Here is a 144,179-nt window from a genome sequence, read left to right on the forward strand (position 1 = left end):
AACACTTGGTCGGGATCATATCAGGATCATTTCAGGCCAGTTTCAGCTCAATAGCACTGGTGGAACCTGAAAAGAAGTTTAAAATGTGTTTTTCAAGATGGCGGCTATGGCGGCCATCTTGGATTTTGGACCGACCCGAAAAATAACAACACTTGGTCGGGATCATCTCAGGATCATTTCAGGCAAGTTTCAGCTCAAAAGCACTGGTGGAACTTGAGAAGAAGTTTAAAATGTGTTGTTCAAGATGGCGGCTATGGTGGCCATCTTGGATTTTGGACCGACCCGAAAAATAACAACACTTGGTCGGGATCATATCAGGATCATTTCAGGCAAGTTTCATCTCAATAGCACAAGTGGAACTTGAGAAGAAGTTTAAAATGTGTTTTTCAAGATGGCGGCTATGGCGGCCATCTTGGATTTCGGACCGACCCGAAAAATAACAACACTTGGTCGGGATCATGTCAGGATCATTTCAGGCAAGTTTCAGCTCAATAGCACTGGTGGAACTTGAGAAGAAGTTTAAAATGTGTTTTTCAAGATGGCGGCTATGGCGGCCATCTTGGATTTTGGACTGACCCGAAAAATAACAACACTTGGTCGGGATCATCTCAGGATCATTTCTGGCAAGTTTCAGCCCAACAGCACTGGTGGAACTTGAGAAGAAGTTTAAAATGTGTTTTCAAAATGGCGGCTATGGCGGCCATCTTGGATTTCGGACTGACCCGAAAAATAACAACACTTGGTCAGGACCATCTCAGGATCATTTCAGGCAAGTTTCAGCTTAATCCCACTGGTGGAACTTGAGAAGAAGATTGAAATGTGAAAAGTTTACGGACGGCGGACGGCGGACGGCGCACGGCGCACGGCGGACGGCGGACGGCGGACGACGACGGACGAAGCATGATGGCTATAGGTCATCCTGACCCTTCGGGTCAGATGACCTAAAAAATGATCCCAAAACATGTTGTTAACTTGATATCTAAGAAAAAAGGAACCACTTTTGTATTAAGTGTTCATGGTTTGATAACAAGATTCTGAAGTATATTCAATAACAATATTTTTCAACAACTGTATTATTGTATATTTTGGTCAAGATAAAGCACCAACAAAAATATAAATCCTACCACAGTAGAATTTCATTCTACCTCTTGACAAAAATCTGGCCAAAAAAGAAAACAAGTCTACACTGATAAATTGTAACATTGTTTTGTGACAAAATGTAAATATGTTAAGAAAAGTATGCTTTATCAATATCCCCAAAAACAAGTATGAAAATTAAATAATATTCTGATATTTTACTGTCACTAATGTGACATCAAACCCTGTACAAAATCGGAGGCTATCTTTGGGCAAGATGTTTAGGTTTTATACTACGCATGACGACAACCTACGGTCTATACCACTTTTTACACAATCTATTGTGTACATACCCTGTATCAGGATCATAAAACCTATGAATCACTCTTATCAACATTTTAGATGTATTGAAAAAGTGTTTTCTGCTTTTTTGATACAACAACTTTATGGCATAAAATGTAGAGGCATCAAAAATGAAAGCAGTTTCACGTCAGAATATGACAATTTTAGATATTATAATAGCTTAGGTAAAAGCTGTTTTCACCAATTAATTCATTAATTTCAATTTCACATGGAATTTATCAAACTTGTCATATTTTTTTTTCATTAATCTTTTCTGTGTCTCTTTTACTAAATGTGAAATTATTAAAGAAATGAATGCAAGATTCCCATTAAACAGTCGCTAGTTAACAGAGTGGGTTTCCATGTAAAACAGTCACTAGTTAACAGAGTGGGTTTCCATGTAAAACAGTCGCTAGTTAACAGAGTGGGTTTCCATGTAAAACAGTCGCTAGTTAACAGAGTGGGTTTCCATGTAAAACAGTCGCTAGTTAACAGAGTGGGTTTCCATGTAAAACAGTCACTAGTTAACAGAGTGGGTTACCATGTAAAACAGTCACTAGTTAACAGAGTGGGTTTCCATGTAAAACAGTCGCTAGTTAACAGAGTGAGTTTCCATGTAAAACAGTCGCTAGTTAACAGAGTGGGTTTCCATGTAAAACAGTCGCTAGTTAACAGAGTGGGTTTCCATGTATAACAGTCGCTAGTTAACAGAGAAATGTTTTTTTTATAGTTGTTTAAATCACAGGTCAAAGTTTTTTTGTTTAAAATACAGTGGTATGACTGTACTGTCAAATGTTCTCTCGCCCAAAGGAAGCCTTAGAGTAGGAAAGGGGATCTCTGTAGGAAAACACAATCACCTACAAATATTTCAAAAAAATAAATCATAAAACAATACAACTCTTTGACAATAAGATGAATGTATAGTATCACAATCTTCATCGTCATTTATACATTAACATAGCAATGCCTACAATGTAAAATTTAATATCAACAATATAACTTGCACAAAGTTTGAAACTCAGTCATTTAATGTCAAACCTATGTGCATACATTTGTATATATATTTATTGTCCTGCATATACTTTAGCTGTAACTGGTTAAAAAAGCATCACAGTAAATTACATCTGATATATTGCTGTTCCAGTATTGTATTTAATGTGTACTAGTATGATATCACTAATAGAATCCTCCCCTACCCCGAGGGTGTGAAATAGAATCCTCCCCTACCTCGAGGGTGTGAAATAGAATCCTCCCCTACCTCGAGGGTGTAAAATAGAAATCTCAAACCCCATGGATGATATTCCAGGCTATTTAACCTGAGGTTATGGAGATTTCTCTGTCACGTCCTCAAGAAAGCCATATAGGAGATGATTCTTTGTCTCCCATCAGACTTTTTAACTATGCAGGATTGCGTTGTTCCAATCTTTGAAAAAGAAAAAAAATCTTACTGATAACAATACAGCACAATGTTCAAATGATGTGCTTGAATTATCGCCATGACATCATTGAGTCTATGTATTGTCACTGTTGATATCATTGTGTTGTTGGAAGAAAGTGAGCTCTGTCATAGGGATTGACAAAGACGTTACAACCAAGGGGTTAACAGAGATATCACACCCTAGGGGTTAACAGAGATATACCCTAGGGGGTGACAGAGATACCACACCCTAGGGGGTGACAGAGATACCACATCCTAGGGGGTGACAGAGATACCACACCCTAGGGGGTGACAGAGATACCACATCCTAGGGGGTGACAGAGATACCACACCCTAGGGGGTGACAGAGATACCACACCCTAGGGGTTAACAGAGATATTCCCTAGGGAGTGACAGAGATATACCCTAGGGTGTGGTGACAGAGATACCACACCTAGGGTTGACAGAGATACCACATCCTAGGGGGTGACAGAGATACCACACCCTAGGGGGTGACAGAGATACATTACAACCAAGGGGTTAACAGAGATATACCCTAGGGGGTGACAGAGATACCACGTCCTAGGGGTGACAGAGATTCCACACCCTAGGGGGTGACAGAGATATCACATCATAGGGGGTGACAGAGATACCACACCCTAGGGGTTAACAGAGATACCACACCCTAGGGGGTGACAGAGATACCACACCCTAGGGGGTAAACAGAGATACCACACCCTAGGGGGTGACAGAGATACCACACCCTAGGGGGTGACAGAGATACCACACCCTAGGGGTTGACAGAGTTACCACACCCTAGGGGGTGACAGAGATATCACATCTTTGGGGGTAACAGAGATACCACATCCTAGGGGGTGACAGAGATACCACACCCTAGGGGGTGACAGAGATATCACACCCTAGGGGGTGACAGAGATATCACAACCTCGGGACATAGAAATCCCGAACAAGTACAATGGGAGACAACTCTGTGAAAGATGGGTGATAATACAGTGAATACTTTGGACACATTAAATCAAACACTGAAGTTGTTTAAAGATAAAAAATACACGGAAATAATGAGTTCAGCTACAAATTGCCATTATACATTGTAATGTATATATATACAGTATTTCTTGATACTGGAATATTTGAGTATTGTTTTCTTCTGAAAGGTATAATGAAGAAACATGTTCAATATTCTCTATTGATATCAGTTGTATGCATGTGTTTAAATGTTTTATGTACTTTAGTCTGTTTAAAACACCCCTCCAGTACTCATATATCACTCCAATCAATGAATCAGGATATTGGTGGAGTAAGATCTGTAGTGTGACCAGATTTACTGTTAAGCTAACACAGGAGTTCATCAAGGATCAGATAGGCCAATACATAATCCAGTTTGAAAATCACACCCAAGTATAGTTTACATGCTTTATAATACCTCTAGTGCATGATATTCTATTTGTATTCTAATATCTTTTTTAAAAAATCAGTGCAAGATTTCACTATCAAATTACATAAAAGAAGCCAGCACAAAATGAACTCCATTCCTAGAAATTAGCTGATAGAAACTCAAGGATAAGTTTTCCTCTTAACTTCATTGTTGTTAAGTTGTTTTGATAGGCTAGATGAGAACATACTGCAGTTAATAGTTCTATGGTGCTATCATGTAAAATAAACCAAGTTGATCTTAAAAGTCAATTAATTCAAAGTCATAGATATTCAGCATGTGGTGTAACTCCAGCAAGTTCCAATTTGTTTTGCTTTTTTCTGACTTTAAGATCCTACCTCATTTATTAACTTTAAAAAGTTTGCAGTAGTTTAATCTTTTTTTTTGCAAATGGCCCACAACCTATAGTTATCTCTGTACATTTTATAAGGTTAAAACACAAAACAAAAAAAAGAACCAGAAAAAGAACTGTTCAAGGTCTGTAAACATTATAACCATACTCTACCTTATTTCAAGCTGATAAAAAAAATTAGCAAAGGAATTGGATATCTTAATTATAAGTTCAAGAAAACAAAAGAGGTTTGTTAAGTAAGGAATGACATGACCTGGAATGTTATATTTCAATAAAATATTGAGAAAATGTACTGTCATAAAAATGCTGGTCACTTTAAATTAACACAGAGAATCCAGTCCCACACTCTCCCCAACTATGTTCTCAGTTTATTCAGTAAGTCTCCGGCTACTTACACCATCCCAGCATTTCCTCTATCAAATCTTTATTCTGACACTGTCTATCCGACCCTGGCACTGTCTATCTGACCCTAACACTGTCTATAAGACCCTAACACTGTCTATAAGACCCTAACACTGTCTATCTGACCCTAACACTGTCCATCTGACCCCAAACACTGTTTATTCGACACTGGCACTGTCTATCAAGACCCTAACACTGTCCATCTGACCCCAACACTGTTTATTCGACACTGGCACTGTCTATAAGACCCTATACCCTTCCATCATTTCCTCAATTGATTTCTAATGTTTGCAATATCTATAAGACCCTACACAAGATTTTTTTCTGAAAAATAGTTATTAATTCTCTGTTAGTTTCAACGTTTGCATGGTTATCTTTGATTCTTTTCAAGGGATAATGAAATAGCAACTGTTTGCTGTATATACAAGGTTTATCTTTATACACAAACACTATACATACCAATCCGTACAAGTGTCGTTGCATGGTTTCAAGACCAACTGGTCTCCTTGTTAACATATATTGTTTGTGTAAAGATAAACCTGGTATATAAATATCTCCAAGTTGATGAATCTTATTGAAGATAACAACAGACTGTATTTTCACTGAACTACAATAGATACACAGATTTACATTAATAATTGTTAGTTATTTCAAATGTTTTCAAAATAATGTCTCGGACAATTTCCTGGTTTTTTTTTTTTTTATGATATTAACTTTTAATGTTTGATAAAGATACCATACTAAAGATCACTATCAAATTAATCTTTTCCACACCAATAAACTAGGGAGAGGTGAGAGGTTGCAATGGGTATTTTATAAGCGAGGTTCTTTTTCAGATTAAACCAAGTCCTTCTATATTGTTTGAATACAATATCTGGAAATAACTTTTTTGTTTTCTATGCTTCAAAAGGTTATAAGAACAGCTTAAACTCCGGAATTATACTGTACTGAAAATCTAACTCGTTCTGCAAGATGGCGCTGTGTTGAAATAATTACTGCATCATAAGCATTTAAGACTTAAATAAAATCTTATTACTTTTTGCGAATATTTAGAAAATTTACGATATATGCATATATTATACTTAGAAATAACATACAGTCAAACTTGTGTTAGCGAACACCTGAATTAGTGACTTCCTCTCATATGTGACTGTATTAGCTCCTCCCTGATGCTATTTACTATAGCAGTGACCTGAACCTGGATTAATGTCATGTGTGACCTTCATTATTGCCTCCCTTGGAAGGTCATATACGACAAGTTTGACTGCATATATAATACCATAATACGTAATATAATTTCTCCAATACTCTGATATCTATTAATTATCCTTTGTGTGTGCCAGTAGTAGAGTTTGTAGCTATCTTTCTAATTTACCATGAACATCATTTTGTTAATTGCCCTGACCCCAAAATTAAACAGGTCTTTGCTGCAGCATTGGAAACCAACACCGTTTTTTTTAACTGTCTTTGCTATAATATCAGTTATCAGTTCAATATCCAGACTACAAAACTTAATCAATTAATTTGTCAATAAACTAAATTATAAAATCTTTATGTCTTAATCATTGTTAGTCTTTGTTCTCTGTAGCCTCCAACCAATTCTTCTGTAACTTGTAGAATAATATCAGGTAGAGCCTGCAGCATTTGATTACATACAACAACAGTATGTGTAGCTAGATACCAATTCAGCATATGCCAGTTAATGAGTTACTAGCATCACAATTGTACACATCAATATCAATGTAATGATCACATAGATTGGTGGCCACACTTGGTTATCACTTTGTGTATGTATTGCCACCACTCCAGATATGTGGCTACCCCGGATATAACCACCATGTGGCACATCATCACCTCTGTCACTGGGAATATATACAGTCCTCTCTGTTGCCATTGTCCTTGGGAATGTGAGGCGACTGTATGACACAGTATCCCCTCTGTTGCCACTGTCCTGGTGTGGCCGTAAGGAGTGGCACTCGTACAAAACATTCCTAGCTATAGAGATGTTTCCCTGTTGTGTCTAAAATCCACTTGTCAGGTTACTTCTTCATAGTAATGAAGGATTCATGTCTCTTATGTACCAACTGTGAGGCCACTGTAAACAAAAAAATATATACCATCATAAGTGTATACCATATCTTCTTAAGAATACATCTCCATCCAAGGCCATACTAAAATCCTTGTCTTAACGAGCCAGCAAATGTCATGTTAATGATGGATCGACTCATGCTTAGAGCTCTGCTATTAGACTGTACAAGAATATTACATAGTAATATCATATGTTTGTGTTCTCCACAAACAGCCAACATGAACATTATTATTAGATAAACCTCAGTCGTATATTAGAGAAAGTCAGCACTGTGAATGGTAGCATTTTACAATAAGAATTAAGAATTGGGTACTGATACTATTAAAGAACAATTCATTGTAGATAACTGACAACTATGGCCCAAGATCTGATTCCCCAATCAGACATAAAAAGGTATGAGGTTGCCTGCACGACCACTCAGGATTTTCCCCGGGTACTCCAGTTTCCTTCTACAGTAAGACCCTTCACGCAATCTCATCCAGGCCAACAAGTGTGGGGGTTAATATCCAGGCCAACAAGTGTGGGGGTTAATATCCAGGCCAACAAGTGTGGGGGTTAATATCAAGTTGATATGACTTGTTTTACAATTGTTGTAAAATAAATAAAGTTTCCATTCTACTTTTGTAAAGTTAAGGGTATATCTATGATTTCATGTCATTAAATTTGATATAATGTGGAGTGAAGGGTATATCTATGATTTCATGTCATTAAATTTGATATAATGTGGAGTGAAGGGTATATCTATGATTTCATGTCATTACATTTGATATCATGCAGAGTGAAGGGTTTATCTTTGATTTCATGTCATTAAATTTGATATAATGTGGAGTGAAGGGTATATCTATGATTTGGTGTCATAACCTTTGGTATCATGTGGAGTGAAGGGTATATCTATGATTTCATGTCATAACCTTTGGTATCATGCGGAGTGAAGGGTATATCTATGAAAGTGAGTGTAATTACCTTTTGTGTCTTGTGGTGTTAGGGGAGTTTCTATGACTCTCTGTAGGGCACATATCCACTGATCCATATCCTCCCGTGTTTCTGCACACAGGATAAAGTCACGGTTAGGCATATGCAGTGTGAATGTATATCCATGTGGAACTCGGACATCTGCTGCTCTCATACTCACAGAAAACCCTCCATCACGATGACCTATAAACCGCTCACCTTTCGGGAAAGGATTCTGTAACATATAGAGTTTAACACTGTAACTAGCTCAGTAATTACTGTACATATAAAACACACTAAATACATGTAAAACAGAAAACACGATCCAATACCTTACTGTGAACAGAGATCACAGTCTTCAACAAACAAGAGGCTCAACGGGCCTGTATTTCTCACCTGGCATTAATCCGAGAAGTGGGTTTAAGGTGAAACACCTTTCCCTTTAACAACCTTAAAAATATATTAAAGTCATTCATTTGAATATCAATGCTCCTGGTGGGCAGTCATTCATCCCAGCATGTCACTGGACAAATGTAATCACTCTTAAACTTTTGAGTTTTCAGAAGAACTTGTTTGATTGTTTTAAATAACTAAACCCTTGTGACCCTGGATATAAGTCAAGGACATTCATTTAAACAAATCAGGTAGCCCTTCATCCAAGGATGTAACAAGCTGAACATAAGGCCTCTAGGCCTCTTGGTTATTGAGAAGAACTTGTTTGAATATTTAAGAAAAATTTATCACTGTTACTGTGTATTTCAAGGTTCATTTGAACAAATTTGGTAACACTTCACTCCAACATGCTTGCTACAGGCCAAATTTATATCATGTCCCTGAGCCTATCGAATACATGTATTGGCAGACATTGTTTAAAGATTTAAGCACATTTGACCCCTGTGGCCTTGAATGCAGGTCAAGGTCATTCATTTTAATAAACTTGGTAGTCCTTCACCCCAGCATGCTACAGATCCAATATCAGGCCCCTGGGTCTCTTGGTTCTTGAGAAGTTGTTTGAATGAAATATTGACGACAGACGTACGCCGGACCACAACATAAGCTCACTTGGCCCTTCTGGCCAGGTGAGTTAGAATTAATGCTCTTATCCAGAGAAAACTGGCATTTTACATGTTGGCATTTACTTGTACCCCAGGGAGTATAATATTGTATTTTTCACATTTTTTCAGTTTTATATTGTTAATGTTTTTTACATCTATCAATTAGTCAGGTATAAAGCTTACCAATTTATCTTCATAGTACATTAGCTTTCTCTTATCCAGAGAGAACCATCGCCTCTTGAAGGGTTCATTTCTTGGTCCCATCTTACTTAAATAGCCCTCCATTAGAAAATCTTGTGTCAAATCTTCAGCCAGCTGAAATATACAATGGGCCCTGTAGCACTCTGTCACCTGTTGTTGGTAGATGCTGAGAGTACTACCTGTTTCCATTCTACATTCTATTTGTTTTTCAGTTTTGAAATCCTTTTTATTCATCCTTTTACATATAGTATACATACAGGTACATTATATTACATGGTATAATAATACAGACATATCATTACAGCAGTAAGATGTACAATACATATTAAGTGATGAATAGAAAAAAAAAAGGATTGGTTGGTTTTTTTTGGAATACAGAGACAAACAAACAAACAACCTTCCACTCACGCTTTCTCTCATTTTAATATATTGTGTTTAAAGGTATAAAAAAAGAAAAACTTTTGACTTACTTTTAAGTACATGTTATGATATGTGTGAAGAAGATCTGAAAAATTATTCACTTATATAGACCATTTTTTCACAAAACTATCATACTCCATGTTGTTTTTGTAAATTACCTCCTCTGTTTTTAGATACAAATCTAGTTCTTTTATGAATCCATTAATACAGCTGTGTCAAATCTTCAGCCAGCTGAAATATACAATGGGCCCTGTAGCACTCTGTCACCTGTTGTTGGTAGATGCTGAGAGTACTACCTGTTTCCATTCTACATTCTATTTGTTTTTCAGTTTTGAAATCCTTTTTATTCATCCTTTTACATATAGTATACATACAGGTACATTATATTACATGGTATAATAATACAGACATATCATTACAGCAGTAAGATGTACAATACATATTAAGTGATGAATAGAAAAAAAAAAGGATTGGTTGGTTTTTTTTGGAATACAGAGACAAACAAACAAACAACCTTCCACTCACGCTTTCTCTCATTTTAATATATTGTGTTTAAAGGTATAAAAAAAGAAAAACTTTTGACTTACTTTTAAGTACATGTTATGATATGTGTGAAGAAGATCTGAAAAATTATTCACTTATATAGACCATTTTTTCACAAAACTATCATACTCCATGTTGTTTTTGTAAATTACCTCCTCTGTTTTTAGATACAAATCTAGTTCTTTTATGAATCCATTAATACAGGGGAGACAATTTTTAATTTTTTGTTTATAAATATGGAATTTTGCTATTAATACTAACGTATTGAGATATTTGACTTCTTGATCTTTATGTAACTTTCCCAAGATTACATCCGTAACATGTAATTGTAAATTAGTTAAAGTATCATCATATAGCCATACTTTGAAATCTTCCCAGAAGATTGCTACTAGTCTGCATTCCCAAAAAATGTGGACTTTAGTTTCTGTATGACGGTTACAAAAAGTACATAATGGAGAGTCCTTTAGGTTTATCATATGTAGATATTTGTTTGTACTTATAATCCTGTGTATTATTCTACATGTAAATTGTATATTGAAACCATCTTAATTTACAGTCTATAGTGGATTTGAAAGGGATTATGTTACATTCTATTTGTTGATATTGAAAGCAACCTTTTCTGTTTTATTATTATGAGGGACCTTTCTTTGAAGTTGTTTGATACTCAAACTGACGAGTAAAGAAATAAATATTTTTACAGCCTCTATACAAATGACTGTTACTAATAGGTAGGAATGCTCCACTTCATTGATATAATTTTATTTCTTTGATATTTTAAATCCAAATCTTAAATCTACATCATATAATTACATATTTTTGTATATTGATATCAAAATACTTTATACTCTTCTAATTTACTTGATTAGGAGATTTTGAACAGTAATATTTGTTCACTTCTTCCTTACATCTTTTTCATCCCTGTCTGGGAAGGCTATCCTCCGCCGCTCCAATTTGGCTGCCCGAATAGCTAGATACCAATCAACTATATCCTGCCAAATCAAAAGTTTAGTTAAAATACATTTGTTCAACACAATATGAAAATATAATTATCCTCAAATAATGGAATCACATACCTCTAGTTAAAATTATCTGGTTGAGCATATATTAAGTATTCCCAATATACAGTAAACCTCTGGTCAGTTTGAATCGGTGGATAGGTCGAACATTTATTTTTTTCAATATAAAAACAATAATATTCTAGCTAGTGTTAGTTTGAACTCCGATTGTTTATAACTGACCCTATTTTGGATAGTCTGAACTTATCAAATGAAGAATGTAAAGTGAGATTTTTTCGGCAAACTCCATAGAAAGCTTGCAACGATCAGGCCAGGAAAAAATGCCAGACTTTATGATCAATGGACACAATGGGTTATGTGGGATCATTGTGGTACATCTGTGACAGAAAAACATAAATACATGCCACAGTATTTAGTGCTGGTTCAGTTTTTTTACATTGAAAAAATACATCACACACAAGACTGCTGATTGCAACTTCAGGCCCCGACAATGTACATTATAAATAACATGTGAAATCATTTGTGTATTGTCACAGTATAAGGTAAGTATTTGAATTATCTAATGTGGAATGGACATATCTTAATTATTGCCAATCAATGTACAATTACCTGTAAACCAACAATCTAATGCTAGTTAGACAGGTCATGCAAGGTGTCTTTTGCATTCAAGCAGAGACATATGTAGAGAGATTGGCAGCTCTCTATTTGCCCTTATGTCTACATGGTGGCCCCTGACCTTCCCACAATCCTTTGCGGTCGCTCGGTTCAGTCTTCACTAGACGCCATATTGGAGAAAACTTGATAACCAGACACATAATTATCGATAATTTCTATTTGAAATCATCACCAAGATCCAATTATGTGCTTTAATTTTATTAATATCAAAGTGCAGAAGTGTCATCAATATGAAATATATCACAATTTGCTGTCCAAGTGTTTGTATTTTGAGTATGAAAGTCAAGCACACCGCAGGAAAGATCGGCGGGAATCTCCAATTTTCTAAACGTCCCTATGGGGTTTTCGAGAATACGGATAAATGACAACAATGTGCATGATAAACAAGACCACATTCAATAAGTATGAAAATTTTGGTTAATGTGGTAACTTTTGTAGTGGCCTAGATAAAACGATGTGCTTTTTGTGTGCGTTTAAAATTGACGATGTTTTGGTCTGACGTAATGGCTGCTAGGACATGTCGAATAGGACCCAATGGATTTTCGAAAATACGGATAAATGACAACAATGTGCATGATCAATAAGACTATATCCCATAAGTTTGATAGTTTTTGGTTAATGTGGTAACTTTTGTAGTGGCCAAAATAAAACGATGTGCTTTTTGTGTGTATTTAAAATGACGATGTTTTGGTCTGATGTAATGGCGGATTAACCAGAACATGTCGAATAAGTTCCAGTACATCGATACACACATGCGCAAAGCCTGATTTACCTGTGCTCGCGTGTGTTTGATAGGGGACAGGGCGCTCTCGATAAGGGATATGCTTGAGTGGTCACGAATAAAGGGAGCCACCACTTGTACGGGGAAATAGCGATGTTACTTATCTCTCTATATATGTCTCTGATTCAAGTGAAAGGATCGGCCATCCGGTCATGTCCAGTCAAAACAATCCACAGGTGTCCCGATTAATGATGGGTAATTTTGAAGTTGTCATATAAGTTTGGTAGATAATACAACAGAGCAATTTAAAATCAGACATGTTGATGTTCTTAACTAATTTTACTAGCATAAAGTTTGACCTATATTTACAGTTGTGCTTTCATAAATGCAATTAACAAGTTTAGAAGACTGTGTTTTCAATAAATTAAACAGACGATTCATTACTAAATAACATATAAATAGTTTCTGGTCCTAATAAGACATATATCAAAGCGGAGACTCAACATTTATGTGTCTTATACAAGGTACTTATGTGAAATGTGTACTGTTTAGGGGCCTATAGCTACACTTGTATACAATGCCTGAGCTAGCTGCTTCACAATTAATATATCCGTCTTAATTATCCGAAATGAAGTCAGTTTAATGATCAATTAACATTGAATTAAATAGTTACCCTCATTTCACTCATTTATAAATGTGTCATTGTTCAGGTGGCCATCGTCATGTATCAGATTTACATTGGACATGCCTATATATGCCAGGTTACAGGTCATATTTGTGTCTTGGTTTACTCTTTTAGACGATATTGACTCGGATAGTTCAAACTCCTACTTATTTTTTTAAGAATAATCTTTCATAATTCCAGCAGGATCATCAATATTTATTTGATTTTGTACCGACAGACTGAAGGTTTACTGTATATAAGAAACATTACTCTCTTGTAGGTTTTTTTTCTCAGTTGAAATGGTATCATTGCCTTGGTGTCCTTTGTATAAATAAAAATGTCCATTTTGATGTACCATACCTTGGAATCATCGGTGTACACAAATATATTCCTGGTTGAGCCCTTCAGCAAGTACGAGATCTGCATACCATTGGCATGTTGCATTTTGTCTGGTACAAACACTAAATTAATATCATCTAAACAGATCTCTGCTTTCGGCTTGGTACTGGAAGTCTGAAAAATATAACATCAAAATTGTACTAATATAACATCAAAATTGTACTAATGATCAATGTGTACTGGAGACATACTAGTTTGGAAAAACTGAATTAGCATTTATTCACCATGCATTATACAATGAAAAACTCCTTCTATAAAATCAACTTGGTTTTATGTATTGAGAGCATTAAAGGGGATTTGATTAAGAGGCAATACTACCAAGGTAATCCCTCCAGTCAGTTCTGACCTTGACAGATGACATGTTAATGTATCGAGTATTCTGTGACCTTGACTGATGACATGTTAATGTAGTGAGTATTCTGTGACCTTGACAGATGACATGTTAATGTATCATGACATTGACTGATGACATGTTAATGTAGTGAGTATTCTATGACCTTGACAGATGACATGTTAATGTAGTGAGTATTCTGTGACCTTGACAGATGACATGTTAATGTAGTGAGTATTCTGTGACCTTGACAGATGACATGTTAATGTAGTGAGTATTCTGTGACCTTGACAGATGACATGTTAATGTAGTGAGTATTCTATGACATTGACTGATGACATGTTAATGTAGTGAGTATTCTGTGACCTTGACAGATGACATGTTAATGTAGTGAGTATTCTATGACATTGACTGATGACATGTAAATGTAGTGAGTATTCTGTGACCTTGACTGATGAAATGTTAATGTAGTGAGTATTCTGTGACCTTGACTGATGAAATGTTATTGAAGTGAGTATTTTGACTGATGACATGTTATTGAAGTGAGTATTCTGTGGAAGTAGAAAATCCAAGTTTCCAAATAGAAATCATTTCAGTATACCTAATAAATTGAGGATTAGTCAATTTCTTTGGCTGGCTTTTCTTTGCACACAAGATTGTCTTCATGAGCTGAGTCTACTACAAATTCAATGTCATGAACATTCCCAATCAAGTGTGATTTTCTTGTGAAAATGACAGAAAAAATAGAACCTTAATAATGGTACATTTAATTACTTCTTCTGGCAAGCCAAAGTAATGATAAATCTTCCTAAATAAGAAAATGTTCATACTCCCTGCAGTTTCTCCATGAATCAACAACATATTCACTCTAACTTACAATCGTATCCTTTGGGTAATAAATCATCTTATTCTCCGACCGAGAAAGAATAAATTTCCTGCGATTGTATTTCTTGTCATCCTTTCCTCTCTTCATTAAAATGCCTTCTTTTGTTGAAGAGGTATAGCTCAACTGTTTGTCAACAACATCAAATTCTTTTCTACTGTACTTGGCATTGACCCATTCTTTGTGTAAGATTCTAAAAATGAATGTAAGTTTGTTATAATAGCTATTCCTAAGACATAATATACCATAAATTTGGATATTCAGTGCCTGGAAAATTGAAAATTGAAATTTTTTTTGGTCAACATCAGATGATTTGATTTGGTTAAAATCTTAATTTGATCTCTGTCATTCTTTTGTCAAATTATAGAGTGGAAGGTTTACATTCATTGTCTTCTGAACTTATTTTGATATATTAAATGCTGCTTTTCAACATCTTAAAATAAGCCAATATCAATATATAACATCCAGACTATCCAGATCTACATTAATTAACTTCTGTTCCTTTATACAGCTGGAATGATTTAGACACATAATCATTATCAATACCTATAGACAGGTGAAAACTTACGGAGGATCACTCCTTGTAGGTTTTTTATAGAAGGCAGGCCTGTGCTTTTCATGTAAAGCATTGGCTTTCTCATTACCCATAGCTTCCATATTCTACAACAAACAGTACAAAGTTATAAAACAATATACAGGTTTTGTTTGCATAATTTAACACATTTAGATGAAATTTGATTAATAACCACAATATGATACCCTATTTATACAAGACACCCATGGGGTTTAAATGGTCATCTGACATTATAGATCCTAGTACAATAATTATATAATTGCAGTACCGGTATATATACTCATGCAGCAAGTATAGTGGTACTGTTGGCCATGGCACCTATCTTGGATCTCTAACCCTGAAAATAACACATGATCAGTACAATTTCAGGATCATTCTAGACAAGCTTGAGCTGAATTCCAATGGTGGATCTTGAGAAATTTGAAATCTGTTGTTCAAAATGGTGATCATGGTAGCCATCTTGAATTTCAGACTGACCCAAAAAATAACAACACTTGGTCAGGACCATCTCAGGATCACTTCAAGAAAGATAATGCCGAATCCCGACTAGGAGCAACCCTTCTATTGATTTATCTCTACTTCCCCTAATAGGCCCCAATGATCCAATGCTGCAGAACCTCAATATACACAATTAAGTCCTCTTCAAATCGGAGAATGAAGACATTAAACATTGTTTCTGTTGATCCTCTATTTGACCTTGACCTATTTTGCAGTAACGCACAAATTGTTTTATCACTCCAACACTCTATAACCATATACATGTACATGTATATACTTTGTAAAACTTACATATACTTAATTACATGTAATTCAATTTACATGTGCTGAAAGGACAGCAGTATCACAGTGACACGGTCCAAACACACAGGTAATATGGTCCAACCACACAGGTAACATGGTCCAAACACACAGGGTAACATGGTCCAAACACACAGGTGACACTGTCCACACACACAGGTGACACTGTCCACACACACAGGTGACACTGTCTACACACACAGGTGACACTGTCTACACACACAGGTGACACTGTCCACATACACAGGTGACACTGTCCCACACAGGTGACACTGTCCACACACACAGGTGACACTGTCCACACACACAGGTGACACTGTCTACACACACAGGTGACACTGTCTACACACACAGGTGACACTGTCCACATACACAGGTGACACTGTCTACACACATAGGTGACACTGTCCACACACACAGGTGACAGTGTAAACACACACTGGTGACACTGTCCACACACACACAGGTGACACTGTCCACACTCCACACACAGGTGACACTGTCCACACTCCACACACAGGTGACACTGTCCACACTCCACACACAGGTGACACTGTCCATACACAGGTGACACAGTCCGTACTCCATACACAGGTGACACTGTCCACATACACAGGTGACACTGTCCACACTCCACACAGGTGACATGTACACTGTCCACACACAGGTGACAGTCCACACAAAGGTAGCAATGTCCACAACTACAAGTGACACTCTCCTCACACACACCCTCAGCTAACACTGTCCACAACAAAAGGTGAAACTTTTCAGTCCACACACACACATACAGGTAACACTGTCCACACATACAGACGCTCCTTACCCACAGGTAACACTAACATTGACACAAATGACACAAATGATGCATGACCTTGACATAAGAATGTATATGTAACACTGACACATGGATGACAAGGGACTTTGTTCACACACATAGATAACACTGACCTTGACACACAGGTAACACTGACTTTGACACACAGGTAACACTGACCTTGACACACAGGTAACACTGACCTTGACACACAGATAACACTGACCTTGACACACAGGTAACACTGACCTTGACACACAGATAACACTGACCTTGACACACAGATAACACTGACCTTGACACATTGATAACACTGACCTTGACACACAGGTAACACTGACCTTGACACACTGATAACACTGACCTTGACACACAGGTAACACTGACCTTGCCACACAGATAACACTGACCTTGACACACTGATAACACTGACCTTGACACACTGATAACACTGACCTTGACACACTGATAACACTGACCTTGACACATAGATAACACTGACCTTGACACACAGATAACACTGACCTTGACACACAGGTAACACTGACCTTGACACACAGATAACACTGACCTTGACACACAGGTAACACTGACCTTGACACACAGGTAACACTGACCTTGACACATAGATAACACTGACCTTGACATGATCTGTATCCCAGTTGTCTAGTCGGATGGACTTCACACGGCTGTAGTCGGTACCTAGACTCCTGTGTAGCCCAGCACAACGTTCACACAAGAAAATGCCTATAGTACAGGATGCCCACTCTGGATCTATGAAAATAACATTACCTCATACATGTATTATATGACAGCTTATTTGTGCATGTCTTATCATTAGTTTTTATAAAAAAACACACTCAACACCTTCGCCGGTTATCTGATATACCAGGTCTTTGAGTACATAACTACTACTCTATATATAGATCAAGAATAAACATCATTTCACCTACAAAATGTATAAACTTGGTGGCTTCTGATATATCAACTTTGATATATCCTGGATACTTGACTACTTGACATAATACAACAGGTGCATGTGACATATCTGACATACTACATGTACATGTGACATAACTGACATAATACTACATGTACATGTGACATATGTGACATATCTGACATACTACATGTACATGTGACATATCTGACATACTACAACAGGTGCATGTGACATAACTGACATAATACTACATGTACATGTGACATATCTGATATACTACATGTACATGTGACATACCTGACATAATACTACATGTACATGTGACATATCTGACACACTACATGTACATGTGACATATCTGACATACTACATGTACATGTGACATATCTGACATACTACATGTACATGTGACATACCTGACATAATACTACATGTACATGTCACATATCTGACACACTACATGTACATGTGACATATCTGACATACTACATGTACATGTGACATATCTGACATACTACATGTACATGTGACATACCTGACATAATACTACATGTACATGTGACATACCTGACATAATACTACATGTACATGTGACATACCTTACATAATACTACATGTACATGTGACATACCTTACATAATACAACAGGTGCATGTGACATATCTGACATACTACATATACATGTGACATATCTGACATAATACAACATGTACATGTGACATATCTGACATACTACATATACATGTGACATATCTGACATACATGTACATGTGACATATCTGACATACTACATGTACATGTGACATACCTGACATAATACTACATGTACATGTCACATATCTGACATACTACAACAGGTGCATGTGACATAACTGACATAATACTACATGTACATGTGACATATCTGACACACTACATGTACATGTGACATAACTGACATAATACTACATGTACATGTGACATATCTGACATAATACTACATGTACATGTGACATACCTGACATAATACAACATGTACATGTGACATATCTGACATACTACATGTACATGTGACATATCTGACATACATGTACATGTGACATACCTGACATACATGTACATGTGACATACCTGACATACATGTACATGTGACATATCTGACATACATGTACATGTGACATATCTGACATACATGTACATGTGACATACCTGACATAATACTACATGTACATGTGACATATCTGACATACTACATGTACATGTGACATATCTGACATAATACAACATGTACATGTGACATATCTGACATACATGTACATGTGACATATCTGACATACATGTACATGTGACATACCTGACATAATACTACATGTACATGTGACATATCTGACAAACTACATGTACATGTGACATATCTGACATACTACATGTACATGTGACATATCTGACATACTACATGTACATGTGACATATCTGACATACTACAACAGGTGCATGTGACATAACTGACATAATACTACATGTACATGTGACATATCTGATATACTACATGTACATGTGACATACCTGACATAATACAACAGGTGCATGTGACATATCTGACATACTACATGTACATGTGACATAACTGACATAATACTACATGTACATGTGACATATCTGACACACTACATGTACATGTGACATATCTGACATACTACATGTACATGTGACATATCTGACATACTACATGTACATGTGACATACCTGACATAATACTACATGTACATGTCACATATCTGACATACTACATATACATGTGACATACCTGACATAATACTACATGTACATGTGACATATCTGACATACTACATATACATGTGACATATCTGACATACTACATGTACATGTGACATACCTGACATAATACTACATGTACATGTGACATACCTGACATAATACTACATGTACATGTGACATACCTTACATAATACAACAGGTGCATGTGACATATCTGACATACTACATATACATGTGACATATCTGACATAATACAACATGTACATGTGACATATCTGACATACTACATGTACATGTGACATACCTGACATAATACTACATGTACATGTGACATACCTGACATAATACTACATGTACATGTGACATACCTGACATAATACTACATGTACATGTGACATATCTGACATAATACAACATGTACATGTGACATATCTGACATACTACATGTACATGTGACATACCTGACATAATACTACATGTACATGTGACATACCTGACATAATACTACATGTACATGTGACATACCTGACATAATACTACATGTACATGTGACATATCTGACATACTACATGTACATGTGACATATCTGACATAATACAACATGTACATGTGACATATCTGACATAATACAACATGTACATGTGACATATCTGACATACATGTACATGTGACATATCTGACATACATGTACATGTGACATACCTGACATAATACTACATGTACATGTGACATATCTGACAAACTACATGTACATGTGACATATCTGACATACTACATGTACATGTGACATATCTGACATACTACATGTACATGTGACATATCTGACATACAACATGTACATGTGACATACCTGACATAATACTACATGTACATGTGACATATCTGACATACAACATGTACATGTGACATACCTGACATAATACTACATGTACATGTGACATATCTGACATACTACATGTACATGTGACATATCTGACATACTACATATACATGTGACATACCTGACATAATACAACATGTACTTTGACATACCTGATATACTACATGTTCATTGACATATCTGACATAATACCATATAATTATGTTACGTTTTAAGTTTTGGTTTAAAAGTATTTGCCCAAGGATGTTTGGTTTGGATTGGTTTATTTTGTTTAACATCCTATTAACAGCTAAGGTAATTTAAGGATGGCCTCCCGTGTGTGCGACATGCATGCTTGTGGCGAGTGCGTATGTGTGTTTTGGGAGGCTGCGGTATGTTCGTGTTAAGTCTCCTTGTGATAGGCCGGAACTTTTGCCGATTTATAGTGCTACCTCATGATCACTGAAGCATTCTGCCGAAGACACCCAGCAGGACACCCCACCCAGTCACATACTGACAACGGGCGAACCAGTCGTCCCACTCCAAATATGCTGAGCGCTAAGCAGGAGCAGCAACTAGCTACCATTTTTAAAGACTGTGGTATGTCTCGGCTAGGGGACAGAACCCAAAGCCTTCCTCACAGCGGCGAACGCTCAACTAAAGGCCAAAAGTGAGGCATTGTCAAGGGAGACATTAGGAAGAAGAAAGTTGTTCAGAAAGAAGAGAAAAGATAAGATCCCAAATTTAGTCGCCTCTTACGATCATGCAATGGGAGCAGCAGTTACAATTCTTACGCCCTACCTGCAGGGCAGGCCCACAGATGAAAAATAGTGGTCCAATTAAAAAAAATTAGTAGTATCTATTTAACTTACTCCAAGTGAATGGTATAAATTACAAGAAATCTTTCACTTGCTAATCGGGATGGTATCATTTACAAGAAATATACGAAGTCACCAATACTTACTTGCCCACTGACCAAATCTACTGACAAATGGACCTAGGTTTTTTCCTGCCGTGAATTAACATGAAAATATTTGGTACATACACCTTTAATGTATAATGACCATCACAGAAAATATAACAGCTATGCTAACTTTAAAATCAACACAAATCAGATTGAAGAAGCCCCTTTTATTTCTCTTTTGATAACTTAATCATACTATATCAACTTATATCTCCCTTTATCACAACAGTGAAACTATCATACAGAGACATCAAATATATCATGATCACCTATGTTATCTTAACAGTCAACAAGTACTTGATCTATAGCACCTGATAATCTTTACGTTGGTGTGGTAATTAATACATAACAGAGAGACAGAACTCTTACTATTGAGGTACACTGTTGGTGTGTTAACAGAGACAGAACTCTTACTATTGAGGTACACTGTTGGTGTGGTAACAGAGACAGAACTCTTACTATTGAGGTACACTGTTGGTGTGTTAACAGAGAGACAGAACTCTTACTATTGAGGTATACTGTCATGTTGGTGTGGTAACAGAGAGATAGAACTCTTACTATTGAGGTATACTGTTGGTGTGTTAACAGAGACTGAACTCTTACTATTGAGGTACACTGTTGGTGTGGTAACAGAGAGACTGAACTCTTACTATTGAGGTATACTGTTGGTGTGGTAACAGAGAGACTGAACTCTCTTACTATTGAGGTCCACTGTTGGTGTGGTAACAGAGAGACAGAACTCTTACTATTGAGGTACACTGTTGGTGTGGTAACAGAGAGACAGAACTCTTACTATTGAGGTCCACTGTTGGTGTGGTAACAGAGACTGAACTCTCTTACTATTGAGGTACACTGTTGGGGTGGTAACAGAGAGACTGAGCTCTTACTATTGAGGTCCACTGTTGGTGTGTTAACAGAGACAGAACTCTTACTATTGAGGTCCACTGTCATGTTGGTGTGGTAACAGAGAGATAGAACTCTTACTATTGAGGTATACTGTTGGTGTGTTAACAGAGAATGAGCTCTTACTATTGAGATACACTGTTGGTATGGTAACAGAGAGACTGAACTCTCTTACTATCGAGGTCCACTGTTGGTGTGGTAACAGAGAGACAGAACTCTTACTATTGAGGTACACTGTTGGTGTGGTAACAGAGAGACTGAACTCTCTTACTATTGAGGTACACTGTTGGTGTGGTAACAGAGAGACAAAACTCTTACTATCGAAGTACACTGTTGGTGTAGTAACAGAGAGACTGAACTCTCTTACTATTGAGATACACTGTTGGTGTGGTAACAGAGAGACTGAACTCTCTTACTATCGAGGTCCACTGTTGGTGTGTTAACAGAGAGACTGAGCTCTTACTATTGAGGTACACTGTTGGTGTTGTAACAGAGAGACTGAACTCTCTTACTATTGAGGTACACTGTTGGTGCGTTAACAGAGAGACAGAACTCTTACTATTGAGGTCCACTGTTGGTGTGTTAACAGAGACAGAACTCTTACTATTGAGGTCCACTGTCATGTTGGTGTGGTAACAGAGAGATAGAACTCTTACTATTGAGGTATACTGTTGGAGTGTTAACAGAGAATGAGCTCTTACTATTAAGATACACTGTTGGTGTGGTAACAGAGAGACTGAACTCTCTTACTATCGAGGTCCACTGTTGGTGTGGTAACAGAGAGACTGAGCTCTTACTATTGAGGTACACTGTTGGTGTGGTAACAGATCTAGTGAGACTGAACTCTCTTACTATTGAGGTACACTGTTGGGGTGGTAACAGAGAGACAAAACTCTTACTATCGAAGTACACTGTTGGTGTGGTAACAGAAAGACTGAACTCTCTTACTATTGAGGTAAACTGTTGGGGTGGTAACAGAGAGACAAAACTCTTACTATCGAAGTACACTGTTGGTGTGGTAACAGAAAGACTGAACTCTCTTACTATTGAGGTAAACTGTTGGGGTGGTAACAGAGAGACAAAACTCTTACTATTGAGGTATACTGTTGGTGTGTTAACAGAGAGACTGAACTCTTCCTATTGAGGTGCACTGTTGGTGTGGTAACAGAGAGATAGAACTCTTACTATTGAGGCCCACTGTCATGTGGGTGTGGTAACAGAGAGACTGAGCTCTTACTATTGAGGTACACTGTTGGTGTGGTAACAGAGAGACTGAACTCTTCCTATTGAGATACACTGTTGGTGTGTTAACAGAGAGACAGAACTCTTACTATTGGGGTACACTGTTAGTGTGGTAACAGAGACTGAACTCTTACTATTGAGGTATGCTGTAGGTGTTGTAACAGAGACTGAACTCTTACTATTGAGGTACACTGTTGGTGCGTTAACAGAGAGACTGAACTCTTACTATTGAGGTCCACTGTTGGTGTGTTAACAGAGACAGAACTCTTACTATTGGGGTACACTGTTAGTGTGGTAACAGAGACTGAACTCTTACTATTGAGGTATGCTGTAGGTGTTGTAACAGAGAGACAGAACTCTTACTATTGAGATATACTGTTGGTGTGTTAACAGAGACAGAACTCTTACTATTGGGGTACACTGTTAGTGTGGTAACAGAGACTGAACTCTTACTATTGAGGTATGCTGTAGGTGTTGTAACAGAGACTGAACTCTTACTTTTGAGACTGAGCAATCAGCAAGCAGATGCTAGTGATAAGTAGGACCAATTGTATGAGTGTTAAATGAAGGAGAGAAAAGAACATGTATGATATCTCAAAACTATGAATGGAATCTAACTGAAAAATTAAGTCTAGTTTGCTTGATAACAAAATGAATATGATGACTCAGTCTAAAGGAAACTAATAATTCTGAAAATTGACAGAGCTGATTTACTAGATCTGTTAATGAGTTATCCTAGATCTGTTAATGAGTGATACTTAAAATCAGGGAGACCATATATACTAAGTCTTTATAAAGTTTACACAGTTGGGACCACATAAGGTCAAGTCGTTGTATTGTCTGTAGGTACACATATTAAAGGTCAAGTGTTGGTGCTTAAATACCCTCATTAAGTACTTCACAAAAGTATTGTTCATATATACTGGTATATGTACCTAATTCAGAAGTTTATCTTCTTGTCTAATTGTTATAGAGTACTGTATAGCATGTTTGTACACTCACAGTTGGTGAACCTGTTTCATCATTAATTTCACCATGTCACATTGGTATGAGTCGACATTTGTCATTATAGGGTGATATTTGGTTCACACGGAGACTATATAGGATTGGTTTTACATATGTTATTACAAACCAATATGAACATTATAATTATAAGTGTTACATTTAATTGTTTCCAAACAAAGATAACTTTAAAACAGATACAGTTAAAATATTCAGTACTTGAGTTTGATCTATCGCTGTATTAAGTCAGTTGTGATGTTTTTTTATGAGATCACAATGTCCAGGTGTGTACACATTGGTAGGTCATCAGCCCACTAACCCTGAAGGCTGTGGTCATCAATCAAAAGAGTCCAGACTCACCTCAATAGGAAGTGTGCAACTGTGACCAATAACAACGGAATTTCATATGTATCCCCTAAATAAACACATCAAAAGGACACTTAGCAGGGATGGCAAGGGCATTCCTGGGAAATATAGATTTGGAAGACGTTCAAATTGTGACACAGAGAATGGAACCTTCAGATGGACAAAAATAGCATAATGTTACCATACAATAAATCATATTACTACATCACCACATTTGGTTTCATTTTTCAAACTTAAACACCCACCCCCTCTTCCCCAAACACATTTGACATATAACCAAACAGACCGTGACATAATGTAGGTTTGTGAAACAATCCAATGTCATACAAAATTAACCTGCAGCTGTTAAAATAAAAAGTATCACAAAATTGAGACAGTCGACTTTCTGAGGGGATTCCAGCCTGATTATGAAAAAATAATATTCAATCTATGGTTCTTCCCATCTCAGAGACTAGACTATCCAATAAAGCAAGGCAATATGTTACATAATTGACAGTATTCAGTTTATCGTATATATATTTTTTATATATTTCTCATGCTGTTTATATATATATTTCTCATGTATAACTAAGGATTCGTGGCACATGATATTCTGAAGTACTAGTACCCTGTGACCTCATTATACGAATTAAAGAACATTTTATCTTACACTAAATGTCTTAATTAGTTGATTAAAAAATTCATTGAATCTAAATTAGTTGATTAAAAAATTCATTGAATCTAAAACACCTATCTCATCTATATTTCAGATTAAAAAATGCTCATCATGCAATCTTAGATTATTGAGCATATGCCAAGCCCCTTTGACTGCCTCATGTGTGAGAAAATAGAATCATTTATTAGTAAAAACATAAATGGAAGGAGAACAGGGTATAGTTTGTATCTAATGACCCATTACAGCAGGTTACTCTCTCAAATCAGCTAAAATGGCACTAGTATAGAGATGGTGGTAGGTGGGCAGCTAACTTAGTCACATTTACAACACCATACAGTAGTACCTGAACATGGAATAGTGGGTGAACGATGTAACAATTACTGAATTAGTCAGTTCATGTACCATGAGCCAGTGTGACTGGATCAACAAGCTGAGTGTTTTTTTCTTGCAGTGATAGAATGGTTTGGTATTGTTTGATGACCTATCAACACAATAAAGGTCATTTAAAGATATAACTGTGATATGAATTAACATGATCAGCTTTGACTCATTGTCACAGGTTGAATGGTTGTGATCATCACTTTAGATAAGTCAGTTAAGTAGGAAAAAATGCGTAATTATTTATTGAATTATTTTTCTATATTATTTTCAACAGGAAAATTTTGCACTGTGTAATATATATATATCAGTAAGAGATCATTTTGGAGGGGGCCATTGGCCCACATTTTCCTTAATGACCAATTCAACATGATTAAGAAAAATCCTTTAAATTTCTATAAATGGCCAAAAAATTATATTACAGATAGTTCTTTTCCTTGAAAATAACCCATCCATTTGGTAATCCAAACTAATCCCAGTGCATGTATATATATATGATTAACAGGATAGAATGGAACATTAATCACATGGTGCACTTGATAATATATAATATCATAGTTTTGATTGTCATTCAATTGATACACAAAATGTTATTGTAAGGTTGGGGTTTTGTCATATGTTAATACAGTCCCTTCATTTTTTTAGCTTTATTCTGGCAGCACTCCAAACCTTAATAATTCCAAATAGTGTTGGACTATTCCAGTAACAAAGTGTTATCCATCAATATGTTTTTTAAGTCTCGATCCAGAGGAAACACAGGGTACTAAATTAAATATGTAAAACACAGGCCTACTAATATAATGCTGTCAATGGTGAAGAGTCTTTTTTTATGTTCACTGAACACCAGTACTAACGTTACTCATAGATCTCTGCTTTACTTCAGTGTAGCGGAACTGGACCGGGTCGATCATCGGCGACCAGGTAGCTCAGTTGGTAGAGCATTCGGCTAGTGTTCGAAGGTCCTGGGTCCGAACCCAGTCTGGCCGTGCAAGTTTCCACTCCTACTACATTTGGTGCCTGTGACCAAATCTTCTTTCAAGTGATGTTAATAGTTGACATGTGGATACCTGAACCTGGGTTGTGAGTTGTTAGGACTTCAGGGTCAAAGACTTTAAAAGGGAGGGAAGAGTGTGGCGGAACTGGACCGGGTCGATCATCGGCGACCAGGTACATTTTTGTAGCTCAATTGATGAAGCGTCTGGCTAGTGTTGCGAGGTCCCATGTTCGAAACCCAGCCTGGACGTGCATTTTTCCACTCATACTACATTTTATACTTTATATAATTTACTCTGATCGTGACAGGCGCCTGTGCACGTGCATTCCATACTTGGAGAAATCGTTGAGTAACCAGTAACATATCCAGTAGGAACAATAGCACCATATGGCATGCACCTATCTAGGTGCAGCTGTTTTTCTTCTCCTAATCTCAAAGCATATAACTGTACTAGGAGTAGGAATGACCAAACGAATCAACATTGAGACACAGGGACTGACAACATTTGCACCTGTCGTATGAACGTCACTAATGAGCACCTAACAATCGCCTACAGAGTCAATAACAAGGACGTTTTTTTTTCAAGTGTACATCTATATTGTGATAATAAAACAATATCTTACCAGGCTCCCCACACTCGGCACACGTGTTATTTCCTGGTATCGTCAGCAGGTTCAACAGCCGCTGTCTATTAAGGTCCGCCATCTTTGATATGGTATATTACTCATTTTCAACTACCGCCTTCTAAAAATAGAAAATGTCTAGGGTATCCCGCTAATGACGTCACATTTGCGGAAGGAGGTGAATTATAAATGCTTCACCGAAGGACTTGTTTAACAGCCTTAAAAACAAGACTTACAGACTACTGATCAGGTACCACGTGAACTTTAACAACAGCAATCCTGAAAATCACATTTGATATAGTTTTATACTTTCTCCGCTCTTTCAGGCTGGTCAGCTGTAACCTCCGAAAAAGCTGAAGAAGAAATTCGTAACTCAGACAACTCGTCCGCTTTACCGTTATATATTTTATAGAACGATGACAGCTAGATGAGACGTTTCGCCCACAAAAACATATCGGTGCTTACCATTAGCGGAGACATATAGAGAGATAATTAACATCGCTATTTCCCCGTACAAGTGGTGGCTCCCTTTATTCGTGACCACTCAATCATATCCCTTATCGAGAGCGCCTTGCCCCCTATCAAACACACGCGAGCACAGGTAAATCAGGCTTTGCGCATGTGTGTATCGATGTACTGGACTTATTCGACATGTTCTGGTTAATTAATCCGCCATTACGTCAGACCAAAACATCGTCAATTTTAAATACACACAAAAAGCACATCGTTTTATTTAGGCCGCTACAAAAGTTACCACATTAACCAAAAACTATCATACTTATGGGATATAGTCTTATAGTCCGTGCACATTGTTGTCATTTATCCGTATTTTCGAAAATCCACTGGGTCCTATCGACATGTCCAAGTTTTGTAATTAAGCAGCCATTACGTCAGACCAAAACATCGTCAATTTTAAACGCACACAAAAAGCACCGTTTTATTTATTCTGTATATATGCCTCTGCCATTAGACATAACTGTTGTCACCATTCCTAGCCATATTTTGTTGTGCTATCATAAGTATTCTCATTTGTTTTGGTACAAATTCTACATCGTTAGTCACTATCAATCGTACATTGTTGGTCACTACAGTACTAACAAAGCGCATTGTGATAGAAATGGTCTACACTGACTTGTAATTTGCTGTTTTAAAACAAAATAATTTTAAGTCATTAGTCACAGTAATATATGCACATGGTTCTACATTTCAAAATATTTTATTGTCAACACAACAAGTATAAATTTACATTGAATATCGTACAGAATTGGTGTTGGCAAAAGGGATTGGACAACAGGCTCAGCCTATATTAGTTATTGGTTCTACGTTGTTCTTCACATAATTATTACTACATGTACTACAAATGTTAGGCAGTACATCAAATGCTTCAATAAAACACATTGTTTGGAATTGTTTGTAGACATGATGCTAAAGAGAATGACAAGCAAAGATGCAGAGCTAGAGGACACCAGCAAATGTCCAGGAAATTTGAAAGAGGAGTATGTATTACATTTAGTATTTGACCTACATTTTGTGTCTTGTCATTGTGTTTCGTTAGTTGTCAGTTTTCATTTGCCTGCACGGACTGGACTGGCTGGAAGGGTGGGATCCAAAAGGGAAAAATGAGGTAAATCCTTTAAGTCGCTACTAGTCCTGAGTGACTGAAAGGCATATGATGAAATTTGGTTTGGAGTACTATTGGGCAAAGGAGATTCAATGTGGTATAAATGAAGGATGTGGCTCCTCATGGGCCAGATTGGTAGGGGGAAATGAGATCAATCCTTGAAACCTGAATGACTTACAAGGATTTATCTCATTTTCCCCTCAAGTCTTAATGAATTTTGATGAAATTTTGTCTGGAGTATTATTTAGCAAAGGAGATCTTTATGTTTTATAAATAGAGATTGTGGCTCCTTGGGGCCAAAGGGGCCAGGCCCAATACGGGAAATTGATTTAAATCGCTACTAGATCTGAATGACTACTGGTAAATGGATTTTGATGAAATTTTGTCAGCAGTATTCGACAAAAGAGATCTTATGGGAGGGTGTGGCTCCCTTGGGGGCAGATAGGGGAAATATTGCAAAACAAAACAATAAAAACAAACAAAAAACTCTCCAGAATTTGGTCCACATTTGGTATGAACCATTGTTGGGAGAGGCAGCAAAAATTAGGAAAACAATTGTAATATAACTTAATGGAAGTATTGTGCCACAATATGCTGAAATATCCAGATGAGCGATGCAGGCCCTGTGGGCCTCTTTTTTTACACACATCAGTGGAAAATGTGAAAATTTGCTTTAAACCCCAGGTCCTCCTGAACACATTTCAACCACCAAATTCAGTCTGAAAAATTTCTGGCAGTCATTTTGCCAAGGAGGATGCGGGGCCAGAAATGGGAAGTAACATGAAATTTTGCTTTATGCTTGAATTTTGCTTGAATGGTTTTCATCCGAGTAAGATAACTGGGATAAAAATGATTTCTTCAATAAATGAAGTTGATCAGCCTCTTCTAAAGAGGAAGTTAGCTAAAATTTTGCTTTAAAAAACTATGCCTTCTAAACATATGAGAGGATTTCAACCAAATTTGAGTGGAACAGCACCAAGTTGAGGGCAATATTTCAAGTATGTTTTGCCGACTTCTGAGGATAAGGGGGCATGTCCCATTAAAGATAATTGGCTGAATTTTTTTTCCTGTATACCTTATCTTTTCTGTAAAGCTTCTGAGAAAAGAAACTAAATGAAATGTGCAATGTTTGATTATGTCTCGTACTGTCATTCAAGAGAGTTCTGGCTGTATTTTTCTGAATACTGATAGGCTTTTATCATCTTTTTCTGTTTCATTCAATTCAATTTTTTTTTTTATTCCAGGGGCCTTACAGCCCAAAGGTTTACATAGTTAATTGACATTAATGAACATGTTGTAATAAACATAATTTCACATTTGGAGAGTGATCGATTGCGACGTAAACACAATTTTACATATATGTTCTTATTAATTATATAAGTACTCTTTGAGTCAAAGTATTACACAAATATTGTGAAAGACACCGATATGTATACTTTGCATATAGATAGATATTTATGTGTACTGTCTGCAGTACTTGTTGTTCCGACTGGAATAAACATTACATCAATACATCTCAATAGTAATGAAATATAATATTTGAAACGAACACAACAAGTATTTACTTATAATGCTTCTGACCTTCGTTTATATGCAAAATGAATAAATTTTCCAAGATTACTTAACTCTTTGACATTTTTCACACTCATGAGTTGAATAAGTTTAAAAATGCTAGGTCTGCGATAATAGTATGGTTTCAAATATTTAGTACGTAAGTCTATGTAAAAAGAACATTTCAAAATAAAATGGAACTCATCCTCAATATCAATATTATTGCATAATGTACATCTCCTATTTTCTCTTGTTACATTCCTGTATCTTCCACTCTCTATATTTAGTTGATGCGACGATAATCTAATTTTTGATATGCACTTCTTGTATCGGTGATCGATAGGTTTCCTTAAATAAAATTGCAAGCCAAAATTGTCTATCAAATGTTGATATAAATAACCTTTTGGAGAGTTTCGAATATTACATAGCAGTTCTTGAATATGAATTTCTTGGAATTTGCTTTCGATTAATTTGTAAGTAATTTTACTTTCAAAAGTGCTGTTCCATAAATACCCTAATCCTAGTTTTTCTAGTTCTAGTTTAATATTCACTATCCACTCATCATTATTTAGTAACCTGTGTTCATAGCATGCTCTCAACACACAGTTATCAGTATCTTTAATTTTAGTCCAGTATTTCAAAATTTTCAATTTTCTAACTATATACATAGGTAATCTGCCTAATTCAAAATAAACTAAATCGTGACTAGTACTTTTCCAAACGCCTAGACTTTTTTTACAAAACAGTGAGTGTACTTTTTCAACCTCGGTAGCTTTGTGAAAGCCCCACACTTCACTAGCATAACTTAAAACACTGGTAACGTAGGTATCAAAAACTGAACATATCGTTTCTATATTAAAATAATGGTTTTTCATTTTATTCAGAAGTCTGAAATACGCTTTTCTCCCCTTTTCTGCGGCATGTTGCTGTGTTTTATTAAATTTGCCATTATAGTTAAAAAGCATACCAAGGTAGTTAAATTCGTTCACAACTTCAATTTCTACCTTATTATAAAACCATTTCTCATCTTCTTTTAAGCGTCCACCATTCCGAAATATTACAATTTTTGTTTTCTGAACATTAAGTTTGAGTTTCCATTTATCATTATATGTAAACATTGCATCGAGCATTGATTGCAAAGCGCTCGGTGATTCTGCAATTAGAACCGAGTCATCGGCGTACATTAATAAAAATATAGATATCATACCCAATTCAACAGATGGACAGTTTTCATTGATGAAGTTGGTTTCACAATCATTTACGAAAAGACTATACAAAATTGGCGATAAAATTTCCCCTTGAAAGAGACCAATTCTGTTAGGGAAATACTCTGAAATGCGGCCATTATATTTTACACGAGATTTGACATTATCATACAATGATTTTATTATCTTTAGTAACTTCCCTTGGATTCCTTGTCTAATTAACTTACTCCATAAGCTGCTTCTATCTATGAGGTCAAAGGCTTTTTTATAATCAACAAAACAACAATATAATCTTCGCTTATTTTTTAAAGTTCTACTAATTAATGACTGGAGTGCAAATATTGCATCTATAGTTGAACAACCCTCTTTGAAGCCGAATTGAGCGTCAGAAATAACGTTATTGTCTTTATCCCATATCATAAGTCTTCTATACAGCTTAATCAGAATTGCTGGAAAGGCTTAGCGTTACTATGAGACATGCTTAAGATGAAATAAAAAGTCACCATTGTCAGCAAAATGGCTGACATGAAGAGGTTATTAATGTGATGAAGTGTAGATGTTGTCAGATTTTGATCAAATTGGTACTTTTGAAATTTGTCAGGACAATTAAAAGAAAGAAATTTACATCATTGTAATGCTTATTTCAGATAGATTCAGTTTTAAATAATCTTATGTTATTATTGACATTCTTTTAGACTTTGACAATGTTATTTCTTCCAGAGATGAAGACAGTTTGAGTTTGTTTGACCTACCATGGGAAGATGTTCTCTTCAGAAAAGTACTGCCCCTTCTTCCCCTCACTTCACTATTCAAATTCCGAACCGTCAGCTGGATGTCAAAGGAACTGATAACAAATTATTTCTCACAGACAAAGTCTCTAAATCTGTGCCAAGTTGCCTTTCGAATGACTCCAAGTGCATTCCATATCATGACAGACAGTAACAATAGCCTGGAAGTGATTGTGTTGAGGAATGCTAAGGACTGGCTCTCGGGCAATCTCTTCAAACCTCTCATTCACAAGTCACCAAAGCTCATCAAGGTGGACCTTACAAACTGTCAGACCATCAATAATGTCTGTTTACAGGTGAGAAAGTTAAACATTCCTTTGTCTAGGTTTACAGGTGAGAAAGTTAAACATTCCTTTGTCTAGGTTTACAGGTGAGAAAGTTAAACATTCCTTTGTCTAGGTTTACAGGTGAGAAAGTTAAACATTCCTTTGTCTAGGTTTACAGGTGAGAAAGTTAAACATTCCTTTGTCTAATTTACAGGTGAGAAAGTTAAACATTCCTTTGTCTAGGTTTAAGGGGGAAGTCTAAGTTAAGGAACTTTCCTTAAATTCTGTAATGCTTTTGCTGTAGAAAATGTTAAAATTAAGAAGTTGAGGAATGTTGACGATTGCCAGATTTCTACATAGATTCCTTTATGCCTAATGTTATTTTCTACTTACAACTTTGTGTTAAGAAACAAGCCAAGATTTCCTGTAAATTGGTTGATATATTATTGAGCAGTAAACAGAACCAGTGCCGAATAAATTGTTCCTCTAAATAATTCTGGGCACATAAAACTCAGATACAGTACAAGAACTTAGTAGTGACATCACAAATTGATATCCATGCTATGTCTATTTAACACCTGAGGCCCTGGCTGGTACCTGTAAGAACCTGAAGGAGCTGTACCTGCGGGACTGCCATTGGGTCAGTGTGGAGGGCATCAAGACATTATCCCTCAACTGTAAGAACCTGGAGAAACTGGATCTGACTGGATGCTGGGAAGTTAATGACAGTGCTGTGGTTGTAATAGCAATCTATTCTCAAAAGTGAAGTCCTACTCAAAAATTGTGCTCCATGATTTTTAGCTCATCTGCCTGAAAGGCAATTGAGCTTGTGCCATGGTATCTGTTGTCTGTCTGTCCTGCCGGCATCAACTTTTCCTTTTACACAGCATCTTTTCAATACCAAGAGGCCCAGTATCATAATGCTGAACCAGTAGCATGATGGGATGAAACCAGAAGGACTTCCAAATTTTCTGAAATTATTGACCTTGACCTACTTTCAAGTTAATAAGGGTCAAATGTGTCGATTTTTTTTATCAGCCTCTTCTCATTAACCGAAAGACCCAGCATCATGATACTGGGTCAGTTGCAAGATATGCTAGGACAAATGGCTACTAAGTTTGTACAAATGACTTATGTTCTAGGTCACAGCAGTGCTTATGATTAATATCTGTTTTTTTTTTTTTTTTTTGGTTCCTGAATATAAAAATACCAAGACTGCGATTTGACATATACCAGTTACTGATAAGAAAGTGTATTAATTTGGTGTTGTAATAGATTTTGACAGACTGTAGAACAGGTGAGTGATACAGGCCGATTGGACATCTCGTAAAGTGGAAATCTAATAAATTTTGTAGGTGTTGAATAATGTTGCTACCTCATATATTGACGTAATCATTTCAACCTTTTATTGGCTGTATCCTGATCAGCTCATATTATGATATTCTGCAATCACCTTTCATTTGAAAAACAATTCTTCATAAAAATAATGTTTAAGCTTGCCAAAGAATACCACCTAAATACTCTAAAATTTATTAAAATTTCAGTTTTTTTTTTTCAAAAATAATATATTAATAATTAATGTGTGGGGACATTGTTTATATTTTGAAGGCTGGTCCCATGGCCCCAACCTTGACAGCCTTCCAATGTATTCATGTTCCTGGGGGATTAAAATGTTTTTGTATAAGAAATGATTTATTCTCAAAATTTACCTAGATGTATTATTTTCACCACAAAAATCACTTCTTCTGAAATGTGAAAGGAAAATGCAACTGATATGATTCCACTTCTGAAATGTGAAAGGAAAATGCAACTGATATGATTCCACTTCTGAAATGTGAAAGGAAAATGCAACTGATATGATTCCACTTCTGAAATGTGAAAGGAAAATGCAACTGATATGATTCCAATTTGGCTTTAAACTCATTTGTAAATCAATTGGAATAATAAAGATATCATATCAATTTCACAAAATTGAAGGTTTTTAACCCAAAAATACAGCAACATTAAATTCACATCATCTGTAGGGTGTGTTGAGATATAATGGTGTATATTAACAGAACATTCAAGTCCAGGTTAAATTGTTACTAACAGTTATTACAGCTGTAGTGCATTTTGTGTTACTCAGGTTGAGGTACCTATCTGTTGCCAAGATCTACGGTTTAACGGATCATGCCATAAGCTCTTTAGCAAAATCCAGCAAGTCATTGGTACACCTCAATGTTCAGGGATGTTGGAGACTATCGGACGACTCAATTAGGTCAGACAGAATACACTGTATATTTAAACAGATATTTATTTTTAAAGAAAAAATAATAAAGAACATCAAATCATCTGATTATCATGTGTAAATCATATTAATACTTTATATCACAGTCAATTTTACAGTTATTCACGCAGTTAATACTTAAATAAATATACATTTTCTCTACTTCTAACGATGAAAAAGACATTTCGTAATGTTTGATGTATTCAAAACAATGCATGTTCATCTAAAATCAATATTCAATTATCTTATTCAGAGACCTTGCGGAGTACAGTCGGACTTTGAAAGTGCTACAGGTACGGGAGTGCCGTGATGTCACAGAGGGCAGTTTGGCACGTTTACGTGTCCAACAAGTTAAACTTGATGTTCGACCTCCCCCTCATCTCCGAAACTTGAATATTTTACATACACAGAATCAAAAACTCAATGTTCAAATATGAAACAAATTTTTGGCACAATTAAGTGTAGTCATAAATTCAATGATCCAGTGATCACAGAATGGGAAGTTCCTCATCCGAGTCACTAGCTTCGGCGCAATCCAGGAGGTCAGCGTTGATCAAGCGACATTTCTTCCTAACCAGCCCCACTGGACTTTCTGATGGCACAAAGGGAGATGACTCCGGTACAGTGACATCATTCTCTTTATCATGTTGAGAACATACAACACTATTTGTTTCTGAAAAGTAAAGATGGGTCTTGAGAAACTTGAAACTCTGAAAACTACACAATACTAAACAACCATCTACAAATCTCAAACAACTTTAAAATATTCAAAATAAAGTTTCTCCAATCTATGATAATTCGGTATTGTTCTAGAATATCTAGTCATCTTAGAAAAAATATGTTATCATATGCACGACAAGAAATGACATATATATATATGCAGCTGTTGGAGACTGTGGAAGGTCTCCTCAATGTATTTTTCAATGTATTACTTATGATCAGCCTTGTTTTTAGAATGTATTTCTAAATTTCTGAGCAGTTTCAATTGAATACATTTTCAAATTAAATCATTGATATCTGTCTCACTATGTTTAAGAAAAGATTTATGATGAAGGGGTATGCTTGAAAGTGTTTCTCTTATCTGATGAGTGTATCGTTTTCATATATAGAACTACAGTAAAATTGTTTGTGTCGAACACACTCATGTCAAATAAAATAGATGAGTTAAATGGTAAGCTTGGTAACAAATTTTCTCCTTTTTGATTGAAGTAAATTAAACATGGATGTCTCTAACACTCTTAAGTAAAATACAGTGGCTGTGTCAAAATCCTGTTTTTAGTCACTACTTTAACATCTGTAATTTACTTTCTCCAGTTACGTCAAACATTCACAGGTGCCAGTTAGGACAGCCAAGTAAAACCTGTTGAATCTTAAACATATTGTCCAGGGTCTCGCGTTCCTTAGGATAACAAAGCTAACGGACAAGCTTTTGACAAGATTGAAATGTACGACCAGGTTGTTTGAATCATGATTTACAAGGGAAATGTATTTTTTGTTATATCCCGGAACCATTTATAGAACCTGTAAATATTTTGTTGAATTAAAAATAAATCAAATGAATTCATTATACTTTTGTTTAAAGCATTCTTTTGTAACACTTCAAGAAGATTAGACTATAATGTCTATATTCTTGAAGTACATTGACATGACATACACCAGAACACTAAATAAGGGGAATAAGCTCTCATGTTTATGTTGACTTGACGTGATATATGCAGGAATACTGGATAAGGAGAAAAGTGTTCAGGTTTACTTTGACTTCAAAGAGACAGGATTAACAAAGATTTAACTAGACCAAGGAAACAAGTTATATGGAATAAGATACTATTGTAAACATATTTACTGAGGTGTGCTCAAATTTTAGTGCATTACTGAATTAAAACAGATTAACAATGATAAACTGGCACACCCAAAGTACTTGTTATAGAGAATAAAATACGAATTAATACAATGAATATAGAGAATAAAACACAGAAACTAATTAACACAATCATAATGTTTACAGAATCATGTTAAATACATGTAGATAGAGGACTGGTCATGTCAGGTGACAATGGATAGCATGTCCTGTTTACCTTGACTAGATAGAGACATTGGAGGGCTACAAGGTGTGCTCATATTATCTTGTGACTGGCCGTGATCTGCGTTCCTCAGCTGATGAAGAAAGGTGTCAGCATCACAGACACCCCCAGGTTGGCCTGAAACAAATAATGTCTATTACTAAACAATGTAATATTTGATATCTAATTTCCATTTCATTATTATGAATGAGTTTTAATATGTTTTGTAGAGTTTTGTAAATTTTCTGATAATCACATTATACTGGCAGGCTGTATCTTGTTTGATAGGATAATAACATTTTGTACAAAATATAAAATTGTGTTTAGATCCAAACTCAAAATTGTAATCTACATGATGTATTGTAAATTACATCTCAATTGGTGAAAAGACCACTAACTTTCCACCCCTTGTATAGTGGAGAAACCACACCTCTTCCTTGTATGTCAAATGGTGACATGACTACACACTTCCATTCCTTGTATAGTGGAGAAACCACACGCCCCCTCTTTGTATAGTGAAGAGACTACCAGCTTCCATCCCTTGTATATAGTGGAGAAACCACATGCCCCTTCCTTGTATAGTGGAGAAACCACACGCCCCTTCCTTGTATAGTGAAGAGACTACCAGCTTCCATCCCTTTTATGGCAGCAAGACTTACAGAATCTGACGTTAGGGTCTGCTTGGTTGACAGAGATATGGCGACTCGAGTGTAAGATTTGGCTGGTTAGCTTGAGGCTTTCTGAGTGTAAGGTTTGACTGATCAGCACAAGGCTAGCTGAGTGTAAGGTTTGACTGATCAGCACAAGGCTAGCTGAGTGTAAGGTTTGGCTAGTCAGCTCAAGGCTTTCTGAGTATAAGGTTTGACTGATCAGCACAAAACTAGCCGAGTGTAAGGTTTGACTGATCAGCACAAGGCTAGCTGAGTGTAAGGTTTGGCTGGTCAGCACAAGACCAGCTGAGTGTAAGGTTTGGCTGGTCTGCACAAGGTTTGCTGAGTGAAAGGTTTGGCTGGTCAGTTCAAGGCTACCCTGCTGAGAGCTGGCCAGCCTAACAGTTTAGGAACCCTACCCAAGGAAGAAACCAATATTTGATTACTTTTCTCATATGCATACAAATAATCTCCAGTCTGATGTACCATCAACTTATTTTTTCTGACAAAAACCAAACAAGCCTAAGGATGAGTAGAGGGAATTCCCAATTCACAATAATTACGTGTACCATAGAAATAGTTCATAATGGTTACATCATAGTGTGTGCTAGTTGTCTTTCCCTACCTTGTGTAAGATACCAAGGTAGTTATCTCTTTACTAGCAAAAATGGGACCAACCTGTTAAGTATATGAGAACACGTTTTCCTCCTTTTACCTGACAAAGAGACCAGATGCAATCTCTCCCCTATATAACACAAGATTAGATATTACACTACCCCTCTCATATGGCAAAGATACCATACACTTTCCACCTCTTGCATGACTGACACCCCCATATTTTCCGCCCCTTGTATGGAAGTGAGACATTTTTCACCCAATGTGTGGTGGGCAGATCACATCCACAATGAATCTGACATAATACAGGGGAGTAAGAGAACCCTTTACCCCTTAGCATTGAAGCAAGGGGGATCTCAACCATCATGTTGGCCTTCTTATGTATCTAGCATGTAATGTTGACGTTACATAAATGCCAGACACTGTTGATATGATCTGACTGAACCTACCTCCACAGAGCCGAAGGACCTGACCCCATAGCTGGTTTCGGGATAAATTGCTTTTGTTTCCAACGATCAGCAAATGGTGGCGAGCTCGTGTGAGGGCCACATTGGTTCTCCTAAGCAAAGAAATATTCAAGAAGAATGGTAACTAATAAGGTGTAAAATAATATAGTACACATTCACATGACATTTCTACTAATTTAAACATTCTTTCAGTTTAAAATTTTAATCTTTTTATTAATTGCTTTCTTCTATTTTAAAAATGAAAACCTTAAAATCATCTATTATGTCATAGGCATATTCATCATGTAATTTGAAACTTAATACACATGTATTGTACGTTGAGAGATAAGAGATATGGTTTTCCTTGGATATGTAGATCTTTATAAAGCAACACTGACATTTTTAAGAGATTTTAGTGTACTGATATTTAAGCATATAAGTGAATTAAAACAGATAAACACAATGATGAGTTGGTACTCCCACATTACTTGTAAATGGAAACAATACAAAGAAACTAATTAGCACACTCATGATTTAGCGGAAATCTTTCTGTACAAAAAACGCTCAAATAAGATCGAAGGTAATATACATTTATAGCATTAAGTTTGATCTTTTCTATATTTTTCTACCTTAATTTTCTCAAATGTTACCATATGTTGACCTGCTGTCAAAACATGACTATACAGTGGACCCGCGATAATCCGGACGCCGATAGTCCGGAAAACTCAGTCCGGACGGAAAAGCACGGGAACGGATTTCCGTAACGTTATTTGTACTCACCAGTCCGGAAATTCGGATTCCGATTCCGGAAGCCCATTTTGGGAACGGAACGTACTTTTCATTAGTAAATTTCCCTCAATAATCCGGACGATTTTTTCACCACGAGGAGAAAAAAATGTCGGGGCAAGTCACCCGTGTCGCCAGGTCATAGCCCCGGGTGTTTACCTGTGTTACAATGTGTAGCTTTTGTTTTTATAACGGTACATTGCTTTTTCTCTACGACCTAAATGTTACAGAATTTATGCACAAACATACAGTACGTGATACGATAATTAATCAATCTCAAATACATGTAATAAATGTATGATCGGTAATTAACATTTGTATTGGGTAAACACAAATATCGGCTTTGTAACACCGTTACGTGAAACGACGACTCATTGAAAGATGCATGTTATTAATTACATACACATTTACGTATTAAACAGTGATCACAAGAACTGGGTTGATTACACACAAATTAGTCAACAGTCGTTTGATACTTAACTAAGCGTCACATTGTTAAGTGAATACGGGTTTAATCATTATCGGACATCTTGGGTAGTTCTCGCTGGTGTCGCGTACTTTTAAATAGATAGCTTGGGGTTTCTGGTACGTAAAAATCATAAAAAAAACATGGACTGACGGTAAGTTGTAAAATCCGGGTATTTTATTTAAGGTATTTAACGTTTGTAATTTCTACTTGTTTGTGAACCTCCGGGACGTGACACATGTGTGTTGTTTGTAGATCACATATGCCCGCTATAAATAAAACAACTTTCACTTTACATGTTCTTTTAAAAACATAGTTTATTTTTTACTTTCTACAAAACAAAACAAGAATCATATCAGAAACATAAGTATATTTATTGTTAAAAAGTCTGACAATTAGACGTGTTTATATGAAACGTCCCGGATTGTATATAATCAAGGGAGATAACTCTTACACGTCAATTTTTTGACCTGGTACACGAAATTCGGCAGTCCGGAAAACTCGTAATCCGGACAGTTTGGACTGGGAACGAAGGTGTTCGGATTATCGAGGGTCCACTGTACTTTTGTTTTAATCTTCTGATCAGTCCTTAATTGAACATGGATATCTATTGACAAAGAAGATACAAATAGAATTTGAGAAAAGTCCATGCTGAAATAATTTGCTGACAACAATCTTCAACAGTCAAAATTGAATTTTGTTTTTTGATCAGTCTCAATATTGAACATTCATATTACTCAAGTGATCAAGAACAACCTAAATATGAATTTTGAGAAAGATCTGTGACACAAAACTCTATCATGTGCTTTTTAGCACTTCTTTAATGTAGTAACCATGGTTTTCAGAAGTTTGAAAGGAGGGGAAATCCCCTTCCAAACATTTCTTTGTTACATTATGTTTATGTTACATATATGTGTTTTTAGTCAGTAAAATCTACAAGTATATGTGTGAGTATTTTGAATGGTTATCTTACTTTATTTAAATCTCTAAGATTAAGATAAATTCCTTATTTTTCAGACTCTGGATAAATAACTACAACATATCCCGTAGCTAGGCACCATGGCAACACACGTGTAAAATCTCAGAAAGGTCTTTTCATTAGTGTAAAAAATTTCAACTCCCAAGATAAATGCTTCTTGACCATATTGGTTTCCAATCTGTCCTCAAATATAATATGTATAACAATTTCCTAACTAATTTCAGACACTATTTGAGGAACAAGAATTGTTTAAGGACAGGTGATGGAAGGAAAAAAAGCTGATTCGAAAGGCCCATCATCTGGTGAAAGTCAGTTTAAAAATGTCAAATTTTCATAGGCTATACCAGCTGACTTACTTGTGGTTGTCAATGAAGCCAACCCCGTTTGTACGGACACAGGAAAGGATGATGATGTCATGCTCGCCTCCCTGGAAGGCATCGACTGTGGATACTCGTGTGGCTTTGATCTCCTTGCAGTCGTTACTTCTAAAATACAAAATGCAGCCTGTTAGTCATAAACACAGCATCCTATTTAATGTAACATCAATATCTGCTGCAAACTGACTAAGAACTGGTCTTTAAACCTCATACAAAAATTTCATATCTCTGAAGCAAAATGACCCAAATCTTTAAGTAAGAGCATAATGTTGAGGTCACAGGCATACTTCAGGGTAAATTTTAACACATACTGGACATTGGTTAGGAGGCTGGTGTTGATCTTGAACATCTGAGACTTGTAGAGTGTAATGACACCAATACTAGCAGGTTCCACTCCTCGTACCAGGAGTGCTTGTATTAGGGATGTCACAAAAACTGCCTCCTTCTCATTGTAGAAACTACCTCCATCATCAGCCTGTTCCTGGCCTTTACTGACATCGTAGAAACATAGGGTGGGGACTTCTGGCTGAAAAGAGAAACCATGAAACATATAAATGTACTTATTTTATCATTTTTTCCTATGTATTTCAAATTTGAAATGGTTGAATACTGTGTTTAAGATATCCAAATTCTGTACATAAAAAAAAACCCATTCATGCTGTGTAAATGTTTTTATTATTATAGTTTATTTGTTGGCAAAAGAAGAAGAAAAAAAAAAAAAACATTTTGTATCAGATGGTGACACTGGTATTTACAAATGTTAACCTAATGGTACTCTTTATCTTAAGTGATACATTGACAGGAAATATTGAAACCAGGCCAAATTTCTTTCTTTTTACATTCTGTGAATCTGCATTCTTTTCTTAGAATACATTGATAACTACCACTAATGGTTCCCTATCTGATGTGGTGACACCATCACTAAGCCGTCCATCATAAAACAGTGTATTGGCCAGGTTACTGATGACTGGGTGACATCGGTACTGGGTACGCAGCACTGTTGGTGTGTGACCCTACAACAAATATAATAATCTTCAAATATATGAAGAGTTGTATTATAATCTTGTTTAATTCAAAGAAAATCAAAATGAACTTTATACATCAAACTATTTAAAGGACTCTGCTTTGCAGTATAATTAAAACATGGATACCTAATGTCGACAAAAATAAAGTCTTATGTGCTATCCTGCAATGAAAGTGTTGTTTCATGACATTTTACACATTTTTACACAATTTCTTCCTTTTCCTAATACCTAACCTTTCTTGGAACAGTTAATAAATGTTAGAGTTGTAAGAAAGGGATTGGTAACTTGACAGTAGTGAGTTGTAAGAAAGGGATTGGTAACTTAACAGCAGTGAGTTGTAAGAAAGGGATTGGTAACTTAACAGTAGTGAGTTGAAAGAAAGGGATTGGTAACTTAACAGTAGTGAGTTGTAAGAAAGGGATTGGTGACTTAACACTATTAAGTTGTAAGAAAGGGATTGGTGACTTAACCATATAATCCATTAAATCATATCCTACCATTTTCATTAGCCTGTCAAATAGTGTCTGTTCCAGGCCATTGTTGTGGGCTGCTTCAGATCCCTGGATGGTTGGGTCTAGTTGCTGTAAAGTAAATTGTGGCTAAGTATACATTAAATCATTCTTACATGTTATTCAACACTTCAAAGTAAATTGTGGCTAAGTATACATTAAATCATTCCTATATGTTATTCAACACTTCAAAGTAAATTGCGGCTAAGTACAGTCGAACCCACTTAATTTGAAATCGGATATGCAAAATGTTTAATTTAAAGTGAAATAAAATCCCCGTCCAAATGCCTTCTTTGTCTTTGTATTGTTTCATCGGTTATTTTGAAATCGGTTTATTTGAAAGGAAATTATTGCCCCCGGCAATGCTAAACCATTGTTTATGTATCGCTTCAATTGAAAGTCGCTACGACTGGCTTCGATTATATAATTTACCGACCATTACGGTATGTGCGTCCGATCAAAAGAGAGGTAAAAACGAAATTCTGATTAACACAATACAAATAAAGTATTACTTTTAATCATTGAATGCGTTCGTTATGTGCATGAATCTGTATGTTTATGAGTATACATTGAGGGACACAGCTTATTTTGGCTTCTGCTACATATACAGTATACATGTACAATGAAATTGACTCTCATTTAACTACACGCGAGACAATTACAAATGACAAGGCCATTATTAGGGAATTGACAGACAATGATAAGAACGTAACCAGAACAGTGATATTGACAACGACCCTCAAACAATTCGTGAAAATCCACTCAAACAATTCGTGAAAATCCATCTATCACCGACGCGCAGGTCCAATTTCAGACAGTAGTTCTTGGAAAGTTGTCTGGATGTACCGGAAACTGTTCTTCCGCGAACTCAACATAAACAAAAACAAGCAACAGTCGAAGACGTCTCCCGTCGAATTTAACATTATTTCTGATAAACTATGAAACTACTATCATTTTGGAACCGATTGTAAATACTGACTTAGTAAAATGTCGATTAACTATATTGAACAATGGTGTGTTGTTTGACGTAGTGCTTACTGAAATATGTCGGCAAAAGGCTGGATCCCGGTTATATTGAAAACCGGTTAATTTGAAGTATTTTTCCATTCCCCGAGCATTTCAATATAACCAGTTTCGACTGTATTGTGCAGAAAGTAGGAAGGATGTACTGACTGATAGACAAAAGCTGCCAATTACAATATTCCTGGTCAGGCGATGTCAATACTAGCAGGCTCCAAAAGTTTTATGAGAACAATTTAATGATTTTTTTATATTGAGTGATCTAGAAAATCTAGCTTATACCAAACAGCTAATAAATGGCAATTTCAAAACATAAACTGACACCAATACCTTTGGATCTCCTACCAGCAGGAGTTTCTCGCATCCGAACTTTGCAATAGGTAACATGGACGCTGGCTCTGTCATCTGACTGGACTCATCAAGTAGCACCACCTACAAAACAAACCACCAAAACAACAACTAAAATATCAGTGTCTGTCCCACATCACACAGTAAGTTTCCTTACCAGTAAACTAGATACAATTAAACATTCTGGGCCAATGGATTGGAGGAGGGTGATAGTATGTTACATTATATTCATTGGTTTTTTAATTAGTAATTTTAAAAAACCCACATCATTTATGTAACTTGGGAGAGTCCTACCATTAAAAAAAATCAAATATTTAGTTCCAATGACTACCATTTTACTGTATGTTTAGTACATGTATATAAAGTCTATATGTGGTAGTGTAGAACAGCTGTGTGTGCTACAGTAATTAGTGAGCTAAGTCCCTAAAGAGTTATATTGAACTTACAGGAAACGTCATCCGATCCAAGCTGAAAGCGGTACAGGAGGCACATGTCACTCCAACCACCCGTACTTTACTCAGTCTCTGTACAACAAACAGTATAACACAATACAGAAAGTTGACAACCACAAACAGTTATACATGGACATGTCATCGTCAATAATGTTTTAATAAAAACATTTTATATAATAATGTATAGTAATCACATTACCTTTTTATTTTCTCCTAGTCTGTGTTTTTCTATACTCTGGCGGACATTACTGCAAAAAGATATTATTGCAAAATGTAAATAATTTCTAGCCAAACTAAGCATTCAGGTTTCTTGTGCATAGACTATCTAAACAAGTTCTAAACAAAAAGAAAATACCCGACTATTGTTTCTTAAGCAAAAATTACAATTTGTAGGGTTGTAGGGACTGTAGGTACTTGATCTTCTAAAAATTAGCAGTGAAAACAACATCTTGCATGTATAAAGGGATACATGTATCTCCTCATCCCAAAATATGACCATACTTTCATGAACTTATGGACAGTTTGTCTGAATCTAATTCCCCTTAGTACATAGACAAAGGCAGCTTTCACTGTAAAAGTTTTTAAGCTTTTCCTTTACAAAACTGATTTTTGTGATATGGCCACTGGGTCCATATAACAGATTATAGTGCTGAAATTTTGCATAAAAAGTCCTTTAATGTGTATTTTGGAAAGAGCAATGTTCTAAAAGTAGACATAAGTGGCACATGAACTCTGAGTATAAAGAGTCATTGCACACTCAGCAGTGAAAATAATTGCATTTTAAACTTGAAAAAAATCCATTGGCAAAAAAAAAAAGACTGATCTTCTCTTTGCTTTTCCTTCTCTCTTATTAATCTGATAACAAGAACAAGTGGAACCTACATGTGAAGTTTGAGAAACATAACTTCTGTTCTTTTCAAGAAAAAGCAGTAACAAAATTCAATTTTCAAAATCTAAGATGGCTGATGTCAGCCATTTGTTTTTCTGATCAAAAAATCTATCTTGAATTGGCACAACTAGGTACCAAGGGGATCCTACACATAAGTTTGAGGAATATCCCTCGAATACTTTTCAAGAAATAGTGATAATTAACTTCAATTATCAAAATCCAAGATGGCCACCTGTCAGCCATTTTGTTTTTCTGGTCAAAAATCTAACTAGGGACCAAGGGAAACCTGCACACAAAGTTGGAAGAATTTTCTTCCCGGCACTTTCAAGAAATAGCGATAAAAGGATTGTTTACCAATGGACAGATGATAGGCCATGGGCTCAGGGCGATTTGAATAGCCCACCATCTCATAATGGTGGGCTGGGGAAAATTTAAAGCACAAAAATGTATTTGAAACCAAAACATGTTAAGTCAATGTCATATATGATTTCCATTTGATCCAACATCTCACTGTTTTTCTGAAGGTGTTAATTCTCCACTTCTAAGCATCTCTTGCAGATCCTTCAGTTCCTGACTTTCAGAGCCAGTGGCATGGACACTTAAAGAAAAAGACCATTTGGTAACAGCATACGAAATATTCACCATTGTTTAAAATTATCATCAGGAACATAATTTCTAACAAATTAATGATAAAGTGGTCAAATATGAATATACATGTATAAAGTGCAAACTGCTTAAAAAATATAATATTTCATATTGTCAACTTGAAAATACATGACAGTATTGATAATGTTTTAACAAAATGATCATGAGAATGTAGTTGTAATACCTTCCAATCTTCAAGTCACATAGAAAGTAAGCAAGCATGTGAAAAAGAATATGGGGCACTTATTAAGTCAAATACAGTCCACAACATCATTTAGCTGAGTAATATAGGATCCGCTGGATCTGCCAGCCTTACCTGAATGGTAAAACTGGCTTGGAAATTTTCTTTACACTTCCTACACGGACGAAGTCTTCAAATCCAATATCTAGCAAACTGGAAATGTTGAAATTAAAGGAATGTCAATAAGAAAGTTTGAACTACAAAGGCAATATTGACAGGATGTAACTGTATTTATCCCATAACTACGCTGGTTTCACGCCTGATTGAGCACATGATAAAGTAACAATATTTCATTGTTTTTGTTTACGGTGTGTAACCACTTTAAAAGCCTTCGATTTGTCATTTGTGACCTCCAACAATTCTGACTGGCCTACCTCTAGCCTTTGATAACGGACTACTTTTACTACTCTCACTTATTGTTGTTTCTCTTTCAAAAGAACAACATGGACATGTTTTGTGGAGTGGCCGGGGTCAACATTGGTATAACTGGGTGATAGGGGTGTCCTCATGGAAAGGTTGATTAATCTTTGGTTTGAGTCATACGATACCGTATCAAGATAAACAACCATCACTTGTTAAAGAACCTCTATTTATCCAGCAATAAATGTATTTCTGTTCAATAGAATCACCAACAAATACAATGACATTGTCCTGTAATAAGCCCACTTCCAACTTTGAGTCAGGAGTTATGTATTTGCCCTATATAGTATAGGTTAAATATTGTATACATAGAACTCTTTTCTAATACACACTGCAAAACATCTTAACCTGTTATTTATATACTAAGTTAGTGAAGCATAAAATGTAAGCAAATTAAGTGTTTGCAATATTCATTAAAGCATCCTTAGTTTCATAAATGCAAGCTTAATCTATGTACACCTGTATCACTAATTGTTAAATACTGAAGATATGGATGATACCTAACTCCTTAACTTGAGCAGACTCAGTTTCTATATCTGCTGCCAACAGTGTTCAACATGGAATAACTTCTTTTAATTACTGATTTAGGGTATGTGCTATATAAGAATTTCATGTCTACTAGTCAATATGTGTGAAGTTTGGTTAAGAGGTCAGAGGAAATTTAGGCCAGCGGTCTACCTACCTGAGTAAAATTCTGTCCACTGCCACGTTTGTAGTGGAGGATATAAGGATCTTCCATGGATAGGGGACACCAGGGGTGTAGCTGTCACTGACTTCAAACAGTCTGACTAGGAACAGCACGATCACAGACAGTAGGAAACTCTTCCCAGCCCCAAATACTCCTACAACATACAGTATACTATCACAGACAGTAGGAAACACTTCCCAGCCCAAAATACTCCTACAACATACGGTATACTATCACAGACAGTAGGAAACACTTCCCGCCCCAAATACTCCTATAACAACATACAGTATACTATCACAGACAGTAGGAAGCTCTTCCCAGCCCCAAATACTCCTACAACATATAGTATACTATCACAGATAGTAGGAAACTCTTCCCAGCCCCAAATACTCCTACAACAACATATAGTATACTATCACAGACAGTAGGAAACTCTTCCCAGCCCCAAATACCCCTACAACAACATACAGTATACTATCACAGACAGTAGGAAACTCTTCCCAGCCCCAAATACCCCTACAACAACATACAGTATACTATCACAGACAGTAGGAAACTCTTCCTGGTCACAAATACTCCTACAACAACATAAAGAGTACTATCACAGACAGTAGGAAACTCTTCCCAGCCCCAAATACTCCTACAACAACATATAGTATACTATCACAGACAGTAGGAAGCTCTTCCCAGCCCCAAATACCCCTACAACAACATACAGTATACTATCACAGACAGTAGGAAACTCTTCCCAGCCCCAAATACCCCTACAACAACATACAGTATACTATCACACACAGTAGGAAACTCTTCCTGGTCACAAATACTCCTACAACAACATAAAGAGTACTATCACAGACAGTAGGAAGCTCTTCCTGGTCCCAAATACTCCTATAACAACATACGGTATACTATCACAGACAGTAGGAAACTCTTCCCAGCCCCAAATACTCCTACAACAACATAACGAGTACTACCACAGACAGTAGGAAACTCTTCCAAGCCCCAAATACCCCTACAACAATATACAGTACTATCAAGAGATAGCAGGAACTCTATGACAAATTCTTATACAACAGTAAGAAAGGACCTAGGACACATTCTATAGTGATAAACACTAAGAAAGAAAGCAAGAAAGCTGAATTTAGAATTCTTGTTATTTGATAAAGAAAGCTAACATTATGCTAAAATTTTGAAAGTGGTTGAAAGTTCTATCTTTTACTTTGACACACCCACCGTGTATGAGAAGTACAGGGTCTTGTCCCTCAGCACCCCCACAAAACATGTTACACACTCTGATCAGGGCCTTGGTCTGGTCCGCGTTGAGGTTGAACCTCTGTATAAACTCCTCTGCTAGTTCCATCTGCAGATGGAGGAAATCGTGCATACAGCATCATACTATCAATGAACAAAATGCATTAATTTATAAGTGGTCTATTTAATATTCAAACTTAATATCAATATATCATGATTTTTTACACATGCAAATTTTCAGTTGCTTAGTCAGCTGATTCATACTTTACTGCATGATCAACATGTCAGAAATTTTAAATCCTAATCTGATTGTCTTCAATTGATATGTACCCGGTAAATCAGATGGTTGTAATACACATAATACTCTTAGTTGGCGCTTTATGTCAAGTTCAATTTTAAATACTTTGAATTTAAACATTTGCAATGCCAAATGATCTCACTAATCGCTGTATCTCACTGTAAATAATGCTTACAGTAGAAGTTTTTGTAGCAAACATGTTAGTTTCTGAGCCTGTTGTCCTCACTGGAGCCTTGAATCCACCATGCTGTGACGACTCTCTGTGACTCCCACTGGGATTTCTGGAAAACAAGATTTTGGATCATGACATAAAATTTTGTGTAAATGGTAAAACATGAAACTATATTACATACAGTAATATCGGATGCATAAATCATTGCTGTGAAGTGTGTTTTTTTAGTTGGTTTAGATTTTCATTGAAACTATTCTACAAATTGCAAAAGAACATTGTGCAGTGCAGATCTGTGACTTGACTTTAATCATAAACATTTCAATGAAGAAGGATACATATGTAGCAAACCCTGACAGATGTGACAAATGTATATTGAAGTGATTTAACTGTGAGGCACCTGTCTAGTATCCAAGGTAGTATAGGCACCGACATAGGGCTCATGTTGTCCTCGATGTTAGACAGATAGCACGACTCAGACGCAATGTTCCCAGCCAAAACAGCATGGCAGAATGCTGTAAAACACAACATCTAGTCTTTATTTGTTGATTTTTAATTAAACCTTCTATAAAATCAACATAATCAAATGAATTCTGAACACTAAAATAAACAATTCTTCTGAGCACTACAATAAAGGATTATCCTGAATACAACAATAAGAACAATTCTGCACATTATGATTTATTCTCCTAAATACTACAATAAAGTATTCCAGTAAAACATCTACAGTAGCACTGCAGCTCACTAAGGACTCCAGGTTTGCCAAAAAATTCCACACACAGTAATGATGGATTTAAAGTCTATATAATAAGCAGTTTTCGCTCTGGTTAAAAATATGCATGGAATTTATTTACTTTTGTAGTCCAGACCTGAGGTAGATAATTTAAGGAAACAGCTATAAGAACTGTTCTGAATATTATCAGACAAATCAGCTATACACTCAATGTTAACTCTGTCATTAGGAGAACATTTAGTATCATGGCCTGCTATAAGATCATGACCAGAGGAACCTACCATGGCTTGACCAGTTTGAGGGTGAAAATCCAGCCACTGCCTCTATTTCGACCTCATTCGCCGAGTTAGGGCCAAAGTAGACACTCTTTGCGAGAAAAGTTTGAGAAGGAAGGAAATTCAAGGTCGTAGATATGATCCAAAGATCGTCTGGAATGTTAAGTGTCATGTTCAACTTGCAATCATCACTTGACTTCAAACAAACTGTTTTAAACATAATAAAATATACCACAGATAATTCCAAAACTGATTTGACTCATCGTTTTAGATTAAACAATGCACTTATGAAATATGTATTATATGATGGTATCATTTTCAGAAGAAAGAAAGTATGTACATGCTTGGGTTTATGCTGTGACTTTCAAGTAAACAATGGAATACGTATTAATGCTATTCAGCCACTTCATTTTAAAAATACAACATTTGTTATACTGTGAAGTTCCATAGACAGTGTATAGAAACCTTTGGAGTATAAGGAGGAGGTATCCTTCTTGGAGAGCTTAATGTACAGCTTCTTTTTGTCCTGATTTGTCTGTCCATACTTCTTTTTCACCCAGTTCTATTAAAGCAGAGAAAACACTGGTAATTTCAATTTCTACCAAGTTTAAAAAAACTAGTAGAATAATGTATGATGAGATTTCAGCACAAATTTTACCATGTTATGTGAGGTAACAACAGATATATGTCCATATTTTACATGTGTAATAATGTACTGTACATTCATATTATGAATATAATGATAATTTAAAAAATCTATTTAAAATTGTCATTGAATATTGAGATGTAATGTGAATAATAATATATCCAATTACATATGTGATTATGTGGAAAAAAATCTGAATAAAAAAAAAAGAGAAAGATTTCCGAACAAAAAAAAAAAAAATATTAAATACCAAAATAAACAAAAAGTAAAAACCTATCCAGTTTCCAAAAAATTGATTGATAGATGACACCATGCCATAACACTCCTATCAAATTTGACAGGCGTATAAAAATTGCATATATCCCAGTACATGCACCAATTTTGTTTTGCAATGCAGGTTTCTATATAAACAGTAATAGTGAGTGTTAATGTCACCATTAAACTAAATACAACACACAAGGAAAAAACCTCTGATGAAGCCAGTACTTACCGGAACACCTTGTTTGAAGTGGGACGTAAAGTCTGCTTTTTTTATAAGCTCACACTCGCAGTAGAGCATAAGGTGGTTCCCTCTCATGTAAGTATTGATACTGCTGGCTTCACACAACTTAAGTTTATTAGCACCAGAGGCAGAGGTTCTCATCCCTCCTGACTGGTCCACCCACTGGAAATACTGTACAACACACAATATGTTCATTATTATAAATGATAATATAACTATCAATTGAGGGCATCAGATCTCAACTTCAGTTTAAACAAGAGTTGTCAGAAGGCAACACTGCTTGCCGAGTTGGTTGGAAAACAGAATCATTTTTTTAAAAGCAGGTCAAAGATCACGGTCAAGGTCAGCAGGTCTGCAAATGTAGTACCAATGGAAAGTCTTGTGACAAGGAACAAACGTCATGTATGAAACACCATCTCATACTACATACTGTGGCCAAGGCAAAAGATTTATTAAAGTAAAATAGGTCAAAATTAATGTCAGCCGGTCTGCCAATGTAGTACCAATGGAAATGTCGCAAGGAACACGCGTCAAATACCTCAGCTGTATCCTCATTAGTATTGATACAACACTACTTTATAAAATCTTTAACCTAGCTGTCTATGGATGATGCCAATGCTACTAGCTTTACTCCTTACGAATTAAAAAGTAAGTTTGTTCCTACCTTACATTGCTTGTTCCGAGCAGCATTACAAGCAAAGAAGAAACGGCCTTTGTTGTTTCCTGCCTTTTTCACTTGAATCATCTTTGAGGGCACACCACACTGACAGCTTGGGTTAGTGCTTGCCTGATTCATAGAGGCTGACTTGTTCCCTAGAGGACCTAAACAGCAAGTTAAGTATATTGAAGTATTATCCCATCTATTGACTTCAGATTCAATACATAATGCATTCAATAGCAGATTTACGGCTGGACAACAATATTTAGGTATTACATGTATTGTATTACAAACCCTCAATTTATAGCCTGAATTTGTTCTGCTTTTTTACTTGAGATACTTTCAATGTTGATATGATTCTGAAAAATTATCAAAACAAACATTAACTGATCAATGATGAATTCACCTGAGGGTTGAGATGGGATGTAGTTGGAGATATCTGCCATTGCCAATGTATGGTGATACCGCTGGGCCAGGCCAAACAGGATTATGTTCAAGTGTTCTGAAGAGAGTCCAGTTTGAAAAATTATTTTAAATCTGTTTCACTGATGAAGTTTTATATTTTCTTCAACAGGGTTTTTGTGGAAACAGGGAAGAAAAAATCAAACAGTCTTTGAAATTATCTGGTATAAATGTGTTACTTTATAACCTGTGTCTACATTCTAGTTTCTTAATTAATTTTTAATACTTGTATGTAACAATTTGATATCCATTTCATCATAAATATTTAATATTTTTCAGTACAAACAATATGGCTACTGAGGCCTCTCCTAGCAAGAAAAATGATCATTTCACACCTAATTAAATATATAACTGATAGAAAATTATAAGCGACACTGAAAGTGACAGACATCTATGAATGTACATTATATAAACAAGCTAATGCTGCAATAAGGTATTGATATTATCCAGATATGTTGTTCAGTCATAATGGGACAGGCACAAGTAAATCTGGATGTGCTTTGTCCATATAAAACAAAGGAATACATTAAGGTGACAAACTGTAATGATTATGACTACTGTTTGATACATTTGAGAAGAGGTTTGTTCCCCTAGACAAACCATAAATGTTCACACTAGTTGTCGTGGGTACCTCTGAGAACAGCAATGAGGACCTGTTTGTAAACAGCTACGTTGGGAAAGTTCACAGTGATGCTGAGCTCACGTAGGGGAACCGGATTACTGTCTACCTCTTCCTTACTGGCGAATTGTAACTCTCCACTGAGGTTCCGCTACAACATAACACATATACAATGTACCATATACAGAATCAAATCTGTTACATCACAGCTACAATTTACGTAAATCCACCGTAAAAATGATCAGTGTTATAGGTTTAATTTTGTTATTTATATGCTCAGAATTCAGATTCTTTCTCCCCTACTAACAAATTCCTAGCTCCATCAAACCGATATAAAAATCTTACCTTGGATACCTTCAGAACATGTGCTACCAGACCTAAACTGGGCAATGGGCTTCGGAACTTCTTCATAGTATTCTGTCTAGACAATCCTTCACAGTTTGTAGCTTCTTGACTAGAGGCAGAGACATGCTTTGATGTAGTTGTTGCTGTCTTCTCTGTGATTACATGTTTAGATCTTGAAGGTATGACATCCAGTTTGTTCACATTTGTCAGTGCAGTACTGGAAAGGGGAGCTATGTGTAAATCAGGTTTGGCATGGATTTGTTGTGATAGACTTGAGCAATCAGTCATGTCTTCCATGTCTAAGTCAAAATCATCCATCAACACACCCTGGCAGATAATTTCCTCTGTGGAGGAGACCTTTGTATCATCTGGTATGACACGATTCAGCATACAGTCGGTGACCAGTGGTGACATGGTTTGTTGCTGTGTATCTTGTAATGGTATGTATGGCTTCTGAACAGTAGATGCAAGTTTTTCTGATTTCTGATAATTTGATGTGTTTGAAACAAATTTATTGTAAGATAGCTGACCGGAGTTCTCAGATATTTTTTTACATGGATCATTAACAGATGGCAACTTTTGAGAGACACTTCTGAAGCACACTCTATCTTCGAGTTTCCTTGAATTGAATTGTTCATCAAATGAACCATCAAATATCAACTCATCATCTTGATCCTCATCCATTATAAATTTACCCCATTTTGAGCCGTTACCTCCCTCGGCTCCGGATGGAACTTTGTCCTCACACGTCGTTGTTAATTTAAAATCAGTTTTATTCCTTGGCCTGAGATCACCATTATCACCACTTTCTAGGCTATACAACGGGTCCTCCTGAGGAAGGCCAATATGAGGTTTGGACTGACCTCTGTGATAATCGGTCAATGTGAAGGATAACTCAAGATCACTGCTACCTACTGAACTAAGACTGAGGTGTAAATCAGCATTTTTATCTAAGGAACACTTATCTCTTATCAACTGTTCTCCATTACTGTTGTTCTCAGTATATTCTTCATCCAGAATGTCAAGCTGTGAATCCAGGTATGGCTGTTTGATATATTTTGTATCGTCCGTTTGGAATTCAGAGTCTATACTAGCAGGAGTGTCATTTTGAGTCTCTGAGTCAACACTAGTGGGTATATTCTTTAGATCCCTCATGTCCTCATTTGCAGGAATGTCCTTTTGTACTCTGAGCTCCTTTTTAGAGGGAGAAAAGTATTTAGAAGTGTAACTAGTATGCGTATATAAATCTTGGAAAGGTTTACACTTCAGAGATGTTTTTTCTCTACCAGTTTTTTCAACCGCATGTTTATCTAAATGATTACAAAATGTGCTCACTTTGAAATCAGAATCACAGTTCATCATGTTCCTTTTCTCCTTGAACATATTGCCATAGGTAGGACTCTCAGCCTCAAATGGAATTCTGTTTGACTTGGACGGATCATCACGTAGACCACAGCCAGGAGTAAACACACTGGGGCCAGATTCATCACTTAAATGATGACTTGTGAAGTCCTCAACTGTAGCTTGATGTCTGCTGCCAATTTGTGTGGTCCTATTAATGTCTATATCTGTAATATTGTGTCAGTAATATCAGATGAAGTATCTTCTACTGAATACAAACATGTATATAATCAGGAAAACAGGGACCAAGACAGAAATAATACTTTTGTATAGAAAAAAGTATTAATAAAAATGTCAGGTATTTATTATCTTAAATTCCTAAGAACTTTCTAGTAAGTATACAACAAAGAATTTTGTCCAACTGTCCAATATCATGTTTTTGCTTTCATGATCAGTCATGTTTTACACACTCTGGCTATAGTAGAGCTGGTAAAAGATTCTGGAAGGTGTTACAAGATCACATTTTACATTAGCCTTTCTTCATTAATTGATCATATCTAAAGGTCTGATAACTGATCTTAAATATCCGACAGATTCCCAGGATCCCAGCACTAAAGGATAGTATGGAAAGGTAAAGACTTTCACAGGAGACATTACCTGGGACATTAACACTGTCATCACAGACACCTTTATAACTACAAGGACTTTCACTGGCTGTAGGAACATGTTGGTATGGTGAATCAGGTATCTGTAACATAAGAATATCAGTGTTATGGTATGGTATTGAGTGATGAAATGATGCAGTTATAGACAAAGGGAAAATAACTTTGTTATAGTAATTTATTCATTGGAACTCTTATGTAATCTGAGATAAAGTTGTGATCGAATAAAAGAAGGTAAAATGGAAGCACATGCTGTTGCTGCCTCTACACAATTCCCCATTAATCCGAACGTTAACATGTACATGTGTTTAATTTTTTGCAATTATTTTCAATGATATAGAAACATTTATAAAATATGTGATGATTTATTTCCACTGTCATAATAAGTCACAAAAGATAAAAAAAACTAAGAGGTATATTTGTCTACATATCTTACCTTTATATCCTGTGCATTAAACAAGGTGTTTATGTCCACAAGTTTGGGTTTACCCACATTCCAATCTATGAATAGACTATGGTCATCCTGATCCGTCAAAAATCCTGTTGAAACGAAAATCAAAAACCCTTTTAAATTCAGTTACCAGTATAAATATTGGTATCTGTATTTCTGTTGCTATATACAGTTAAACCTGTCTAATTCAACAATTTTAGGAACTGGAAATTTTGGTCAGATTGAGGACCTTTTCGGAATATACATGTCTCACTTGGTAGTATCTGTTGCAGAGAAAGTAAATCTATAATTTTCAATACATAAAGTTTTGGTTATATTACACTAAATCTACAAATGAAATATTCATATAAATGTTATTTGAATAATTATATTGTATTCATTTCACTAGAATACTTATATTTTCCAATAGTTTGAATATATTGTCACCTAAGATTTTATTAATGACCAGTTTGATGACTCTTACTGGTATTTTCTAGAGTCTGACTAGGAGAAAAGTTAGTCCTCAGGTCCTCTGTGACCGACAGGGAAGGTGACCTCATGTCACTGTAGTCTAGTCCTGATACAGAGGTTCTTCTGGCCATGCCTCCACTGACACTACCCCTCACTTTGTACTGTTGAAGTCTCTGGGTTGCCTTCAACATACACATCAACAGTTAATGATGTATTATTATCAAGATGACCTTTTTTTCAAAACAGTGCTTTATTACATTACACTGGTAAAGGGAAAAGCATTGGCAGTTATTCTAACACCTGACTATTGTTCACCAACTTCCAGGCTATAGTCAACAATGGTAACAGAGGGAGAGGGAAGCGACATCTATGTCGTGGTTTGCACTTTTTCAAATGTCTCATAACATCATGAAAAACCACATGGAACGTCTGATATGCTGATCTTATTACTTAGCCATTGATTTGTATATAGATGCCTACACTTAAATTTAAAACCAGAATAAGTTGTACCAAACCAGGGAAGAAATTACAATTCGGCCTGTCTACTAATTTTACTTCCCCTCGTCAGTTTTCATATAAACATGGTTTCACTTAATATTTATGTATTTTAAGTACATCATTTTACCTTACACATTTAATAAAGCATTGTGGTAAAAATTGCCCCTTTTGGCCCCACCCCTTATCCTCCTGGTGGGCTAGCCCCATCAATTGTAAAATTTTGAATCCCCACCATTCTATGGACGCTATCTGTTAAATATGAGTTAATTCCATAGCTTAGTTCCAAAGAAGACATTTACATAAAAATATAGCCAAATTGGCCCATTTTGGCCATGCCCCAGAGCCCCTTGGCAGCCCAGCCCCACCATTTGAACAATTTTTAATCCCCATCACCTAAGGATGCTTTCAGTCAAAATAGGTTAAATTAAAATCAGCAGTTATAGGAAGAAGTTGTTTTAAGAAATTGTTGATGGATGGATGAGAGACGGGGTACAATGTACACCACAGTATGACAATAGCTCATGTTGGTCATTAGGACGATATAAATGTATCCTCTAATATCTTTCCCAGTTAATTAATCATTATTCAAATCACATTTTCAATTGGCCCTGGCTCTGCCCTGTCCACGAAGGGATCTTCTTGATCTGTGGAAGAGACATACGCAGCTGTTGTTTTGGACATCACACTGGATCGTCTTAGAAGCTTTGATGGGTGTGGCAAGGGTTCTTCTGTCATATTGAACTTCTCCATAACTGCTGAATGTTTTCTATATTGAGTAGATTGCATGGGTTCTGTATAAAATAACAATATATGTTCCTGTCAATGCAATATATTATGAAAGCTTTACTTTTGCCCGATTTCTATTTGTATCAAAATATTCAGTCTTACTTAATAAATTTGTTAGCCTGCATTCAAATTAGGTCTAGTGACTTTCAAAAAATAAAAAGAATGAAAAACACATGAAAAAATGTCACTTCTACTTCAGTAATCAATTGACATTTCCTTTATCTAAATTAGATTTGTCTGTTCTATAAAAAGATGCCTTAGATTTGTCTGTTCTATAAAAAGATGCCTACTTATAATCATATGGAGTGTCTGTCATACAACTGACCTGTAAAAGATAGTTGTTCTTGTGTTGTTCTAACAACATTGGTGTCATAGTGATGGATCATTCCACTGCCTGGCACTATCTTACCCCAGGAGTTTTCTGAGAGATGGCGAACAAGGCTGGGACTTGTGTTCTCTACACAGTTATGGTTTAACCCCGGTGAAGATGTATTTCTTCCAAACTCATTGTTGACAGATTCAGTCTGGCTCACACTCTCACTACTTTCCCGCAGCAGGGACAGTTCACTGGATGGTAATGAATCAGGTTTCAAAAGACTTTCCAATTGCGACTCGGAGACATCACATGGTGTACAATCATGAGGACTGGTTTCAGACCTTACTGGTTTTAACTCATCCTTACATTGATGTTTAGCGTTAGTCTCTGGAATGATATTAGTGATGTCTCGCATTACATCAGAATGCTGTACTATGTTTTTGCTGGTAGTTTCTGGACATGACACAATGATCTTGGGGAACTCCTGATTTGATGAATGTGGGCTTATTACAGTTTGTTTTGTTTGCCAAGAACTCACATCTAGCTCGCTGCTCTCCAATCTACCCTCTGCAGACGACAACGAAGAAAATGTGACTGAATCTGGACTGAAGTGGAGGTCATTTAAGCTGTTGACGTGCTCACTGGTTACAGAATGTACATTTAACACATCAGGACTGTGAGCACATTCTTCAGTTTTGGGAGATCGAGAAGCATTGACCTTAAATGTTTGACAGTGCCTAATTTCCAAAGAGTTCTTTCCACTTGATCCAGTAAGCTGAATATAAGGTGTTGATGAATCACTTTTACCAGGGTTTTCAGCTTTATCTGACCATTTAGCCTTCCCTTCATTGTGACAGTCTAGCATTTCTTTGGAACTTTCTTCATATGAACCAGTAAGTTGAATGTTAGTCCCTAATGAATCAATTTCCCCAGAATTTTCTGGTTTGTTTGTCCATTCATTCTTCATTTCCACTACCTGGCCCTGCTTGGACCAACAGGCCCCTGAAGCTTGTTCCTGTTGAAATTGACAGCTCTTCGAAGACTGTTCCTGTAGTGACCGAGAACCTTCCAAAGCTTGTTCATGTTGTGACTGAGAACCCTCCAAAGCTTGTTCATGTTGTGACTGACAGCTCTTCAAAGACTGCTCATGTTGAGAAAGACAGCCCTCCAAAGCTTGTTCATGTTGTGACTGACAGCCATCTAAATTTTGTTCATGCTGAGACCGAGAACCCTCCAAATCTTGTTCCTGTTGTGACCAAAAATCCTCCAAACTTTGGTCCTGCTGTAACTGATTCTCCACCAAACCTTGGTCTTGCTGTGACCGATTCTCCACCAAACATTGGTCTTGCTGTGACCGATTCTCCACCAAACCTTGGTCTTTCTGTGACTGATTCGAATTCTCCACCAAACCTTGGTCTTGGTCCTGCTGTGACAGACTGTTCTCCCCTTCTTGGTCTTGCTTTATATTTTGTTTTTGGTAAACATCAGTGCTATTAGAACTATGTATGTTACTCTCATCATCACTGTTGGATACCTCAGACAAAGGAGAAAAGCTTATGAGAAAGCTGCCTTGCTGTGCTACATCAATGTTATCAACTTCGAGATCATCATCTGATGAATCTGGTCTGTCTTTTCTACTACAATCATACTCTGCTGTCAACTGTTTGTCAATACTCTCATCTCTCATTTCTTCATTCGAACAAATATCTTGGAATGAGCTTTCAAAGTCATGTTGTTCTATTTCCTGTTTAGAAACACTTCCCTCTTCAGTCTTTTCTTGTGTAAATAAATCACTCTTGTGACAGGCTTTCACATTTATGCTGTCTTGTGAAGGAAGAATATCCTCTTGGTAAGTACTTTTTATGTCCTGATTTTTCTCCCTTTGTTTCGCCCACACATCTCCTTCACTGTTGCATTGTTTAAATTTCGTGTTGGCTATAAAATCCTCTGGTATAAGCTGTGTTTTAGAACCCGAGTGATTGTCTGACTGTTGGTGTTTGTCTCTACTCTCAGAAGGACCTGTTAAGGAAAAATCAAAATCACTACAGGAGTCCTGCATTTTCCCATTACATGAAGTTTTCACATCAGCTTCATCCTGAATTTCTTTATGGTAATTTACAGATGCAGGATTATTCTGTACAGAAAATTGTATTCCAGAAGCACTTTGATGTATATTTGTTGCTGCGGTTTTGTGAACATGAGGTTCAGGATAACAGGTTTTATCTGTATGGCACTCTGACGAAGAAGATAAACACATTGATAAGGCTGAACTGTCTTGTGATGTGTGTTTATTCTGAATTCCATCTGCTGCCTGTATAGGCTCTTTATCTCTTGATTTCACAAGAAGAGCCATGATTTGTGAAGCACTTCTTTTAATAGCTGTATTGGGTCCAGTATTTGTGTCACTGATGAGGATTTTTGAAGATATCTTTTGTTTATTATCAATAACAGCACATGCATAACTGGCAAATCCGGAACCTTTTTTGTCATAACTAGTCTGGTCCTTTTGCATGTTTCTGTCACTAAAATTTGTTGTCCTAGAATAGATCTTTGAAGTCACATTTTGATGATTTGATTTAGTTCCATTCAGTAACTGTCTATTAGATCCTCCTTCTGCATTCCTTGGAGAATCACCTTTACGTCCAAGTCTACCTGCACCAAAACTTGACCATGGGGAAGAACGAAGTGACAATATACCGGGAGATTCATCACAAGTAAGCCGGTCTAATAGAGGAGAATCATTCTTTGTGCTTGCCCTCTGATCAATAGGACTACCAAATGATGGTCCAGTGTTTGCTTTCAAACCTGAAGAATACGTGGACACAGACTCAGATTCGTGTATACTATCTGAGGGCTTGGCAGCACCCATTCTACTGTATAGACTGAGGATGTCAACAGCATCAGGGTTCCTCTCACCGGAATCAGTCTGACCCTCATCCACATCCAGTCTGGGCTGCTTGATCATCCGTGGTGGAACAAACCCCTGAAGAAAAATGCCTTGAATGCACTTCTTACACATGTACAGTAGTCATACCAAATGTTTCATGTAACTTGACAGATTTTATTACTGTCGATGTGATAAACACAACACATCGTGTTATGTCTCATTTTCTGTAGCTATTCTGGGCTATTAAGCTATCTGAATCGGGTTGTTAAAAAATATATAGAAAAGCAATGACACTTGAAACTTTCATGTGCCCAAGCATGTGAAATTGCTTTAATCAGTCCTTTCAAAATTTCAGTGTATTTATATTTCATGTTATACAGTATCATATGATCAGATTTTTAATATAAAAGGAGAGAGATGTTAATTGATAAAGGTATGATTAATTTATATGAGTATGATTAATTTATATGAGTCTATTGACTGAATAAACAAATTCTAAAATTACCGTTTTTCTTCTTTTAATACCCGCCCGTATAGACAGGCGTGCTCCTGTTCCAACAGAGGCAGTGGGTACCTTTGGTACTTTTGGATGAACTTGGACAACAGGTTGTTCCCTGAAACTAGCCTGGCCACAGGGATCTTGGATCTGTCCATGGTCAACACCGCTTTTTATTTCCTCTATAAGAATCAGGTAGCGATCACTTTCCAGTTGTTCTCCGGACACAATGGCTTCAGGCTTGATGTGTATTGTGTCGATCTTTGTCTTTTTGTCATCATACAAGATGGCCTAACAAGTATATGTGAAAAAAAAAATATATCAAAACATTCTATGGTAGGAAACCAAAACTGACATTTATAGCAGCAATTCAAAATAGATTTTTACACTACATTCTATCAAGAGTTTCCATGGTATACCACACTTATTAAGTGAAAGGGGAAGTTTATTTTAAGCAGGCCTAGACGGGAGATGTTTGGGGAGATGTCCCTAAAAATCAGTACTTTGTCAGGTCAATGTTAAAAGGACAAATTGAGTTTCAGGTTTTTGTGTTCAGGTCAAAGGTCAAATAGACATTACAATCAGTGTTGCCATTTTGGTACATCAGATACAGTCATTTTCCTTGTGTCATCAACAGCATACAGACTTAGCAATAACATACCACACTAGTTGATCATGAGATAGGCTTTGGATGCATGAGACTGACAACACAAATACTATACCTCCAACTTCATTCAAAGTGGCGGATTCAATATGTGTTAGAACAAGAGTACCTTAGGGTGGAACAATAAAATCCTTTCAAATGCCATGTAGTGTTAAAAACTATCTTGCAACAAAATAAGATTTGCATCACCCTATGAGTGGCTAGCTGGCATGCTATAAATCTCACCCTTCACTACAAAGTCAATCTTCAATTTTTCACCTTTCACTACAAAGTCTATCTTCAATTTTCTAACAGTTTGAGGAAAACAAGTATTAAGTCAAAAAGTCTTATTAAATCAAAAAGTCTTAAACTCATTAAATACAACTTAATATCATGATTATAAATTATCCTACCAAGTTTCAAAGAAATCAATAGAAAACCATAGAAGATCTTCGGACAAAATTCAACTAACAGTTCTAAACAAGCATTCTGTGAGTATTGCTAAACCAATACATGTCCCCTACCGGTGCCCTCAAGTTAAAACTTTAGCCAAATTTGAGTAAAATAGTTTAGCCAAAACTGAAACATGATCATTTTATAAAAAATAATTTCATTCCAAACAATGTGTAAATTCAACTCTATTGGGTTGAATAAACAATGTTTCCTACCCCTAAAAGATATTCAGGTATTCTTTTTGTATGTCTACTGTACAGAGTAAAAGAATCTAAAGTGAATTTAAAGTGAAATATGTAATAACAGCCTTTGATTGAAATATAAACATGATTCTGCATAGCACAGCATAGTAATACACTGATTTAAACCAAAACTTTAACCTCAATACAGCAATAAAAGAATCTAATTTTTAAAAGTGAATTTAAAGTGAAATATGTAATAACAGCCTTTGATTGAAATATAAACATGATTCTGCATAGCACAGCATAGTAGTACACTGATTTTATTCCAAAACTTTAACCTCAAGAATACAGAGAAAACAGTTAAGTCCATAATTTCAAAAAATGACACTAATGTTTTCATTTTTAACTGTACAAAAGTAATGCCACACACCCAAAGAACCTCTATGCAAAGAATCAGCATTCTAATACCATTATTAAGTGAATGGTGTGCCATTATAAAACTTTAACCAAAACTTTAACCTCAAGAATACAGCAAAAACAGTTAAGTCCATAATATGGCAAAAATTTCGAAAAAAAAAAGAAAATATTTCTTTTCATTTTTAACTGTACAAAAGTAATGCCACACACCCAAAGAACCTCTATGCAAAGAATCAGCATCCTTATACCATTATTAAGTGAATGGTGTGCCATTATAAAACTTTAACCTGAGGAATACAGAGAAAAAAGTTAAGTTCATATTCTAAATATGCCAAAAATTTCAAAAAAAGAAAATATTTTTTTCAGTTTTAACCTTACAAAAGAAATGCCACACACCCAAAGAACCTCTATACAAAGAATCAGCATCCTAATACCATTATTAAGTGAATGGTGTGCCATTATAAAACTTTAACCAAAACTTTAACCGGACGGACAGACAGTGGCACAACCTATATATAGTCCCCCCGGTTTCACCGGTAGGGGACTAATAAACAAAGGGCAATTACTAACTTTTGCAAATGTAATCCAATCAAAATTCTTTTCTGGGAAACACAGCAATATATCATGATTACAAATTCTACAACATTTCAAAGAAATCAATAAAAAAAATGATGTCCAGACAAAAAAAAATAAAAATCGAAATAAACAAATGGTAATAACTTATACAAAAATTGTTGAATCAAAATTTTTGTATGGGTATTAAAACTTCATTTTATGATTACTGGTATATATAATGTATCAAAGAAGTTGGTCAAAAAAATATAGGAGGAAACTGTCAAACAAACAAAAGTTTATGCTGAAAAGACCACACCATACCATAATACACCTGTAAAAGACAGGCATATAAAAATGTGTCAAACAGATATCAATTATCACACTGGTACTACTTCCATTACTTACTCGGGTACCAGGAGTCAAAATCTTCAACACTCCATCATGCCATGTTTTTGCTTTCTTTTGTTTTTGATGAGTATACAGCACCTGCAGAAAATATATACATATTATATAAATGCTCACAAAATTCGCAGGTTTTATATATACATGTGTATTGATTCAGAATTATCCATTATATGAAAAAAAAAAAGTTATTTGTTGACAGTATCAAGAGCTTGTGAGGCTTGCTTCCATGTTCCTCAACATATTCATATCAGGATAATATGATGATAATCAACACAGTCCTAAAAACTAGTAGGTAGAAAACACATGGATATCAATAAATATGAAGCAATGAGCATTGAATTATAACATGATCACATGTACCATATTTTTTCAACTTCAAACTTTAAATTTGTATGGTAATAACTTAAGGCCATCATGCAGCTATGTATGTACCTTCTAATATACATCAACTTTTGTTTATAAGGCCCATTGGAATTTTTGTGTTTTTAATTTTCACAAGAATTTTATGTTTTTGATCACCATTTAATAGCCCTAATGACATTTTCAGTGTTGATGGGCTGTTAAAAATGTGATAATAATTGTGTTTTTGTTGAATAAGAGGGCTGTCAAAAATGAAATAATTGTGTTTTTGTTTATAAGGAGACTGATAAGAATGCAATATTTTGTTTTAAATGAGAGGGTTGTTAATAATGTAATAATTATTGTGTTTTTGTTTAATAAGAGACATGCATATATGGTGTATGCAAATCAAAGAAGCTATTGTGAACAGTTAAAAAAAACAGTTAAAAGGGATTTCCCACCTTTCTCCTTTGCTAAAAACACAGTAATATAAATTTATAAGCAATAAGATGTTTATTGGTAGCATTAATGCCATTTTGATATAAGTTATTAAGGTTCTGATGTTATGATTATCCAAACCTACAACACACTCCGTGTCCATCACAAGAGAAAATATTGTAGAATCAACTGCAGGTTATCCATCTTCAAGAGTTTTGACCACCTTCCAAATAGTTCCAATTCTTTGCTTTATAAATGATGAATGGCAATCTGAAAATAAATCAGATAAAGATTAAACAAGAGGCCCAGAGGGCCTGCATCGCTCACCTGGACATCTCAACAAAGTATGGCAAAATACCCCTGATTTCAGTTAAATTTCAAATATTTTCCTACTTTTGAAATATCTCCCCCAATAATGGTTCAAACTACAAGTTGACTAAATCCTGTCGTTCTGGAAAAAGAAAGTTGAAATCGTCCCAGATCTTGTCGATATATGGCTGCATACAAACTTTTATCAAATTATGTTAATATTTACTAGAGTTATCGTGTTCACAAGGTCTTACCGTCTAATAATGATATTTTTACAAAGGGCAATAACTCTTAAGTTACTGTCGAATAATTTCCATTTTGAACTTGTCCGAAATCCTGCAGCTGTCAATAGGTATATGGCTGCATACAGTTTTATCAAACTTGATTGATATTTACTCAAGTTATCGTGTTCACAACGGTAATTGTTGACGGACGAACGCCGGGCGCCATGATATAGCCTTTGGACCAGGTAAACTAATATATACAGTAGCCATTTCATATGAATGTAGTTTAATGTTTGTAGCAAAACAAAAATCATCTAATTCATCAACATGCATATGTTAATTGGTATAACTTTGCCAAGTAAATCCAAAAGGGTCTTTCTTCTTGATGTTCCCCAATGGATCAAGCCCCTTTCAACTTTTGTTATGAATTATAGGCTTGATGCAGTGCATGTGTGACTGGGTTACATTTGTACACGGACTTTAAGAGACAGATTATTTTAGAGCACGATAGCCTGTTCTTGTTGGCCTACTGGCAATGGCACTAATCGATTTGGCACATCCTTTTACATATGCGGCACATAGGCTGCATATATATACTTACTGTCAAAATTACAAAATCTTTATCTTCACAAGAAAAATATACTCTTTCGTTCGTCGTAGTCGCAGACTAAAGTCGGGTTCGTATGAATGTAATTACCGCCATTTTTTACGCTGGAATTGTCATAATGGCGCTTGATTTTGATTGCTAGTCCATTGTGAGAAACAAAACATTTGTGAGACCCGGGCGAACAAGGAATTGAAACGTAAACATGGCAGTTGACAGCTGGTTAGTCGGAACCATTCTGTACTCATTTACAGCTTTAGTTTTGTATGATTCTACAGTGAACGGTAAGCCATCATTTTGTTAATATGGTTTATATCTGTGCAAAATTTATTATTTCCAATAATGTCATGCCGCAGCTGACGTGTCAGACTGTCATTGACACGCATCAGATATCACAATCAGCTCGCATCAGATATCACAATAAGATGTAAGACTACAATAGAGACAAGTTGATGACAGTCGCATCCTCATCTGTCCCCAGCTAATGGAGTTTTCAATACAATGATTTCTTTAATATTCTGACATTTTTTTTTATCAAGAACTGAATTCATTGCATGGGGGGGGGTAATATAAGAGTGCAGGCATATATATATGCATCATCAGGAATCAACTATTTAAGTGGGGCTTTAATACATTGTATGAGTATGCAAAACACATTATTTTACAGTATGTTTTATCAGAGAAATATATATCTATATACATATGTATATAAATTATGTGTATATTTGATTGAGATCAATTTTGTATCAGGAAACGCATCTACATTAGCATATATATCATAGCCTATAAATGGGTACATCATATGTACATTTTGTATGTGATGTATTGGTCTTTGTTTCTGGGATACATACTCAATTTGTTAAGTTATATAAATTAGTACATGTATCCTTTTCTTTTGTTTCTGTAGGTCTTTCAACATTACCTAATGGGACAATCATAGAAAATGGAGAATCAATCCAGTCAGAAAGTATAATTAAAGAGATAAAGGGCAACAGTACCCACTATACAGAATCACAAAAAGACGGTAACCAAAACTTTCAGAAACAAGATTTTCCAACACAGAAAGCCTCTCCACTTATATCTGACCAACAGACCCAAAATGTTATGGAAAACAAAGTTGGTAAACAAACAAACCTTGAAATTAGTTCTGAACAGCAAATAATGCAGGAACAGAATTACACACAACAAAATGCTGAACAGTTTCCATCACAATCAGGTCCAAATGAACAGAATCCTGTTCAACCAGCTCCACAAGGGCAGAATATCATACAACCAGCTGAAGCAGGGAAGAATCCAGTACAACTAGCCCCACAAGGGCAGAATATCATACAACCAGCTGAAGCAGGGCAGAATCCTGTACAACTAGCTCCACAAGGGCAGAATATCATACAACCAGCTGAAGCAGGGCAGAATCCTGTACAACTAACTCCACAAGGGCAGAATATCATACAACCAGCTGAAGCAGGGCAGAATCCTGTACAACTAACTCCACAAGGGCAGAATATCATACAACCAGCTGAAGCAGGGCAGAATCCTGTACAACTAGCTCCACAAGGGCAGAATATCATACAACCAGCTGAAGCACTTCAAGCAGGGCAGAATCCTGTACAACTAGCTCCTCTAGGGCAGAATATCATACAACCAGCTGAAGCAGGGAAGAATCCAGTACAACTAGCCCCACAAGGACAGAATATCATACAACAAGCTGAAGCAGGGCAGAATCCTGTACAACTAGCTCCACAAGGGCAGAATATCATACAACAAGCTGAATCAGTGAAGAATCCAGTACAACTAGCTCCACAAGGACAGAATATCATACAACAAGCTGAAGCAGGGCAGAATCCTGTACAACTAGCTCCACAAGGGCAGAATATCATACAACAAGCTGAAGCAGGGCAGAATCCTGTACAACTAGCCCCACAAGGGCAGAATATCATACAACCAGCTGAAGCAGTGAAGAATCTAGTACAACTAGCTCCACAAGGACAGAATATCATACAACAAGCTGAAGCAAGGCAGAATCCTGTACAAATAGCTCCACAAGGGCAGAATATCATACAACCAGCTGAAGCACTTCAAGCAGGGCAGAATCGTGTACAACTAGCTCCTCTAGGGCAGAATATCATACAACCAGCTGAAGCAGAGCAGAAACCTGTACAACCAACTCCTCAAGGTCAGAATCTAATACAACCAGCAGCAGAAGAGCAGAATCCTGTACAACCAGTCACAGGAGAGCAGAAACCTGTACAACCAGCTGCAGTAGTGCAGAATCCTGTACAACCAGGGTCACTAGGTAAGATTCTCATACAACCATCTGTATCAGAGCAGAATCATGTAAAAGCAGTAACAGGAGAGCAGAATCTTGAACAAGTGCATGGGGGGGGGTATTAGTATAATATAAGAGTGCAGGCATATATATATGCTACTCCTATACGTATACGAGGTCTTATTCCACCTGATTGCATTGGTGGATATTGCGACGAGGTTACATGACAGTAATATATATATGCATCATCAGGAATCAACCACAGGTACTTGTGGACATGATTATGATATTTCTAATTCAAATGTTTCATTATAGACGAGTAAATTAATGTATTACAGTCGCATGCTTAATTTGAAAAAAAATAAATACTATTTATAAGGCTGAGGTACAATATTTTTTTTCAAATTAAGCATGCGACTGTAATACATTAATTTACTCGTCTATAATGATACATTTGAATTAGAAATATCATAATCATGTCCACAAGTACCTGTGGAATCAACTATTTAATTGTGGCTTTAATACATTGTATGAGTATGCAAAACACATTATTTTACAGTATGTTTTATCAGCGAAATATATATCTATATATGTCTCTGGTTTTATGATCTTGAAACATATAAATTATGTGTATATTTGATTGAGATCAATTTTGTATCAGGAAACGCATCTACATTAGCATATATATCATAGCCTATAAATGGGTACATCATATGTACATTTTGTATGTGATGTATTGGTCTTTGTTTCTGGGATACATACTCAATTTGTTAAGTTATATAAATTAGTACATGTATCCTTTTCTTTTGTTTCTGTAGGTCTTTCAACATTACCTAATGGGACAATCATAGAAAATGGAGTATCAATCCAGTCAGAAAGTATAATTAAAGAGATAAAGGGCAACAGTACCCACTATACAGAATCACAAAAAGACGGTAACCAAAACTTTCAGAAACAAGATTTTCCAACACAGAAAGCCTCTCCACTTATATCTGACCAACAGACCCAAAATGTTATGGAAAACAAAGTTGGTAAACAAACAAACCTTGAAATTAGTTCTGAACAGCAAATAATGCAGGAACAGAATTACACACAACAAAATGCTGAACAGTTTCCATCACAATCAGGTCCAAATGAACAGAATCCTGTTCAACCAGCTCCACAAGGGCAGAATATCATACAACCAGCTGAAGCAGGGAAGAATCCAGTACAACTAGCCCCACAAGGGCAGAATATCATACAACCAGCTGAAGCAGGGCAGAATCCTGTACAACTAGCTCCACAAGGGCAGAATATCATACAACCAGCTGAAGCAGGGCAGAATCCTGTACAACTAACTCCACAAGGGCAGAATATCATACAACCAGCTGAAGCAGGGCAGAATCCTGTACAACTAACTCCACAAGGGCAGAATATCATACAACCAGCTGAAGCAGGGCAGAATCCTGTACAACTAGCTCCACAAGGGCAGAATATCATACAACAAGCTGAATCAGTGAAGAATCCAGTACAACTAGCTCCACAAGGACAGAATATCATACAACAAGCTGAAGCAGGGCAGAATCCTGTACAACTAGCTCCACAAGGGCAGAATATCATACAACAAGCTGAAGCAGGGCAGAATCCTGTACAACTAGCCCCACAAGGGCAGAATATCATACAACCAGCTGAAGCAGTGAAGAATCTAGTACAACTAGCTCCACAAGGACAGAATATCATACAACAAGCTGAAGCAAGGCAGAATCCTGTACAAATAGCTCCACAAGGGCAGAATATCATACAACCAGCTGAAGCACTTCAAGCAGGGCAGAATCGTGTACAACTAGCTCCTCTAGGGCAGAATATCATACAACCAGCTGAAGCAGAGCAGAAACCTGTACAACCAACTCCTCAAGGTCAGAATCTAATACAACCAGCAGCAGAAGAGCAGAATCCTGTACAACCAGTCACAGGAGAGCAGAAACCTGTACAACCAGCTGCAGTAGTGCAGAATCCTGTACAACCAGCGTCACTAGGTAAGATTCTCATACAACCATCTGTATCAGAGCAGAATCATGTAAAAGCAGTTACAGGAGAGCAGAATCTTGAACAACCAGCTGCCACAAAGCAGGATCCTTTACAACCAGCTCAACAAAGCCAGAATTCGTTACAACTAGCTGTAGCAGAGCAGAATCGTGTACATCCAGCTACAGGCCAGAATTCTGTACAACCAGCTCCACTTGAACAGAATTCTATACATCCAACACCACAAGGCCAGGATTCTGTACAAATCATTCCACAGCAGACAAATGATGGCAGCGATCAGAGCAGAAAAAATGAATTCATGGCCAGCGAGATTAGCAACCTTGTAACAATAGTCCCACAAACCGATCTTCTAAAACAAACTAGGCTTGGAACTTTTGAAGGACAACTAACAAAAATGTCTACTGAAAAAGGAAAACAAGATAATGAACCTACTTTGTATGGTAGAGAAATGACATCAGCACAAAGACAGAATGGTATAAATATTCAGGATATAAAACCATCAAACCAAAACATAGACACTGCCAATAGGTATGTTACAAAGCCACAACAATTAAGCAATGACAAAGATAATACACAAATCAACAGAAAAGAAACAACAACAAGACCTGCATTTCTAGCTCTTCTTCAGCCAGGGCCCGTCATCCTCCAGCCAGATCAGATCAAAAGTTATGTCAATATAGCTAAGAAATTGTTGTTCTCCACCACTACTTCGGTAGCAGCAACAGAATCTACCTACACAACAACAGAATCGTTCCAGGAAGGAGATTATAAATCAACAGATTCCTTACAGGAAGGGGCTTACAAATCAACCGATTCCTTACAGGAAGGGGCTTACAAATCCACAGATTCCTTACAGGAAGGGGCTTACAAATCCACAGATTCCTTACAGGAAGGGGCTTACAAATCCACAGATTCCTTACAGGAAGGGGATAATAAAGGTGATGTTTGTTTCTACTTGACCAAGTTATCTTCAGTTCAAAATCTGCTCTGTACATGCATGTAATTGATAAATATGGTGTCATTTATTCAAAGATGATTATAGATAAGGTGTGATTCATTTGATATTTTCTTGTGATAATCGTTTTACTCAGATTAGATAGGTTATTGTATGTGTGAGTAACGTTTGCTCCATTGATTTACACAGATACTCTGAAACTACAAGACAACTTTTATGGTGAATTTGACCATTGGGATAATGAAGACGAGGATGAAGATGAATTTCCTTTTGGTAACTAAATTCTTTGATATTTACACTCTAGTTTAATATCTAGCCAGCACCTGTTTGTGGGTATGTGTGTATCTTATTTTTTTTTTCAAATATTATCTTAATAAATTAAGTTGTTTTTGAAGTACCTGCAAGTATATCAATTTCTATCTGGCAGGGTGACAGCTGTATTAGAAAAAAATGTGTACTATTAACACAATATTATACAGTACACATTGGAAGAAAGCAACCCCATTATTATACAGTACACATTGGAAGGAAAGCAAACCCTTTATTATACAGTACACATGGGAAGAAAGCAAACCCAATATTATACAGTACACATGGGAAGAAAGCAACTCTATTATTATACAGTACACATGGGAAGAAAGCAACCCCATTATTATACAGTACACATGGGAAGAAAGCAAACCCATTATTATACAGTACACATAGGAAGAAAGCAAACCCATTATTATACAGTACACATGGGAAGAAAGCAACTCTATTATTATACAGTACACATGGGAAGAAAGCAAACCCATTATTATACAGTACACATGGGAAGAAAGCAAACCCATTATTATACAGTACACATAGGAAGAAAGCAAACCCAATATTATACAGTACACATGGGAAGAAAGCAACTCTATTATTATACAGTACACATGGGAATAAAGCAAACCCATTATTATACAGTACACATGGGAATAAAGCAAACCCATTATTATACAGTACACATGGGAAGAAAGAAACTATTATTATACAGTACACATAGGAAGAAAGCAAACCCATTATTATACAGTACAGAGGCGAAGAAAGAAACTATTATTATACAGTACACATGGGAAGAAAGCAACTCTATTATTATACAGTACACATGGGAAGAAAGCAACCCTATTATTATACAGTACACATGGGAAGAAAGCAACCCCATTATTATACAGTACACATGGGAAGAAAGCAACCCTATTATTATACAGTACACATAGGAAGAAAGCAAACCCATTATTATACAGTACACATGGGAAGAAAGCAACCCCATTATTATACAGTACACATGGGAAGAAAGCAACCCTATTATTATACAGTACACATGGGAAGAAAGAAACTTATTATACAGTACACATAGGAAGAAAGCAACCCCATTATTATACAGTACACATAGGAAGAAAGCAAACCCATTATTATACAGTACACATGGGAAGAAAGAAACTATTATTATACAGTATATATAGGAAGAAAGCAACCCCATTATTATACAGTACACATGGGAAGAAAGAAACTATTATTATACAGTACACATAGGAAGAAAGCAAACCCATTATTATACAGTTCACATGGGAAGAAAGCAAACCCATTATTATACAGTACACATGGGAAGAAAGAAACTATTATTATACAGTATATATAGGAAGAAAGCAACCCCATTATTATACAGTACACATGGGAAGAAAGAACCCTATTATTATACAGTACACATAGGAAGAAAGCAACCCCATTATTATACAGTACACATGGGAAGAAAGAAACTATTATTATACAGTACACATAGGAAGAAAGCAAACCCATTATTATACAGTTCACATGGGAAGAAAGTAACCCCATTATTATAATGCCAGTGGTTTTACTAGCCTGGAGTGCTGCTTTCCGTTAACAGAACAGGTTTTATACACGTAATCCTGAAGCAATAACAGATTGATTTGTTTTTAATTTGCTCTATCTGAAATTTTTGTTTTTGACAGATGACCTCCGACCTCCATCAGCTGGCATCGATGATGATAGGAATTTCTTCATAGGTAAGGGAATATGTGGTCTGATACCATTAAAATATTTGGGATAATTAAGATCATATATTGATTGTTAAATTTAGAAAAAATGTGATACCTTGTAACATATATTTCACATATTTGCTGGGGAACAAAACTCTCAATTTGTAGTTCATCTGGTTTGTGAATTAATTGTGCATGTATTGATTTTTCCTCAGGGGCTGTTAGGAGGGGAAAAAATTGTCATTTTGAAGGAAATTTTAAAATTCTTCTTCTCATTACCAAATATGGAAGAATCAAATACTCCTCATTAATAAAAAGGGTCTTAAGGTACTTATACCAAAATTATGGATGACCTCAGGGTCTTGCACTTCCCATGGGGATGTTTGAAACATTGTTTCAGTTGATCATTCTTTGGTGAAGGGTAATCAATTTGTATAAACTATGGTTGTAAGTAAACAATAAGTCAACTCACCAGGAGTAAATGTCAGAAGTCACATTCAGGGTCAAATCTTTTCATCGGTTACATTTTGTTGAGACATTATGAAGCAAAGTTGGTCAGAATTGAATAGTAAGTAAACTTACCAAAGGTCAAGGTCACCGGGTCAAAGATCAAGGGAAAATTTTGTATCTTTTCACAATGATTAATCACTTTAAATTTTAGTGTTAGATCCATTTCTCAAAAAGTATAAGTCCAATTTTAGCCAAACTTGGTATATATATATAGTTAGATCACATAGTGAACATCTCAATGTAACTTTCATTGATGGAATATCGTTCCGAGAATTTATGGTCCAGTGAATCTGGAAACTAAGGATGCTGGGAATCTGGACTTTAAAAGTTTTGTGTTTACAGCTCAGATTTTCAAAAATTAATTTGATGTTATTTCAACCAAACCTGGACTATAGTTGCATTATGGTATGTGCATCTCAACACATCCTACAAATTGCAGTGAAACCTCTCTATTAAGACCACCTGGGAGTCTGAGTGTAAGTGGTCTTAATACTGATTTTGACCACATTGATCTTTGACCATAAAGAACAGTACCTCTGTTACCAGTAGAGTAAATGTGTGTGCTCCACATATACCTCGTAAAATATATCCCTTAAATGAGATACATTTTATGGTAAATAAATATTTTGGTAAATAGTTTGAATAATGTAATGCATGTATTATGTAATAATTATAATAATTTTCAAAATACATATTTATTTCTGATATATGTAACACAGTCATTAAATATCTATCAAATGATTAACATGGTTCATAATGGCTCATGTATTCATATGAACTACATCTTAAGATAAAACTAAGATAAACATTGATAGTGTCACGTGGAACACAAGAAAATAAAGTAATACTTTCATAGTATAGTAAAGAAAAATGCCATCTTGTGCTAAAGTTCTTGTTGTTATCACCTGAAAAAGGTAAATACTGTGTTTTTAATCTATCATCAATCCCTGTAACTCCTGTGATTTCTTCGTGAATCACGTTCAGATATCCTGCCTAGCAATGAATGGTCAAACTGAACCTCAGCACTATGGGCAGATGGCTTCTTGATAATTTTGGAGGATATATAGCCAAACTGTGGGGCCCTTCCTCAGACCTGTCAGTATTCTAGTTTGCTTTGAATTTTCTTTGGTGCCAGAATGCTTAATTCAGTTAAAGGAAAAAGTTGAAAAAAAAATGCACGAGAGGCAGATCCCAAAATGGGGAAAGTATTTGTAATATAACTTAGTGCTTTATTAAAATTACTGAAACATCCAGGTGAGTGATACAGGCCCCATGGGACTTTTGTTAACACTTCTTGTTGGTCATTTTGCAAAAACAAAAAAATACAACTGTGTATATAATATATATATCACAACTTGGGTGACTGTTAACACCATTGATCTCTTGTTTAAACACTAATTTAATTGACATACTTTATGTACCTTTGATTTAGTTGTTGTTGATGCTATAAACATCACTGATTGATTTTATTGAAGCTTTTACATATTTTCTTCAAGAGGGAAACTCAGAATCTAAATATCTTGTTTTTATGTCACCTGAGACGAAGTCTCGAGTGACCTATTCTAATCGCCTTTTGTCCGACATCATGCATCCTAAAACAATTTTAAATTACATTTTCGAAACTGCTGAACCAAATTCCATGAAATTTGGCAGCTAAGAAGCTTCTATGACTAAAGGTCAACCAAAATTGTGAATTATTTTGGTCCCCACCCCCCAGGGGCCTGGGGGGGGGGGGGGGGGGTGCAAAAAGGGTCATGTTGAATAAAACTTCAAAAAAGGGGGTAAACTTTACTATAGTTTATATAGGGAAATCTCATTTTTGACTATTATATGTTGGATTTGTATTGGAATTCATTCTCATTTAGTTAACATTATCAGCTTGGGATGACATTTTGATGATAGGCACATGTTGGCCATGACTGAACCCCAGGGGCTGATGGGCGGGGTACTAAAAAGGGTCAAATTGACTGAAATTTCAAAAATCTTCTTCTCAAGACCCAAATAAGGTAAAATCAAATACTCTTCATAGAAGGAAGGGTCTTAAGGTGATTTACCAAAATTATGAATTTCATGACCCTGGGGTGACATGTTTGCCCCTGGGGAGGGGGTAAACTTGACTATAGTTTATATAGGGAAATCACATTTTTGACGGTTTTTTTTTCTCTATTGGAATTGGGATGGGATGACAGTTTAATGCTATGCACATGTTGGGCCTCTTGTTGTTTTTTTTTATTTTTATAGAAGTTGATGTTTGAATATACCAGTGTATATTTCTTATATGTTATCTTTAGTGACATGTGGTATAGTAGGAATAAGCAGTCTCCTCCTGATCCCTGATGTAACAGATGTTTGTATAGATTTCCAATACAAGTATATACACCAGTTTACAAATACACACTTGCTTTGTTTAATACATTATCCCCTTTAAATGAAGGGGGGTGTCTAAAATAAAAGTTGCATTAACTCTAACTCAGTTTAAATGTCGTAGGACAAAATTTTTAATATTTATTTAAGAAGTATTATCGAATTAAAAGAATGCAACTAGTCATAAGCACTTTTAAGACATCCTCTTTATATGATAAATTAGCAGATATATTGTAGAATGGAACTGGTATATAGCGGTATAATGATTTTGTGTTAATGATGTTTGGTTTTGTATTGTATAACATCCTATCAGCAGCTACACATGTAAGGTCATTTAAGGACGGGATTTAATGACGGTTGGTTTTGTATTGTAAAACATCCTATCAAGAGTTAAGTAGTGGTCATTTAAGGATGACCCTTAATGATTATTGGTTTAGTTTTGTATTGTATAACATCCTATCAACAGTTAAGGTCATTTAAGGACAGGACTTAATGATATAGATCATAGAATAGTATTGTAGAATACATAGTAGATTCTGGGGAAATATAAAGATGAGTTGCATTGCTCTGTCCTAACTATACGGCTATAAGGAGCGAGTGTTTTATAAACTTACCTGAAAACTACACTACGGACATGCTTCTTTGCAGTAATGTATTTATTGATGAGAACGAAAATATCTTCAGATGCATCCAACTATTTTTTTTATAAAACTAAACGTTTTGCATTTTAACAGTGCTGTCACACTGTCCCAATCTGTCACATAGATTGTATTATCTTTTTTTTTTTTTTTTTTTGAGTAAAATCTTTTTATTCAGGCTAAACATGTTGATATTACAAATATGTCCTCTCACAGGAGGGCTTGCACACGTCATTCATTCTACTTTTTTTCACATTCATTCTACTTGCATATTATGTCTTTAAATATAATTTATAAAGTACTCATTTCGGTAATTATCTCTCTGTGTCTCTGTCTGTCTCTGTCTCTCTCTCTCTCTCTGCCTGTCTCTCTGTCTCTCGATTGTATTATCTTTATGTTAGGAGTCTTCACCTATATTATGTTTATTCCTATATTATTACATTGATTGTCTTATACAATTGGTACTCAATCAATCTATGACATGTGACGTCTATATCATGAGAACAATTGATTTGATGTACAGGTACTTTATTGAATTTCAATTACCGACTCCAGTATCACTTAGTATCGTGCAAACCTCCCACCCTACCCAACCCCCCTCTGTCTCCCTCTCATTCTCTCTCTCATTCTCTTTCCCTTTCTAATTCTCTATCATATGGTCATACATTACTATTATACAGCATTGTTAAAATTTACCTGGGTATTTAGTGTTGTCATCTGTCTGTCAAATCCATTAAGGAGACAGATTTATATAAGTATTTTTTTCTGAATCCTTGTCCTTATGTTTGTACTTCATGTTGACACAGAAATGAAATAAAATATGTTTAACCTAAAGCCTGTAATAAGCTTCTGTCAACTAGTGAATTACCGGAATCTGACTTGAGTGGGAGAAAATAAATATAAGATTCTCTCTTGACCAACAATCTATAATACCGTATTCAATCAAATAACATGCTGTAACAAGAGCATGTGATTTATAAAGCAATTTACAGGACACAGTTTGGATGTGAAATAATAGATTGAAAATAAAAACATTTTTTTTTTTTTAGAAATGAGTCAGTCATGAGGGTAGCAAAATTTTATTGACTTTCATCTTCTTTCCCAGAAAATAGGTAGGCATGTGTTTGTAAGGCCAGGTGTGCTTATTAGGTTAAATACAATACATGCTAGACCAGTGCAACATATGCTTGCAAATTCCTGTCATAAAATTAATCTGTCTTTTTATTTCCATTTGTACACAACAGGGAACAGACCAGGAATGGAGTTATTTGGAGGTGAGCAATCGTATGCTACATTATTTAGTGCTGTATATAATATAGAAGAATATCTATATAACTACAATGTAGTCATATTAACGGACCAAACTGAAACCAATGTTATGCAAACTAAGTTTATTCACATACAAACCTGTGCACTTATATGTATGAGAAAGTTCATGTTTTGGTGTTTGGAAAAAAAAACCAACAGGTATCAAGTTTTTCAAAATCACTAATTCTCAAAATTCACCTAAATACCGGTGAAAATACCATACTACACCGATATATCATTTTTACCCTAAAAATCACTGTTAGAGGAAATCAGTATACGATTATACAAATGAGACTGGTCAGATTATTTCTGTGTTTATATCAAGGATTTGATATACAATGTACAAAGTATACCACTAGAAAATCCCATTCAGTATACAAAATGTACACCAGCTGTGCAATGATTGATCCAATATCATGAAAACATATACATGTAATCTCTTAAAGGTGACTTTAATTTGTATACATGATATTTTGAATTGTTTTTAGCTCACCTGGTCTGAAGGACTAGTGAGCTTATGCCATGTCATGGCGTTGGTTGTCTGTCAACTGTCAATTTTTCCTTTAATATGCTGCTAGTCATGAACAACTGAATATATTTTGACCAAATCTGATCAAAAATACCGGTATCGTCCTTGAGGGAAAGGAAGCAAATTTTGTATAAATGCTGACTATGGTCCCTCTGTGGCTGGAGGGATCAGGCCCAATAAGGGAAAATAGAGGTACAATGTAATTTCTTATTTCTTTAAATGATTGCTTGTGGTTTTTTTCCGATGACCACAGACTTATCAAAGTGAGTGCTACAGGCCCCATGGGCCTCAAAGTAAACTTCTGCATACCATCTTCATTCATGGCTGTTAATATTTTGCAAGTGATCGAGTTTGCAGCATACATGTTGTATTAACATTTGTTACTTATTCAATACAATAAGGTTGAAGCTACACTGTATTAACTTTCAGAGAATGCACTATCATGACACATTTCACATGAGGTTCATAACTAACAGGTACTTAAAAAAAATTAAAAGAGATTTCCTTCAAGGATGTATGATTTATACATACTGATAGTGACCTTTGTTTTGATACAGATGAGAACGATTACCCACCTCCCTAAAGAAGGTGTTGTTACATCTAGCCTCCATAAAAAGAACGAGGACATTGATGTAAAGAAGGACATGATAGCCTACTACAACTGGATCCTCTTCATTGCGCTCGTCATTGCTTCTGTCTTCTTTTTTGTCAGACAGAGACACAGGGTAAGCTTTCTAATACAGGAGAGTAATAGTTCATAGTTGGGTTCCTAATCTGATGACAGGTTTTAAAAAGAGCAAAAAACAATATCTTTTTTTTTAAAAAGTAAATGCTATAAATTTTCATTTACAGTCAATTTAACAAGATAATTTTTTTTTACTATATTACAGCTCTCATGTTGACAAAATACATTTCTAGTTGCATTGTACACCCCTGTTTTATCGTATATACTGATTAAGCACAACAATTTTGTTGATTTTCTCTAGACCTGTTTTTTTACATAAGATTTATCTGTGTTTTAAAAAGTAGACTAGCATTAAAGTTGTGATCAATTTACATACCAAAACTTGACCGATAAACAGATACAACAACTGACACAACCTTGACCAATCCACAGATACAACATCTGACATAACCTTGACCAATCCACAGATACAACATCTGACACAACCTTGACCAATCCACAGATACAACATCTGACACAACCTTGACCAATCCACAGATACAACATCTGACACAACCTTGACCAATCCACAGATACAACATCTGACATAACCTTGACCAATCCACAGATACAACATCTGACACAACTGACTGACACAACCTTGACCAATCCACAGGCAGTATGACAGACACAACCTTGACCAATCCACAGGCAGTATGACTGACATAACCTTGACCAGTCCACAGACATGACGAGACACAACCTTGACCAGTCCACAGACACGACAACTGACACAACCTTGACCAATCCACAAACACGACGACTGACATAACCTTGACCAGTCCAGACATAATGACTGACCCAACCTTGATTAATCCACAGATACAACGACCACAGATCAAATTTATTATCTTACATTTATAAGGAATATCAGTAACATATTTTCATTTAAATGCATTTCAATTTCATTCCAGTTTGGTTACAAGTGGGGACAGAAGCAGAACTACCGCAACACATCTGATGCTGAAGAGGGAAAACAGCTGATGAAGAATGTTTACACGTGATAAAACTCACGATTTCTCTGTCAGGATTTAATCCTGGGTGCTACTCCATTGTTGTTCCTCATGGTGTCTCTAAAGTGTTCTCCTTTTTACGCACAAAATGTGTATGAAAGTTAATTTGAATACTCAACCTTCATTTACCTGGAATTCACTTCTCAGATAACAATGTTTTCTTAGGTGTACAGTTCATTAGGTGTTGCATGTTCCAAATGAACTGAGAACTGATGTTGTTTTCTCTTGTATCTGATAGAATTATAACTGTGGGATATACTCCTTGTATCTGATAGAATTATAACTGTGGGATATACTAAGAAAACCTTTAAGTCTACTGATATTGATAGTTCTTGTATAATATGAGGGTTATATATAGTAAGAGTACTTATATATCCTATTAGTACCTAAGTTTTTATGTACACACACATATTTTTTTGTGCAACAAATTCTTGAACAATGCACTGTAACATTTTGAGAATTTCTATCTTTTTTTATTTCATAATTGATATTTTTAAGGAAAAGAAACAATCTTGACATAATTGTTTGAAGTTGAAATGAAATTAATTGTAGTTATGATGTTGATGCCTCATGATCCTGCTATGCAAACGATGTATTGCTTTATAAGTTAACATGTCCAAATTGTCATAAAATCCTATGGTGTTAGCTTTAAATATCTTTTTTTGATGTTATGTGGATTTATTTCCCTTAGTTGCCCTATCTCATTTTGACAGCAGATTTTGAGTTAAATCTTTATGTTACAGTAATATAAATATGATGAGTTTATATACATCCCATGATTTTATTTACATGTTTACAGTTGCTAATTTTATGAGGGAAGAATTTACAAATTCATAATAATTTGCATAACCATAAGGTTAAAGAATGTTGACAGTTGATATCAAATGGTCCATTTGTCAATTATCACATATCACATGTACTGTATCAATCATATTATAATGGGATGAGGTTTCAAGAAAAGAAATAAGCATCAATGCACAAGTTTTCAAGGAATTGACAAACATTTCACCGATGGACAGATTTACCACAAAGCCAAGAGAGATAACTGTTTACTCCTCAGAAATACCACAAAGCCAAGAAAGATAACTGTTTACTCCTCAGAAATACAACAAAGCCAAGGGAGATAACTGTTTACTCCTCAGAAATACCACAAAGCCAAGAGAGATAACTGTTTACTCCTCAGAAATACCACAAAGCCAAGGGAGATAACTGTTTACTCCTCAGAAATACCACAAAGCCAAGAGAGATAACTGTTTACTCCTCAGAAATACCACAAAGCCAAGGGAGATAACAGTTTACTCCTCAGAAATACCACAAAGCCAAGGGAGATAACTGTTTACTCCTCAGAAATACCACAAAGCCAAGAGAGATAACTGTTTACTCCTCAGAAATACCACAAAGCCAAGAGAGATAACTGTTTACTCCTCAGAAATACCACAAAGCCAAGGGAGATAACTGTTTACTCCTCAGAAATACCACAAAGCCAAGGGAGATAACTGTTTACTCCTCAGAAATACCACAAAGCCAAGGGAGATAACTGTTTACTCCTCAGAAATACCACAAAGCCAAGAGAGATAACTGTTTACTCCTCAGAAATACCACAAAGCCAAGGGAGATAACTGTTTACTCCTCAGAAATACCACGAAGCCAAGGGAGATAACTGTTTACTCCTCAGAAATGTTTGTGAGTTTCCTTGACATGTGCATTATTCCTCAGTCAAATTTTCAAGTTTATAGGAAAATGGTAACCTTAGATTTGGGACTAAGGAATTCTGGAAATAGGGCATTTTTCACAGTCCCCCAGAATATGTTATATGTGAAGTTGACTGTATATTGATTCATTAATCGACTACTAAACATGTTTTTTTCTTTTTCTTATTTTGAAGTCTTATAAAAACTTTTTTTAAAGCATTTATATTGGAATATTGGAATATTGATATTCAATTATAGATATCCATGTGTACATATCTGATGAAGTAGAAGCTGCCAGGGTTTAAAAGCCCTGCTTAGGTTTGGGATCTCCACATGTAATAAACATGTATATGACCCTGTGATGAATTTATACGTGTAGGTCAACCATCTGTTTGTATGCTGTGGTTTATTTTTGCTGTGAGGTATATGATATTCTCAGGAATAGGCAGTCTCAAGTTGAATGTATTTATCTTAATCTTCCTTAATGCCAAAGCAGATTTCAACCAAATTTGTCATTTGCCTTACAATTCTTACCGAAAAATTTAGTAACACTATGATTTATGTGTTTAAGGGGACATGAGTGAAGCCATTCTGGATCTGCCACAGTGCCATAACATTCATTGTATTTATTGTGTTATTAAACATATTTATGATATGTGATTTGCTGTTAGTTAAGTAGATATTGTTTTAGTTTAATGATGTCACAAGCAAGGCAATGTCACAAAAAGGAAGTGTTACAATATGTCCATTTTGTAAATATTTACCTTCAATAATGTTTTTTGCAGGAATTTTACACAAAATATCTTGTTTACATGCCGAAAGTGAATCTCAATTGATGATCAGTTTCCATTTCCTATGAGATTGATGAAAATACATGAAATATCTCATACATTTAATACACATGATTGAGATATTTTTATGATAAGAACTATAACGCAATATTTGTTTTTTTTTATTATGGTATTTATACAATTATTGTAGACAAAAACACTAAGTTTATGTATTTAATGTAGAGTGATATAGAAAAGTATATTGTTTTGTTAATACACGTTTTATGAAGAATGCCAGTTTTACATTCTATAATACAATATTGTGATGTATAGTTTTACATTCTATAATACAATATTGTGATGTATAACCTGCCATTTGTTGTTTTGGCCACTTAATATGTCTGTTATAGGGTACTTTTACCAATATGTTGTATGTACATTGTACTGATTTGTCATCAGCCATTTTCTGTCAGCAGCTTACATAGCCATTATTTATAATTTACACTGAGAATAATGACATTTTTCATGGTATGTGCAACTGGAATTAGTAATTGAATTATAACCATGATTTCAACAAGGATTTTTTTTCTTACCTTACCTGCCTGAAGGACTCACACAACTATATAATTTACTATATGTTATTACTAGTGACCCTATCCCTTCCTTCGCTTGTTTAAAGTTCCAATGATTTGAAATTTATATCAAATTAAAGTTTGAAGTTTTTTCTTTTTGATCAATGTTGTTATTGTATAGGCTTAATGGCATATAAGAGCACACGGGTACTCAAAAGACAGTAACCCTGACATTTACAGTACACTGGGGAACCCCTCCTGGCCAATTCCCGCCTTTTTACACCTCGACTCCTATTCTATTTTCAGTAGGAGTGTATATTTTTGATTTTCCAAATCTCAAGACCCTATCCTTTATTCTTTTATATAGAAAGTACCCATTTCATATGTTATTTACTCAGGAAAACAGCTACAAACCTAAGAAACACATTTTCCACATGGACTTGGTTCAGGCAAAACACCATCTGATTGGCTGATTTAGTTGTGTGAATCCTGAAGGGCTAATATGTTTGTGCCATAGTGCAGCTGTCAACCATCTTTTCCATTTAAACAACTTCTCAATAACCTAAAGGCCAAGGGCCATGCTATTGGGCCAATAACATGCTGGGATGAAGGGCTACAGAGTTTGTTCAAAATATTACCTATACTTATTTTCGAGGTTATGGGTGTCATATGTGTTTCAGAAAAATGCTGATCCCTTCTAAATATCCAATAAAGGGGAATTGACCTAAGAGTCATGATATGCAGTCAGTAGCATGCCGGATGAAGGACTACCAAGTTTGTTCAAAGTATGACCTTGACCTATTAATGAGTTCAAATATGTAAAGAGTCCTCTCTTTAATAGCAAAGAATCACTGGGTCATATCATTAGGACAGTACCATGCTAGAATGGAGGGCTACAAACTTTAAATCAATAATCTTGATTTTTTTTTAAAGATCTAAGGAGTCAAATGTTTTAAAATCCTACTTTTTATATCCAAAATGCCTAGGGTCATGATGTCTGCTATATGTTCAAGTGAATGACCATGATGGAGTTATTATTCACATGGGTCAACTATAGCTTAAATTATTTGTTTCTGAATATCAAAATTCCATGGTTATATACCTGTCATGTACCAGTTACTGATGAGAAATGGTATTGATTCGGTTTTGAAGAAATCTTCTCTTGACAAACTGCAAAACAGGTAAGGAATACAGCCCCATAGGGTGTTTTGTTTTTATATTCATTCATTTTAATTGTTTTGTTTTGGGTTTTTTTTATTTGTTTCCATGAAAGTCTTTTATTATTACTGATTTGTTAATAGTGGGTTGATTTGCAAGGATGTAAATTATTTTATTGAATAAAAGCTTTCCTGTATTTGAAATTGAGTTATTTCCCTTACCACCAAAATTTCTGATTCTCTATAAAATAGAATTGTGTTATCATCACTTTTGTAGTTGTATGACAGTATTCACAAAACTTATTAAAACATTTTCAAGAGAAAACCAGTTCGCAAACATCAAGTTATGAAAGACAGATTATTCCCAATTCTAAATAGCGAAGTATCATTTTGCCCAAGAATTATGACCCATATTTCGGTTTTAGCCTTTCATTTCGAGAGACAATATCCTGTGGACTAACGGTTGTCACTGTCATGTCGTAGAAAGATATGTGGATTATTGAGAGGGGGAAATACAGGTTGTGATTTCATTATCATCAACAATTCCAGTTGTTCCATTGGCGAGAACACAACCGAGTACCACAGAAATACCATCACAGAACAACATATCCGCAGACATTTCAGGAAAACTGGATTATAACTTAAAACATTACCTGAAAACATTGAGATGAACATGAAGTAGATATGTAGAATAGTTAACATAGACACAGGGTTGCAAGAAAGAGTACAAGAATACATATCAGAATCTATTGCTGGATTTGATGTAGTTTTGCACATGTCGAAACACAAAAAAGTTAAGTTCTACAGAGAGATCTGAATTTCTGAACAAGAGAAAGTTTAATTCCAAAACCAAACCTAAGGCATTTAAACTTTGAAACATATTTAATCTTTTCAATTTATACAATTTGTATTCAAAGAAAATGTGAATGGAATTTTTGCAAGGATGTCCACAGATGCAAAACGGATCATTAATAAGATTTACTGCTACAGATCATATTTGAGAACACTACATTTGTGTCTCAATCTAGTATGTGAAATGTTTAATTTTCTTTCACCATAACTGTAGTAGTTAGGTGGATGTGGTTGTAAATTTGAGTTTATAGAGTTTTAAACAAATTCAGGGAAGGCAACGATCGTACAGATAGATCTAACAAGTTCCAACTACGAATAGTGGAAGGTATAAACCAGAGATTCGTTTGAGAAAGCCCAAAAGGAGGAACTCGATAATCACTGTTATTTCTAAGAGCGTATCGGTTATTTTTTGCAACAGCAGGTGGAAGAAGATCGTCTAAATAGTCCGGAGATAACTTATTATGCATTTTTAGGTCATCTGACCCAAAGGGTCAGGATGACCTATAGTCATCGTGCTTCGTCCGTCGTCGTCCGCCGTCCGCCGTGCGCCGTGCGCCGTCCGTAAACTTTTTCTTTCAAAACGCTACTCCTCCTTAACGCTTGGGTGGATTACTTCCAAATTTGGTTTGAAGCATCATTGGGGGAGGGCAATCATATTTTATATAAATGAGGCTGGTCTGACCCCTGGGGCCAGAAGGGCGGGGCCCCAAAAAGGGAACTTAGGTGAATATTGCTATAAAATCCTACTCCTCCTTTACCCTTAGGTGGAGTACAACTAAATTTGGTGTGAAACATCATTGGGGGAGGGCGGTCATATTTTATATAAATGAAGTTGGTGTGACCCCTGGGGCCTGAGGGTCGGGGCCCCAAAAGGGGAACTTTGATGAAATTTTGCTATAAAATCCTACTCCTCCTTAACCCTTTAGTGGATTTCAACCAGATATGTTGTGAAACATCATTTGGGGAGGGCGGTCATATTTTATATAAATGAGGCTGGTGTGACCACTAGGGCCTGAGGGGCGGGGCCCCAAATGGGGAACTTTGATGAAATTTTGCTATAAAATCCTACTCCTCCTTAACCCTTTAGTGGATTTCAACCAGATATGTTGTGAAACATCATTTGGGGAGGGCGGTCATATTTTATATAAATGAGGCTAGTGTGACCCCTGGGGCCTGAGGGGTGGGGCCCCAAATGGGGAACTTTGATGAAATTTTGCTATAAAATCCTACTCCTCCTTAACCCTTTAGTAGATTTCAACCAGATATGTTGTGAAACATCATTGGGGGAGGGTGGTCATATTTTATATAAATGAGGCTGGTGTGAGCCCTGGGGCCAGAGTGACGGGCCCAAAAAAGGGAACTTTGATGAAATTTTGCTATAAAATCCTACTCGTCCTTAACCCTTTGGTGGATTTCAACCAGATATTGTGTGAAACATCATTGGTGGAGGGTGGTCATATTTTATATAAATGAGGCTGGTGTGGCCCCTGGGGCCAGAGGGGCGGGGCCCCAAAAGGGGAACTTTGATGAAATTTTGCTGTAAAATCCTACTCCTCCTAACACCCATGGTGAATTATTACCAAATTTGGTGTGAAACATCATTGGAGGAGGACAATCATATTTTATATAAATGAGGCTGGTTTGACCCCTAGGGCCAGAGGGGCGGGGCCCCAAAAGGGGAACTTTGGTGAATTTTTGCTATAAATCCTACTTCTCTCTAACCGTTGGGTGGATTAATACGAAATATGGTGTGAAACATCCTTTGGGAAGGATGGTCATATTTTATATAAACGAGGCTAGTGTGACCCCTGGGGCCTGAGGGGCAGGGCCCCAAAAGGGGAACTTTGGTGAATATTTGCTGTTAAATCCTAATCCTCCCTAACCTTTTGGTGGATTACAACCAAATTTGATGTGAAACATAAGGTGACGGCAATCATATTTTTTAATGAGACAGGTTTGACCCCTGGGGAAAAAAAGATGGGGCAAAAGGAGCGCTTAGGTTAAACATTTCTTAAAAATACAATTCCTCCTTAATGCCTGAATTGATTACAACCATATTTAGTATGAAACATCATTGGGGAAAGGCAATCCTAATTGATATAAATGAGTCTTGTCTGACCCATTGGGACAGAGGGGCATGCCCCAAAAATGGGAACTTGGCTAAAATTTTGCTTTATGATGCTGCTCTTCCTGGACAAGCTAAATGGATAAAAACCAAATTTGATCTAAAACATAACTGGCTGCGATAAATAATTTATGGTAATAATGCTGGATTGGGGTGTGTGTCCCTGCTGTGAGTGTAAGTGTTTGTCAGATGACCGTTAAGGCCCATGGGCCTCTTGTATATAAAAGTGTTTTTTTTAACGTTTTACACGATTTGAAAAAAGTATCTAAACCAGTTTCAAAATGTAGATCTTCTATACGCGCATACGAGGGAAGGCCTTATATGATAGGGGCAGCTTCCCTTTGAGCTTTCTCTAACAATTAAATTTCAAATTAAGTACAATCATCCCATACTTCACTCGCATAGATTTAGCAAAAAAATCAATCTTCTCAATACATTTATTTCTTCATAACAGAACTGTATATGGCATTTATATGATCCCCCGATTTGGCGCTCGCCTTGAAAGAAATTCCAAGATGCCTATGGCTATCAGAAAAATTAAAATCTTTTCCATTAAATATCAACTCAAAATCTTCTTCTATGTCAATAGGATTTGAAATAAATATTAATTCAGTTTTCTCTGGGTTAAAAGTTACCAACCACGTTTAAGGATTCAAGATCCCTATTTAAGACAGTTTGAATTTCAAGACATAATGAAGAAGACATTAATAGAGGAATTCAAACCAAAATATGAATAGGAATACTTTTTGGCGCCTGTCAAATAAATTGTTTTCTAATAACCATGTATATAATTCCAAAATTCCAAAAGATTTTAGCTTCACCATTAAACCTTTATGCCACACAAGATTAAATGCCTTTGAAATATCACAGAAAACCATACGTACATGTTTCTTTTCTTCAAGGGAAATACATTTGTTGTGATAAATTTCTATCAGCTGATATTCAGTTGAATGGCCATGCAAAAAACCAGATTGGTATTTGTAAAACAATGAGCTATTTTGGTATTTGTAAAACAATGAGTTATTTATCAAATAGTTATGCAAATGTTTGTAAATTACACGTTCAAAAACTTCATCATCGGAAGATAAAAGAGATAGAGGATATCTAACAGTGTCTTCAGTAATACCAAATATATTTCACGAGTGGGGCTAATATTTTGATATTTTTCACGAGTGCTGCGCACTCGTGAAAAATATAAAAATATTAGCCACACGAGTGAAATATATTTGGTTTTACTGAAGACACTGTTAGATATTCTGTTTATTACATTTTTTATCAACGAAAACCCTACCCCGTATGCTAACTAGGACTACAGCGATAATTTGAAAACAAAAAAAGTAGTTTCCCCTGTCCAGGTGCTGACATATATGTCGGGCTTTCTGATTGGTCAATTATTTTGGTATTTTCTAATCATTAATTTGATTGGTCAAATCAGCAAAAGTGATATTTCACTAGTGAAAAATATCACTTTTATAGAATGAATAATTTTTGATATTTCACTGGTAAAAATGTAATAAAAATCGGTCTATAATTAGGAGAATGCCTGTCTCCTTTTTTGAATAAACGCATGACGTTAGCTACTTTCCAAAGTGCTTGGAAAAATACCTGTTGGCAATAACATATTAAAAATAGTTTCAAGTGGAAAACAAACAGTTTGTGATGTATTTCTTAACATATGATGACTGATTCCATCCTCACCCGAGGCCTTACCAAGTTTCAGTATCTGTAATACCTCTCGAAATTCATTAGCATGCACTTGTATAGAATGAAATCTTTTGTCAGTCTTTTGTTCAATAATTGGTATTTCAGTGTTAGAATCATGTACTTGTGTTATATTATAAAACTAGTCGTTTGGTAGGTTAGTTTATCTTTATCATTATTGACAACAGTATCAGTGAGAGGATCTACAAGAGTAGGAACAGATTATGAAGTACCAGCTGATTATAGTAATCGTTAAATAAGCAATGCTAATCCAATTGTTTTTAAATTATATAAGATATGTGTACATAATAAAGAATAATCGTCTGAATGAAGTATTGAAACGTGTCTATTGGGTTCAATTGAATTCTACTGTTGATGTTATGACACATGTCTGTTATAAATATAATTCTACTGTTGATGTTATGACACCTGTCTGTTATAAATATAATTCTACTGTTGATGTTATGACACCTGTCTGTTATAAATATAATTCTACTGTTGATGTTATGACACATGTCTGTTATAAATATAATTCTACTGTTGATGTTATGACACCTGTCTGTTATAAATATAATTCTACTGTTGATGTTATGACACCTGTCTGTTATTAATATAATTCTACTGTTGATGTTATGACACCTGTCTGTTATAAATATAATTCTACTGTTGATGTTATGACACATGTCTGTTATAAATATAATTCTACTGTTGATGTTATGACACATGTCTGTTATAAATATAATTCTACTGTTGATGTTATGACACCTGTCTGTTATAGATATGATTCTACTGTTGATGTTATGACACCTGTCTGTTATAGATATGATTCTACTTTTGATGTAATGATACCTGTCTTTTATAGATAGCTGTGTTTAAGTGGATTGTAACGAGTGTATGAGATTGTTTCTGTTGAATTGAAGCTTTTACCATTTCTACATTGTATTCCAAAGTTGAGACGTCTTGTTTTCAGTTTTCGCCAGTCTCTGTTATTGACGTGTGATTAAAATACATGACACAAATGGTGTTTCTGGAAAGTCAATGTCAATGGCCACAGGAACAAAAGTTGACAAGAAGCAGTAACAGTGGTATAGGACTGTTTGACTTGTGTATGTTACTCTATCCCCATAGCTGTTGTACAGAGACGAGTTGTGGCGGGGACAAGTCACTACAACGGTGTCTGGGATGTCTCAGAAAAGGAGGACAAGAAACGGATATGATCCCAATCGATCCCTATTGTCATTCAATTTGCTGTACGTTCATTGATAGATGACCGACCAAGACTTGTCAAGCAGTTCGGTAATGAAGTCATGATTGTTGAAATGTTACGTCATCTCAAAGTTTACCGCTGACGTCTGTCCAGTAGCTTCAAGTGACAATGTTGTTCATCTTGATTATGCTATTGAGTGATTTTTTTTTTATCATGCTCTGTCTTTTAAGCTCTTTGTACAGTTGTGCATCTACAGGTTTGGAATCTGAATTTCCATGAAAAAGTAGCCGAGATAAATGGTGGATGTTCTGTCTTTCTATGTATCAACAAACAAAATGCTTTTTAAAGTTTCGCTTATAATGAAAAAGACAAAGAATAAGTCGTTCTAACGTGTTGGTCATTGGGTTCTCCTCTAGGTTATGGAAATATTTGATAATTTCTTACGTTCAATGGCACAAGAGAAAATAAAACTATGAAACGGACAATAATTTCTCTATGAAAGGTATTTTCTAAACATCTAACTTTATTCCGTTCTCGAAACTAGCGAAAATAAGAACCAAATGAAAAAATACACCCACTTACAGCACAAATCGACCAATAATATTCCCTAATGCAAGACTTGATTCTATATTATGTATTTGTTGATATCAGATACAAGCGTTTGATTGATGTTAAGCACGACACTTGTTAAATCCAAATGACATTCCAGCATTAGATGATAAAATTCTAAAAAGAATTTGATTGATCCACAGGAAGGAATATCACTGCTCTTTTGTTCTATTCTCAGCGCTAATTTAGAGATGGAATGGATTGCGTGAAGATCGTGTTACTTTGTACAAACTGAGTGATATGGGGAGAATGCAGGCTTAAGTTGTAATTAATTACACCCGTCTATGTGTTTTAGCTGAAACATAAAACTAGCATACAGACAGTGATTACATGTTAGGGGATATGAGGGGGTGGTTATCGGCGTTACCAAGTCAACAGAATGTTACCAGGGAGTTACATCACCTACATTATCTGTCATTTTCTCCACCAATAGGATACAACATGATGACACCGATCGATGACGTATGATTTAGTACAATCTCAGGACTATCACTGTACTAAGTTATTAACCATACAGATTAAACCTTGTCGAGCAATAGACAACAACATCCGGGGTTTCGTTTCTTAAACTCATTAACATAATTGAACCAATTACTACTAATTATTCCCCATGTAAATGTCAAGACGAACGAACAAGCATTGTGCATCACCTGTAAAATCTAATTCACGGAACAACCGTGTGCAATGGACAAATTAAACATCAATTAAGAAATACATTAATATACATGCATATATATTTTTTATTTCAATTTTTTTTCATGCTCCCGATTCCAAAACAATGGCCATGGGATTCAGCGAACTAATTGTCTCCAGTTTAACACAGTTAAATGGAAGTCAGAAACCTATATTGCTTTTATTATACTAGGGATTACATGACGATTGTGATCAATGAAGCATAAGACGGTTACCCTTCCAGAACGCCAGTGGTCATAGTCTTAATAACACTTTATAAGGATCCATGTTTAAAACTTTCCTTTGTTCATAAGAATCACAGTTGTATGTATGTTCTCCACGTGTGTATTATTAGTATTGTACCAATAAGATAAGATAAGATTATGTTTTCTTAGTATTGCACCAGTTAGATGATAAGATGATGTTTTCTTAGTATTGCACCAGTTAGATGATAAGATGATGTTTTCTTAGTATAGCATCAATCAGATAAGATGATGTATTAATGGCATTGCCCTTATGCGATGATAAGACAATCCTTTGCAAACGAGTAAGGATATAAAAAGACAACATAATGTCTGTTACGTCAACATGAACAGAAGTTTCTCCGATCTTAACTTACTAAATTAATAGTAGGTAATTTCTGTCTGATACAATTAAGCTGATGCATATTCATAAGTCGTTGATCGCTTGAAACTGACATAATTTCCATAAATTAAAACTACATGCGGTGCTTACACTTCCGGAACGCATGTCTTTTCTCACTGCCTCTTTTTACTTTTTTTTTTTTTTTTAATATTATCATTAGATATTAATATCCAAGTAGGAATACATTTTAATTAAGACATGTTCTTATTAACTTCTTGTCCTCTAACAGACATACGTCATTAAACCCCTTGCCCACATGGTAGTTCTTCTACTACAAACCGGGATGAATATCCGCCAGGATCATGGCCAGTGTTGTTACTCATGGATCGCATGCTGGTTACGACATCCCGCCGGTCGTAAGGTGTTTGCTGGAGTATGACTTGTTCGAGGAAACACCTCTATGTGATAGTGTAGTAGGAAGTGTGGGTATAGCGTGACTTCGTTGTCTGTCACTGAAACGTATATATAGCCCGAATCTTCAGGGGATATTCCGTGTGGTCAGTACGGGCTTCAGTGGTGGGTTTTATTTGTGAGTAGTTTATCTGCATACAGCTCAATCAGATAGACACTCGCTGCCCAGACGCCATCATCAGTATTGCCTAGCAATGTACACATGGCAAGTGCAGGTTGTTTGTGGACATTAATTCATAGTTTACAAAGGAAAGGAAATGTGGAGGACTCGCTTTGCTAGTGCCGTTTCTTTGGTTTACGACAACTGTATATGTATACCGCCGGACAGACATCCTGAACTTGCGTCTTTTCATTCAGACAATTAGGATGGTAATTACGGACAAGAACGAATTATTAATGTCATTATATATGTGACGAAACATTCGGATATATATCAAATGATAATTCATTAATCTCAAAAATGTTTAACCTTCTTATGAATGGCTAAAACACGCAACTGGTAATGAAGGCCTGGACGTCAGTCACATCTATAATGTAGGGTAAAACTAGTTTTAAGTTTCTTTCTTAAGTGCTTTCTGGTTAAATGTAGGTCATTTAACATCCTTTGGAGGGCCCTGCCAATATCCCACCATTTTTGGCGCTTGGTGCTAACATAAGATGACTCCTGTTGATCACCTGCTAGCTTCTCGACTGGCTACCATCGGTCGCCATCTAGCCTAAATCGGATTCGTCGGTCACCTACAAGCCAGGAGTGTAGGTCGCTCGTCAGGGACGATGGGTGTCGTCGGTCTAAAAAATAAAAGGATACTTCCGGTCGGTCGCCTACCATCCCAAGTTAGGGTTTTCGATCATCTACAAGCATAGGCCGATCGTCACCACTGAGGGTTGTACCGTCGGTCTTTTATATACTAAATGATAGCTCCTGTCGGTTGCCTGTCAGCTAACGTTTCGATGGTCATCTTCAAGCATACAATGTCCCATGTGGCAAGCTGGTCACTTGCACACTGTACCGTTTATATCGGTCGCCCATCAGTCTAAGTCGGCTTTCGTCGGTCGCCTACATTCCCAGTTCCGCCCATGTGGGTCGCCTATCATTGAAGACTGTTCGAGCTGCCGGTCCCCTGTCGGCTTAGGTCGGCTTCCATCGGAACATCGTCTGCCTGGGATGGCTGCTGTGGGAGGAAATATTACTTGAAATGCTATAAAATGTCAGACATTGACGACATTCGCGAGACAAAATAATGCACAACATTCAAACTGATGGGAATATATGTGCTACGGTGGTAGACGTCCATGGGTTTTATCATTCGTTACTATATGATCGCCCGCTACACAAAGCTAAAGAGTCTCCATGTTTATCATTCTACAGTACAAAACACCTTGAGGCGCTTGGCAAGCCTGAAATGATTTGATATCTGAACGTGGCTTTTGTTCTAACAGAATGATATATGTTTTGTTTCATTCCACATTTTTGGATGCTCGTTATATAAGACGAAAGTCTAGTTTTCAGACATGATTTTATTCATCATTAGGATTTACTGGTCTGGACTTCTCAGCCTCCTCATCACAAGACATGCGATGCCGCCCTTTCTCCGTCTTGATTGATTCACAAAGAGACAAACCAATGTTCTCGTCTGCATTAAATCTCACAAGAGAAGAAGAAAACGAACGGTGCGCACATGATCTGTCACAAATAACAATTTAAGTGTCATGATAGATATGAAGAGTCATGTAATTGTGGTAGGATACATTCCGCGAACATTCGAAAGTTTGAATTTTTCTTTGGCAATTGGCGCGAACCCCTCACTGTTTAGTGTCACCTGTCTTCCATTATAATAAAATATCGGCCAAAAATTTCGTCGTCCGTTATGTCAAGACTTCCTGCCATGTTTGTGTTCCGTCCAACCAATCCTTCACGATTCTCTCTCAGGTTTAAATATTGTTTACGTATGGACGTTAGGAATGAGGGGTTTATGTTGTTACTGCCTTCGGCTTTATCAACTATTTTAAAACTTTACAATAGCGCGTTAGATGTGGTGAATGATGTTCTTTTGATATACATCAAGTGAAATAACGGAGATTAGAGGTACGAAGTTGTCGTTACTCATTTTTTATTCATTTGAAATATTATAAATGAAAACTATGAATAAACATCAGTGTGTGATAGGTCATTATTTATATTCAAAACTTAAGACGAAAACAATTCAGAGAACATTTGTACCATCAATCAAAATGCATTGATTATCCATCTGAAGTGTATATAGATATACATTTGTACCTCAGTCATCACGGATTACTGATCTAACTGAACTTGTGATAAATATAATTCTTATATAGTTCAGTTTCACGACCATTTTAAGTGTCCATAACATAACAATAGTTGTGTGTCCCCAAGGCAGTGATCATACGACCATCCTTACCAGGATTACTGTCGTGTAGTGTGTCATTGTTACTATTTAACTACTGACAAACGTCTGGGGGACAATGATCATTTGTAGTCCCCACACTTTATGGGCATTCACATTGACTTCCTATATTGGTTTAATGTTCTGTTACCGATGTATTAGGAAAATGACTCACTGTATCGTTTTTATCAGATTTAATGCAAGAAAAGAAAACTACAAGATGTATCTACAATAATGTCTGCTGAAGTAGTTTTCGAAGACTGAATTCTCCAATCTCCGAATTTCTCACAACTTTAAGTCGTCTTGCAAATATAAACAGCATTTAAGGACAAAATCTATCACAGCATGTAAAAAACAGGGACAAAATCTACCCAACATCAACAAACAGGGACAAAATCTACCACAACAACAACAAACAGGGACAAAATATACCACAACATCAACAAACAGGGACAAAATATACCACAACATCAACGAAGGGGGACAAAATCTACCACAGCATCAACAAACGGGGACAAAATCTACCATAACATCAACAAACAGGGACAAAATCTACCACAACATCAAGAAACAAGGACAAAATCTACAATAACATCAAGAAACAGGGACAAAATCTACAATAACATCAACAAACGGATAAAATCTACCACAACATCAACAAACGGGGACAGAATCTACCACAACATCAACAAACAGGGACAAAATCAACCACAACCTCAACAAACAGGGACAAAATCTACAATAACATCAACAAACAGGGACAAAATAAACCATAACATCAACAAACAGGGACAAAATCAACCATAACATCAACAAACAGGAACAAAATATACAATAACATCAACAAACAGGGACAAAATCAACCATAACATCAACAAACAGGGACAAAATCTACAATAACATCAACAAACAGGGACAAAATCAACCATAACATCAACAAACAGGGACAAAATCTACCACAACATCAACAAACAGGAACAAAATCTACAATAACATCAACAAAAAGGGACAAAATCTACCACAACATCAACAAACAGGGACAAAATCTACCACAACATTAACACATAGGGACAAAATATACCACAACAGCAACAAACAGGGACAAAATATACCACAACATCAACACATAGGGACAAAATCAACCACAACATCAACAAACAGGGACAAAATCTACCACAACATAAAAAAACAGGGACAAAATCAACCACAACATCAATAAACAGGGACAAAATCTACCCCTACATCAACAAACGGGGACAAAATATACCACAACATCAACAAACAGGGACAAATCTACCACAACATCAACAAGCAGGGACAAAATATACCACAACATCAACACATAGGGACAAAATCAACCACAACATCAACAAACAGGGACAAAATCTACCACAATATAAAAAAAACAGGGACAAAATATACCACAACATCAACAAACGGGGACAAAACATATCACACCATTAGTGGTAATTGTCAAAATAATATAATTGCGTAAAGAGAAGGACAAGTCATAGCGTTGCCATACAATGTATAAAGATATAACTACATGTACAAACATACAGGTACAAAATCAACAGTCTCAACAAACATGAAATATAGTTATCAATTATGGACGTTTTGGTGGCCATCTGTTAATATTTGATTCTTCCAGGTCGATAAAACACCATATGAACCGAATCAAAGGTCATTGAAATTTATTTTCAATTATTTCCAAGTATAAGGTCATCAAAACAATATCAACTCGGTGTTTCTCAACATAGAAACATCAGGTTAATATCTCAACATCTAAACTTTACGTTACTATCTTTAAGCCAATGGGAATTGTGTATGTTTAAGCCAATGTGAATTGTGTATGTTTAAGCCAATGGGAATTGCGGAAAATTTGACCATATCAGATTACAAAATAAACCAACAGTCTACACAAACATTGATGATAGGTCCTTTTTGAGACATTCAAACCGAAGCAAAATGGGTTTTCTGTCAAAAACTGTATATAAAACATTTTGGTTCAATAATGCTTTCGTCTAAAACTCACGCAATATGACTTTCGGATGAATCTCTAAGCTGATGAAAATAAGATATTTATATATAAAGGTGGGTATAACATCATTATTCTGAGGAATGTTTCTTTACAATGTAAATGAGATGATGTGTATGGATATTGAAGCAAGACAATATTCTGTGAAGTATGTTCCTCTTTAGATATAATACCCAACGGAATGCGCCACTCTACTTCGAAGATTGTTTTTCAAGGTAAATCATGCACTTTAATAGCTCTGTTATTCTTTGATCTATAAACAGTCTGTAGAGATGTATTCTTAACCGTTCTAGCATTACAATACCTTCCAAATCTGCCCGCATGTATGGCGCTTCGAAGCCAGAATCCTGCAAGTAACAACATCAGTCGAATTTATTTCAATCATACTCAAAAAAGTAATCTTTTGTATAGACAATGCATCACATGGGATTGTTCAGTTGCAGTTGGAAGCCTTGACGTCTAGGTATAGACTTATATTGGGATAAATATGCTTATAGAATAAATACCATTATCTTGAAGAATTTTCCATCTGTATATAATGATATATTAGTTATTTAATCGAGCAATGATATACTAGTAAATGAGTTCACCAATGATATACTAGTAAATGAGTCCACCAATGATATATAAGTAAATGAGTCCACCAATGATATACTAGTAAATGAGTCCACCAATGATATACTAGTAAATGAGTCCACCTATGATATACTAGTAAATCAGTCCACCAATGATGTACTAGTAAATCAGTCCACCAATGATATACTAGTAAATGAGTCCACCAATGATATACTAGTAAATGAGTCCACCAATGATATACTAGTAAATCAGTCCACCAATGATATACTAGTAAATGAGTCCACCAAAGTTATACTAGTAAATCAGTCCACCAATGATATACTAGTAAATGAGACCAATAGTGTTATACTAGTAAATGAGTCCACCAATGATATACTAGTAAATGAGTCCACCAATGATATACTAGTAAATGAGGCCAGCAGTGTTATACTAGTGATGAATCCACCAATGTTTTACTAGTAAATGAGACCAATAGTGTTACACTAGTAAACGAGTCGAGCAATGTTCCAGGGAATTGAGTACAGTGATTAGAGTGTAATATTATATCTAGTGACCGAATCTGACAAAGTTAGTATGACAGTGTTTGGAGTAACAGTGTTGTGATAACAGGTCTCGTACCGTGACGTTTGGCGACCCATTATTTCCATGTTATAGTGAGAATATGAGCACAGCAGTGTCGACATGCTACCTGAAGTTTGTGATATCGACCGCTAGAGTCTCCTTAACAAATCAGCCCATTACTTTACGATATGTTAACTCTGACTTTTAGTTCCAATTTAAATGCATTAAAGCCATTCCAATGCGTAACAGGAAAAGCACAAAAACAATTGAAAAGCTAGTTGATATCTCAGTTTAAAAATGTTCTACAGAGAAAATGATTTTAGAATGTGTTTTGATCATGAATATTTTAAAGTGATGTATCGTGCCCACAGTTGAGTGGAGCGGGTAGAGGGTGGTGAGCCTGCGGAGTGATATAATAGTGGAGAGACATCTAAACCCATTAAATCACGGGGTGTAACAGGTGATTATTGCAGTGTTAATGGGACAAAGTGGGTCGTGATGGTTAACGCTTTACAGTTATTATACTTTACAGTACACTTCCATCTCTGTGTCAAGTGAGGATGTGGTTCAGCATACTGCTGCACGCTTTACTTATACTCGTGTTTCTTGTATTATGTTTTTGATATATTTGAAAAATGTGTCGTTATGTTCATTTTTGTAATAAATAGCAATAATAAAGTGCACGTATACATATATGTGTATGCGAGACTATTAAGCGTAATAGACATGTACTTTTGTACTGAGTGTATTGTGTCATACTATATTACATTGCTATACAGTGTATTGTTTTGTAATGTCTTCTCTCTGATGTGTTGAAAAACACAAAGAAGTAAATAATATGAATATGTATCCAAACATGGCAGACTTATTTGTCCATTGGTCACTTCTCCCGTATACTCCAGGGGAAGATGCTGGTCAGTATTGTCTTTCTTGAATATCTGATTGTGTTAGTTTTGTAGTGACTTTGTGAGCTCTATATATGGCTTCTGTTTTGTATTCGTGCCATAAGCGTATCAATTTAACATCTGTAAAACTAAAGAGAAGATTTGTGGTTCCACCACAAACGGTCTATTTCCTTGTGTGATATGACGTTGGATGTGGTGAAAGGTTTGTGATCACCACAAACGGTCTATTTCCTTGTGTGATATGACGTTGGATGTGGTGAAAGGTTTGTGGTCACCACAAACGGTCTATTTCCTTGTGTGATATGACGTTGGATGTGGTGAAAGGTTTGTGGTCACCACAAACGGTCCATTTCCTTCTTGTGTGATATGACGTTGGATGTGGTGAAAGGTTTGGCACCAGACCATTACTGGGTTATCATTAAGAGAAAATGTCATGTTTCATCTTACCTGTATCTACACGACAGGCGTCATCTACAAAGACGCTAAACACATCTAAGCACCTGGTCGTATATCTTCATGTGTTTAAATGTTTCCATTAACATTGTTTACTTCGTTGATATTTTGTATCTAGTCATTGTCTTGTTTAAGAATAATGATTTACAACCCCGCAAGTCATTGTTTTGGGGACGGATAACAGCATGAACTTGACATGATGATGAAATAAATCAGCTATTTGTAGTTTTGGCGAAATCTTGAAAATTCCAGTTACTCTGTATTGTAATGTCATATCAACACACTGCTTTGTCATAACCAAAATAGTCTTGACCTATTAAGTAAATCGAGTCGGTAATATCACGTCCATTTTTTTTTATAAATGTTCTATTGCCAGTTCCTCGTTTTTACTAAGGCGCCTCTATAACGTTTTTACATGAACATTGTATCAAATGGGATGTTAATGCCGGTATAAATCCCTGTAGTAAATCGATTTCGGTCTAAATGGGGACAGATCAATTGAAAGTTTTTCTCATTTCGCCGCCCATGTAGAGGTTTGTCCTTTGGGAATCGGATGTAAGCAATACTGGCAACCCAACGGAGGAAATAAGCCTTTCTCACCTTAACGAAACAAGGATGGGATGAACATCCTTACAGATCAGTCTAACGCATAATCTATCTTACTAGCGCCGAATTTAGGCTGTCAAAGTCAGTGACAAAAAGGCGGCCATCACGTGAAGTCCATGCCCGTGACCATTAACGAACCCGATCAGTTGTATCTATTAGAAGACCGCTATTTGAAATGTTAAGTCCTGATGATTGGTCGTTCACAACTAACCAATGTCTTCTTCAGTACTGCCAGATGTCAACGGTAGATGCGAGTGTTCACGATGCCCCGGAGTCTGTCACGACTTTGGGACAGAGCAGGCAATAAGTAAAGCCCGCCAACAAATCAAAACGTCGCAGTACTCGTCACTCTTTGTGTGACAGATCAGCTGGTTACATGTTCCAGCCTTTTAACTGTCTGTGGCGGCCCAGTGAGCGAAAGGTAGGCTCTTTGAAGCAGTGCAGACTTCATGCATACGGCGGATAAATAACTCGGTGACTAAATTGTAGCTGGACCAGTGTATGAAATCCCAGAGTGACCGTAAGTACACTGATTAGCTCTTCTGTCTCTGTTATAATATGATGTTAGATGTCTTCAGTGTGGGTCGCACGCAATGTACTAAATAACTATAACTAGATCGTGACCGAATATATCAACACGGTTAACTAGGACATATACGGTAATATATCTTATATTTTTTATACCTACCATTGACTAATGGTAACCTTTTTTCCATGGTAACTTATATACGGATACATCTAAATGGTATTGATTATATCAATATCTGTATATTAACTTGTGCATACCTCAAATTGTGAATTTTTATTTACTCTAAACCACCAAAATAATACTATTTACTAAATGAACGTACATACACTTACACATTCAATTTGTATTTTTTCTTTTGCAAACAGAATACTTTTTGTTAAACATTCGCATGTCTTCACCTGTTATAGTAAAATGTACCGTTAAGATAATACTATTTACAGTATTGTGTGGGTGGTCGGGTGGCACAATGGTGGGGTTTCGATTCCCCGATCGTCGAAGGTAGGGTCGTCTGCATAACATTTCGCAATTGTAAAATACAGTTTACATGTACATACTATTTACAATTTACGTATTCATACCTTACTTATAACAGTAAAAATTAAAATTGTACTTAACGACCAAGATATTACAATCAAAGTAACGTATGTATACATTAAATAGTAAAATTGTACTTTATCACCAAGGTGATACTATCAAAATAACGTATGTATACATTAAATAGTAAAATTGTAATTTTCAACCAAGATAGTACTATCTTCTTCAATATGATTTCTATTTACCGCACTGTCAACATGGTAGCTTGATATTTTCACTACTGTCAACATGATAGATGGATATTTTCCCTACTGTCAACATGATAGATTGATATTTTCACTACTGTCAACATATTAGATTGATGTTTTCACTACTGTCAACATATTAGATTGATGTTTTCCCTACTGTCAACATGGTAGCTTGATATTTTCCCTACTGTCAACATGGTAGATTGATGTTTTCTCTACTGTCAACATTACATATTCATATTTACCATAGGGTCAACAAGATATAGTCATGTTTACCATACTGTCAACATAATAGATTCATATTTAACAAAACGTCAATATAATAGAGTTATGTTTAACATACCGTCAACTTAATAGATTCATATTTACTATACCGTCAACATGATAAATTCATATTTAGCATAACATCTACATAATAAAATCATATTTACCACACCGTCAACATAATAGATTCAGTTTTACCATACTATAAACAAAAAAGATTCATATTTACATACTATCAACATGATATATCCACATCTGCTATATTGTCAACATGATAGATTCATTTATACCATATTGTCAACGTAATATATTTTTATCTAATTCACCACCATCATAATAAGATTCATATTTATCATGCTGTCAACATAATAAATTCATATTTATTGTCAACGTGATTGAATCATATCTATTTTCAATATTGTACTCTTTTTATATCGATTATATCTATTGATAACCTAAATAATGTTGACCACTTGTATATATTTATCAACACGTGTTTACTTTTACTACTGCATGTGTATTTACTATAAAACAACATACAAAAATGTATGTATACAATTCATATAATTTATCATATACTGAATACATCAAACATGTGTATACCAAATGCTGATTCCTTTTAATATATTCTCTGTACATGGACCAATGTATACATAATTTTCTGCTAGTCTTATGTTCTCAAAACAAAGTACAATTAAGGCATGCATGAATTTGCTGTATAGTAAATATTGGCGGATGTTACACGCACTTTGGGTATGGTAGATTATTGACGGATGTTACACGCACTTTCGGTATGGTAAATGTTACGTGTATTTGCTGTATAGTAAATATTGACGGAAATGCTACGTGTATTTGCTGTATAATACATGTTGACGGGGGTTTACACGTATTTGCGGTATGGTAAATGTTACGTGTATTTACTGTATAGTAAATATTGACGTATTTGCGGTATGGTTAAATGTTACGTGTATTTGCTGTATAATAAATATTGACGGAAATACTACGTGTATTTGATGTATAATACATGATGATAGGGGTTTACACGTATTTGCGGTATGGTAAATGGCAGATGTGTTTACACGCACGTATATAAAACGTATTTTCTGTATAGTGTATACAATATTGTATTTATTCATTGATACAAATATAGAGGTACCTGTTATTGAATCGCATGCTTAGTTTTTCAGCTGTTACATCCTCATTTAGTCTACACAGCTGGTCACAACTAGAGATTATCGAAGTAACGATCAGTATAAGGTTAGTGCTACCACATTCCAGCTGTAAATTGCGGCCTTCTGATGCTGGATTGGTTGATGATGGAGAGGTAGATCAGAAAACATAAATTATTCATATAATTATTGTATATACTGTATGTTAATTAATCAAACCCACTTTGTTCATCTTAGAGACACAAGAATAAAATACCAATAAAGTCTATATTGAAATGTATGTACAATACAAAAGGTGTGTAAGGTCATGGAGATTCAATTTTTATTGAACAAAATTTGTTCTGTAAAGGTGCGTGACATGGCACTGACTATCGTGACATTGAAACATATAATCTACTTTCCTTACAATTGATAAAGTAACATCTCCGAAATCATGTTAATGACTCCTACGTAACTCTCGACATACTTTCCCTTTTAAACAATCTTTCTTATCGCTTCACTTTCACTCCGGGACTTTATAACAATGTGTTTACTCCGTCTATACTCATAACTGGCCAAGTCAGAAGGGCTATATCTGTATGATAAGCTGTTTTGAGTTCAAAGTGTTATAGTGTTCCCTAGTGACAGATAGTGGAATATAAAAGTATCATTTGTTCCTGATCTCACATTTCCTCGATCTGGGACCACGCTACCCTCAGGGTGGCGAGTGTTAGACCAAGCCTAATGGTAGATACCCTCTATCATCTGTCACGAGCACCACAGTTTGACGAAAACCATGAACGAAAAAATAAGTTATCAAATTGAAGTTCAAACAGCTCCTTAACGACATTACGCATATTCTGATAGTTCCTATACTGCCCTCGTTATATTGATTTTGAATTACGGGGTTTGTTTATACGTCGGCATTCACGTATCGGTTTGGTATCTAATGTTATTCACGAATTGTATAATCCATGGAAAGATACAAAATACATGAAAAATGATACACTTTTTTGGACAAGGTTCATGCAAAGTACACCTAATTTTGGTGTTCGGATTAATTACTCTTAAGCAATACCAATAGCTGCCACCAATCTTTTTAAAGCTTCTTTGCCACCAGTTTTATTTAGTTATGTTTTCTTGAGTAGGTATGCTTTAGACAGTATATTTCTCTGGTTCCTAAGCTTCCTTAAACATGTGGTTTGGATTCACGTGAATTACACAAAATTCATATGTACAGTATTTATCTTTTTTTGCCGTTTTCATGTGTATTTCATGTGGAGGAATTTTTACTGATATTCCATAATTTGTTTTTGCATATCTTTTTGTCAAATGTTAGATTGTAACTTCATTTTAGATCAAGTGGTGTCATTTTTTTTGAAATATAAACCACGATATGGCTTTGATAATACATCCGCGTATAGAAATGATATCAACACAGAACATGATATATCATAAAAGGAAAAGAGGTATTTTACTTAATGATAATAATATATATGTTATACGCGTATTACATAATTATATTTAGGTAACGTTGATACATTACACATCATGCTGTTGTTTGTGTAAGATTTTGATGGAATCCGCTAGCAGGAAGTCAAATAAAATATAATATCATATTATATGAAAAAAGTTCACAGATCGGAGTAGCATGTGTACGGCGATTCCAGATCCATGCCGATTGAATGGCGCCTCCCATTTAACTGATGGTTGTTCATTGGTGATCGCTGTAGTTGTTTTATAACGATTTGTCTATCTATTGACATTAGTGATATTTCATTTGAACAATCTATAAAAGTCCTCCAGGATGATATCTTTGAAGGCAATGTTTCTAGTGTAAAATTGTAATCTCCCAGTAGAAAGTGAAAGAGACAGTCATGGTAGACCTTAAAGATGAATTCCGCTATATTCTATCTTCCAGATTTAACCGCATGTCAGTTTGGCATCCACCATATTGCAATATTTTTTCATAAAATGATGAAGAATCCTGCGACTTTTAGACGAATATATCTATAGCGAGAGTAGTTATATATGATATATAGTTCTCCAGTAAATCATTATTGCTGTACAAATCTCATGTATCGTTCCGTCGTATCAGACGCCGCGGGATATTGCGCCTGTACGGTGCATCCTGATCCCCACACGTATTTCAAGGACTGTGGATATATAGAGTTGTGATTTTGGACTAGTATTTCCTTTAGTCGTCAGAGAATAAATTTGGGCTACGAAGCAATGGCCCACATCGCGGACACATGGTTCAGTATCACTACACAAAATATAAAAATATGGATATTCTGAAATGGATAAACAAAACAAACGCTTTTACTGTAGCTGGTGGCCATATCTCCCTTTTAAGAATCATTCATTACAGACCACGAAGTGTAACACAATGGCATTTTTTCTCAGTCTCCGACCTGTCGGGTATGTCAAATTCGTTACCATATACTATGTATAATTTATATTTTGGTTTGGTGCAGACAATTACAATCACTTTGTCATAATCAAGTTCCAACTACAAAGCCAAATTAAAGCAAAATTGATAACCGCTAATCTTATTGTCCTCTGAGGATCTACAGGAAACACCAGAGGGAGCCTATTTTAACATTTTGTAATAAAAAGTTAACTTGTGGTTGTTTCCGACAAAATTTGATCAAATAAACATTTTCTGTATTCCAGGTTCATTTTCACATATACATTATTTTGCCATTAAATAATTGATTCATTAGTACTTGTTAACTTAAAAGTATCCTGAATCTGAGCGTCTGCGTTGTCTAGATCGATTTGTAGGACTATTAACATTACTGTTGCACTTGAGATCTCGAAACATTTTTATATTCTTCTTAAGTTACTGGTTTACCGCCTATATAACTCCGTCTATTTCAAGGTTTCTTCTCACCAACTAAAGTCAGTGCCCTGTCGGTGTCTGTTAGTTATTGGTTTAACGCCTACATGACTCCCCCTATTGCCAGGTTCGTCTTATCAGCTATAGTAAGAGTTTAGCTTAGTTATATGGTCTTCTATTGCGCTAGCAAACTCAGAGATACCCAACAATAAGATGTCAGGGTTTGCAAAAAAAAAAAAAAAAAAAACACCCAAACAAACAAACAACAACAACGTCATCATCAGCAATAACAACCAGAGCTCTTTGACTATCGGATGTTTATGATAATGATAATGATAATGATATCTTTTATTCAACCCGGGTCACATATTTGGACAAGTCAAATTTACAATATAGGCCTGCATCTACATGTATACAGTTATAGAAGATAAACAAAATATTAATATAAGCACCTTGATTAAAATACATGTAATGTTTATTAAAATACATAATTATATAGTTTTTATCTAAAAAGAACATGGATAAATTGTACCTATACTAAGAACAAACCTAAAGTTGTGGAAAGACATCAATATATCTCTATTTGAAAAGAGCAACACTGCTGGCATTTCTGATATTTTCATTTAACCTGTTTAATAAATTGGAACATGTGTACACAAATGAGTGTTTGAAATAACTTGTTCATGCATTTGGAATATAAAACTTATTGAAATTGAAGACCATTTACTTCTTAAACTAACATCCCTGACACAGGTTAACATATTATTAAAGACATTTGGAATAAAAAACTTATTGAATTTGAAGACCATTTACTTCTTAAACTAACATCCCTGACACAGGTTAACATATTATTAAAGACATTTAGAATATCCCCATGTACATTTTTGTAAGCAAGAACAGCTTTCCTAAAATTAGAATAATCTTTAATTGGCAGCCACTTTAACTGTGTAAAAAGCAATTTAGATAAGTATAAAGCATCTCTTACATTTAGTAAAACTCGTGCTGCTCTTTTTTGCAGTTTAAAATTTTTATAGATATAGGAACTGTTACTGGCCTCACTCCAGACCACAGAGCAGTAGATAAAATGTGGAAAAACTATACTTGGATACAATTTCTCAGAATGTCGTTAGACCTAAGTGGCCGCAATCTTTTCAGATCACCAATCTCTTTTGATACTTTCTTAGATAAAAAGTCATTGTGATCTTTCCCCGACAGACAAAGGTCAACAAAAATTCCGAGGAGTTAGGTACAATGTACAGTTTCGATAGTTAAATCATTAACCTTTACATTCAACTCTTGGCATTTCGATAACTTTTGTGTTGATCCTATCAGCATGCACTGAGTTTTGTTCAAACTCAGACAAAGTTTGTTTTCTCTTATTCATTTTATTGTACAAAGTAAATCTTCTCTAATTTGCTCCTCTAAAAGGTTTACTGTTTTATTTCTTACACTTTCTGATGTATCATCTGCATACACTGCTACAGTAGAATGTTTTAAACATGTATGACAGCTATTTATATTTAAAATAAACAGAAGTTTTTTAGCCTTGCGGCTCTCCAATTTTTATAGATTTAAAATCTGACAGGATATCATTATTTACTGCCTGTGATCTGTTTGACAGATAGGAATAAAAAGATTTTAATGAATGAGTTGATACAGCATACAATTTAAGTTTATGTAAAAGAATCGCATGATTAACAGTATCAAATGCTTTACGAAGGTCGATATGTGCAGCAAGAGTTAAAAAGCCTTTATCAATATTTTGAAGCCATTTATCTACAACACTGACTAAAGCTGTATCGGTGGAATGATTTGGACGAAATCCAAATTGACAATCGCTTAACAGTTTGTTTTTAGAAAGAAAATCATACAAAGTGTTATGAACATTATTCTCTAAGATCTTACTAACAATACCTACATGAGTAATACAGAGACAGGTCTATAGTTATTGACCAAAGCGGAATCACCTGCTTTAAATATAGGAGTGACATTGGCCTTTTTCTTTGTAAAAATCATCTACTGTTAATCTCAATGTTGATGGAAGTCTGTTTCTGAAAAGGTAGATGTTGCTAATGCTTTGAGCAATATTGGAACTGAATTGGAACTCTATTCCATAAAGCAGAATGTATCTCAACTCGTTTTTCATACAGAGGTGCGTGTTTATTTATAACACCAATAGGAGAATCTTTAAATGCATTTCAAACGTCATCTATATCGCCAAACACCTCATTAGAGATCTAATGAACCCGTTACATGTCAGCAGACAGGTGATTCAAGTTAACATCCTTGAATTTTCGATACTGGATAGTTTTATAGGACTAAAGGAACCTCCACTACGTAAGCTTACGGATAGCATATACGAGATGATGGTCACTACAACCCAAAGGAATAACACCATAGACAATATGCCAAATAGAGACTAGGTATAGATATGAGGGAACTCGAGTCTCTGGTTTCACGTGTTTGTGTAGTGATTTGTTGTAGTAGGTTCAGTTTAGAAGATTTCAGTTCATCTACCACCCAGCACCACCAAGTTATTCTCTTCTGTGGACAGCGTCAAACCGTGATACTAGTTGACAGTTCAGTTGGTGTTTTGTACACTGTGATACAAGTTTTAAGTCCGTTAAAAAGTAAGACGTATTCATATCAGCACCAAAATATTTGATTTCCAATAAACAGATTGGAAAACCTGTTCCAGGAGTCATAACCAATGTATGATTGGTGCGAAGTCAAGAAACGCAGGTCTTTTGGAATAAGTTATGCATGCAATGGAAGTACTGGCTATGTTTGGAAAACTTCATTTCTCCTTCGAATATGCAACTACGTGTTTGGAAAGAACCTGTTTCATAGTGCCAGTTTTAAGGATCAGACACTTGGTATTTCTTGAATCCTTGTTGTTATCTTTAACACGCAGTTCGAGACAATGGCAGCTCTACGTCAAAAACGTCACAGAACATTATTATTTTAATGAACGGTGTTATGAATGTCAGCATAGTAAACTTCTTAGTCATTTAAAGTTCACACAACGGCATATGGGCCCACATTTTCTGTGGGCACTAAGCTTGCGACATCCCAAACTGACGACATACACTATTGCTGAACTTGTAAAGCCCTCACATGGGACAGAGACTGATTGTGTCATTTGTAAACTCTGTCGTAAAACACTAGACACCGGCACAAAGCCTTTCCTGATACTATGTCAATCATTATTCGGCAATAGGGATATGATCCTTGATCATGTTGTAAATATATTGAATGTTAGCGAATATGTTAAATGAATTGCCAGAAGAAGACGACCTGTTCCTCACTGTTCTCACAGGCAGTAGTTAGTTAGTATTGTTTTGGCTTTCCTCTCACCAACCCACTCAGTGTTCTGTCGGCGTTATATTCTTGTCTAAAGACACTCTATAGTTTAGTTATTTCATTTATAAATCAACGTCATTGTTGAATGTTGTTTAAATCTAACGGTCATATACTATAGTAGTTCAGTATAGATAGTTGTACCTCTTGTAGATCGGCGATTTGTTGTTAAAGTATATCATAAAATCAAGGTGGTTACAGAAAAAACGCATTTCCAAACAGAAGTATTACGTGGCATTTACATTGAATCAATTATTTCTGACAGGAATGCATGCAGATATCATAATATATTGTAATATTTAACCCATACCAATACGTTTAATTTATATGGAATTGATTAAAGCAGTTAAAGAAATTCCATACCACACCGATACTACTAGCTCAGATAACTAATAGCGGTGGGAAATAATACTCTTAAATCAATTCTGTATAAGTTCTTCAATACCGCTCCCGTCGTGTAACGTCATTTACTCGTGACGTGTAATTACACCTGTGCTGTTATCACGTGCGCGCGTTACGCATTAGAGCAGTAAGTTATAGGATAAATTCCGATTTATCTCTTGTTGCTCAAGATCATTTCATTAAATACAAATTTACATTCCACTAAAAAATATTGACATATTCAATATTGCATGCAAGGTATGAATCCAATAAAACGCTTTGCCAGAATATTGTTTCAGCTGTTTACCAGATTTATTGATAAATTGATACAAATCTAACGTTAACAACGTTTATTTTGCATACCTTTAATTTGATAAAATTAAAGCTAGCTACACTACTGACTAAATTACAACTTTTAATTTGATTATGGTAAACAAACATGTATTGTACATATCATTTAATTAAGCACACGTATACATATATCAGTGCATTAAATCCCGTTAAGTGTACTTAGCGAGTACTAATTTGGATGAAGCAGTCTGTTTGAAACACAGCGTGACGATTTGTCTTGCCGCGATCCACCACGACAGAGCGCCCGGATAGAGGACCCTCCGACATAGCGATGCGGGAGTGCTTAACTTGATTTCCTGTTTTGACAAATGCGAAATAAAGAATATGATGAATCGAATTGAATTCTTTAGGAATTGGCGTATATAGTGGAAATCAATTATTTTAAAGATTAGATTTATTTGCCTTTGTCGGGGTTTATCTCCTTCGTATGTGGTTGTAGAAAGACCACTTGAACAAAATGCACTTCCACATCCTTAAACGGACCATAACCGTAAATATCACTGTTGGAATTTTCTGAAAATTATAATATAACTTAACTAAGATTTCCCTTAATTAAGAAAATTCAATGTTTTGTAAATCCTAAATTAGTGTAAAACAATAAAATTACTATTGTTGTAGAACTGTGTATGTAATCTACAGTTATAGTCGCTTTTAACCACATGATGTCATTAAAGTATGATTTACATTTGTGGATAGACATTTAATCCATGAAAAATAATAGAAAATTTTTATTTTAACGAATTACGAAATGTATCGGATCAACAAACGTGGCCTAAATATGGGTTTAATTGGGCTGAGATACCTATTGCTTACACGCCTAAATTAACTTAAAATTCAGTTGATATCATCATACTAAATTAATGAAATAACACCGTCATGAGTATGAGACAACGCAGTGATGACAATCCCTCGAGTTACGGGTATCTGTAGTTATAGAATATCGTTTTATACAACCATTGTCAAATCGTGGTAAAATTAATCAATGGGAAAAAGCCATATATATATTAGATTAGATATTGTACTACAGTCCATAAAGGGATATGAAAGGATTTTCCTGACATTGAAGAGTGTGATTTTGTTCGGGTTCATTTGCATTTTTCCGACTTCCCCTCTGTGCTGCAGTGTCATAACCGTGTTGTATAATACCGTAGCTGTGTTGTATAGTACCATAGCTGTGTTGTATAGTACCATGGCCGTGTTGTATAGTACCATAGCCGTGTTGTATAGTACCATGGCTGTGTTGTATAGTACCATGGCTGTGTTGTATAGTACCATAGCCGTGTTGTATAGTACCATAGCCGTGTTGTATAGTACCATGGCTGTGTTGTATAGTACCATAGCCGTGCTGTAAAGTAACATAGCCGTGTTGTATAGTACCGTAGCTGTGTTGTATAGTACCGTAGCTGTGTTGTATAGTACCATGGCCGTGTTGTATAGTACCATAGCCGTGTTGTATAGTACCATAGCCGTGTTGTATAGTACCATAGCCGTGTTGTATAGTACCATAGCCGTGTTGTATAGTACCATAGCCGTGTTGTATAGTACCATAGCCGTGTTGTATAGTACCATAGCCGTGTTGTATAGTACCATAGCCGTGTTGTATAGTACCGTAGCTGTGTTGTATAGTACCATGGCCGTGTTGTATAGTACCATAGCCGTGTTGTATAGTACCATAGCCGTGTTGTATAGTACCATAGCCGTGTTGTATAGTACCATAGCCGTGTTGTATAGTACCATAGCCGTGTTGTATAGTAACATAGTCCTGTTGTATAGTACCATAGCCATGTTGTATAGTACCGTAGCCGTGTTGTATAGTACCATAGCCGTGTTGTATAGTACCATAGCCGTGTTGTATAGTACCATAGTCGTGTTGTATAGTACCATAGCCGTGTTGTATAGTACCATAGCCGTGTTGTATAGTACCATAGCCGTGTTGTATAGTACCATAGCCGTGTTGTATAGTACCATAGCCGTGTTTTATAGTACCATGGCTGTGTTGTATAGTACCATAGTCGTGTTGTATAGTACCATAGCTGTGTTGTATAGTACCATGGCCGTGTTGTATAGTACCATAGCCGTGTTGTATAGTACCATAGCCGTGTTGTATAGTACCATGGCCGTGTTGTATAGTATCATAGCCGTGTTGTATAGTACCATAGCCGTGTTGTATAGTACCATAGCTGTGTTGTATAGTACCATGGCCGTGTTGTATAGTATCATAGCCGTGTTGTATAGTACCATAGTCGTGTTGTATAGTACCATAGCCGTGTTGTATAGTACCGTAGCTGTGTTGTATAGTACCATAGTCGTGTTGTATAGTACCATAGCTGTGTTGTATAGTACCATGGCCGTGTTGTATAGTATCATAGCCGTGTTGTATAGTACCATAGCCGTGTTGTATAGTACCATAGCCGTGTTGTATAGTACCATAGCCGTGTTGTATAGTATCATAGCCGTGTTGTATAGTATCATAGCCGTGTTGTATAGTACCGTAGCTGTGTTGTATAGTAACATAACCGTGTTGTATAGTACCATAGCCGTGTTGTATAGTACCATGGCCGTGTTGTATAGTACCATAGCCGTGTTGTATAGTACCATGGCCGTGTTGTATAGTACCATAGCCGTGTTGTATAGTACCATCGTCGTGCTGTATAGTACCATGGCTGTGTTGTATAGTACCATAGTCGTGCTGTATAGTACCATAGCCGTGTTGTATAGTACCATAGCCATGTTGTATAGTACCATAACCGTGTTGTATAGTACCATAGCCGTGTTGTATAGTACCATAACCGTGTTGTATAGTACCATAGCCGTGTTGTATAGTACCATAACCGTGTTGTATAGTACCATAGCTGTGTTGTATAGTACCATAGCCGTGTTGTATAGTACCATTGCCGTGTTGTATAGTACCATAGCCGTGTTGTATAGTACCATAGCCGTGTTGTATAGTACCATAGTCGTGCTGTATAGTACCATGGCTGTGTTGTATAGTACCATAGCCGTGTTGTATAGTACCATAGCCGTGTTGTATAGTACCATAGCCGTGTTGTATAGTAACATAGCCGTGTTGTATAGTACCATAGTCGTGCTGTATAGTACCATGGCTGTGTTGTATAGTACCATAGTCGTGCTGTATAGTACCATGGCTGTGTTGTATAGTACCATAGCCATGTTGTATAGTACCATAGCCGTGTTGTATAGTATCATAGCCGTGTTGTATAGTATCATAGCCGTGTTGTATAGTATCATAGCTGTGTTGTATGATACCATAGCCGTGTTGTATAGTATCATAGCCGTGTTGTATAGTACCATGGCTGTGTTGTACAGTACCATAGCCGTGTTGTATAGTACCATAGCCGTGTTGTATAGTATCATAGCCGTGTTGTATAGTATCATAGCCGTGTTGTATGATACCATAGCCGTGTTGTATAGTATCATAGCCGTGTTGTATAGTACCATTGCCGTGTTGTATAGTATCATAGCCGTGTTGTATAGTACCATATCCGTGTTGTATAGTACCATAGCCGTGTTGTATAGTACCATAGCCGTGTTGTATAGTATCATAGCCGTGTTGTATAGTATCATAGCCGTGTTGTATAGTACCATGGCTGTGTTGTATAGTACCATGGCCGTGTTGTATAGTACCATAGCCGTGTTGTATAGTACCATAGCCGTGTTGTATAGTACCATAGCCGTGTTGTATAGTACCATAGTCGTGTTGTATAGTACCATAGTCGTGTTGTATAGTACCATAGCCGTGTTGTATAGTATCATAGCCGTGTTGTATAGTACCATAGTCGTGTTGTATAGTACCATAGTCGTGTTGTATAGTACCATAGCCGTGTTGTATAGTATCATAGTCGTGTTGTATAGTACCATAGTCGTGTTGTATAGTACCATAGTCGTGTTGTATAGTACCATAGTCGTGTTGTATAGTATCATAGCCGTGTTGTATAGTACCATAGCCGTGTTGTATAGTACCATGGCTGTGTTGTATAGTACCATAGCCGTGTTGTATAGTATCATAGTCGTGTTGTATAGTACCATAGCCGTGTTGAATAGTACCATAGCCGTGTTGTATAAGTACCATAGCTGTGTTGTATAGCATCATAGCCGTGTTGTATAGTATCATAGCTGTGTTGTATGATACCATAGCCGTGTTGTATAGTACCATATCCGTGTTGTATAGTACCATAGCCGTGTTGTATAGTATCATAGCCGTGTTGTATAGTATCATAGCCGTGTTGTATAGTATCATAGCCGTGTTGTATAGTACCATAGCCGTGTTGTATAGTATCATAGCCGTGTTGTATAGTACCATAGCCGTGTTGTATAGTACCATAGCCGTGTTGTATAGTACCATAGCCGTGTTGTATAGTACCATAGCCGTGTTGTATAGTATCATAGCCGTGTTGTATAGTACCATAGCCTTGTTGTATAGTACCGTAGCCGTGTTGTATAGTACCATAGCCGTGTTGTATAGTATCATAGCCGTGTTGTATAGTACCATAGCCGTGTTGTATAGTATCATAGTCGTGCTGTATAGTACCATGGCTGTGTTGTATAGTACCATTGCCGTGTTGTATAGTACCGTTGCCGTGTTGTATAGTACCATAGTCGTGCTGTATAGTACCATGGCTGTGTTGTATAGTACCATAGCCGTGTTGTATAGTAACATAGTCCTGTTGTATAGTACCATAGCCATGTTGTATAGTATCATAGCTGTGTTGTATAGTACCATAGCCGTGTTGTATAGTACCATGGCTGTGTTGTATAGTACCATAGCCGTGTTGTATAGTACCATAGCCGTGTTGTATAGTACCATAGCCGTGTTGTATAGTATCATAGCCGTGTTGTATAGTATCATAGCTGTGTTGTATGATACCATAGCCGTGTTGTATAGTATCATAGCCGTGTTGTATAGTACCATAGCCGTGTTGTATAGTATCATAGTCGTGCTGTATAGTACCATAGCCGTGTTGTATAGTACCATAGCCGTGTTGTATAGTACCATAGCCGTGTTGTATAGTACCATGGCTGTGTTGTATAGTACCATAGCCGTGTTGTAAAGTAACATAGCCGTGTTGTATAGTATCATAGCCGTGTTGTATGGTATCATAGCTGTGTTGTATGATACCATAGCCGTGTTGTATAGTACCGTAGCCGTGTTGTATAGTACCAAAGTCGTGCTGTATAGTACCATGGCTGTGTTGTATAGTACCATTGCCGTGTTGTATAGTACCGTAGCCGTGTTGTATAGTACCAAAGTCGTGCTGTATAGTACCATGGCTGTGTTGTATAGTACCATAGCTGTGTTGTATAGTAACATAGTCCTGTTGTATAGTACCATAGCCATGTTGTATAGTACCATAGCCGTGTTGTATAGTACCATAGCCGTGTTGTATAGTACCGTAGCCGTGTTGTATAGTAACATAACCGTGTTGTATAGTACCATAGCCGTGTTGTATAGTACCATAGCCGTGTTGTATAGTACCATAGCCGTGTTGTATAGTATCATAGCCGTGTTTTATAGTACCATAGCCGTGTTGTATAGCACCATAGCCGTGTTGTATAGTACCATTGCCGTGTTGTATAGTACCATAGCCGTGTTGTATAGTACCATAGCTGTGTTGTATAGTACCATAGTCGTGTTGTATAGTACCATAGCCGTGTTGTATAGTATCATAGCCGTGTTGTATAGTACCATAGTCGTGTTGTATAGTACCATGGCTGTGTTGTATAGTACCATAGCCGTGTTGTATAGTACCATGGCCGTGTTGTATAGTATCATAACCGTGTAATATAGTATCATAGTCGTGTTGTATAGTACCATAGCCGTGTTGTATAGTACCATAGCCGTGTTGTATAGTACCATTGCCGTGTTGTATAGTACCATAGCCGTGTTGTATAGTACCATGGCTGTGTTGTATAGAACCATGGCTGTGTTGTATAGTACAATGGCTGTGTTGTATAGTACCATAGCCGTGTTGTATAGTACCATGGCTGTGTTGTATAGTACCATAGCCGTGTTGTATAGTACCATTGCCGTGTTGTATAGTACCATTGCCGTGTTGTATAGTACCATAGCCGTGTTGTATAGTACCATAGCCGTGTTGTATAGTACCATGGCTGTGTTGTATAGTACCATAGCCGTGTTGTATAGTACCATAGCTGTGTTGTATAGTACCATAGTCGTGTTGTATAGTATCATAGTCCTGTTGTATAGTACCATAGCCGTGTTGTATAGTTCCATAGCCGTGTTGTATAGTACCATAGCCGTGTTGTATAGTTCCATAGCCGTGTTGTATAGTACCATAGCCGTGTTGTATAGTACCATAGCCGTGTTGTATAGTACCATAGCCGTGTTGTATAAGTACCATAGCTGTGTTGTATAGCATCATAGCCGTGTTGTATGATACCATAGCCTTGTTGTATAGTACCATAGTCGTGTTGTATAGTACCATAGCCGTGTTGTATAAGTACCATAGCTGTGTTGTATAGCATCATAGCCGTGTTGTATGATACCAAAGCCGTGTTGTATAGTACCATAGTCGTGTTGTATAGTACCATAGCCGTGCTGTATAGTACCATAGCCTTGTTGTATAGTACCTTAGCCGTGTTGTATAGTACCTTAGCCGTGTTGTATAGTACCATAGTCGTGCTGTATAGTACCATAGTCGTGTTGTATAGTATCATAGCCGTGTTGTATAGTATCATAGCCGTGTTGTATAGTATCATAGCCGTGTTGTATAGTATCATAGTCGTGTTGTATAGTACCATAGTCGTGTTGTATAGTATCATAGCCGTGCTGTATAGTACCTTAGCCGTGTTGTATAGTACCTTAGCCGTGCTGTATAGTACCATAGCCGTGTTGTATAGTACCATAACCGTGTTGTATAGTACCATAGCCTTGTTGTATAGTACCTTAGCCGTGTTGTATAGTACCTTAGCCGTGTTGTATAGTACCATAGTCGTGCTGTATAGTACCATAGCCGTGTTGTATAGTACCTTAGCCGTGTTGTATAGTACCATAGCCGTGTTGTATAGTACCATAGCCGTGTTGTATAGTACCATAGCCGTGTTGTATAGTACCATAGTCGTGTTGTATAGTACCATGGCTGTGTTGTATAGTACCATAGCCGTGTTGTATAGTACCATAGCCGTGTTGTATAGTACCATAGCCGTGTTGTATAGCATCATAGCCGTGTTGTATAGTACCATAGCCGTGTTGTATAGTATCATAGCCGTGTTGTATAGTACCATAGCCGTGTTGTATAGTACCATAGTCGTGTTGTATAGTATCATAGCCGTGTTGTATAGTATCATAGCCGTGTTGTATAGTACCATAGCCGTGTTGTATAAGTACCATAGCTGTGTTGTATAGCATCATAGCCGTGTTGTATGATACCATAGCCTTGTTGTATAGTACCATAGTCGTGTTGTATAGTACCATAGCCGTGTTGTATAAGTACCATAGCTGTGTTGTATAGCATCATAGCCGTGTTGTATGATACCAAAGCCGTGTTGTATAGTACCATAGTCGTGTTGTATAGTACCATAGCCGTGCTGTATAGTACCATAGCCTTGTTGTATAGTACCTTAGCCGTGTTGTATAGTACCTTAGCCGTGTTGTATAGTACCATAGTCGTGCTGTATAGTACCATAGTCGTGTTGTATAGTACCATAGTCGTGTTGTATAGTACCATAGCCGTGTTGTATAGTACCATAGCCGTGTTGTATAGTACCATAGCCGTGTTGTATAGTACCATAGCCGTGTTGTATAGTTCCATAGCTGTGCTGTATAGTACCATAGCCGTGTTGTATAGTACCATAGTCGTGTTGTATAGTACCATAGCCGTGTTGTATAGTACCATAGCCGTGTTGTATAGTTCCATAGCTGTGCTGTATAGTACCATATCTGTGTTGTATAGTACCATAGTCGTGTTGTATAGTATCATAGCCGTGCTGTATAGTACCTTAGCCGTGTTGTATAGTACCTTAGCCGTGCTGTATAGTACCATAGCCGTGTTGTATAGTACCATAACCGTGTTGTATAGTACCATAGCCGTGTTGTATAGTACCATAGCCGTGCTGTATAGTACCATAGCCTTGTTGTATAGTACCTTAGCCGTGTTGTATAGTACCTTAGCCGTGTTGTATAGTACCATAGTCGTGCTGTATGGTACCATAGTCGTGTTGTATAGTATCATAGTCGTGTTGTATAGTACCATAGCCGTGTTGTATAGTACCATAGCCGTGTTGTATAGTATCATAGCCGTGTTGTATAGTACCATAGCCGTGTTGTATAGTAACATAGCCGTGTTGTATAAGTACCATAGCTGTGTTGTATAGCATCATAGCCGTGTTGTATGATACCAAAGCCGTGTTGTATAGTACCATAGTCGTGTTGTATAGTACCATAGCCGTGCTGTATAGTACCATAGCCTTGTTGTATAGTACCTTAGCCGTGTTGTATAGTACCTTAGCCGTGTTGTATAGTACCATAGTCGTGCTGTATAGTACCATAGTCGTGTTGTATAGTATCATAGCCGTGTTGTATAGTATCATATCCGTGTTGTATAGTACCATAGCCGTGTTGTATAGTACCATAGCCGTGTTGTATAGTACCATAGCTGTGTTGTATAGTACCATAGTCGTGTTGTATAGTATCATAGCCGTGTTGTATAGTACCATAGCCGTGTTGTATAGTATTATAGCCGTGTTGTATAGTACCATAGCCGTGTTGTATAGTACCATAGCCGTGTTGTATAGTATCATAGTCGTGTTGTATAGTACCATAGCTGTGTTGTATAGTACCATAGTCGTGTTGTATAGTACCATAGCCGTGTTGTATAGTACCATAGCCGCGTTGTATAGTACCATAGCCGTGTTGTATAGTACCATAGCCTTGTTGTATAGTACCATAGTCGTGTTGTATAGTATCATAGCCGTGCTGTATAGTACCTTAGCCGTGTTGTATAGTACCTTAGCCGTGCTGTATAGTACCATAGCCGTGTTGTATAGTACCATAACCGTGTTGTATAGTACCATAGCCGTGTTGTATAGTACCATAGCCGTGCTGTATAGTACCATAGCCTTGTTGTATAGTACCTTAGCCGTGTTGTATAGTACCTTAGCCGTGTTGTATAGTACCATAGTCGTGTTGTATAGTACCATAGTCGTGTTGTATAATACCGTAGCCGTGTTGTATAGTACCATAGCCGTGTTGTATATTACCATAGTCGTGCTGTATAGTACCATAGTCGTGTTGTATAGTATCATAGTCGTGTTGTATAGTATCATAGCCGTGTTGTATAGTACCATAGCCGTGTTGTATAGTACCATAGCCGTGTTGTATAGTACCGTAGTCGTGTTGTATAGTATCATATCCGTGCTGTATAGTACCATGGCTGTGTTGTATAGTACCATAGCCGTGTTGTATAGTACCATAGCCGTGTTGTATAAGTACCATAGCTATGTTGTATAGCATCATAGCCGTGTTGTATAGTACCATAGCCGTGTTGTATAACCATAGCCGTGTTGTATAGTACCATAGTCGTGTTGTATAGTATCATAGCCATGTTGTAGAGTACCATAGTCCTGTTGTGTGGTACAGGAGCCATGTTGATTTTTTTTATTACCTTAAGCGACGAAGATGATATCGGCAGAGTGATGGATGTCCAGCCTCCAATTTAGAATTGATGATTGACTATCACCATCACCATCACTATCACCAAACGCGTAATTGAAAAAAATATTTCTCGTATGATCTATCATTTGGTTTTATTATTCGAAAATATGATTAGGTTAGCTTATAGAACAGATGACCTTTGAACTCTGCTACAGGATTGATTTTTATGTTTTCGCTATTTGTTTGAGAGATGTGTCACTCATACAACCCTTGGAAAGTTGCAAAGGGATTAAAAGTCCCCATGAGGAACATCGGTCCATTATCAACATGTGTAGATGTAACACTGGTAAGACCCTCAGACATACCACTACCTTTGTATAGTAACAACAAAGGACATCAAGTACAGCAGTAAAAGACTGTTGAAAATGGAATCATTAGGCCCTCGTGATTAAAGATTTACACGAGCTATATGTCAATTAACAGTAAAAAAAACACATGATATATGTTTGTATGGGCTAGGAAGCAGGCCTTTTAGTTGTTTTTGTATATCTCATGGATAAAACCTGTAATACTCGAATTGGCACTGGCCATTATGTTCTTTAACTGACGATATGTTACATTATTTGACACACAGGACTCATTACTAAGACGTTATACCATATTGCGCCATATATCCCTATTTATTATCAGAGTTTATTTCCGTTTTTTCGGCTATTTTTCTTTTCATGATAAGCATGTGATGAAACACCTCTCGATAAAACAAAAAATGAAATTTCTCAGACTAATGGTAACTGTACGCAAATTCACCCGACAAAATACCTACATGTCTGCTTGTCAAACAACAGCGAGTTGTTTAGCTTCGTTTTTAAAATGTTCGGGGAATTAATGATTCACATTTGTTTTTAAATGTTTGTGTAAAATGGTGAAGGAGAGTTCCTATTGATTCAACAATAAAGCTTTAACTTACAGTGTTAAGTAAAGGTAACTTACAGTGTAAAGTAAAGACAACTTACAGTGTTAAGTAAAGGTAACTTACTGTGTTAAGTAAAGGTAACTTACAGTGTCAAGTAAAGGTAACTTACAGTGTTAAGTAAAGACAACTTACTGTGTTAAGTAAAGACAACTTACAGTGTTAAGTAAAGGTAACTTACAGTGTTAAGTAAAGGCAACTTACATTGTTAAGTAAAGGCAACTTACAGTGTTAAGTAAAGGCAACTTACAGTGTTAAGTAAAGACAACTTACAGTGTTAAGTAAAGACAACTTACAGTGTTAAGTAAAGACAGCCTACAGTGTTAAGTAAAGGTAACATACAGTGTTAAGTAAAGGCAACTTACAGTGTTAAGTAAAGGTAACATACAGTGTTAAGTAAAGGCAACTTACAGTGTTAAGTAAAGACAACTTACAGTGTTAAGTAAAGGCAACTTACAGTGTTAAGTAAAGACAACTTACAGTGTTAAGTAAAGGTAACTTACAGTGTTAAGTAAAGGCAACTTACATTGTTAAGTAAAGGCAACTTACAGTGTTAAGTAAAGGTAACTTACAGTGTTAAGTAAAGGCAACTTACAGTGTTAAGTAAAGGCAACTTACTGTGTTAAGTAAAGACAACTTACAGTGTTAAGTAAAGGTAACTTACATTGTTAAGTAAAGACAACTTACAGTGTTAAGTAAAGACAACTTACAGTGTTAAGTAAAGGTAACTTACAGTGTTAAGTAAAGGCAACTTACTGTGTTAAGTAAAGGTAACTTACAGTGTTAAGTAAAGGCAACTTACAGTGTTAAGTAAAGGTAACTTACAGTGTTAAGTAAAGACAACTTACAGTGTTAAGTAAAGACAACCTACATTGTTAAGTAAAGGCAACTTACAGTGTTAAGTAAAGACAACTTACAGTGTTAAGTAAAGACAACTTACAGTGTTAAGTAAAGGCAACTTACTGTGTTAAGTAAAGGCAACTTACTGTGTTAAGTAAAGACAACTTACAGTGTTAAGTAAAGACAACTTACAGTGTTAAGTAAAGACAACTTACAGTGTTAAGTAAAGGCAACTTACTGTGTTAAGTAAAGGCAACTTACATTGTTAAGTAAAGGCAACATACAGTGTTAAGTAAAGACAACTTACAGTGTTAAGTAAAGGCAACTTACAGTGTTAAGTAAAGACAACTTACAGTGTTAAGTAAAGACAACTTACAGTGTTAAGTAAAGACAACTTACAGTGTTAAGTAAAGACAACTTACTGTGTTAAGTAAAGGCAACTTACAGTGTTAAGTAAAGACAACTTACAGTGTTAAGTAAAGACAACTTACAGTGTTAAGTAAAGACAACTTACAGTGTTAAGTAAAGACAACTTACTGTGTTAAGTAAAGACAACTTACAGTGTTAAGTAAAGGCAACTTACAGTGTTAAGTAAAGACAACTTACAGTGTTAAGTAAAGACAACTTACAGTGTTAAGTAAAGACAACTTACAGTGTTAAGTAAAGACAACTTACAGTGTTAAGTAAAGGCAACTTACAGTGTTAAGTAAAGACAACTTACAGTGTTAAGTAAAGACAACTTACAGTGTTAAGTAAAGACAACTTACAGTGTTAAGTAAAGGTAACTTACAGTGTTAAGTAAAGGTAACTTACAGTGTTAAGTAAAGACAACTTACAGTGTTAAGTAAAGGCAACTTACAGTGTTAAGTAAAGACAACTTACAGTGTTAAGTAAAGACAACTTACTGTGTTAAGTAAAGGTAACTTACAGTGTTAAGTAAAGACAACTTACAGTGTTAAGTAAAGACAACTTACAGTGTTAAGTAAAGGTAACTTACAGTGTTAAGTAAAGACAACTTACAGTGTTAAGTAAAGACAACTTACAGTGTTAAGTAAAGACAACTTACAGTGTTAAGTAAAGGTAACTTACAGTGTTAAGTAAAGGTAACTTACAGTGTTAAGTAAAGACAACTTACAGTGTTAAGTAAAGACAACTTACTGTGTTAAGTAAAGGTAACATACAGTGTTAAGTAAAGACAACTTACAGTGTTAAGTAAAGACAACTTACAGTGTTAAGTAAAGGCAACTTACAGTGTTAAGTAAAGGTAACTTACAGTGTTAAGTAAAGGTAACTTACAGTGTTAAGTAAAGACAACTTACAGTGTTAAGTAAAGACAACTTACAGTGTTAAGTAAAGGTAACTTACAGTGTTAAGTAAAGGCAACTTACAGTGTTAAGTAAAGACAACTTACAGTGTTAAGTAAAGGTAACTTACAGTGTTAAGTAAAGACAACTTACAGTGTTAAGTAAAGGCAACTTACAGTGTTAAGTAAAGGTAACTTACAGTGTTAAGTAAAGGCAACTTACAGTGTTAAGTAAAGACAACTTACATTGTTAAGTAAAGGCAACTTACAGTGTTAAGTAAAGGTAACTTACAGTGTTAAGTAAAGACAACTTACTGTGTTAAGTAAAGGTAACTTACAGTGTTAAGTAAAGGCAACTTACAGTGTTAAGTAAAGGTAACTTACAGTGTTAAGTAAAGACAACTTACAGTGTTAAGTAAAGACAACTTACAGTGTTAAGTAAAGACAACTTACAGTGTTAAGTAAAGACAACTTACAGTGTTAAGTAAAGGTAACTTACTGTGTTAAGTAAAGGCAACTTACAGTGTTAAGTAAAGACAACTTACAGTGTTAAGTAAAGACAACTTACTGTGTTAAGTAAAGACAACTTACAGTGTTAAGTAAAGGCAACTTACAGTGTTAAGTAAAGGTAACTTACAGTGTTAAGTAAAGGCAACTTACAGTGTTAAGTAAAGGCAACTTACAGTGTTAAGTAAAGGCAACTTACAGTGTTAAGTAAAGACAACTTACTGTGTTAAGTAAAGACAACTTACAGTGTCAAGTAAATACAACTTACAGTGTTAAGTAAAGGTAACTTACAGTGTTAAGTAAAGGCAACTTACAGTGTTAAGTAAAGACAACTTACAGTGTTAAATAAGGTTCAGGTTCCAAATTCAACAATATAATGGGCCGAGTCGCTTACCTCGATCTTTACAACGTAAGTGAATCATCTCATTAGGAAATATCTATTGCTTTCGGTAAAATAAGGTCCGGTATATCGACGGTTGTTGACATACCTTGTTAAAACTTCAGTTCCTATTTTGAGAATGTGACTTAACCCGGTCATAAAAGGTATTGGGTCACCTGCCCGACCACGTGGGTTAACTTCGGGTACCCGATGTCCTCAAACATATCGCGCGCTTCCATCGCGGCCAACAACAGTGATCAGTTTATACATATATATTTATTGTTTATATTGTATAAAGTGTATCTGTCAGCGATATTAGTTTGCATTATCATTATAATGTGACCAGGTGTCGTGTCACACTGTCAATATAATGTAACCAGGTGTCGTGTTACACTGTCAATATAATGTGACCAGGTGCCGTGTCACACTGTCAATATAATGTGACCAGGTGCCGTATCACACCGTCAATATAATGTGACCAGGTGTCGTGTCAAACCGTCATTATAATGTGACCAGGTGCCGTGTCACACTGTCAATATAATGTGACCAGGTGCCGTGTCACACTGTCATTATAATGTGACCAGGTGTCGTGTCACACCGTCAATATAATGTGACCAGGTGCCGTGTTACTTGCATTATAATGTGACCAGGTGTCGTGTCACACTGTCAATATAATGTGACCAGGTGTCGTATCACACTGTCAATATAATGTGACCAGGTGCCGTGTCACGATGTCAATATAATGTGACCAGGTGCCGTGTCACACTGTCAATATAATGTGTCCAGGTGCCGTGTCACACTGTCAATATAATGTGTCCAGGTGCCGTGTCACACTGTCAATATAATGTGACCAGGTGTCGTATCACACTGTCAATATAATGTGACCAGGTGCCATGTCAAGCTGTCAATATAATGTGACCAGGTGTCGTGTCACACTGTCAATATAATGTGACCAGGTGCCGTGTCACACTGTCAATATAACGTGACCAGGTGCCGTGTCACACTGTCAATATAATGTGACCAGGTGTCGTGTCACACTGTCAATATAATGTGACCAGGTGCCGTGTCACACTGTCATTATAATGTGACGAGGTGTCGTGTCACACTGTCAATATAATGTGACGAGGTGTCGTGTCACACCGTCAATATAATGTGACCCAGTGCAGTTTCACACTGTCATTATAATGTGACCAGGTGTCGTATTACACTGTCATTATAATGTGACGAGGTGTCGTGTCACACTGTCAATATAATGTGACCAGGTGCCGTGTCACACTGTCATTATAATGTGACGAGGTGTCGTGTCACACCGTCAATATAATGTGACCAGGTGCCGTGTCACACTGTCATTATAATGTGACCAGGTGTCGTGTCACACTGTCAATATAATGTGACCAGGTGCCGTGTCACACTGTCAATATAATGTGACCAGGTGCCGTGTCACACCGTCAATATAATGTGACCCAGTGCAGTTTCACACTGTCAATATAATGTGACCAAGTGTCGTATCACGATGTCATTATAATATGACGAGGTGCCGTGTCACACTGTCAATATAATGTGACCACGTGCCGTGTCACGCTTTCAATATAATGTAACCAGGTGCCTAGTCACGCTTTCAATATAATGTGACCACGTGCCGTGTCACGCTTTCAATATAATGTAACCAGGTGCCTAGTCACGCTTTCAATATAACGTGACCAGGTGCCGTGTCACACTGTCAATATAATGTGACCAGGTGCCGTTTCACACTGTCAATAAAATGTGACCAGGTGCCGTGTCACGCTGTAATATGATGTAACCATGGCCTAGTCACACTGTCAATATAATGTGACCAGGTGCCGTGTCGCGCTGTAATATGATGTAACCAGGTGCCTAGTCACACTGTCAATATAATGTGACCAGGTACCGTGTCACAACGTCATTATAATGTGACCAGGTGTCGTATCACAACGTCATTATAATGTGACCAGGTGTCGTGTCACACTGTCAATATAATGTGACCAGGTACCGTGTCACAACGTCATTATAATGTGACCAGGTGTCGTGTCACACTGTCGATATAATGTGACCAGGTGTCGTTTCACGATGTCATTATAATGTGACCAGGTGTCGTGTTACACTGTCAATATAATGTGACCAGATGCCGTGTCACGATGTCAATATAATGTGACCAGGTGCCGTGTCACACTGTCAATATAATGTAACCAGGTCCCGTGATACTCTGTCATTATAATGTGACCAAGTGTCGTGCCACACTGCCGTGTCCAGGTTGTGGCATTTCGTTGTGATTACATTAAAGAGTGGCCTCATCATCTGTGAAAAGTCTTCATGTGATCTTATCTGTTGTGCGGTCGTTAAACTATTTAACATTATTCTGTTTAACTGAAACTATCCCAAAGATAAAATAATGTAACAATGCTCCAGAATTTATCGTCGGAAGAGAGGTTTGTTTTATCTCGTCGGGAGAAATTCTAGGGGGACTATTGCTCTATCCCGGGCGTCGAAGTCGGCGATGTCATTCGTGGACAGTCAGTTAAAGGTTTCTATAAAGATACAGCTTAGTTTATTCACATACAAAATGTATATGTTCCTTGTGACAACACCTTTCCATTGGAAATACATTTGCGAATATGTTAACCTTGACCGTGACCTTTGATCTTCTTCTGCCTTTCAACCCACTCGGCAAGCTTTGTTTTCTTCTGACAACTCTTGTTAATTTGGTAACTTGATGCATAGCATTCATGTTTTCCTTGTGCAGAACACGAACTTTTTTGTAGTTCGCTTTAATGACACAAATCCAACAAAAAAGCAAAACTGAAAAAAGGAAACACCTTGTTCATGTTAGTGATGACAGATATAATGATATGAATGGTCCTACATTAAATGAAGATGTAATTGCTAAAAGTTTTTCCTTAACGTCAACAATGCCGTACCCGATATACGTACGTACATTAATTAACAGTCGGTAGCTGCTCCGCGTAGCGCTCTAATGGCGTCGCTGCCATTACGAACTAGCAAATGAGACAATGCTCTTTTTTGTTGATACTGAACTCGGTATTTCGGTAATGGAACATTACATTTAATTCTCTCTAAACTAAAACCTCAGAAAAATGGCCGCCTTGACACATCTTGGGAATAAAAGAATGCAAATACAACACATGAGGGTATCAATCTATTTTCAAACAAAGTGTAATATAGCAGAACTCCAGGGCTCTCTGATCACGATCACAACTTCCATTCGATGCATCTTAAAACAGAAGTCCTGCTATTATTTAACATGTGCAATTGCAGATTTTATGTAGCGTCCTAAATCAGATAATGCTGGTTATCTTTACAAAAAGAAATATCTCACTATTCGACTCAAACTTTCTTTTTGAGATTAAAATTTTGTACAGGAAAATGCGTGATATGAAATAGATAAGAAAGCCGCCGGAGAGGAGGAATGACGTTACAGCTTACGATGTGTTTTAATGTAGAAAGTGTGTAAAGGTTATGGTCGATAGAACTCTATCTGATCATTATTCTATAAGTAGCCTATTTACGGAGAGGACGCCCTACACAACTGTGTGCGCCATCCTGTTCGTTATATCGTATGAATGTTGATAAAGTCTGATGTCACGCCAACAGAATTCCACCTCATATACTACCTACAGCAGGTGAAGGCCGACACACCAAAGTTTTAACCTCGTCAGGCAAATGCCAAATAAATTCTATTTATCAGATTATCTTAATTGTTATTGTTATTGATGCGTATTGTTGTAACGAAAACTAAACAAATTGTTGCGTACAGGCGAACCAGTTAAGAAAGCCTGTGAATTGGACGGAATGCTGTGGAGTAAAGTTAAGGCCTAAACATATTGATGTTTTTACTTGCTCGTTATTGGTAGTTGAAACAATGAAGTCCAATTTGTACCGGAGGTAAGAATAAGGGAACCTGGCAGAAGGTTGCTTTGAAATTTAACAACCTTCTTGGAATGCACTAAATATGTCAACTATGAGCATGTCCCTCCTCTTAAAGTGCTGCCTATTTGTCAACAACTAAACCGCGTACTCTTTCTTCATTGCCTTTTCTCTGCGATTACATGGCGTGGACTTAGATATTATGTCAACGTCTATTGGTTCATTGGTTTTCTTATATCAATTTCTAGTCAGTTTTACTCCTCGACTTTTGATATATAACTATATAAGTTACCACAATGTTTGTTTTGCCACGTCTTAAGTCGGATGAATGGCGACGCCTGCTGTACATACTGTGTGACGTTGTTTACACCCAACGTCCAACGATAACCAAACAGATCAAATGATGGAGCTAGTGCACACTCCTTCTACATTTCAATTTTTTGTTTGTCTAATTTGATTTTCGGAATCACAATAACCGACAAGTTCCTAGAGTATGATGCAGTCCTAGTCATTATTTGGTAGATATTTATATGTTAATAAATTCATAATATATTACTGTATATCATTATTATATATTATATATTATCATATCATAATATATTTTTTAAATTAGACTCTACTACTAATTGCTTTTGTACAATACACCACAAGACAGTACTGTTACTTTTGTACGGTAAAGGTCGCCACGCTTTAGCCAGTATTTGAACCTAAGCCGAATTAAGAAACGTAAGAACCTTGATCAATGAACGTTAATCCGAAACAGAGCATCAACTATGAAATTGATTTCCTGTTAATACCCAAGGTCATATCGCAGATCACATGATCGGTCATGTGAATGATACGTACATGATCCAATTTTCATGGTTCAGGATTGTGTTCGAAGGAACATTTCAGAAGTCGTATCTGCCTCGTCCAATGAAGTCTATATCATCTAAATTAATGCCATAGATATGTCCCGATACAGTTTAGGAAATGAATATGAGACACATCTGGTCAAGCGATACGGAGACTGGTGTACAACATAGGGATTTTGATGATGGTCCGGGTCATGAACAATATCATCGAATTGAGCGGAAATTCAATGTATTCTTTAAAGAAGAGAAATGTTTACGTTTGATAAGCGTACACAACACTCTCACCTATAGAATATGTCATTACACATGTAGTAATCACCGGACCACTCTTACCTAGAATATCTAATTATAGTAATCACCGGACCACTCTTACCTAGAATATCTAATTATAGTAACCACCGGACCACTCTTACCTAGAATATCTAATTATAGTAATCACCGGACCAGTCTTACTGAGAATATCTAATTATAGTAATCACCGGACCACTCTTACCTAGAATATCTAATTATAGTAATCACCGGACCAGTGTTACCTAGAATATCTAATTATAGTAATCACCGGACCACTCTTACTGATAATATCTAATTATAGTAACCACCGGACCACTGTTACTTAGAATATCTAATTATAGTAACCACCGGACCACTCTTACCTAGAATATCTAATTATAGTAACCACCGGACCACTCTTACCTAGAATATCTAATTATAGTAATCACCGGACCACTCTTACCTAGAATATCTAATTATAGTAATCACCGGACCAGTGTTACCTAGAATATCTAATTATAGTAATCACCGGACCACTCTTACCTAGAATATCTAAGTATAGTAATCACCGGACCACTCTTACTGATAATATCTAATTATAGTAACCACCGGACCACTGTTACTGAGAATATCTAATTATAGTAACCACCGGACCACTCTTACCTAGAATATCTAATTATAGTAATCACCGGACCAGTGTTACCTAGAATATCTAATTATAGTAATCACCGGACCACTCTTACCTAGAATATCTAAGTATAGTAATCACCGGACCACTCTTACTGATAATATCTAATTATAGTAATCACCGGACCACTCTTACCTAGAATATCTAATTATAGTAATCACCGGACCACTCTAACTGATAATATCTAATTATAGTAATCATCGGACCACTCTTACCTAGAATATCTAATTATAGTAACCACCGGACCACTCTTACCTAGAATATCTAATTATAGTAACCACCGGACCACTCTTACTGAGAATATCTAATTATAGTAATCATCGGACCACTCTTACCTAGAATATCTAAGTATAGTAATCACCGGACCACTCTTACCTAGAATATCTAATTATAGTAATCACCGGACCACTCTTACTGATAATATCTAATTATAGTAATCATCGGACCACTCTTACCTAGAATATCTAAGTATAGTAATCACCGGACCACTCTTACTGATAATATCTAATTATAGTAATCATCGGACCACTCTTACCTAGAATATCTAATTATAGTAACCACCGGACCACTCTTACCTAGAATATCTAATTATAGTAACCACCGGACCACTCTTACTGAGAATATCTAATTATAGTAACCACCGGACCACTCTTACTGAGAATATCTAATTATAGTAATCACCGGACCACTCTTACCTAGAATATCTAATTATAGTAACCACCGGACCACTCTTACCTAGAATATCTAATTATAGTAACCACGGACCACTCTTACTGAGAATATCTAATTATAGTAACCACCGGACCACTCTTACCTAGAATATCTAATTATAGTAATCACCGGACCACTCTAAACTAGAATATCTAATTATAGTAACCACCGGACCACTCTTACCTAGAATATCTAATTATAGTAACCACCGGACCACTCTTACCTAGAATATCTAATTATAGTAATCACCGGACCACTCTAACTGATAATATCTAATTATAGTAATCATCGGACCACTCTTACCTAGAATATCTAAGTATAGTAATCACCGGACCACTCTTACTGATAATATCTAATTATAGTAATCATCGGACCACTCTTACCTAGAATATCTAATTATAGTAACCACCGGACCACTCTTACCTAGAATATCTAATTATAGTAACCACCGGACCACTCTTACCTAGAATATCTAATTATAGTAATCACCGGACCACTCTTACCTAGAATATCTAATTATAGTAATCACCGGACCACTCTTACCTAGAATATCTAATTATAGTAATCACCAGACCACTCTTACCTAGAATATCTAATTATAATAATCACCCGACCACTCTTACTGAGAATATCTAATTATAGTAATCACCGGACCACTCTTACCTAGAATATCTAATTATAGTAATCACCGGACCACTCTTACCTAGAATATCTAATTATAGTAATCACCGGACCACTCTTACCTAGAATATCTAATTATAGTAATCACCCGACCACTCTTACTGAGAATATCTAATTATAGTAATCACCGGACCACTCTTACCTAGAATATCTAATTATAGTAATCACCCGACCACTCTTACCTAGAATATCTAATTATAGTAACCACCGGACCACTCTTACTGATAATATCTAATTATAGTAATCACCGGATCACTCTTACCTAGAATATCTAATTATAGTAATCACCGGACCACTCTTACCTAGAATATCTAATTATAGTAACCACCGGACCACTCTTACTGAGAATATCTAATTATAGTAACCACCGGACCACTCTTACTGAGAATATCTAATTATAGTAATCACCGGACCACTCTTTCCTAGAATATCTAATTATAGTAACCACCGGACCACTCTTTCCTAGAATATCTAATTATAGTAACCACCGGACCACTCTTACCTAGAATATCTAATTATAGTAACCACCGGACCACTCTAACCTAGAATATCTAATTATAGTAATCACCGGACCACTCTTACCTAGAATATCTAATTATAGTAATCACCGGACCACTCTTACCTAGACTATCTAATTATAGTAACCACCGGACCACTCTTACCTAGAATATCTAATTATAGTAATCACCGGACCACTCTTACTGAGAATATCTAATTATAGTAACCACCGGACCACTCTTACTGATAATATCTAATTATAGTAATCACCGGACCACTCTTACCTAGAATATCTAATTATAGTAATCACCGGACCACTCTTACCTAGAATATCTAATTATAGTAATCACCGGACCACTCTAACCTAGAATATCCAATTATAGTAATCACCGGACCAGTGTTACCTAGAATATCTAATTATAGTAATCACCGGACCAGTGTTACCTAGAATATCTAATTATAGTAATCACCGGACCACTCTTACCTAGAATATCTAAGTATAGTAATCACCGGACCACTCTTACCTAGAATATCTAATTATAGTAATCACCGGACCACTCTTACCTAGAATATCTAATTATAGTCACCACCGGACCACTCTTACTGATAATATCTAATTATAGTAACCACCGGACCACTCTTACTGATAATATCTAATTATAGTAATCACCGGACCACTCTTACCTAGAATATCTAATTATAGTAATCACCGGACCACTCTTACCTAGAATATCTATTTATAGTAACCACCGGACCACTCTTACTGATAATATCTAATTATAGTAACCACCGGACCACTCTTACTGAGAATATCTAATTATAGTAACCACCGGACCACTCTTACTGAGAATATCTAATTATAGTAATCACCGGACCACTCTTACCTAGAATATCTAATTATAGTAACCACCGGACCACTCTTACCTAGAATATCTAATTATAGTAACCACGGACCACTCTTACTGAGAATATCTAATTATAGTAACCAGCGGACCACTCTTACCTAGAATATCTAATTATAGTAATCACCGGACCACTCTTACCTAGAATATCTAATTATAGTAACCACCGGACCACTCTAACCTAGACTATCTAATTATAGTAACCACGGACCACTCTTACCTAGAATATCTAATTATAGTAATCACCAGACCACTCTTACCTAGAATATCTAATTATAGTAACCACCGGACCACTCTTACCTAGAATATCTAATTATAGTAATCACCGGACCACTCTTACCTAGAATATCTAATTATAGTAACCACCGGACCACTCTTACCTAGAATATCTAATTATAGTAACCACCGGACCACTCTTACCTAGAATATCTAATTATAGTAATCACCGGACCACTCTAACTGATAATATCTAATTATAGTAATCATCGGACCACTCTTACCTAGAATATCTAAGTATAGTAATCACCGGACCACTCTTACTGATAATATCTAATTATAGTAATCATCGGACCACTCTTACCTAGAATATCTAATTATAGTAACCACCGGACCACTCTTACCTAGAATATCTAATTATAGTAACCACCGGACCACTCTTACCTAGAATATCTAATTATAGTAATCACCGGACCACTCTAACTGATAATATCTAATTATAGTAATCATCGGACCACTCTTACCTAGAATATCTAATTATAGTAACCACCGGACCACTCTTACTGATAATATCTAATTATAGTAATCATCGGACCACTCTTACCTAGAATATCTAAGTATAGTAATCACCGGACCACTCTTACTGATAATATCTAATTATAGTAATCATCGGACCACTCTTACCTAGAATATCTAATTATAGTAACCACCGGACCACTCTTACCTAGAATATCTAATTATAGTAACCACCGGACCACTCTTACCTAGAATATCTAATTATAGTAATCACCGGACCACTCTTACCTAGAATATCTAATTATAGTAATCACCGGACCACTCTTACCTAGAATATCTAATTATAGTAATCACCAGACCACTCTTACCTAGAATATCTAATTATAATAATCACCCGACCACTCTTACTGAGAATATCTAATTATAGTAATCACCGGACCACTCTTACCTAGAATATCTAATTATAGTAATCACCGGACCACTCTTACCTAGAATATCTAATTATAGTAATCACCGGACCACTCTTACCTAGAATATCTAATTATAGTAATCACCCGACCACTCTTACTGAGAATATCTAATTATAGTAATCACCGGACCACTCTTACCTAGAATATCTAATTATAGTAATCACCCGACCACTCTTACCTAGAATATCTAATTATAGTAACCACCGGACCACTCTTACTGATAATATCTAATTATAGTAATTACCGGATCACTCTTACCTAGAATATCTAATTATAGTAATCACCGGACCACTCTTACCTAGAATATCTAATTATAGTAACCACCGGACCACTCTTACTGAGAATATCTAATTATAGTAACCACCGGACCACTCTTACTGAGAATATCTAATTATAGTAATCACCGGACCACTCTTACCTAGAATATCTAATTATAGTAATCACCGGACCACTCTTACCTAGAATATCTAATTATAGTAATCACCGGACCACTCTTACCTAGAATATCTAATTATAGTAATCACCAGACCACTCTTACCTAGAATATCTAATTATAATAATCACCCGACCACTCTTACTGAGAATATCTAATTATAGTAATCACCGGACCACTCTTACCTAGAATATCTAATTATAGTAATCACCGGACCACTCTTACCTAGAATATCTAATTATAGTAATCACCGGACCACTCTTACCTAGAATATCTAATTATAGTAATCACCCGACCACTCTTACTGAGAATATCTAATTATAGTAATCACCGGACCACTCTTACCTAGAATATCTAATTATAGTAATCACCCGACCACTCTTACCTAGAATATCTAATTATAGTAACCACCGGACCACTCTTACTGATAATATCTAATTATAGTAATTACCGGATCACTCTTACCTAGAATATCTAATTATAGTAATCACCGGACCACTCTTACCTAGAATATCTAATTATAGTAACCACCGGACCACTCTTACTGAGAATATCTAATTATAGTAACCACCGGACCACTCTTACTGAGAATATCTAATTATAGTAATCACCGGACCACTCTTTCCTAGAATATCTAATTATAGTAACCACCGGACCACTCTTTCCTAGAATATCTAATTATAGTAACCACCGGACCACTCTTACCTAGAATATCTAATTATAGTAACCACCGGACCACTCTAACCTAGAATATCTAATTATAGTAATCACCGGACCACTCTTACCTAGAATATCTAATTATAGTAATCACCGGACCACTCTTACCTAGACTATCTAATTATAGTAACCACCGGACCACTCTTACCTAGAATATCTAATTATAGTAATCACCGGACCACTCTTACTGAGAATATCTAATTATAGTAACCACCGGACCACTCTTACTGATAATATCTAATTATAGTAATCACCGGACCACTCTTACCTAGAATATCTAATTATAGTAATCACCGGACCACTCTTACCTAGAATATCTAATTATAGTAATCACCGGACCACTCTAACCTAGAATATCCAATTATAGTAATCACCGGACCAGTGTTACCTAGAATATCTAATTATAGTAATCACCGGACCAGTGTTACCTAGAATATCTAATTATAGTAATCACCGGACCACTCTTACCTAGAATATCTAAGTATAGTAATCACCGGACCACTCTTACCTAGAATATCTAATTATAGTAATCACCGGACCACTCTTACCTAGAATATCTAATTATAGTAACCACCGGACCACTCTTACTGATAATATCTAATTATAGTAACCACCGGACCACTCTTACTGATAATATCTAATTATAGTAATCACCGGACCACTCTTACCTAGAATATCTAATTATAGTAATCACCGGACCACTCTTACCTAGAATATCTATTTATAGTAACCACCGGACCACTCTTACTGATAATATCTAATTATAGTAATCACCGGACCACTCTGACTGATAATATCTAATTATAGTAACCACCGGACCACTCTTACCTAGACTATCTAATTATAGTAACCACCGGACCACTCTTACCTAGAATATCTAATTATAGTAATCACCGGACCACTCTTACCTAGAATATCTAATTATAGTAACCACCGGACCACTCTTACCTAGAATATCTAATTATAGTAACCACCGGACCACTCTTACCTAGACTATCTAATTATAGTAACCACCGGACCACTCTTACCTAGAATATCTAATTATAGTAACCACCGGACCACTCTTACCTAGAATATCTAATTATAGTAACCACCGGACCACTATTACCTAGAATATCTAATTATAGTAATCACCGGACCACTCTTACCTAGAATATCTAATTATAGTAACCACCGGACCACTCTTACCTAGAATATCTAATTATAATAATCACCGGACCACTCTTACCTAGACTATCTAATTATAGTAACCACCGGACCACTCTTACCTAGAATATCTAATTATAGTAACCACCGGACCACTCTTACCTAGAATATCTAATTATAGTAACCACCGGACCAATATTAACTAGAATATCTAATTATAGTAATCACCGGACCACTCTTACCTAGAATATCTAATTATAGTAACCACCGGACCACTCTTACCTAGAATATCTAATTATAATAATCACCGGACCACTCTTACTGAGAATATCTAATTATAGTAACCACCGGACCACTCTTACCTAGAATATCTAATTATAGTAACCAACGGACCACTCTTACTGAGAATATCTAATTATAGTAACCACCGGACCACTCTTACCTAGAATATCTAATTATAATAATCACCGGACCACTCTTACTGAGAATATCTAATTATAGTAACCACCGGACCACTCTTACCTAGAATATCTATTTATAGTAACCACCGGACCACTCTAACCTAGAATATCTAATTATAGTAACCACCGGACCACTCTTACCTAGAATATCTTATTATAGTAACCACCGGACCACTCTTACCTAGAATATCTAATTATAGTAATCACCGGACCACTCTAACTGATAATATCTAATTATAGTAATCACCGGACCACTCTTACCTAGAATATCTAATTATAGTAACCACCGGACCACTCTTACTGAGAATATCTATTTATAGTTACCACCGGACCACTCTTACCTAGAATATCTTATTATAGTAATCACCGGACCACTTTTACCTAGAATATCTAATTATAGTAATCACCGGACCACTCTTACCTAGAATATCTAATTATAGTAATCACCGGACCACTCTTACCTAGAATATCTAATTATAGTAACCACCGGACCACTCTTACTGAGAATATCTAATTATAGTAATCACCGGACCACTCTTACCTAGAATATCTAATTATAGTAATCACCGGACCACTCTTACCTAGAATATCTAATTATAGTAATCACCGGACCACTCTTACCTAGAATATCTAATTATAGTAATCACCGGACCACTCTAACCTAGAATATCTAATTATAGTAATCACCGGACCAGTGTTACCTAGAATATCTAATTATAGTAATCACCGGACCAGTGTTACCTAGAATATCTAATTATAGTAATCACCGGACCACTCTTACCTAGAATATCTAATTATAGTAATCACCGGACCACTCTTACTGATAATATCTAATTATAGTAATCACCGGACCACTCTTACCTAGAATATCTAATTATAGTAATCACCGGACCACTCTTACCTAGAATATCTATTTATAGTAACCACCGGACCACTCTTACTGATAATATCTAATTATAGTAATCACCGGACCACTCTTACCTAGACTATCTAATTATAGTAATCACCGGACCACTCTTACCTAGAATATCTAATTATAGTAACCACCGGACCACTCTTACCTAGAATATCTAATTATAGTAATCACCGGACCACTCTTACTGAGAATATCTAATTATAGTAATCACCAGACCACTCTTACCTAGAATATCTAATTATAGTAATCACCGGACCACTCTTACTGAGAATATCTAATTATAGTAATCACCGGACCACTCTTACTGAGAATATCTAATTATAGTAATCACCGGACCACTCTTACCTAGAATATCTAATTATAGTAATCACCGGACCACTCTTACCTAGAATATCTAATTATAGTAATCACCGGACCACTCTTACCTAGAATATCTAATTATAGTAATCACCGGACCAGTGTTACCTAGAATATCTAATTATAGTAATCACCGGACCACTCTTACCTAGAATATCTAATTATAGTAATCACCGGACCAGTGTTACCTAGAATATCTAATTATAGTAATCACCGGACCACTCTTACCTAGAATATCTAATTATAGTAATCACCGGACCACTCTTACCTAGAATATCTAATTATAGTAACCACCGGACCACTCTTACCTAGAATATCTAATTATAGTAACCACCGGACCACTCTTACCTAGAATATCTAATTATAGTAATCACCAGACAACTCTTACCTAGAATATCTATTTATAGTAATCACCAGACCACTTTTACCTAGAATATCTAAGTATAGTAATCACCGGACCACTCTTACTGATAATATCTAATTATAGTAACCAACGGACCACTCTTACCTAGAATATCTTATTATAATAATCACCGGACCACTCTTACCTAGAATATCTAATTATAGTAATCACCGGACCAGTGTTACCTAGAATATCTAATTATAGTAATCACCGGACCAGTCTTATCTAGAATATCTAATTATAGTAATCACCGGACCAGTGTTACCTAGAATATCTAATTATAGTAATCACCGGACCACTCTTACCTAGAATATCTATTTATAGTAATCACCAGACCACTCTTACCTAGAATATCTAATTATAGTAATCACCGGACCACTCTTACCTAGAATATCTAATTATAGTAACCAACGGACCACTCTTACCTAGAATATCTAATTATAATAATCACCGGACCACTCTTACCTAGAATATCTAATTATAGTAATCACCGGACCACTCTTACCTAGAATATCTAATTATAGTAACCAACGGACCACTCTTACCTAGAATATCTAATTATAGTAATCACCGGACCACTCTTACCTAGAATATATAATTATAGTAATCACCGGACCACTCTTACTGATAATATCTAATTATAGTAATCACCGGACCAGTCTTACTGATAATATCTAATTATAGTAACCACCGGACCACTCTTACCTAGAATATCTAATTATAGTAACCACCGGACCACTCTTACCTAGAATATCTAATTATAGTAACCACCGGACCACTCTTACTGAGAATATCTAATTATAGTAATCACCGGACCACTCTTACCTAGAATATCTAATTATAGTAATCACCGGACCACTCTTACCTAGGATATCTAATTATAGTAATCACTGGACCACTCTTACCTAGAATATCTAATTATAGTAATCACCAGACCACTCTTACCTAGAATATCTAATTATAGTAATCACCGGACCACTCTTACTGAGAATATCTAATTATAGTAATCACCGGACCACTCTTACTGAGAATATCTAATTATAGTAACCACCGGACCACTCTTACTGATAATATCTAATTATAGTAACAACCGGACCACTCTTACCTAGAATATCTAATTATAGTAATCACCGGACCACTCTTACCTAGAATATCTAATTATAGTAACCACCGGACCACTCTTACCTAGAATATCTAATTATAGTAATCACCGGACCACTCTTACCTAGAATATCTAATTATAGTAATCACCGGACCACTCTTACTGAGAATATCTAATTATAGTAATCACCGGACCACTCTTACCTAGAATATCTAATTAGAGTAACCACCGGACCAGTCTTACTGAGAATATCTAATTATAGTAATCACCGGACCACTCTTACCTAGAATATCTAATTATAGTAATCACCGGACCACTCTTACTGAGAATATCTAATTATAGTAATCACCGGACCACTTTTACCTAGAATATCTAATTATAGTAATCACCGGACCACTCTAACCTAGAATATCTAATTATAGTAATCACCGGACCACTCTAACCTAGAATATCTAATTATAGTAATCACCGGACCACTCTAACCTAGAATATCTAATTATAGTAACCACCGGACCACTGTTACTTAGAATATCTAATTATAGTAACCACCGGACCACTCTTACCTAGAATATCTAATTATAGTAATCACCGGACCACTCTTACCGAGAATATATAATTATAGTAATCACCGGACCACTCTTACCTAGAATATCTAATTATAGTAACCACCGGACCACTGTTACTTAGAATATCTAATTATAGTAACCACCGGACCACTGTTACTTAGAATATCTAATTATAGTAACCACCGGACCACTCTTACCTAGAATATCTAATTATAGTAACCACCGGACCACTCTTACCTAGAATATCTAATTATAGTAATCACCGGACCACTCTTACCTAGAATATCTAATTATAGTAATCACCGGACCACTCTTACCTAGAATATCTAATTATAGTAACCACCGGACCACTCTTACCTAGAATATCTAATTATAGTAATCACCGGACCACTCTTACCGAGAATATATAATTATAGTAATCACCGGACCACTCTTACCTAGAATATCTAATTATAGTAATCACCAGACCACTCTTACCTAGAATATCTAATTATAGTAATCACCGGACCACTCTTACCTAGAATATCTAATTATAGTAATCACCAGACCACTTTTACCTAGAATATCTAAGTATAGTAATCACCGGACCACTCTTACTGATAATATCTAATTATAGTAATCACCGGACCACTCTTACCTAGAATATCTAATTATAGTAACCACCGGACCACTCTTACCTAGAATATCTAATTATAGTAACCACCGGACCACTCTTACCTAGAATATCTAATTATAGTAACCACCGGACCACTCTTACCTAGAATATCTAATTATAGTAACCACCGGACCACTCTTACCTAGAATATCTAATTATAGTAACCACCGGACCACTCTAACTGAGAATATCTAATTATAGTAACCACCGGACCACTCTTACCTAGAATATCTAATTATAGTAACCACCGGACCACTCTTACTGAGAATATCTAATTATAGTAATCACCGGACCACTCTTACCTAGAATATCTAATTATAGTAACCACCGGACCAATCTTACCTAGAATATCTAATTATAGTAACCACCGGACCACTCTTACTGAGAATATCTAATTATAGTAACCACCAGACCACTCTTACTGATAATATCTAATTATAGTAATCACCGGACCACTCTTACTGAGAATATCTAAGTATAGTAATCACCGGACCACTGTTACTGAGAATATCTAATTATAGTAATCACCGGACCACTCTTACCTAGAATATCTAATTATAGTAATCACCGGACCACTCTTACCTAGAATATCTAATTATAGTAATCACCGGACCACTCTTACCTAGACTATCTAATTATAGTAATCACCGGACCACTGTTACCTAGAATATCTAATTATAGTAATCACCGGACCACTCTTACCTAGAATATCTAATTATAGTAATCACCGGACCACTCTTACCTAGAATATCTAATTATAGTAATCACCGGACCACTCTTACCTAGAATATCTAATTATAGTAACCACCGGACCACTCTTACCTAGAATATCTAATTATAGTAACCACCAGACAACTCTTACCTAGAATATCTAATTGTTGTAATCATCGACTTTATACCCGGAAATCAAAAGTCTAGAAACAAAGAACGACATTCCTTCACAACCGACCAAAATCAGCCTTTAGTTTTTGTCAGACAAATTGCAGCATGTGTAACCCCTGTTTTGACATTACAATCTTAAACAATCCCCACTTCTTTCCTTTGCAGTGTAAATTTATTCTTTCTTTCCTGTGTTGTCTGTCTAGGCACGCCTCACGACGTGACCTTTGCTTCCGTGAGGATCTAAAACAGAGTACATTTCGTTGGCATGATATCCGATTTTATATTACAGATATTAACCACAAGTGTTTACAGTCAACTCCACGTAAATGGCGAGAGGGGCCGACTGTAACACATGGTCGTCTTTTCCTCCATTGTCTAATATTTTAAGCGACAAAACAATTGATTTTTGATTTCCTACGTGCACATGGTTCCAAGTCATTCTAAGCATATACAAAGACCAATAAATTCCGTACACATCCACATTATATCGACGACTCTCGAGGGAACTTTACTTCTGTTCTGTCTCGATGTGACCTTACTTTCACAAAATAGCCTGTTGAAATGTGTGCCTGGTAACTTCCTAGGGATTGTTTTGGATTAGGTCATCTAAGATACCTAAAGCTGTACAGGAATCATGTTAATTTTACATACACTTCTCACATACGTCTCTCACACATTGACTGATAATATGACACATGTACGCACCACACTGCGAAATGGACAATATGGATTACAGTAGGAAATGAACAATATGGACCACACTAGGAAATTGACACCATGGACTACAGTAGGGAATGGACAGTATGGATTACACTAGAAAATGCCACCATGGACCACATTAGGGAATCGACACTATGAACCACACTGGGGAATGGACACTATGGACTACATTAGGGAATAGACACCATCGACCACACTAGGGAATGGACACCAGGGACTACACTAGGAAATGGACACCATGGACCACACTAGGGAATGGACACCAGGGACTACACTAGGGAATAGAAACCATGGACCACACTAGGAAATGGACACCATGGACTACACTAGGAAATGAACACCATGGACTACATTAGGAAATGGACACCATGGACCACACTAGGAAATGGACACCATGGACTACACTAGGGAATAGAAACCATGGACCACACTAGGAAAAGGACACCATGGACTACACTAGGAAATGGACACCATGGACCACACTAGGAAATGGACACCATGGACTACACTAGGGAATAGAAACCATGGACCACACTAGGAAATGGACACCATGGACTACACTAGGGAATAGAGACCATGGACCACACTAGGAAATGGACACCATGGACTACACTAGGAAATGGACACCATGGACTACAATTGGAAATGGACACCATGGACTACACTAGGAAATGGACACCATGGACCACACTAGGAAATGGACACCATGGACCACACTAGGAAATGGACACCATGGACTACACTAGGAAATGGACACCATGGACCACACTAGGAAATGGACACCATGGACCACACTAGGAAATGGACACCATGGACTACACTAGGAAATGGACACCATGGACTACACTAGGCAATGGACACCATGGACTACACTAGGAAATGGACACCACTGAGATGAATTAATCTGTCATCTCTGTCAAATTCTCTGCACAAAATATTTCACCACGTTCAGATTAACCGTCATGGCGGTTTGATGGGCTTTAGATAATACAATGTATAAGTTTATATAAAATTGACGTGAGTGGCGCTTTGCAAATAACTTGTGACATATACAACGAGCGGATCTATAAATAGTGGCCTTTTGCCGACAACCTAGACACACAAAATCCATATAATATATCGACTCTATACCCCAGTCTCTACACGATCGCTTTTTACACCAATTCAAATGAATCTTAGACGAAATAGAGTAGCAATAACTTGGATAATTAAAATACTGGAAACATTATGTAACACCCATGGGGAACGGTTTAATTTAATGTAACAGTTTACAATAGTTTGAGATATCAGTTATTAATAATTCTGAAACTATTCCATTATTAACCAGACACTTGGGTACTGAGAGGATGCTGTTCCTTGGTATGTAAATACACGAGTATTACAGCATACCGTGCATACACGTCGTAATTATCCTATACCAGTATATAATGAGAATAAGAAACGAAAGTAGATAGTTAGTTGGTATATCCATCTCTAACATTACACGTCTACGACAGACTATTTTGTTATCTCTGAACTGATATTGGTAATACATTCTTTAATTGACATGGGCTATGAAGTACTGTCAATGTTAAGTGCCTGGTACTCCGAGATGGCCGTCAATCAAAGGTGACGTTTACTCTGTAAACCTGTATTCCTTTCTCCTCAATGTTCTGAGTTCGCAGATAGAACGGAATATGTTACATACAGTCGCCCTATTTTGTATGACGTCTAAAATCAAGATAATATCTTACGAGGTTACACGATATTTGTGTAAGTTGGATATATACTGATATCAGTAGAACCGGAACACTTAACACATCAGTCGAGGAGAAACAGACATCAAAAACCAAACGTACATATATCAAACGAAATCCCTAAGTTTTTAAAAGTTGTTTTATGTTGTTTCTCTAGCACGATCTCAAACACAAATGGAACAAGAATAG

The 144,179-nt window shown here is 36.2% G+C and overlaps 4 protein-coding genes across 7 annotated transcripts; 2 read left to right on the top strand and 2 right to left on the bottom strand.

Moving 5' to 3' along the window:
- Positions 1 to 4,666: 4,666 nt before the first annotated feature.
- LOC117326424 (arf-GAP with dual PH domain-containing protein 1-like) lies at positions 4,667 to 28,457 on the bottom strand. Of its 2 annotated transcripts, XM_033883176.1 has the most exons (10): positions 28,330 to 28,457; positions 27,865 to 27,985; positions 17,818 to 17,951; positions 15,560 to 15,651; positions 14,986 to 15,184; positions 13,739 to 13,891; positions 11,208 to 11,291; positions 9,322 to 9,453; positions 8,096 to 8,318; positions 4,667 to 7,138 (listed from the first exon to the last, which is right to left on the bottom strand). In XM_033883176.1, the coding sequence occupies exons 2-10, from the start codon at positions 27,944 to 27,946 to the stop codon at positions 7,083 to 7,085; spliced, it is 1,155 nt and encodes a 384-aa protein (XP_033739067.1). In that variant the 5' UTR covers positions 27,947 to 27,985; positions 28,330 to 28,457; the 3' UTR covers positions 4,667 to 7,082. The 2 variants fall into 2 exon arrangements, with proteins under 2 accessions (XP_033739067.1, XP_033739075.1); XM_033883184.1 differs by lacking the exon at positions 28,330 to 28,457 and having other exon boundaries at positions 27,865 to 28,017.
- Positions 28,003 to 37,128, top strand: LOC117326441 (F-box/LRR-repeat protein 15-like). Its single transcript, XM_033883193.1, has 6 exons — positions 28,003 to 28,114; positions 29,282 to 29,360; positions 32,962 to 33,325; positions 33,879 to 34,057; positions 35,421 to 35,552; positions 35,815 to 37,128. Exons 2-6 carry the CDS (start codon positions 29,284 to 29,286, stop codon positions 35,996 to 35,998), a joined length of 936 nt encoding a protein of 311 aa, XP_033739084.1. The 5' UTR covers positions 28,003 to 28,114; positions 29,282 to 29,283; the 3' UTR covers positions 35,999 to 37,128.
- Positions 34,459 to 66,698, bottom strand: LOC117326402. Of its 3 annotated transcripts, XM_033883152.1 has the most exons (32): positions 66,589 to 66,698; positions 65,600 to 65,724; positions 64,678 to 64,758; positions 62,032 to 62,313; positions 58,649 to 61,622; positions 58,132 to 58,328; positions 57,053 to 57,221; positions 56,575 to 56,678; positions 56,134 to 56,224; positions 54,136 to 55,703; positions 53,803 to 53,941; positions 53,116 to 53,211; positions 52,716 to 52,873; positions 52,040 to 52,222; positions 51,369 to 51,465; positions 50,910 to 51,056; positions 50,296 to 50,410; positions 49,902 to 50,007; positions 49,411 to 49,537; positions 48,172 to 48,331; positions 47,145 to 47,222; positions 46,695 to 46,781; positions 45,494 to 45,542; positions 45,289 to 45,366; positions 44,825 to 44,926; positions 43,463 to 43,546; positions 42,825 to 42,953; positions 42,252 to 42,466; positions 41,920 to 42,048; positions 39,336 to 39,445; positions 37,637 to 37,759; positions 34,459 to 36,234 (listed from the first exon to the last, which is right to left on the bottom strand). In XM_033883152.1, exons 2-32 carry the CDS (start codon positions 65,615 to 65,617, stop codon positions 36,050 to 36,052), a joined length of 8,181 nt encoding a protein of 2,726 aa, XP_033739043.1. In that variant the 5' UTR covers positions 65,618 to 65,724; positions 66,589 to 66,698; the 3' UTR covers positions 34,459 to 36,049. The 3 variants fall into 3 exon arrangements, with proteins under 3 accessions (XP_033739043.1, XP_033739049.1, XP_033739056.1); XM_033883158.1 differs by lacking the exons at positions 34,459 to 36,234; positions 37,637 to 37,759; positions 39,336 to 39,445 and adding an exon at positions 41,058 to 41,191; XM_033883165.1 differs by lacking the exons at positions 34,459 to 36,234; positions 37,637 to 37,759; positions 39,336 to 39,445; ... (8 more) ...; positions 47,145 to 47,222; positions 48,172 to 48,331 and adding an exon at positions 48,338 to 49,127.
- An 84-nt stretch (positions 66,699 to 66,782) lies between these two features.
- On the top strand, positions 66,783 to 84,127 carry LOC117326452 (transcription factor SPT20 homolog). Its single transcript, XM_033883203.1, has 7 exons — positions 66,783 to 66,875; positions 69,676 to 71,820; positions 72,027 to 72,110; positions 73,832 to 73,885; positions 78,615 to 78,644; positions 79,765 to 79,932; positions 80,846 to 84,127. The coding sequence occupies exons 1-6, from the start codon at positions 66,797 to 66,799 to the stop codon at positions 79,788 to 79,790; spliced, it is 2,418 nt and encodes an 805-aa protein (XP_033739094.1). The 5' UTR covers positions 66,783 to 66,796; the 3' UTR covers positions 79,791 to 79,932; positions 80,846 to 84,127.
- The last annotated feature ends 60,052 nt before the right edge of the window (positions 84,128 to 144,179 follow it).

This window comes from Pecten maximus, chromosome 1 (assembly GCF_902652985.1).
Source record: "Pecten maximus chromosome 1, xPecMax1.1, whole genome shotgun sequence".
Classification (NCBI taxonomy): domain Eukaryota; kingdom Metazoa; phylum Mollusca; class Bivalvia; order Pectinida; family Pectinidae; genus Pecten; species Pecten maximus.

What these genes read in the sequence shown, in the direction of transcription:
- LOC117326424 (XM_033883176.1), bottom strand. Translation starts at nt 27,946, where the DNA reads ATGGCGGACCTTAATAGACAGCGGCTGTTGAACCTGCTGACGATACCA. An exon ending in TGCCGAGTGTGGGGAGCCTG is followed by an intron (nt 17,952 to 27,864) that starts GTAAGATATTGT and finishes TTATTTTCATAG; the next exon opens with ATCCAGAGTGGGCATCCTGT. An exon ending in CAGACAGGGATGAAAAAGAT is followed by an intron (nt 9,454 to 11,207) that starts GTAAGGAAGAAG and finishes TGTATATTTCAG; the next exon opens with CTGGCTGAAGATTTGACACA.
- LOC117326441 (XM_033883193.1), top strand. Translation starts at nt 29,284, where the DNA reads ATGATGCTAAAGAGAATGACAAGCAAAGATGCAGAGCTAGAGGACACC. An exon ending in TCAATAATGTCTGTTTACAG is followed by an intron (nt 33,326 to 33,878) that starts GTGAGAAAGTTA and finishes TTAACACCTGAG; the next exon opens with GCCCTGGCTGGTACCTGTAA. An exon ending in CTATCGGACGACTCAATTAG is followed by an intron (nt 35,553 to 35,814) that starts GTCAGACAGAAT and finishes TATCTTATTCAG; the next exon opens with AGACCTTGCGGAGTACAGTC.
- LOC117326402 (XM_033883152.1), bottom strand. An exon ending in CTCCTCCTTATACTCCAAAG is followed by an intron (nt 51,057 to 51,368) that starts GTTTCTATACAC and finishes TTAACATTCCAG; the next exon opens with ACGATCTTTGGATCATATCT. An exon ending in CTCAAACTGGTCAAGCCATG is followed by an intron (nt 50,411 to 50,909) that starts GTAGGTTCCTCT and finishes TGTGTTTTACAG; the next exon opens with CATTCTGCCATGCTGTTTTG.
- LOC117326452 (XM_033883203.1), top strand. Translation starts at nt 66,797, where the DNA reads ATGGCAGTTGACAGCTGGTTAGTCGGAACCATTCTGTACTCATTTACA. An exon ending in GTATGATTCTACAGTGAACG is followed by an intron (nt 66,876 to 69,675) that starts GTAAGCCATCAT and finishes TTGTTTCTGTAG; the next exon opens with GTCTTTCAACATTACCTAAT. An exon ending in AGGAATGGAGTTATTTGGAG is followed by an intron (nt 78,645 to 79,764) that starts GTGAGCAATCGT and finishes GTTTTGATACAG; the next exon opens with ATGAGAACGATTACCCACCT.